At 35.4% G+C, this 129,797-nt stretch overlaps 5 protein-coding genes across 5 annotated transcripts; 2 read left to right on the top strand and 3 right to left on the bottom strand.

Annotated features, from left to right (window-relative positions):
• Positions 1-6,010: 6,010 nt before the first annotated feature.
• LOC140759511 (polygalacturonase-like) lies at positions 6,011-9,491 on the top strand. The gene is made up of 9 exons (XM_073096091.1): positions 6,011-6,329; positions 6,452-6,580; positions 6,685-6,855; positions 6,948-6,968; positions 7,057-7,264; positions 7,540-7,621; positions 7,740-7,848; positions 8,538-8,663; positions 9,082-9,491. The coding sequence occupies exons 1-9, from the start codon at positions 6,030-6,032 to the stop codon at positions 9,307-9,309; spliced, it is 1,374 nt and encodes a 457-aa protein (XP_072952192.1). The 5' UTR covers positions 6,011-6,029; the 3' UTR covers positions 9,310-9,491.
• Positions 9,492-14,355: 4,864 nt separating this feature from the next.
• On the bottom strand, positions 14,356-17,087 carry LOC140758961 (L-type lectin-domain containing receptor kinase IX.1-like). The gene has a single exon (XM_073095386.1). The coding sequence runs from the start codon at positions 16,961-16,963 to the stop codon at positions 14,873-14,875; it is 2,091 nt and encodes a 696-aa protein (XP_072951487.1). The 5' UTR covers positions 16,964-17,087; the 3' UTR covers positions 14,356-14,872.
• Positions 17,088-18,417: 1,330 nt separating this feature from the next.
• On the bottom strand, positions 18,418-22,063 carry LOC140759253 (small ribosomal subunit protein uS5x-like). The gene is made up of 2 exons (XM_073095762.1): positions 21,337-22,063; positions 18,418-18,802 (listed from the first exon to the last, which is right to left on the bottom strand). Exons 1-2 carry the CDS (start codon positions 21,991-21,993, stop codon positions 18,644-18,646), a joined length of 816 nt encoding a protein of 271 aa, XP_072951863.1. The 5' UTR covers positions 21,994-22,063; the 3' UTR covers positions 18,418-18,643.
• A 32,873-nt stretch (positions 22,064-54,936) lies between these two features.
• Positions 54,937-110,416, bottom strand: LOC140758720 (insulin-degrading enzyme-like 1, peroxisomal). Its single transcript, XM_073094983.1, has 26 exons — positions 110,230-110,416; positions 110,075-110,150; positions 109,742-109,809; positions 106,980-107,071; positions 106,822-106,895; positions 106,706-106,749; positions 97,255-97,306; positions 90,065-90,187; positions 89,866-89,978; positions 89,553-89,715; positions 84,265-84,357; positions 84,089-84,174; positions 82,136-82,222; positions 78,637-78,740; positions 74,928-75,030; positions 74,570-74,665; positions 74,300-74,489; positions 69,865-69,926; positions 66,850-66,954; positions 64,444-64,645; positions 64,152-64,360; positions 59,169-59,293; positions 59,042-59,093; positions 58,889-58,975; positions 55,478-55,600; positions 54,937-55,390 (listed from the first exon to the last, which is right to left on the bottom strand). The coding sequence occupies exons 1-26, from the start codon at positions 110,350-110,352 to the stop codon at positions 55,142-55,144; spliced, it is 2,901 nt and encodes a 966-aa protein (XP_072951084.1). The 5' UTR covers positions 110,353-110,416; the 3' UTR covers positions 54,937-55,141.
• Positions 110,417-123,019: 12,603 nt separating this feature from the next.
• On the top strand, positions 123,020-125,939 carry LOC140759413 (sugar transport protein 8-like). Its single transcript, XM_073095970.1, has 4 exons — positions 123,020-123,281; positions 123,695-124,014; positions 124,563-125,189; positions 125,287-125,939. The coding sequence occupies exons 1-4, from the start codon at positions 123,146-123,148 to the stop codon at positions 125,725-125,727; spliced, it is 1,524 nt and encodes a 507-aa protein (XP_072952071.1). The 5' UTR covers positions 123,020-123,145; the 3' UTR covers positions 125,728-125,939.
• The last annotated feature ends 3,858 nt before the right edge of the window (positions 125,940-129,797 follow it).

Genomic DNA, 129,797 nt, shown 5'->3' with positions numbered 1-129,797 from the left:
CCTCACCTATAAGTAGAGAGCTCATATCCTATCAATGATAATTGCATTTGCTAAGGAAGGGGAGATAGAGTAAGCTTTACAATTCATAGTATGTTGAGATCCAAGACGTGGAGACAAATACTTCTGCCTAAAGAATTAGCATGAATCAACATCATATCTACCATGTCGTGATGTGATTTGAGCTCAATCAGGTCACCTCATGAGGGCAATGGGTTCGTTAGGCCAAATTTGCTTATCTAGGATTATTTTACTATTTTTTGAGGACTTCTGGCCTCAAGCAAAGGCGATCAAATGCCTAGCCAACAACGTCCGAATGACTGAATATAAGAGAAGCCTTCATTGAGCATTCAAACCCTAGGCCAACACCTTTTGAATGCGTAACCAACAATGTTTAAAGATGTATGTCAATTTAGTTCGATTGGGGTTATTTCAATTATTTGTTTAGTTTACAATTTGATATGATTCAGACTTCACCGATGTCGTCTCGAGTATGGATACACTTTAGGGGTGTCTTTTATTCTCGTTTTAGTATTTATTTCAAGAAAAAAATAATTTTCTGTATGTCGCGTTCGAATGCGGGTGGGGTGCGTTTGAACGTGCTTGCGAAAGCTCGCATCAAGTTTGCAAATACAGAAAATACAAAATATGCGTTCGAACACGGTCAGTAAAAATCCACTATTTCTAGGATTAATAATTATCATTTTTGAATTGTTTGGTTATCCTCTAAAGGTGTGGATGGCAACCAAGGAGTCATTATTAAATAAATTGAGTTTTGCCCTAGTCTTCTTCTTCTTCTTCTCTCTCGTTTTCTCGTTCCCTGGCACTACCGCTTCTAACCTCCCTCGACTAGCCACTCACCTTAGTCCCTTTGGGCGGCCCACTCCTCCCCCTTCTTCTAATTTCTCTATTACCTTGCCCTAACCCCCTTCCATTACCTATAATCCCTCCACCACCACTTACTCACCGGTGCCACCCCATTACCGCCAATCCACCATCATCCATCATCATCTAGGATCTCGTGCCTCTATCCACGAATCCATAGACAGATCCCTGACGTTCGTCTACTTCTTGGATGATATCTCGAGACTCCACTATCCAATTTTTCTGAAATTAGATTTGTTGGAAAGTCCTTTCAAGGGATACAACATATCAAAATTTCACATTGATCCGATGGCTGCATCTTCCAGGATCCTTTTCCAAAATTCCGTGCCAGATTCTGTCCAGATCTGAAAACGGGATAGATCAAACCTTATCCCAAGGAGTCGTATCACAATTTAATTAATTTTGAGTCATTAGGGTAATAAATATGTAAGAGCAGACACTTTTTAATCATTAAAGAATATTAATTATTTTCTACATTCTCCTACCTTTCATCTCTCGTTCTCATTCCTCTCATTCTCTCAAACCAAGGTCGTCGCCCTCCTCCCTCCTTCGACTATCGCTCACCTTAGACCCATAGGGCTGACCACCTCCTCCCTCTCTTCCTTTCTAAATCATAGATCTGTCCATGCCATCATCACCATCAATGCCATCACAATCACCTACAACTTCACCAAATCACTGACCACTATTACCACGCAAACCTCCTAGGGTCGATATATCAATTAATACCAAAGCCGCCATGATACGATTCAGACTTCACCGACGTCGTCTCTAACATGGATTCACTTTAGGAGTGTTTTTATTTCATGTTTTAGTGTTTAATTTTTATTAAAATAAGTTTTCTATAAGTCGCGTTCGAACGCGGATGGAGTGAGTTTGAACGCGGTTTGTGAACGGGGTTGTGAACGTGGGTGAAGAGAGTGCACTGTGCGTTCGAACGCACTGTGAATGCCTGCATCACGTTCACAAATACCGAGAGGCGCGTTCGATCGTGCGTTCGATCGTGCGTTCGAACGCGATGCGTTTGAACGCGGTTGGGCGAGTTCGAACGCGGTCGGCAAAAATTGTGTTTTTAGGGTTAATTTGAGTTGTTGGTTAGCCTATAAAAGGATGTGTAGGGCAACCAGAATTGATTATTGAATATTGAGATTGAGTTTTGCCTTGCCTCCTTCGTCTTCTTCGTTCCCGTTCTCTCAATCCCCGGCGACGCCGCTTCTAACCTCCCTCGACCGGCCAATCACCCTAGTCCCTTAGGGGTGGCCCTCTCCTTCCCCTTCTTCCAATCTATCTAACACTTGCCCTAACCCTTCCATCAACCATAACCCTTCTACCATCACTTTTTACCGGTGCCACCCCATTAACGCCGGTCCACCTTCAACCACCATTACCTCGAATCACGTGCCTCCATCCACGGATCCAAAATAGACCATCCTGATGTTCGTCCACTAAATGGATGATATCTCGAGATTCCCAACTTCGATTCCCTAAAACTTAATTTGTTGGAAAGCTCTTTTCTGGGGCTACAACATATCCAAATTTCACATCAATCCGACAGCGGCATATTTCGGGATCTTATTTCAAAGTTCCGTGCCAAATCTAGTCCAGATCAGGAAATTGGAAGAGATCAAACCTTAGCCTAAGGGGAGATCGTATCAATTTGGTATCAGAGCTCCATAGCCCGAGGCGTGATCGTATCACGCCATCCTCGGCCACATGACAACAATTAGATATATGGTGACATGACAATATAGAGAGACTTCCATGGCTATGAATTAATCTAGAGCACAGGATAAGGCATTCACCACCATTGATCTCATTGATGCGGGGAGCAAAAACACAACCCGCTGCCCAACCATTAGGAAGAGATATAGTAGCATGCTCGTCATGATGCAAGTGACGACGCTTGACATCTGTGACGACATCCGTAACAACCTTGCGGATGTATCGCATAGGCTTCTTGAGACACCACAATGAAGCACCCTGCTAGTTACTAACTTCCATCAAAGGACCATGTTGTGGTCTTAGTTCCAATGGGGAATATTTGGGTGTAAAGGAGAGTAGAAGAGGGGGAAGAAGAGAGCTTTCCCTAAGGAGCTAGGGGGACAAGCCAGTCAAGGAGATTAGAGACGGCGTAGCTGTGGTAGGAGAGAACGAGAGAGAAGGACAGAAAAAGATTTGGGGAAGAAACTCAATTCATTCAATAATGATCATAAGGTTGTTTTCCACATATTTATAGGCTAACCTAACAAGCAAAATAATCAAAAGACAACCCTAGAAATAGTGCAGATTGGCCAATCACGTTCGAATGCAGTTGAAATTTTTGCGATTGTCTTTTCACGCTTTATTTTTTACATATTATTATTATTAGCACGCAATAGATTTTATCTCCTAGTGCGTTTATTATGTTTTTTAATTTATTTCATAGCATACCTAAGGATTCATGTTAGTTATTCTTTTCAATTTGTATGTGTATGTTAAGACTAGTATAATTATAGATCCATTCCCCAAGGGACATATGGCAAATTTTGTGGTCAACCTAATTCGAAACTGCTAGAGTTCGAAAGTGCTAGATCAAAGGAGGAGATGGCATTACCAATGTGGAATTCAATAAACTTATATCATAACTACTAGAATTATTCTAAAAAACTTAATCTTTTAAAGAACAACAATAATAATTTTAATATATTTTTTATATTCTAACATTACCTTTTACTTTAAAGCTTGAGACATATTAGTAGACCTACAAAGTGCTATGAGTTATATCGGTGAGAATTTCATAATATTGAAAAATATATATATGGTAATAAAAAATTACACAAATTAGAAAGCATTTGAACTCAATATCTCCAAGCTTTTAGAGAAATTAAATGTGGACAAATCAATAAACTTGTAATATGTTAGCGTGCTAATCCATATCTTTATGCTCAACATCGATATTTTACATGCGGAAAAGTGTTATTTGTATGGAAAAAGTGTGGAACAAGACCTTTTTATTTTCTTTCCAAGCAGTAGAATATTGTAGCAGAGGCTATTCACTTTTATATAGACTTATATCTCCATACCAATGATATAGTTTTTGGGCCCTATTTGTGATTATTCTTATATTTGTGTATTTTTGGACTGAAGAACTTGTTTGTGAGGGGCATGTGACGAGTTTTGGATATATATTTCACTTATATGATGTATGTATCACTAAAAATCTCTCTATATATTTACTTAATTCTATTCCTAGTGCAAGAAATTAAAGAAGATAAACATCAAACAAGAACCATTTAAATCCAAAGTCAAAAGAAAGAGCAACCTATTTTAATAGTTGCACTATATATTTGAAGCTCTAAATAAAATTAACTGAAGGGACTTTCAATTGCCACAAAAATTATTGTGTTTTTTTTTTAAATATCATTCTATTAGTTAATCTAACTAATCATTATTAAAAGATAATTTACATCAAAAAAAACTTTTTAAAAAAAATGGTTTAAAAGGTATTCAATATAATACACAATACAATAGTACATCGTAATATACTTTATTTTATGTGAGAAAAAATTGTTGAGAAATGCTTTACAATTTTAATTAATTATATGTATTTATTAACTTTAATAATATATGTTAGGAATATTCTGTTAAAATTAATCATAATAATATTTTCGAAATAACACAATAATTAGGGTGGCTAATGTGATATTTGAAAGATTTCAGTGGCAATTATGTAAAAATTTCGTAATAAAATTGGAAGCAAAAGAAGACTATTATCCTCTGACATGTTATAAATTCTTCACATTTTCACAGACCAAGTAGTGTTAGATTCATCTGTATTAAGCCTGCTATAAGATTACATTACTCTAAGCAAACAATTTATATCCCTTTAACCATGGATTTGCATTAAAATAATTTGATATCTACCTAGAAAGTCATCAGTCGCAATCAGACGAGAGAACTAGATGATCATCATAGAACGATGAGATATCTTGTCACATGAAGGGTTACAATTACGTGTATCATTTGAGGTTATATTTGATGATTATCTTGACGAAAGCTCTCACTTTAACGTACAAAAGGATGCATGAGATATAATGTGATGCATGCATAGAAATTTTAGCCCATACTTTGAAGCCTAACAATCTTTCTACTCCTAAGAAATAGCGTTTACCTCCAACTTAAGATATATATATGCATGTGTGATGGATAAGATGCAATGTAAAGTCTGTAAGGATTACATCACTATTAAAGTTTTACTAGGACACTCATTCAAGCCCATCCCTACTCTTGCCAAATCTTGACAAGGAAAAAGGAATGAGAGATTCATAATCATCTCCTACTATGACAAGTTCCGTAACTCAATATCGCCATGCGACATGGCAAGAAAAGCACGCAAATGTTGTTCATTTGCGAAGCGTACACCGTCTTCTCCTGCTAACTAAGTTCTTCAACCATCAAGCCTAATGTCTAACATTGCCTGATGTCATATACTGAAATTGTTCCTCATCAAAATAACAATAATACTTAGTAAATTATTTGGCGATGTACATACATATACTCTCACGATATTTAGTATGATTACTGAGCTATGTCAGCAAGAATCCTATATATTATGCAGAACAACTAATATACCAATAGTTTATGACCGCAATTTATCATAATAATTTTTACTAGTATAGTTTCAGAAATACAAACTGAGCATATGAGGTCTTAAATTCATTAACATTAATTTCCTGACATTACATATTCAAGTGCCACCTATCTGATTGATGCCCATGACATGATGGTGATATACTTCTTTTTACCTAGAGTTTAACAAGTCGATGCATTCCACCTAAGCAAGTATTCGATGAACCAAAGAAGGGCAAATGAAACTAAATTCTTCATCATTACTCTTGGTTTCTATTTTTGGCAAACTTAGAAGAAGAAATATGGTGAGAACTTGGTTCAAATTTGCTATAGAGATTGTTACTTTTTGGACTCTTTCATCTCACTCCATACCTAGGACTCAAATATATTGATTGATGCCCTCCAATCTCTATCTCAATGACATGACCAAGCAACTTCCATTTTCTATATATAGTCCTCATCATTTCATGGATCCCCCACAACATATCCAATACCAATATAGTTATATTCTCTTATTTCTTGTTTGTGAGAGACTACAAATGGCCCTACTTAAGCTTCTTTCATTCTCAATTCTCATGCTATTCTTAAATCACCATACCTGCTATGGTAACTTGGAAGATGACACCAACCTTGGCTGTTCCAATGACACCTCTTCATATAATATCAGCTCTTATCCTACAAATTTCAGTGAGCCTGACAGCGTCGACGATGGTGCAATGGCGTACGATGACTGGGGTCGGTTCGCTCTAGAAACTTTCGATCAAGTGGATATCTCGCAGGGTGTGTTCAATGTGGATAAATTTGGTGCTAAAGGTGATGGAAGTACAGATGATACAAAGGTAATGAACTAGCAGTTGGGTTATAGATCATCAATTAGTTCTGTTAGTAGTAGTTATTGGCTTCTCTATAGTATATCTAAGAGACCAGCCATGCAGAATGACACTAGTCTTTGTTTTCTTAGGCATTTGAGAAGGCCTGGGCAAAAGCTTGTTCCTCTTCTATTTCAGCTGTTCTTTTAGTCCCTAAGAAGAAGTACCTCCTTAAGCCAATTACCTTCTATGGGTCTTGTGCATCAAGTGTTACAATAATGGTAAGATTATTCGAATTGATCATGTCTTAATGCAAACAAGCAGTTGTTGCTATGGTTTGAACTGCTTTAATACCAAGTCCCACTTTGTAAACGTTATATATCAGATTGAGGGGACAATTGAAGCTTCTTCGAGATCGTCAGATTGGACATCGAAGAACCGAAGACACTGGATGCTATTCAATGGAATAAAAAATCTCACTGTGACTGGTGGTGGAACCATCAATGGTAACGGAAAGATATGGTGGCAAAAGTCTTGCAAAGTCAACAAGTCTCTTGTAGGCATTTCTATAAACATTTACTCATTCTTTACAATTTATTTTCCTCATTAGAAAGACACTAACTTCTTTCATTTGATAAACTTCTTCAGCCTTGCAAGAATGCCCCTACGGTATGATCATCGATCTATTTGTGCCATTTTCGTGAAATCCATAAATTGTTTGGAGGAATGTATGAAAAAATTTTCTCATTTTTGGCAGGCCATGACATTCTATTCTTGCAACAATCTGAGGGTGGAGAATCTGAAAGTGGAAAATAGCCAACAGATCCATGTAAACTTTGAGAAGTGCAGCAATGTGAGAGCTGCTAAGCTCACCATCACTGCTCCTTCATCCAGCCCTAACACTGATGGCATTCATGTGACCAGAACCAAGAATATTGAGATAACCAATTGTGTCATCAAGACCGGTAATTAAACTAAGACAGATAAAGCCACTTCTAGTATCTAATCTATCTATATATTTTGCTTAGAAATATATACAATTTCTTTGCCACTAGATAGTAAAATAAAATGAGTACTTTTCATGAGAATCGGTCTTTATTTTATTTTTAAGGTCTTTTTAACGTACGATAATACCGCTGAAAGCTTTTAAAATATCATAATTGCCTCTAAAATCTTTTGACACTTTCAGAATTGCCACTGAAAATCATTATATTTTTTTTTAATTTTTATTTAAATGAAGGTGATGATTGTATATCTATCGTGACCGGATCGAAAGGCGTAAAGGCTACCAAAATAGTCTGTGGACCTGGCCATGGAATCAGGTCTGAAACTATTTCAACTCCATCTCTCTTTTTTTTTTCTAATTTTAGCTATATTTTTTGTGGTTTCTTTTTTTCTGTTTCCTAAGTTGCAAATATTTGTTATGATTCCTTTCGTCAGTATTGGGAGTTTAGGAGCAGGCAAATCAAGAGCTCAAGTCTCAGGTGTTACCATAGACACAGCACAATTCAGTGGCACCCAAAATGGGGTCAGAATCAAGACATGGCAGGTTGGTCATTTTCCTACATTCCTGATATAGTATATATCAGAGGGGATATAATATATCAATGGAAAAATGTTACAAGGTCTTCTAAAAGGATCCCTACTCAGGATATTTTTAGTGATTTTTTGATGCTCTCGTCCATTTGCAAAATAAGGATGGACTTATTGATATAAACCTCTTAATATATAAACCTACTTCTATCTCCTCTCCTCTTTTATCTAATATTTCTATATTTTATAAATTACTATTTTACCTTTAAAAAGTTATCATTTTAATCAACCCCTCATTATAAAGGGTATTTTAGTCATTTATCAAACTATCATTTAAATTTTTATCATATCAAGTGTCATTATTGTATATTTATACTAGCATACAATTAAATACTAAAATAATTTATACCAGTATAGACCCTTTTATGCTAGAATAAGAAATTAAAATAACTTTCCACGGGTGAAGGAGGTTGAGTGTAGAAAGCAATTAAGAGAAATGAAAGGAAAATAAGAAAATTTCTCATTCTTTTTTGTTGAGAACGGTAAAGTTGTAATTAGTTCCCATGCATTTAAAATTTCAACCTCTTACATCATTAGAAGTGTACATTAATCTAGCTATATATTTCTGTGCATGGATATCTGCTATTATTTCCTTGTTCATCTTGGTACTATTACTTAACTTTAACCTATGTTTCTGGCAAACAGGGAGGAAGTGGTTATGCCAAGAATATCGTCTTCAAGAACTTGGTGATGAATGATGTGCAAAATCCCATAATCATTGAGCAAAACTATTGCGACCGCGGCACCGGCAATGAATGCATAGCAACAAGTGTATGAGTTTTATTGCATAATTTCCAATTAATTTTTCTCAATATCATAATTGTCATTATATTGACATCTCCTAATATTAGATGGCTTGTTAAAATTAGTGGATGTATCTAATGTTGTTAAAAGTATCAAGATATTTGGATCATGCTTTAGCGATATCATATGATACTAGATTTTTTTTTTTCTTTACCATTGTTAGCTACTTACATGATAAGGGTAAAGTGATCTTTTCGACATCTCAGTTAAGATTTATTAGTGATTAATTATATCTAACTAATGGAATGATAGTTGTAGAAGAATTCAATAATTTCAGTGACAATTATAATATTTGAAGAATGTAGTAGCAATTGCTGAAATTTGAAAAGTTTTTTATGACAATTAATAATTTCTCCTTCTTAATCTGACTTGATTATTAATGTAGAATTCAGCTGTGGAAGTAAGCAACATTCTCTACCAAAACATCAAAGGGACAAGTGCTTCTCAAGTTGCTGTTAAGTTTAGCTGCAGTGAAAGCATTCCTTGCCATGGCATAGTGCTGCAGAACATCAATCTAGTTGCAAAAGTTGGTGGTAGCCCAACAAAAAGTACATGCGAGAATGCTAAGTGGAGTAAGAAGGGAACTGTTGTTCCAGCTCCTTGCAAGTACTAAATAAAGATCATGAAGAAGATATCAGCTGCTTGCTTGCAGTTCATACTCTCAGTATATATATATATATATATAAGAAGTAAATAGAATTAATAGTTGATCATATATAGTTTGATGTGTATTGTGATGTAGAGAATGTGAGTATTGATATATTTGTACTTAATTTTATGTAAATGGAATAAACAATTGCTAATATATATATTGATGTGCATCGATGACTTTCCGTATAAGGTTAATTCTGTTGATACTCTCCGAACTATATCAAATTTTTATGGAGACCTCCTAAATTCTTTTTTAAATTACAATGTCACTCCTAAATTTTGGGGCGAAAAAAAATAGGTAACGACGATGATAGAAAACGCATAATGATCAACTATACCCCTAACAAATTAATGAGATTATCAATTTAGCTAGCAGAAACTTTACCCTCAATGAACTTATAGTTTTTTAAGGCCCCACTTTCCCCTTTTTGTGTACTTGCCTTTCCTCCTTCACACGAAGCCTACAAGAAACCTAACACAGCGAATCCTAGCAGACGATCTCACCAGGCAAACCCACTCTCCAATGTAGCGATCTTCCCACATTGTGATCATAAAGTATCCTCCAACTATCGACATGCAATATCATTATTGTAAGATCAGAGAAGATTTGGTTGTTAAGGTAAGAAAAAACAAAGTGATTTCATCATATTTTTTTATCTCTAAGATGTCTTTTGTGTCGTATATACATAGTAGTGGCTTCTAGCAACTTTTTATCTTGGAAACCTTAGAATGTATAGTTAAATTTTGTGTCTTGATATGGATACTATTTAAAAAATTTCTTTTCTGTATGTCATGGATTTACAGGGATTAGGATTTGTATAAAGAAGATTAATTTTTGCACGAATTTGGAATCATGTCCTTAAGGGAGTAAAAATTTAGTTTTCAAATTGATTATATATTGAAAGTTTATACCGTTCCTTTTTTTTTTATTGGCTATTGATTTAGGATATAATTTTATAATGGTTATTTGTTTATGGTATTGCCAACAGATGCGTGATCTTAGTCATACTTTGGTTTGATACGAACCGGGTCAGATTGGATTACATTAAAAGGAGATTCGGTTTAATAGATTTAAGTCTAGTTATCTTATCTGCTTATTTGCTTTAATTAGAATCTTATTATGTTAGAATTTATTAGTTAACTAATTCAGCTATACGTAGTTTCGGAAAAATATTTAAAATATATTCCACAGATAACCAAATATTACGAAACCACTTGGAGAATATCGAAGGCGTCTTGATCTACAACTTCCGTATTCAAGGTTTCTCTAAATTCGAACTTTATCAGTGGCAGGTCAAAGAATCTAAGAATCCCAGCATTGAAAACTTAATTGAGTTTAGTTATTTTCTATATTATCGCATTTACCATTTTATCATAGCTATAGGTCATCTTTATTTTTCTAGGAGTAGATCTAAGTTAGAAACCCTAATTCTACCTTCAATCCATAGCCACCATCACCTCTAGCATCCACCTTACCCTACGACCGTCCACCACCACCCTTGGCCGTCCACCCCCCTCCAATGACCGCCGCAACATCGGATATTTACTATTCTACCCTATTCTGACCTTGCTTCACTATTTTAGTTATATTTTTCCATCCAGACATCCGATTGACGTGAAAGTAAGGTCATTAGAACTCTATCTCGTGAGGCTATTATCACTTAAATTTTCATAATCATCCTACAAACGGATCATTCCAAATCTGGTATGTAACATAATTATATATTATGGTGAAAAAAATTATAGAGGAACCCTATAAGCATTATGTAGATGGTGAAATTAAGTATATTAATGTTGATCTTGATTTGATGTCATATATTGAAATTATGGACATTTTAGAAAAGCTAGAATTACCGATTACAAGTAAGATCTATTACATGTACCTTAGGATAGATTTCATTGGATCTGTCCAAATAAAAACGTATGGTGATGTGCTGCTGATGTTTAGCCAACACACTCCCTCAACTATTATTGAAGTTTATATTGAGGGGCATATAATTGAGGGACATATAGCTACAATTGAAGATGAGGGACCTTCAACTAAAGATGAGAGATCTACAGCTAAAGATGAACAAGTACAAAATAAGGATAATGAGATGAGTGCAAGAAAAGGCAAAAATTTGATTGAGGAAGAAGAATAGTCAAATAGTGAAATGAGTGGTCAACATTCATATAATAGTTACTCTGAAGACAGTTATAAATAGATTGATAGTTCATCTGATAAAGATGGAGAAGTTGTTAATAGACAAAAACAGATACCTTCAATAAAAAAAAAGGTGATTCATCTCATGATGCAGATTTTTTAGATAATGTTTAGTAGTCAGATACTAGTGATAATATGCATACTATTCCTCACTCTTAAACTAATGAAATAACACAACTATTTAAAAATTATCCTGACAAGATATTGAAAACTCCCAAATTAAAGTTGAGAATGACTTTTCCAACTGTGACAACCTTTAAAGAGTTATTAAAAGAGTATCACATTACAAATAGCTATAGATTCAAGAATTTAAAGAATGGAAGCTCAAGAGTGACTATTATTTGTAAAAAAGAATGGGTTTAGATTACATGCTCCTCCAATGCAAGATAGCTTATCTTTTCAAATCAAGAGCTTATCTGCACCTCATAGTTGTGTGTGAGTCTATCAGAATAAGATTGTGACATTTAAATTACTGTCTAATAAGTATTTGAAATGATTGAGTGATAATTCTAATTTGAGTGTTAAATTTATGCATAAGGCAATTAGAAGAGAATGAATGTTGAATGTTTCTAGTATGCAAGTGTATAAGGCTAATGTTACAAACCAGATCTGGACCGATTTGCATATAAGAAAATTATAAAAATTTAGATGGTGTTAGCCTCATGAGTTAGGGTTCTAATACCTCTAATTTCACCTACATCAAAATTCGAGATCCAATCCATTTGAACGCCTTTTCTAATTCATGCCAAAACTTGAATATTCTCCATCTTAGCGATAGTTATTAGATTTCAATCAAATTTCTCTCTACCATTGCAAAATGATTGCAAATTCTAAAACCATCAAATATTGCGTGACTTTCAGAGAACTTTAATTGGCCTTCACTATGCAAAGTTTGTGCACCACCTCAAAACCCGAAGGCAATCAACTACGGTGAAACTTCAAATGTTAAACAAACTATCTCTAGAGTGCAAAGTGTGTGAGCGCACTATGTCAATTCTAATTAATCAAATATGTAAATAATAGATCAAGTCTAAATAATGTTGGACCTTGACCCCTTTCAAAACTCTACTATCGTCGTAAACAACTATAAATGATATATCATCCTGTCAATACACCGTGCAAGTTTTTGAGTCTTCCTTCTTGATCTACTATTTGCAATTAATTTTCTTTTCTACAAAACTCTCTAAGTTGAAATCTCCTCCTTATGTAAACATAAGTTTTCTACATCTAAATTTTTTGCCTAATAGACTTTAGTCATGAACAACCATAGGGATTTCAATCTGTACCTTCTGTGGAAAGTCTTTAGTCGTGTTTTTCTCCAAATGCTCTTGATTCAAAATAGAAGACTCACAAAAACTTATTACTCTACTAAAGACCACATTCTTCAAATTTGGGCTTCAAGATTTATTTTTCTGCTTGCCTATCACAGTATCGCCCTACAAAAAATATAAATTTCTTTTCCGTGAACCATTTATCACAACCAAAATATCTAATGCAACTTTCAAAGAGTAAATCTTTCATTGCTATTGTAGCTTTTAGATTCTAATATACTCAATGGGATGAGATTTTTCTTCAAATCAAGAACATAGCGAACCCCTGTTAACTATTTTACTAATCTATCATTTAATTGTAAACGAACTATATCAATTCCTCCAATTTTACAAGCAATTTTATTACCCATAGAAATCATACGCTCGTTTAGTTTTTCAAAAGTTGCAAAACCAATCATGATAAAGAACACATATTATAAATGTAACCCGAATCCAAAATCCACTCATTTATATGGCATGATACAAACCAACTACTAAGTACAATATCTAAATCTAAATTATCAATCTCATCTTTAAATATGTTGAACAATCTTTTTTCCAATACCTTTTGGTTGTGATAATATTAACATTTGCTTTTGGCAAAAATATTTTTACTAGATGATGCAACTTGCTTGCTAAATTTTTTAATTTTTGACTTACCACTTACTATCAAAGCTAAAGGAGAGTTCATATGAACCTACTTATCCATCTTATAATATTTATAATTTATCAATGCATTTGTAATATCATCATAATAAAGTAGTAGTCAATAATCATATACATTAGGCAATGAATTCAATAACAGCAAGGTTTTATTTTCATCCAATATTTTCACATCCAAATTTTGTAAATCTGCATTTAATTGTTGAAGGCATCCAAGTGCTCAGTCATAGGCGTTTCAATCTTATACTGAAATTAAAATAACTTCTTTTTCAAATAGAGTCAGTTACTAATGCTCTTAGTCTTGAATTTATTCTCTAATTTCTTTCACAAGCTCTTTGCTATGGTCTTCTTCATCACAAAATACTTTTGGCCCTTCATAAGATAAGGGCAAATCATGTTACAAGCTTGCTGACTTTTCTCTCTCAATTTTTTTATGTGATCTCTTTGGGCTTTTCTTTCAATATAATATCCAATTCTTATTGAAATAAGACATAAATTACTTCATATTGTCTCATCCCAAAATTATTATTGTCATCAAACTTCTCAACTTCAAATTTATGTTTAAAATAATTTTCTTTAATTTGGATGATCCTGACATTTCTTTGTAAATCAATAAACTGAATCTAATGCTATTCCTAAATCCAAAAGTCTAAATTAAACCATTGGCTCTAATACCACTTGTTGGGAAATCCAAGAAGGTAGAGGGAAATGAAAAGCGATTCTAAAACCATAAATACAAGCAAATATGTAAATCACGTAGAAGAAAGAACTCATGTGATTTAGCAATATGCTTATATTTAAGACAGTGTAAAGCTTCAAGCTTATTAATAGTGATGCAAATACAAAAATTTCCACATTCTATTATCTCCTAATACAATAGAGAAGTACCTTATCACAAAACTCTCTTCTCTTATTAAAATAAAACCCTCTCTTTAAATATCCTAAAATCCAAGAAAACTATTTATATGTATGACTTGCTAAAGAAAAAAATCTGCAACACGTTTGACCCATTTGAATACATGCGCTCTCTTTAAAAGACGTTCGAACTGACTTCAAACACTAGCTCCTCAAGAACTCTTGAATTGTTGAAAATCTTCAAACCCGTTAGAGTGCCACCATAATTTTCGAATGGAGATGGTCTCATTTGAACTACGGAACCAAAAACAAATGCCGAACGCCTTTTCTGATTGGAACCAAATTTCAACAGTACATGTTCTTAGATATTTCTTAATGAGCAATGCATCTTCATAGAGAACAAATAACAAACACCTTGCAGGCATATAAAATACTAGTTTCCAAGCAAACCTCGATGAGCTACTATTTCCAGTGCAGGAGATCTATATATGTAATTATGATTGTAGTAATTTCTCAGAAGAGGATGAAGTAGAACTGCTGCTTGAGCTAGAACTTGCATGGCTACCAACATCTGGATCAGGCGTACTCCTAGTTCCTTCCGTCAAGGTGTATGACAAAATGCCCGAATCAATCGGCGGCTGGTAAAACGTCGGCACCGGCATCTTCGACGGAAGACCAGGCAACGGCGCTTCGAATTTGAGCACACTGATCGCCTGCCGTATCGTCGGCCGTAAATTATAATCCGGATGAGCACACCATAATCCCACAACCATCAACCTCTCCATTTCTTGCTCCTCGAATTCGCCGTTTAGCCTCGCATCGGAAGCTTCAATCACTTGCTTCCTTCCGTACATCTCCCACACCCATGGCACCAATCTAACCCTGCTCGGCTCCTCGTCGGGCTCCGACGGCCTTCTCCCGCACGCGATCTCTAATGCCACGACTCCGAAGCTGTAGACGTCGGATTCTTTGCCGGAGTTGCCGGTGGTGATACATTCCGGCGCCAAGTACCCCATCGTCCCAGCAAGAACCGTTGTTGGTCCGCCGCCGCCGCTGACACCATCATGATCGACGAACCTCGCGAGGCCGAAGTCGCCGAGCTTGGCGTTGAACGACGCGTCCAGCATCACGTTGCTCGGCTTGATGTCGCGGTGAACCACGCAGTGGTCCCACTCTTCGTGGAGATAGAGAACCGCCGAGGCCAAGCCGAGCGCGATCCGGTACCTCACCGGCCACGTCAGCGATCGCGCGTTGGTGTAGAGATGCGAATCTAAGCTTCCGTTGGGCATCAACTCGTAGACGAGCAAGAAGTCGCGGCGGTCGTGGCACCAGCCGAGGAGCTGCACGAGATTCCGATGCCTTAATTGGCTTATGATCTTGACCTCCGAGACGTACTCCTTCCTCCCCTGTTTCGAAGCTTTGGATATTCTTTTGATCGCCACGGATAGATTCGAAGTGCGCAAGAATCCGCGGTAGACCGCCCCGAATCCTCCCTCGCCGAGCTTGCCGGCCGCCGCGAAGTTGTTCGTCGCGAGGAGTAGCTCGCTGTAGAGGAATCTCTTGGGTCCACTTCGTTTCTCGAACTCGTCGGTGAGCTCATCGTACTCCATGCCATCACCTTCTTCTTCTCCTCTCCATCTTCTTGCCCTCTTTTTCCATAGGAGAAAAGAAATCAATCCAATTACAAAGATCAAGACGCCAATACCGACAACCAGTATCACCAGTAACTCAATCTTGATCCCTTTCTTGGGATCCAGATCTGAGTTGAATTCCCAGTATAATATCTTATGCAACTCGGCAGCCTGACCGGTGGCGGCGGAGAATCCGATCGCGACTTGCTCCGGCAATAGCTCTCGGAGATCGACGGTATAAGAGATAATTGGAAGACCCAAAAATATCGCATTGTCGTGGTCGTCGTAGGTTAAGAACACGCTCAGATTCTTTGTATTAGCATTATAATTCACCCACGCATTTCCCATCCGTCCGTCTCTCATACTACTCCCCCACGTCGTCGTCACCGTGGAATTTATCGTGTTCAAATTAATCCCGACATGATTTGAGCTCGGATCCCACTCGTTCTTGTAACTATCGAACTCCACAGCGATCATCTCGTTCGCCGCTGCGTCCTCTGCCGTGTCGCGATTAAAAAGGCCCAAGTAGCCGCCGGTGGAGTCCTCTGGGAGGCGAGAAGGGTAAGGAGAGAGAAAGAAGGCGAGGCCGTCCCCGTAGTAGTTGTCGTCGGTGGCGTTGATGACGAAGGAGAAGCGAGTGGCGAAGTTGGCCAAATGGCCGGATTTGGTATCATAGAGTTGGATCGGGGCTCCGTAGACAGCTCGCCCGGCGCTGCTCGTGATGGGTCCTATGAGCTCGTCTTTGGTGAGCTTGATGACCTTGTTGAAGAATGCGTCGCCTTGGAAGTCGATCATGTCAGGGGTGTCGTCGATGAGGGCGGAGAAGTTATAGGTGAAGGAGAGTGGATTGGCCGATGGGATGAGTAGGCTGACGGAGAAGAAAGTGAAGGTCAAGAAGGAATGGAAGAAGAAGTTATGAGGTGACATTGGCGGAGATGGAGCACAGATTGCCATGGTGATGGGTGGATATGGGAGAGGAGAGAGAGGTAGCGGTTGACCAATAATAACTATTTTGGTGTTATGAGTTGGAATTACCAAGGCGGAAATGGTCTTCCATTTCAGTAAAAATTTAATTGAGTGCAAGACTCCCGATGAGACCTTGCAATGGTCGGCCCGACAGTATAAATATATAAGTAGTCAATTTTGTTGATTTTAGAAGAAATTAATGCTTTATTTTGATCTTATATAAGACTTATAGATAAGATATTTAAGACTCTTAATTTTTTCTTTAACTTTTCTTTATATTTAGAGAAGATATTTAAAAATCTTAGTAGCTAAGTTTTTGGTAGTCTCAATATGAAAACTTATAAGAGATCTAAAATTAATAATATGATATAGTATTGAAAACTTCACAAAGAAATAATGTTTTTCTAACTCATTATTTTATTTTTCTTGTTTCTAGTCTACTTTTATTTCTTGAGACTACGCTAGCACCTTCATATTGAGATTTACTTTATCTTATGCAGAAATTAAATTGTCATACGAATTAGCAAACTAATAAAAGAAATGTTGAATCCATAGCAAGTCAGAGCCTTTGACTAAACTACCCCTCCCAAACTTTTTTTTTTTTTACATTTTTAACATATTTTAAAACTTAAATAACACAAACGGTAATAGCCGAAGAATTTTTCATATTGGTTAGCTATTTTAATGGTTTTCTAACTCACTTAATATTTAAATTTCAAAATTAATTAGACGTGTAAAATATTATAGAAGACTTGAAATAGCCAAGTACTAACTTTAAAGATATTTTTGAATCATATTTGTAAATGCTCCGCTAGGTTTTAAAGGGAATTGTGCTGTGCAGCTTGAGCAAACCAGATATAGAAAGGACCAAGTTATAGGTGTAAGCGAGTCGAGCTAGAGCGACCTCAGCCGAATCTCCCAAAGCTCGAGCTCTGCCTCTGCTTTAGCTCAAGACTAGACTCGTTTAATAGACGAGCGATGGTTAGAACTCCACGTTCAACTCTAACTCATTTAACACACATAATACTTAAGTCGACATGATCAAACAAGCTATATCTACAGGTAGGGAGAGAGAGTAGTCAGAAATCGTCCACAGGATATAAATATTAGGGCACTCGCATTTTCAGAAATAAACGAACTAGTAAACTCATTATTTTAGATGATCGTGCGTTCAAATAGTTGTTGAACAAGAAAGCCTACATAAATACCAAATCTGACCACAACCAAGCAATAAACGTGCAGCCACACCACTGAAACCTGCCTGAACAAATAAAGAAATTAGAGAAAGAAAAAGATGTCATATAGAAAGTCCCAATATGGACTAGGCTGCTGCTATCGTCGCAAAGATCCAAGACAATAGATGTGCACAGCTATGCCATCCTTCCACAAGGGCACTATGTCTCAAATACATGAACTCAAGGAGCACAATGACATAAGATCACTTTTGATGAACAGCAGACAGATATTTAGAAAGTATAATAATGACTTACAGGTCCAAGGATTCCTCCATTTAACTAAAAGCAGAAGACTGTTCAAGGTAACAAGCAAAACTTAAATCAATAAACATTCTGCAGCTAGTCTCATTCGATATAATACTCACCTAAAAGGCAAACTGCTTGACAGACAAAATTAACTGCAAAACAAGGAAATTTAGAAACTCTCGGCATCCTAAGCTTCAATCCTCTCAGAATCATCCGCAAGGATTGCCTTGGTTGGCTTGGCAAGGAAGTCTGTGTACTCCTGGAAAGGAGACTTGCTGAAGCGAGTTTCCCTCCAAAAGTCAGGAGTAAGGAAACCATAGGTCTTCATGAGACAGTCAAATGTAGCCTGCAAAATAGTTAAGTATTCAGATGTTAATGTATTTCAGTGATTTAGGAAGGACTAAGAATAGAAAAGTAGAAAAATGTTATATAGAGGTTTTGAGAAGCAGGGGATGACTACTGGCCCTGTACACAAATCGTTAAAATTAGAAGAACTTAAGCTGATATGGAAGGAAACATATGACACATACCTACAGAATGCTGCTATACTAGAGATAAACCAGAGGTAACATAACAGTCAATGACATCTAAAAATATTGAGAGAGAACTAAGATTGCTAAAATTGTCTGATGGAACATTATTAGTTCCATTTGACTATCATCAATATGCAGAGACATGTCAAAGAATTGCAAACATTTAGCTTAAATCACAGAGTTTGACAATTGCCTACTGACCTTATCAGGAAAAGGGAAAGCTCCTCAGATATTAGAGAACAAGAATAATATCTATTCCAGGAGTCGTACAAATTACTGGATAACAGGTAAGTCCTTGGTGCACTAAATAAGTGAAGATAGAAAATGCCATACTTGCTACTGCAAAATAATTATTCTCTGCACAGAAATTTATGGCAAAACTCTGCTCAATGTTCAGAGTTGCCTGTTTTCAATGTGTAATTCGACCTCCCTCCCTCCCACCCACCCACTATCTCTCTTGTCGTGCGCCATTTATGAACACAAATTACCTAGAGTTGATACTAACTCAACATCACAAACAATATGGTACATAAAATAGAATAAATCATCTCATTTGAACTGCGTTTAATATACTCCAAGAATTCCTTCATGTCTAAGAGTAGAGTACAACTCAGACACTAGGCGTGCTTCTACAGTTGCTTCAAGTGCCCACCTGCATCCATCCAGTAATTACTGTATCCCACATAAGATAATCAATTCCAACCTGCAAGTTATTGGTGGCACTCTTCTACCCTTAGTCACCTAGGGTGATTGCATTCCCATCTAATTGTCAAGTCTGGAAAATGATCCTCCTTGATTTAGCTCAATACTGCTAATGACATCTTTCTCCTCCACTCTTGCGAGCTCTAATTTGGTGATGGGCCTATTTGCTCCTCATTTTAATCTAATAAAAGGACTTGAATACATTTCATTCTTTAAGATATCAATGTCAAATATGAGCTCAAGTTTGTGCAACATTCAGTCCTCTTAAATTGTTAACCATATTACAAAATATAAGAAAAAAGAGAATTGAAGTCAAATTACAAATAATAGGTTAATAGAAGCCCAGTCGATGCAAAAGATTGACACCCAAAGAGTGAAAGTGAAGCAAGAGGGACATTGTATTGAATATAAGAGATTTGCATGTCATAATGTTACCAAATATTTCAATCCAACAATTGCTCGCAGAAAGTAGAGCACATGAAAGCTTCTGAATGTGCTCTAAGGAAAGGCTTCCTGAGAAGTGGACTTCTAGTTTCTGGTGTTCGGTTGGAGCATTTTACCAGTTGGAATTACTTCATGTGAGGGAAATAAAAACATACTAATAAGGGAGGAGCGGACTAAGGGTACAAATAAATAAATAACCAGAATAACTAGTCTCGAAGTGGTAGAATGATTTATGTGGAAAGAGTTGAGAAAACGGTCCTTGCTCTTTTTTCCCCTCACTGAAACACATACAGGACAAGGCCTAGTCTATTTCATTATCCCTGCTTTCTGAAAACAATAACTTTGTATTATTATGTTGAAATTATAATATCAAGCTACATATTATGAGGTTAAACATAGACAAAATATCCAATGGAACTGTAAGATTCACTGTTAAATATAAAAATCTACAACACAAAGATATATTAGTTGTATAGAAATGTCCAGTAGCATTACAACATCATAAAAACTCCTTACAACTACACTAGCTTAACTACTGTCATTTAACTCACCCATCAGATCTTCACTAATTCCAAATTGAGTTCACCAACTAGTACTCAAAATCCACAGAAATGAAGATTGACAGTCTAATCAGAGATGCCTCATTATTAAACTTACAAACATAGCGCATGGCATCATCCTAGATAGTCAAATATATAACTTTTGAATAGTAATAACAACTTGCTTTTCTATCCTTCAAAATAGTTGCAATATTAACCATGAATCTATTTGTCTTAAAGATAGCAAATTTTCTCTTACAACATGTCCGCTTATAGCCAGTCTGACTAATAATCCCTTAAAAGTTAATACAAAGAATAATATATAAAAAGAACATCTCAGATTATGCAGATGGCTAAAAGTCCTCAGACAAACAAATTCAGAAATAGCAAAAGTAAGGTACATGCTAGACACTTTAACCTCACTTCGATAGAGCAAATGAAAATTGATACACTAAATCACATAAGAGCGATACCATAATAAATTCAAAATCAGCTGTGCTAGATTGTGATCAAGAGATCAAAGTAATAATAAGTCAAATAAAACAGAAAGGCAATAGATCAAAGTAGACCAGAACTTCAAGTAATAAGCAGCAACAATCAATTGGGAAAAAAAACATATAAAATAAACAGACGTAAACATAAGTTTTTAGCATTCTCCAGACCTTAACGAAGTTTCCAAGAGTCTTCGTGGATCCGCGTGAGGAAGTAAAAACGTCCTCGATCCCCGCAAACTGAAGCACCTTCTTGGGCACACGTGCCGCCACGATCCCAGCACCCCGCGGCGCCGGCACCATTCTTACCGTAACGGATCCACACTTCCCTGTCACCTTACACGGCACGGTGTGTGGCTTCCCAATCTTGTTACCCCAGTAACCCCTCCTTACAGGCACAACCGAGAGTTTAGCGAGTATAATTGCGCCACGGATAGCCGTGGCAACCTCCTTGGAGCACTTCACCCCGAGGCCGACGTGGCCGTCGCCATCGCCGACGACGACGAAGGCCTTGAACCGGGTTCTCTGACCAGCACGTGTCTGCTTCTGGACCGGCATAATCTTCATGACCTCGTCCTTGAGATTCTTCACTAGGGTTTCGACGATCTGGTGCTCCTTTACGGGGAGGGAGTGGAGGTAGATCTGCTCCATGGAGCTGATCTTGCCATCCTTGACGAGGCGGCCGAGCTTAGTCACGGGAACCCACTTCTCCTCCTCCTGGCGAGCGCCTCGCCGACCTCCGCGCCTGTCACCGCGCCCACGGTCACCACGGCCGCGGCCGCCGAAGCCGCGCCCAAATCCACCGCGATCGCCGCCTCTCTCCGCCATATTTGATTGAGAGGTTAGGGTTAGGGTTAGGTTAAGGTCTTAGAGATGGAGGCGCGAGGGATGTAGCAGAGACGATAGCAGATGGAGTTCAGAGTATTTATATATGAGGCGAATAACTAGGGTTTTGGCGAATTCCGTCACCTCCCGGTAAGTTTACGTCAAGACCCCTAATTAGACCTCAAGGTGGCTCTGATCCAAATCCGACTGCCCTCGCAACGGGTTAGGTTAAACCATTTCCAATTCTTTTAGCAACCTTAGGGGATTTTTGTTCATTAGGAAATTTTAAAAATCATACCCTACATTTTTCATAAATTCTAATTACTACCTTAAGAATTTTATAACTCGACCTCTCCTTTTTTTTCTATAATTTTTATATAACACTCTAAATTAACTTAATCTAAGTAGAAAATTATCGACAAAAAAATATTCTATTAAAATACATGAAGTAATTTATAAAACAAATAAATTACCCTATTCTCATCTCTAATTTATTCAGTTTTATTACCTTTTCGTAAACCGTGGAAATCTCATTGCTTTCCAAATGCCAAGTAGAAGATTAAAAAAGCTTATGACTAGAGGTTGTAAAAGCCCTTGGAGCTTCCCAAACACCTTTGATAGCTGTTCGAGGTTGAAGGAGGTTGTCGTCGTAAGTTGCCCAAATGGCAAGAGCTCCCCCAAGCCTTTCTTTGATAACCTTTCTAAGCTGTATAACTCATGCACATTCTACACGGGTAAGTTTTTTCAATTTTGGTTGAATACTATTTTGAGATTTAAACACTATATTGATGAAGAATTAATAGAGAAAGGAAGAGAAAGCTAGGAGATAAAATATTTTTTATGTACTTAGATTGAATTTTTACGAGAGAATGGGAGAGAAATAAAAAGAAATAGAGAGTTAGAAAAAAAAAAAAGACCTCTCCAAAAGTAAAAGAGAAATTAAGAGAACGGAAGAGAAAAAATACATACTTTTTTTATATTTTAACATTTTAAATATATTCCTATTCTATTAACTATTTACTTAATACTTTTGACATTCTATTAACAAAATTTAAAAAAGTAATTATATTACATATTATAGCTTGTGCCAGATATTGTAAATCATCAATATTACAACTTGTGTATATTTTATGTATTTTAATGAGTAATCTTATGGATATTATAACTTATGCTAGTTTTTATATTAGATAAAAGGTATAATGTATAACATATTATTTTTATTTATTTTTACTTTCTCTTCTCTCAATTACATTCGAACAAAATGAGATAAAAATATTTTCTTTTTTCTCGTATTCTTTTCTCTTCTCTCATTTTCTATTCCCTTCATTTTTTTTTCCTATCTTCTCCATCCAAACAGAGTGTTAGGATTTAAAATTGATTGAAAATAACAGAAATCAAATTCTTAATACTCACTATAAATAGAAGTCAATATATATTATTCTCTGTTATATTATAGAATATATTATAGAAATTAATGTATAATAATTTTGTATGACATTTAGGCAAACTTATTAAAAGAAGAGATAATTCCGCTTAGACTTTCTAAACTATCACTGTTTTTCATATATACTCCTTGAATTTTTTTTATTACCCACATACACTTTTAAACTAAGAAAAATATTCATATATACCTCTCTTGAAATAAGAAAAAAATAATTATTCAGCCCTCTAACTAAAAAACCTTTTAGATCAAGAGATGTATATGGTTAAAAATTGTTTAGAAAGTGTATGCAGAAAATAATTATAGTTTAGGAGGTCTACCTAAAATCATTTATTAAAAGAATTAAGGATTTATATATAGAAGTCAATGTTTGACTATAATTTTGGTATGTTAATATTCCTATGGATTTGTTTGGCTACAATAAGCTCAAAGCATGAGTTCATTGATGGGACCCAATTGGAACGATATGAATTATATATTAATTGCTTTTGTGACAAAGGAAATTGCAAAGTAAGAAAATCTATGATATAGAAGAACAAAAATTGAAGGTTATTGTTGCCTAGGAAGAAAGATATCTTTAGTTTATAAAACCCTTCTTGCTAAATATTATTGAGTAGAACATTAGCATGGTATAAAAATAATATCAATTTCACTTGAATTCTTGCACAATGACGTGTGGGAGTTATTCTTTTTTTTCTTTTTTGCATGGTGTTATGATATCAATTTTTGTCGAATAAATCTCAAATACCAAATGTACACAGCTAAGCTTAAATAGAGTTAATTGAAAATAAAATTATGAGGATCTATAAAACTCTTTGGTTACAAATAATTATGATGTTAGTCTATGTGTCATTCTATTTAAAGTGATCTAAAAATGAAACACATGTACTAGTTTAAGAAATATTTTATTATTTGTTGTAGTTCAATTGAGAATATTTGGAATCAGATACTCAGTTTTGTGCTGTTATTTGTACTTGTGGTTTTTTTTCTAAAAAAAAGTTCAATTGAGAACATTGGAATCAAATGCTCAGCTTTGTGATATATTATTTTAGTTTAATTGGAAATTTTTAGAATTAGAAATTATGCTAAATTAGTTATTATATAATTAAAATTTATAACCTATAGCCAAAATTCATATACAAAATTTTTTAAGTACAAAATCAAAATCTATCTAAAATTAAGTGAAAAATTCAAGATCTAATTGTAACAATCAAAATCTAAGTGTAACATTGTAATAATAATTTGATAACAAACTTAATATACTCATGTAACTACAATCTATTCTAAAACCCCAAAGAGATGTAGAGAGATAAATATCTCAACATAATGAAAATGATGGCTCTAAGGAGAAAGCAACTATACTTGAAAGAGTCAAGAATTGTGAGCAAGAAGAGATAGGAAAATAGAAAAATGGTTTTGCGTTGAGTTTAAATCAAATAGTCATAGGAATCTTCTTCTTCTTTTTTAAAGACTCTTAAACTTTTAACAAAATCTTCTGTGTTTTGTTTGGTCCTCCTCATAAGTTAAGCTTGAGCCTAATAAAATTAGGTTTAAGTTAGTCTAATGATAAACTTGTAAATGTGCTCATATTTCAAATTTATTTTTGATATAGTACATGAGTAGCTTTATGGCAGAATATAAAACATATGTGAAAAGGAAAAATAAAGAAGAAAGATTTGAGGAGTAGAAAAGGAAAAAGATGTCATTACAAGAGATCTTGCTACCTTACAAAGGGATTTCAATGGTGGTATGCATATACTTCTATAAATTATCTTTTGCTCTCTTCTAAAAGGTTCCTACAACTCTTGTTTTTTACTATTGGTTGCTGATAAATTTTTTACTTATCTCTTTCTTTTGGTGTTCCACCAAATGGTGATATTGTAACTCAAAGAATAATTTTCTTTTAAAAAGTATGTATGCTTGTTTCTAGTGTAATTTAAAGAAGATTTGTATTTATCTACATATAGCGAAGAAGTTTGCTTGGGCAAACTCCCATAGTTTTTTTTAATTTGGATTTTCCACATAAAATCTCAGTATGTGATTATTTGCTTGGGTTGCTAATGTTCAACTGTGTTAATTGCTTTCGCATTAGCTTCCTAAAAAAGATTAGTATCTCTTATTTGATTGTGCATATAGAAGAAATGTTCATTTCTTTAACATGCTGAACCCGACAAGCATCTAAATAAACATATTTAAAGGTTAAGCAAACACTTCAACTTTCAGCATTATGTTTTTCTACCTCAAGCCAAATTGGAAAGCCTAAAATATAAATCCTTCCAACCCGCTATTAAAAATATATTCGATATTGGAATAAGATTAAATAAAATAGAAAAGATAAAAGAACCTATGTGAAGGAAGAAGGAAGAAAAAAACTCTTTCAAATAAAATGAGAGAGAGAAGGAAGAAAGAGTATTGATGTTACCATAAAGAAAATCTCACTATCACTGATGGTCACGAACTTAATCTTTTCAATCAATTTTCTAGTCAGGCAACACTCCACCTTCTTTACAAGATGAAGTAAGCCTTAAAGTAGGGATAACATAGAAGTAAGAAAAATAAAATAGACTTTAATAAATTAGAGAAGACAAGCTTTCTTTGTAAAATTATCACTTCTATCTTATTTTACTAACTTTCGATCCTTTACAAATAAAGTGTTTAAGTCTTTATATAAGTCAAAGGAAAGTTAGTTACTAAGATTCTTAAATACCCTCTGTAAGATATATAGAAGACTATAGATAAGAATAAAACTCTAAATATTTAGAAGGCTAGATATAAAATTAATAGTGTTTGTCCCTTATCTTTATTGATCCAATAGTAGATAAACTTAAGTCTTACCTAATTACTATAGTGTTTCTCAAGTCTAGCTGCTATTACATTGCCTAGGCCCTTAGATATCCTTGACGCTTCAGTTTTGACTAAAATTTTGATAGGCTGTTACATTCTCCCCTACCTAATATGTGATTTTCTTGATCGTGTGATCATAACTTTTTAGCTACGCTCTCGTTGCTTCTAGCCATCAGTGTCTTACCTTTTTTTGGCATCATGGCAACCTTTAGGAGGTTCATTTGCAAGTTATTTCTCTTAATAATGAATGACCATGGGCCATTTGTATAGATCAGCCCTCCGTTGATCTAGATTCGTCTAGTCTTGCCCTTTGCGGCAAGTTTAAACAGTTTTTGGCCTCACACTGTTGCCTCATGTGACTCCTTTAATAGTTGGGTGAGGTCTGCGTTAGCAGCACCTCAAAGATCTTCCACATCTCTTCGAATTCCTAAGTTGCTATTTGGTTGAGTGTCTTCGCTCTAGGTTGCACACCGAGCTCTACCTCGATGGCATGATTTGTCGTTTGTCTTGGCAACTTTTGCTTAGATGGCTTCATTGGTATTGCATCCTCGAACTCTCTGAGAATGTTGGTGGCTCTCGTAGGAACAACCACCTCCTCCATGCAAGTTGTCTCAGCCACAACTTATTCATTGAGTGCCTCCTTTGTAAGAGCACGCCCATGTGATAAAACCTTCTCAAGAAAAATAATTGTCAATTTAAGATTGTTGACCTTGTCAATTTTAGACTATAGCTTTACGAAGCTAGTTGCCTCAGCAACTTGCTCATCAGATGCCTCCTTCATGAGCATAACTGCATGTATCGCGCCCCACTCAAAGAGAGTAGCTCTTATCTTAAGTTCTCCTACTTTGATTTATAAAAAGCAAGACATCTTTCTTATAACTTGCTCATCGAGTGCCTCCTTTGTGAGAGCACCATTATATATCGTAACCTTAATTTTATCGATCTTCTTGTTGACAAAAGACTGCAGCTCATCCAAGTAGGATGCGTCAGCAACTCTTTTGTCTAATGCCTTATTCACAAGCATAACCTTATGCACAATAGCCCACTCAAGGAGAGCACATCTTACCTCGAGCTCATTGACCTCTTTGTTGACATTGGACCACCATTCTTTCAAGCGAGATGCCTCAACAACTTGCTTTTTGGGTGTATCCTTTATAAGAGCATAACTATGCGCGGTAGTCTTTAGATCATGGACTACCTTAATGATGCTTGACTGTCGATTTTGCAAGTGAGTTGCCTCAACTGCAACACTCTTTTTGTTTCACTGACCAAGCTTCACCTTGAGCATGCGAAATTAGGTGTTGAAGATGCACATAGCAGCTTTGAAGCTGCTCGCAACAATGAATCGCAGATGGTCCTTATACCATTTGTCATAATCTTAATCTTTTTTCTAGTTCGCCGAACTCTATTCTCTTTGTAAGATGAAGAAAGCCTTGTAATAAGAAAAGAGAAATAGACTTAAATAACTTAGAGAAGATAAACTTTTTTTGTGAAGTTCTCACTTTTATCTCATTTCACTAACTTTAAATCCTTTACAAGTGTTCAAACCCTTATATAGATCAAAAGAAACTTACTACTAAAATTTATAAACATCTTTTTCTAAGATATTTAGAAGGCATAGATAAGAACAAAACTCTAGATGTATTCTCTAAATATTTAGAAGGCTAGAGATAAAATCAAGAGTGGTTATTCTTTATCTTTATCAATAGTAGATAAGCTCAAGTCTTACTTAATAACTATAGTGTCTATTGAATCTAAATTTCTTATTGCATTACTTAGGTCTTTGGACACCCTTCGCTCTTTGGTTTCGACCAGTATTTCGATGGAGTATCACAATTGGCTTCAAATTGGATTAAACCAACTCTCACGTGTAGTCATCATCATCTAAATTTCCAATTGGCCAATTGGAACAATAGTTTGAAAATACTATTATGAGTTGATGCAAGTAAAAAATATAAAGAAAGAAAAAGTGATGATCAATAACAAAATAGTGTCCAAGAGTTTAAAGTTTATCCAAAATTATCTCCCTCAAGTGAATTACTTTTAATGGTGCTAAAATTAGTGGGTATATCAAGAAAAATGAAGAAGCCAATGGGATGAGTATTTTCAGGTTTGAATTTCGATGACATTGATTTAACTAGGATACCATTAAGTTCTCACTTCTCTTTCTATGCATGATTTTGTTGATACTAGTTTTGCTGATAATTTTGATGAATGAAGATTTGATATAAGTTTTTAACATTAAAAATAAATATTACTTACTATAGAAATAGAGACATAGTAATTATTAGGAAGCAACATAACTTCAAAGCTTAGTAAATGAGAGATGATTGTTCCATATAAATCCACTATAGTACTATATGACAATGTGAGAGCATTTTACTTGGTGAATATATATATATATTGGTGCACTATCATCACATCACCATAGTGTTAAATATGGAATTGTTTGGTTGGTAGTGATGATTAAAGATATTTGGTCAAAATGCTTATGAAACCAATGCAGAGGGAGAAATTAAAGCTGAGCCTCAAAAAGAATGCGCTAAATATAATTTCTTAGCAAAACGAGCATGTCTTTTAAATCAAGATGGAAATTGTTATGGATGATTCAAGCCATATAAGAGCATTCCCAAATTTATTTTGAGGGCTCTATTTTAAAATTAAAAAGCTTTTATTTAGGTTTTCTAACAGTTTTTCTTGTCAAGAAAAAGAGATATTTTTTTCTCTCTTTAAAGAGGGCTTTACAAGGGAGAAAGCGGAAGGCTTGAGTTTTGGGTTACTTGTGTCGAAAAGAGGCTAATGACATGCTCAACTTATTTAGCTTTTGAGCCATACTAGCATAACTTTCTTATGGTGGCAGATTTATTCTTTTTCTTGTATTCTCAACGAAGTAACTTAAGATACCCTTTTTTGTAACTTTCTTTGAGTTGATAGTAAATTTTTCTTATGGACATATCTTTGAAAGTAATTTAAATTTTTTATTTTCAAATATTTTGCATATCTTATAAATTTTGGGTGTTCTACCCTGATTTAGCTTCAAATCCTTGACATTTTAAGTACAATCTAGAGGATTCAACGAGACACATCATTCATGCAAGATCTCAAGGTTAACAATTATGACAAGAGCTTGAGGTTAAAATAGGTTGAAAACAACACAAATTATGTAGAATAAGAACACCTGCCGTAGTTTTTATTTGCTAATAATTCTCTCATGTCCTGAAAGCCAATTTCAACCAAATCTTGCCTTGTAGCTAATCCGATCCCATGAACGGCAGAAGGAAAAGGGATGAGAGAAAGTGAGGTAAATTTTGTCCTGGTATTTACTAATTAATTAAGAGGATAAAATTTGAAAAGGTTGCGGAGAACGAAAGGAAAGAAAAAAAAAAGAGAAAAGAAATCCACAAAGGAATGCATGGCCACCTCATGAAAGCAATGCTATGTGTTGACACGCACAAACCCGCCAAGAATCTCCCTTATCCTCTCTCTCTCTCTCTCTCTCTCTCTCTCTCTCTCTTAGCATACATCCAAAACAAAGCAACCAAAGAGAGAACCCAACCTCCCCTCTTCTTATTCCTCTTTTTGCCCAATTGATAGCAGAAGGTCATTTGAGTTTCCATTGCACCAAAAGCGAGATGTGTCAGCATGAGCATCCATGGCTACCTTCTGGTTGCAAAACTAAGCGACGAGTGCTCTTTCTACACCATGCTTTGCCTCCTATTGCTGATCAGGTGGACCGGCGGCGAGCTTTGCCGTCGCCGGAGCGTCGGCCGATGACATGCGTCTGCTCGCCGACACGCCATCCGCGGTCGTTCCGCTGCCGGCTGCATCACCGCGAGTACGAGTGGAGAGTTGTAGGAATCAAGTCATGCAGTTGATGACTACTACACCACTTCTGTCTTCTTTTCCTTAATACTTCTTCTATGTCTTTGAAGTGAAATGGTAACTTTCTCTAGGTGAATGGTGTGTAGTTTGCTGTAGTCTCCTATTGTTTCATACATGTAGCAGCAGATTAATTGCATGATATTGGTCTTCTCTGTTTCTCTCATCTAATAAAGTGAGAGTACCTGATAGAAAGTTTGAGTATACTGCAGGATATCTAAAGATGGATGTGATCCAAAATGTGAAGCTAAGGTAAGATTGCATTGACAGACGCTCCAGAATCCTAGATCACCTCCTGTTTATCCTCCTGGGATCAACCTCGCTCTTAGATTTATAGCCGTTCAAAGTTATTTTGATACCGAAGTGAGCTAATATCCTATTCTATTGTTCAGTTGAATACTAATATAACAACGAGTAATAATTGTATTTAATATGACATAAAATTAATATTAAATAATAAAAAATAATAAATTTATAATATGAATTGTTGATATTTAAAACAAATAACAATGTAATAGTAATTAGAATAATAATTATATTTAATATGATATAAAATTAATATTAAAATAATAAAAAATAGTAAATTTATAATATGAATTGTTGATATTTTAAAACAAATAACAATGTAATAATAATAGGTAGTATCTAATTTCTGAGTAAAATAATAATTTTAAGCTAAGTTATTGTATGGAATAAGATAAGAGATAATAATTAATTAGTATCCTAAGGATATATAAGCTAAGTTATTGTTTAGTTACTACATTAGAATAAAAAGATTTATTAAAAAAAAGAAGCTATTTCTATCCCAACTTAAGGGAAGCTTAGATTATTGGTCGTCCTTTTATTTTCGAAAAGAAAAGAAAAAAAAATTCACTAGCATCTTCGTAGGGCATTCGGCCATTTAGTGGGGATCCGAACCATTCTTTTTAGAGTTTTTGACCAATTTACCATTGCTCCAAATTTTATTTATCAATATAGACTATCTATTTTACTATATCCCTCTAAAATATGCTGAACGTTTAAGTATTTCACCTCACGGGTAAAAATGCTACTAAGATACTAAAATACTAACTTAAACGGATTCTTACAAATAAAATACTAACATGCTTAACATTTTAGCACTAGATGAAAATGCCGAATTGATCAACAAACGTGTAAAAACGTAAGACGCTCAACAACTACAGTAAAATAATTTTTTTTTAAAATAAATTTGAGGGACAATTTATTTAATAAAAAAATTTAGAACTGGACAAGTTTGGTCAAATTCTTTTTAGGTAGCTACACTTATTTCTTAATTTTACGTCAAAAAAACTTATATTGATTTAAGTTATTATAATATTTGATTGTAAATTAATATAATAATATAATAATTATATTTGACATCATATAAAAAGTAATAATTTAAAAATATTTTTAAATAACTAAAATACTATTATAATGGATAGATGTGGAGAAAAAAAATATATAAAACGGATAGAGGAGAAAAAATGAGAGAAGAAAGAGGGAGGGGGATTGAAATAATATTTGGTAATTATGTTTATACCCTCAAAATTATACTCGGTATTCACCAGTATCTCCTAATTTTTTTTATTACCCCCTAAATTTTTAAGAAATTTTAATATCATCCCTTTGACTAGCGCATTGTTAGATAAGGAATCATTTTACGTGGTAATTATGTTAGAGTACATCAGATGCAAAATAACTTAGATGCCTTAAACCATCCTTCCCACATTTCTTCCCCATTCTCTCCCTCCCCCATCTCCATCCTTCTCTCCCTTCTATTCTCTCCTTCCCTCCTGAAAGGGAAAGGGAGGTATATAGCATATCAAGCCCAATGATTACATTATAAAGAGTTTGTGTACAATTAGAGATTTTGTACAATCGATAAGTTGCTAAGTATGGAAAACTAAATTAGGTAAAACACCAAGTATGGGAATCTAGCTTTACAAGGAAATGTGGCAACCTAAAATAGACGGGTATTGTTTGAAGGATCCGAAGAATCAACAAGAGATAATTTGGTAGAGGGTTCAATATTATCTCTAACAGCTCCTTCCCTCCCGTTTGTTTTCTGATACATTTAGTTAGAGTATTTTCTTATTGCATTAGTTATTTATTTTTATTAAAATAATTTTTCTGTAGGTTGCGTTCGAACGTGGTTGGGAGCATGTTCTAATGCATTTGTGAACGCTTGCATCAGGTTTACAAATACAAAGAACACGAAATGCGCATTCAAACGCGGTCGGGCGCGTTTGAACGCGGTGTTCGAACATCTGTATCGCGTTCACATCGATAGAGAACGTCTTTTGTGCATTCGAATGCGCTCGGGCGCGTTTGAACGTGATCGACGAGAATCTTCTAGAATTAGGATTAATAATTGTTATTTTGGCTTGTTGGCTAGCCTTTATAAAAGTGTGAATGGCAGCTAAAATCATTATACTATTGGAATATTAGTTTTTTGCCTCTCTATCTTCTCTCTAGTCTCTTTACCCTAATCTCTCTCTTTTCTCTTCACCAACCTATCACCTCTACCATTAGCAAGGTCTCTCCTAACTTCTAATCTCCCACATCTATCGAGTCCTCCCTCTTTCTTAGGATCTCGACACTTCTTCCCCTTTGTCTTCATCACTTAAATAACATCTACCATCCATCGTCATCTCCATTACAATCCATAACCTTAACATCCACTCCACCCATCACCCCCACCATCATCCACACTATATCATAATTTTGTTCTAATTGCAATTCGATTCTGTGAAGGGTGTAAATACAAAAAATGTAGATCAGAGAGTTAAGATTAATTTCAATTAGTTTTATAATTTTCTAACTACGAAAGAATATTTGGTAAATATTTTTCTTCAGTTGCGCGGACTACTTCGTACAATAAATCCAGATCTTGAAGGAATCATTCTGTAGCCTATTATTGGTATTAGAGCCTATCAATTTGGTACCGTAGATCCTATCATTGGTATTAGAGCCAGACGAACCTCAGACCTCCATTAATAGGTGAAACAAGGTAGATGACATCGATAAAGAGACCAATGGAGAGCACATTGATAAGGAAAGACTCAATCTATGATAACCCTAACCATAAGGCCAAATTTTTTGGAGAGACCACGGTAGAACCGAGTCAACCAATGTCCAATAGGTTTGGAGGATGAACTTAGGGAAACATAGCATGTTCCAAACATTGCTACATAGGATTGACGCAATGCAAAATGATCATAATGCTTTAAAAAAATGTCATGAACCGATTAGCTTTTCATCTCCTTGATGAAGATCGGGGACCAACGGTGCGACCACACCAAACCGATACCCGACAGGTCCAGGTGCAACATGTTAATATCAATGATTCCCTTTTATCTATTCCTACATATCATCCCTCACCTTCGATACACAACCCAAGACCGGCGGTGGTGGAACCCGAGAGGCATGCGGCACCGGTGGGCTTCGTCGATGAAAAGGATTAGCACTTAGAGGATGATGTTGATCCTTTTGGAGATGGTGATGGACGTGCTCGAGGATTTAGAGAAGGAGATCAACAAGCACAAATGTTCAGACCTGAACCAAGGATCTTTCAGAAACCTGACAATGCTATCTGAGAGAGAACCGCATGCTTGGATTTCCCAAAATTTCAAGGCGGTGATCCGACAGATTAAGTATTTCAAGTAGAACAATACTTTGATTGTTAAGGGATAGCGGAGGGCGTAAAGGTCCAGATAGCAAACTTTCACCTCCAAGGAACGATATTGCATTGGTATAAATCGGCTATTCGTGGTGGACAATTTATCGGTTGGGCTGACTTTTGTAGGAGGATTACATGTAGATTTGGGATAGCGACATATGAAGATTTTGCTGCCACTTTAAGCAAGATGGTTCAGAAGACGACCGTTTTGGAGTATCAAGTTGAATTTGAAAAAATTAGTAGTCGTTGTGAGCCACATTGGCTCGAACCGGTATTGATGAGCACATTCATTTCAAGGCTGCGGGGTGAGATACAGGCGGATGTTTGTGCTCTTTGTCCTACCACTTTTGGGGAGGCCTTTGAGAAGGTCATGAAGATGGAGCAAAAGCATAAGGCTCTCAAGATGGTAGCGAAAATAAGTTGGGGCATCCGAAATGGGCGATTTGCACCTAAAACATCGACTAAAAATTTTGCAGGTTTAAAGACAATAGCTACTAGTACTAGATCACGACCACCTTTGAGACCTTCTTTCAATGTTAAAGGAGGCATAAGACCCCCATGTTCGAACTCTCACACCTATCTAGGTGGAAGAGCGAAAAGCGAAGGGCCTTTGCTTTCAATGTGATGAATGTTTCCCCCCGGTCATCGGTGTTCCAAAACTGATCGGGAGTATGATGCTCATCGATGGTCTCGAGAAGGATGATGAGGTTGTTGATAATAGAGAGTGTTCAAAGGAGGTCGTTGAGGAGGGCGCAGAGGAAGATATCTAAGCTGAAATATCGATGCATATATATTCGGGTACTTTTGTGCCAAGGACATTACGAGTAGACGGACTCGTTAGAAAGCATTATTTGCACATCCTCGTCGATTCCGAGAGTACACACAATATTTTAAGCAAGATGTTAGTGAGGAGATTGGACTTAGATGCTGAACCGACCATGGGGTTTGACATTACTATTGGAGACGGCACGAAGCTTAGGGCAGAAAGCTTGTGTCGCTTGGTCGGTATACGGGTTCAAGGACACAACATCATTTTTCTTAAACATAATAAAAATATTTTTCTTAAATTATCACCCAAATAACTATTATCAAATTTATGAAAGATTGCATAGACAATATTTAATTAATAAGCTTCGTCAAATAAGCAACTTGTTTAATATCATTTTCCTACATGTATCTGTATTAATTCTTTGATAGGAGCAATTAATACAGATACACTCGGTTACCAAGTAGCTCAGTTGACCCCACCAACACGCTCCCCTTGGCAAGAAGAGGCTAGCCGAAGAGAAGCCTAGCTGCCAGCGACAAGAGTCCACCTCGCCTCAGCTGCCGGCCAGGGCGACGGGCCGTCGGACGGCTCTAGCCACGAGAGCCTCAAAGGAAGCCACTAGGGGCATCCTCGTGAAAAGGGGGAGCTCACCGAGTCGACGTGGCAAGACATGAAGCTGCCGGTTGGTCGGATCATGGCGAGACCGAGAGAGAAAAACTTCGAAGAAGAAAAACTCATATGCTAACACATTTTAAAATTAAATTTAACTAATGAGAGAGGCAGCTCCAGCGCTTTGATCCATAGGGTCGGCGATTTTGATGGCACTCCAATGCGGTGAGAAGAAGAAAAAGGGAGTGAGCTATAGGCACAGAGAAGGAAAGGAAGGGAAAAAAAAGAAAAAGTAAAGAAGGAGAGCTAGAGAAGAAGAAAAGAGAAAGAGAGGGAAGAGAAGAAAAAGGTCACGTGCGCGCCCAATTTTTTTTTTTTATGGTTGTTATAGCAGCAGCCCCATCGGCTTCGTCAACTTTGCCTTGGCGCGCTGACAGATTTCACAAGCTCGAATATAGGACAACACTTCTTTTCTCACTCATGCCCATACACAATTTTGTATTAACCTCTTATAGGTTCTAAAGGTTCCTTTATGCCCCGCCATAGGAGTGTCGTGGAAGTGGCGAATCAAAGTCACTTACAGTTCGGGTTTGGCCAGTACCTGTACTTGCCCTTGGTCTAGTAGTAGACCATTCTTCACTTCTAACCTGGGATAGCTTGCTAGTTTTTCTCTACTTTCTTCACGAGTACTATCATCTTTGGATCTTCCACACACACAGCTTTAATCTCTGAAAGAAAAGGAAAAATCGAGATAGAAATCATGGCTAGGTCGATCAGTTCTCAATTCCCTTCTTGTATACCAATTTGTAGTCATAGCCTAACAACTTTGTCATCCGTTACTATTGTGTTGTAGTGTGAATCCACTGTCCAAGGAAGTAGGGAAGACTTTGCTGGTCAGTTGTGGGTGCTCCACTGCTGTAGCTATGCCTATCTTTTTGACCACATGTTCATCCATGAAGTTGTAGGTACTCCCAGTGTCGATGAGGATCCTCACTGTTTGATTCTTCATGGTGTCGTCAACCCAAAGTGTCCTTGGTGCATTGGCACCGATGATTTAAGTAGAATAGATTGATTCATATGTGATCGAACTTGTGTTTTTTTCTTTCTTCATTGAGTAAGGTTTTCCCTACATTAAAAAAATCATCTTGATTTTTGGTATGTTTCCTATTTGAATTTGGTTTTGACTTTTGGTTTTTGACTGGATTTCTACTTTGACTTTGACTTTCTATATTTATCTTCACCTAGTCAGAGTAGGTTCTTGTCTCCACCAAAATTTCAAGAATAGGCTGCACACAAGTTTGAATCTAATAAAGAATGGCTTCCAAGGACATTTCATATGTGCCTTGTGTGGAGATGGTTTCTAAACTAGTAAAACCCAGTCAACAAGAGTCAAGACAGAGAGAATGAGTGATCCATCTTGGGTGATTCGGGAACCTTCACCCCCTCCTCCCATTGCTATTCTGCCTGACCCTCTTGACTTACCTCGGGTGGATAGGGAAGTAAATACCCTATTGAAGACCAAACTTAGAGTTAATACTATACCCATCGAGAAGCCCCCTGTTGGGGGTAAAGAGGCATCTGAGGAGCCAAAAGCATCTAGTCAAGCTGAGGAGGGGTCTAATCCTCTAGGCAAAAATGTTCTTAATGGTGGAAAAATCATTCTGTCCTCTTGGGCTCAACTATTCAAAGCGGCTCATTCATCCATGGGGGAGCCGAGCTCCACTGCATCTTATGCCTCCTCGGTTAGGGATGCTATGGACCTGGAGAGGGTAAAGCAGAGTTGCGAAGAATGGCGGTTTAGCCTCATCGGTAAGTTTTTCGGACGACCGCCCCCTTGGCTTATCTCACTCAGGAAACTGCTAGGCGGTGGAAACCAGTCGGAACCCTTCAAGTGATAGACATGACCTATGTTTTTATTTACTTTTAAATTCTCTTTTAAAGTTGATATGATAAATGTGTTAACTGGCGGTCCTTGGACCTTTAGAGGTATGGTGCTTAACTTGATTCTTTGGCGGCCTAATTTTCAGTCTCTCATCGAGGAAATTCTCTCGGCCCCTATGTGGGTTCAATTGGTTGGTCTACTAGGGAAGTACTGGCTTGAGGACCTCCTCTTGGAGGTGGCCTCGGATTTAGGCTAGCCTTTAAAAATTGATGGGTATACCTTAGCTCAGTCTCGAGGCCGATTTGCTAGGGTTTGTGTAGAAATTGATCTAACAAAGCCCATGAAGCAAACAACTCTTGTCAGACCTCCAGGAGAGCAAGTGCAACAAGCAATAGCTTATGAAGACATCCCGATGGTTTGCTTTTGGTGTGGCAGAGTTGGTCACAGATTGACTGTTTGCCAGGATATGATTACCTCCATGAAAGTTCTGCCTGCTCAGGTAAAGGTTACTAGCCTCTCCTTAGAGGCAACGATAAGTAACCAGGGTACCCAATCTTTGGCCTCCACTATCATTGACATGATAATTGATTCTATAGTTTTTGGTCCTTGGATCCGAGTTCAAAAGAGGGGCCGACATGGTCGCCTCCTGGATGGCGTTGGCATTAGTGCAATTGGCAGTGACCCAGCAGTGCAGGCCCCTTCATTGGTGGCCAAGAGGGCGATCATGGGTGTAGGTGAGCATGGCTCAAGTAAGCTTACCACGAGCTCTAGTGAACTTATCAAAAACTTTGATAAAGGGGTGAGTACCCTTATAAAAGAAGAGATGTTTGCTTCTCTACCTAGGGTGAAGCAAACGTGGTTGATTGGATGAAAAGAAGGGAGAGGGAACATAGAGGAAAAGGAAAGACTAACGGTAAGCCTCGAGCCATGAACCAGCCTGACCTCTCAAGGTATGGGGTGGTGTTACGGACCAGATATGAACTGATTTAGACGTAAGAAAATTATAAAAATTTAAGTGGTGGTAGCCTAATGAGATAGAGTTTTAATTACTCTAGTTTCACATTAATCGGATGTCTCGATGAAAAAATAAAATAAAAATAGTGGAGCAAGATCAAAACAGGGCAAAATGATAAATATCAACGTTACAGCGATTGGCAAAGGGCAGACGGCTAAGGGTGGTGGTGGACAGCCGTGTAGTAGGGTGGCTGCTGGAGGTGATGGTGCCTATAGGTTGGAGGTTGAATTTGAGTTTCTAACTTAAATCTACTCCTAGAAAAATAAAGACGATATAACAACTATGATAAAAATAGTAAATGCGAGAATAAAAAAAATAAACCTCAATTAATTCACAATGTTTGGATGCTTAAATGAATAAAACCCAGACCCTCTATATAAGGTCGGGTATAATGAGTCCTACTCGGACTTAGTCTTAAAGGCTTATACGACTCGAACTAGGACTTGCTTTAGAGGTTTATTAGAGGTTTACCTGACTTAATTCAATTTGCCTTAAAGATTTACATGACTTAATTGAACTTGCCTTAGTATCTTACATGGCTTAACTAGGTTTGCCATAAGGGTTTACATTAAAGATTAATATGACCTAGAGATAAACATGACTTAACTAAATCAGTCTTCCTTATCCTTTAAACATGACTTAACTAAATCAGTCTTCCTTATCCTTCTTGAAATGTTTCTTCATTATACCACATATCGAGTCCTAACCTAGAGAAACCTTGAATACAAAAGTTGTAGATCAGGACGTCTTCGATATTCTCCAAGTGGTTTTATAATATTTGGTCAACTAACAAATATCTACAGAATATTTTCTAAAACTGAGTAGAAGTTAACGAACTTAGTTAATTAAATAAACTCTAACCTACTTAGATTCTAACCAAACTACATAAGCAAAATAAATAAGATAACTAGACTTGATCTATCAAATCCAATATCCTTATGATGCGATTTGATCTGACCCTATTCGCATCAATCCATCACGCTTCCACTCACCTTACCCCTCCCCTCCCCTCCCCACACCCCAAAGTAATGAGGTGCTTGACCCCGATTTTCATTTTCCTCCAAGACTATCAGTGCTTCTGCCTCCTACTCCTGACCTGATGGTGGCTCGGAATATGAGGACATGGTGGCCCTAGCCACCCATGCCCTAGAGAAAGTAAAAGCTTTTGCTCTTCAAGTGGAAGTGGATATGAACCACTTGACTTAGATTTGAAGGTCTACCCTATACCAAAATCATTTCGCTAAAGGAAGCTTCAAAACCCTTTTTCCTTGGTTAAGGCGGCCGACTTACTCAAACCTAGGTGAAACAAGCAGAAAAAGCCTTCCTAAGAAAAGGAGGACAAAGCTGATACTGATAATGACTCGACCTATGTCGAGCAAGACCATCCTTCTCCAATGGTTCACTGATGTAGATCCTTTCTTGGAATATTAGAGGCCTCTTGAAAAGGCAAGGCCAAGTTAACCTTTTCAAACTTCTTAATCTTCATGCTCCGTATGTTTTTGCTATTTTAGAAACTCATACTGATATAACTAGTTCTGATTCATTTCTTTGTAGAATTAGTCCGTAGTGGAGCGAAACCTTTGTACCTAGGACAAGTGCCGCTAGCGAAATAATGCTATGCTGGCGCTCCTCCTCAATGAGGGTTTCCAAGATCCATTCTGAATCTCAAATTTTGCATGTTGTGATTTCTAAGGCAGTTAAGTACCCTTGTCTTCTCTCTGTGGTTTATGCGAGTACCGTTGCTACTACTCAAAATTAGTTATGGCACAAACTGGGTTTTGTTTCTGATAACTTACCGTGGATTTTTGTTGACGACTTCAATTGTAATTTAAATCCTAAGGATAAAATAAGTGGTCGACCTTTTTGGATGATCCTTCTCAGTTTGAAGTTTTTGTGATCTCATCCATAAGATTGGACTTATTGACGTAGGTTTCTCTGGCTTGTCTTATACCTGGTGTAACAACAGGCATGGGTCAGCTAGAATACTTGTTCTCCTAGATCGTGTCTTCTTTAACTCTGACATTATGGACCTATTTTTGTGATTTTGTTACAAACTAGCCTAATCCGATCCGCAACGGTTTCGGACTCAATAAAACATATAACTTTCAAATGAATTTGCAAACAATCTAACCAACGAATCCTCCTGAATTTTGAATATATTGTTGATCTTGGAGATAGCTTTTCAACGAATCTAAGATCACAAAATTCTAACGATTAGATCTCAAGATATTGACCAAATAGTGACCAAAGGTCAATTAGATACTAGCTTGATAGCCCTCCAATGGCTAGATGGATGCTCAGTTTAGTTCTTGGTGTGAAGGGGGAGAAGTTGTTGTAGAAGAGAGAGATCAAAAGCTGGAAGAGGCCGATCAAAAACTTGGGCGGTGAAAAAAGGGAGGTGGGAGAGGGCGTCAATGGCTAGAGACAAGTAGAGGAGGAGATAAAGGCCAAAGCCAATTCAAATATTATTATCATCATACTCCAATTAAGGTTTTCTTCACATATATATAGAGGCTCACCCTAGGAACTCATCAACTAAATTAAACAACTCTAACAAATCCTAACAAATCAACAACTAAGTTAAAACCCTAACAAACCAACTAAACCAGTCTTCCTTATCTTCTCGGATTAACCCTTCGTTTTGTCATAGATAGATTATGAATCTAGAGAAATCATGAATACCAAAGTTGTAGATATAGAGGTTTGCGATCTTATCCAACTAGTTTGATATTATTTGAATATATGTAGAATATTCTGTGAATATTTTTTCGAAATTACACAGAGCTAGATTTAGCTAATTAAATAAAATCCTAACTTACTAAAACTCTAACTAAACCAAATAACCAAATAAGATAATTAGATTCAATCCATTGAGCTTAATCTCCCTTTGATGTGGTCCAATCTGACCTGATTCGCATCAGATTTACTATGGGACATTTATCTTGTATTGCATCTAATCATGCACCTGTACTTTTAACTCTTGGTACCTTTCGAACGGATTAAGAAACTTCCTTTCAAATTTGAATTATTTTGGTTTGAATATTCAGAAGTTTATGATTTAATTTTGAGTTATGGAAGTTTAATTGCAAATACAGAAACTCTTATTGGTCTTGGCACCTCCTTATCATGGCGTTGAATGAGATTAAGAAGGGTTTGGTAAAACTTATTCGAAATGTAAGTCCACTAATATCTGGCGGGACCCTTAGATTTCTACTATTACATTGGATAAATGGCCCACCTTCATTAACATGAAATATGAGGAGCTCCTTAACGTTTGTCTCTAATCTTATGCTCAATGGGCCATGGAAATTGATCTTATCTTAGATTGCTTTAATCCGGAGCTCTGTGGCAAAATTCTTAGTATTATTATTCCCCTTAGGGACATGGATGATATTTGGATTTGGAAGATGCACCCTTCAGGTGTCATTTCCTCTATAATCTGTATATTTTATCCAAAACCCCATTGGTAGGTAAATGGATTGGGAAGGATGGAAAATTATTTGGAACATTAAAGTCCCTTCCAAAATTAAAGTTTTTTTTGTGGAAAATCTGCTGGGGGAAATTATCCGCTAATGCTTATCTTGAAAGCACGGCTGATAGCCTTTGCCCTATGTTCTCCTTAGAGGCAAGCTAACTGCCGCCCATCTTTCCAGCGGTGAGATGCAGGGGATATAACTCGGTGCTAATGGTTGAAGCCATCGGAACGAGGGAGGCTCTACTATATCTGAAAGACAAAACCTTTTTCAGTATTTGCTTGAAATAAGACTCCTTGTTGCTAATCAACATTATCAGAGGAATCCCTCCAACTCCTTGATCGGTGGATTCCATTACAGATGACATTATTAACTTAACTAGCAATTACCATAATTATATAGTTAATCACATATATTGCAAGGCTAATTCTGCTGCTGATTAACTTGCTAATATGGATAGAACTTTAGGATATGGCTGTACATGGGATTGAGGCTTTCCTTTTGATCTTATGTCTATTTTGGTCTTCGACTCTAACGAAGCTTTTTATAATCGTGGTGGCTAATCTATAAAAAATTTCCTTTTAAAAATAAAAAAAAAAAAATCTAAGGACCACTTTTTCATCCAATGCACTTCCACTAACGCGATTATATATATCTTCATCGTTTGCCTTGAGACTAATTATTGGACGGTCTCTTGGATGGACTATGGGATCCCCTCTCAGTTATACAAGGGAACTGCTATGTTGTTGACTATTATTTGGTACGGAACATTTGGAGAGAGATGAGCAATAGAACATTTGGAGGATTTGTTTATACCTACATTTAAGTTTCTTTATTGGTCTACTTTGGCATAAAATTACTTTTACTCCTCTCCGCTTCATTTTGTATAATTTAAATGTCCTCTATTTATGACTAATATAAAACTGTTCATCCGAATTAACTCTACTAATACATAAGACTTTCAAAAATTATTGATCAATTAAATTCTCACCTTTTCTTTTTCTTTTTATGGACTAAAATATTTCTCTATCACCACAGATAAACTAAGAAATAAGTTGAATCACTTTCATTAAAGTGCAGAAGATAGATGACGAAATGGATCGTGTTGTTTAAACAAAAACCAATATAGGAATTCAATAACTTTAAATATTATGTTATTGATGTCATAAATGTTATATTTAAGTAATATAAAATAAAGTAGAGAACGTGGGAGGACACTTCATTATTTATATTTGTACCTTTTAAATTTTATATTTATGTATATATATTATAAAAGCTATAGTTTTTTTTTTGGGCATAGATAGCCTTCAAATTACTTTTTTATTATATATTTTGGATTCAAAATATAAAAAGACATGAATACGATTAACTAGGAGTGAAAATGAGTCGGATTAACTCCGATCCGACCCGCTATCCGACCCGACTCGGATCGGATAAAAAATTTCTATCCGATTCGGATACATATTCGGATACGGATAGAATTTTTGAAAAAATTTCAGATACGGATTCAGATACGAGTCGGATATATTTTTCGAATTCGGATACGGATATCGGATATCCGTTTACCCGCATATTTTTTTAAATGATTTACAATTTTTAGTTTGCTTATTTAAATAGTAAATATTATTATTATTATTAATACGTTATATATTATTTATAGAGATTAATTTCTCTAATTTTTATATATTTGACATACAAAAAAATTATTTGTTGTAAAACTCTTAATAATTTTGTGTTAATTATATTTAAATAAAATATTATAATTATTTTAAGTTCAATCAATATCCGTTTAAGATCCGATACTTTATCCGAAAAATATCCGTATCCGTTTAATTAGAATATGATTTTAAATTTTGCTATCCGTCCAATATCCGTATCCGAATCCGTATCCGAACTAAAAATACAGATCCGGATATGAGTTGAGCACTATCCGATTCGTATCCGATCCGTTTTCACCCCTACGGTTAACCCAATGAAATATATAAAAACAAGAATAAGAGTATTTTGGCTTTTTATAATTAAATTGAGAAAATTTTAGTTAGGTTTGAGGGGTATCTAGGAAATAGGTTTTACTATAGAATAAAACGCATATGAGTCTAGTATTTAGCTCAATCGGATAAACGCTTATAAGTTAGGCATTTTCACTGATGGCTGAAATATTGAACAGTTAAATGCTTATTCATAGGAATCGGATTCCTCTAATCCTACATATGTATATAACAAAAATAAAATATTATATAGTTGGTTAAGTACTTGGAAGTAAAATATTATAGAGTTCTACGCTTTACCTTTAAGATGTTCATCAATTAATAGTATTTAGTAGGCTTTCCTACCCAGCTCTGGTATTACCTTTAAGATGCGTTATCTTTGAGACCCTGAAAAGATTTTAAGTAGGCCTACAGTTCTACAAACCGTCTTTGGTAATAAGTTTAGGTGATCTATTTTGATAAATAAAATACGGAATATGACTTTTTTGGTCAAAAACTCGTATACAGGTATGTAAAAACTCAAAAATAAAATAATATAAGGGTTTGAGATATCAGGTGAACTTAATGGTCAAATAGTTTCTATATAGGGCTGTCAAAATAATCAAGCCAGCTCGAGCTTGGCTCGAGTTCGACTCGATAATGCTCGATCAAGCTCGGCTTAAAAATAGGCTGAGCCGAGCTTGATCATTAAAGATAAGCTCGAAATTAAATTCGAGCCAAGCTTGATCCTGATCTGGCTTGATTGCGTCGGTTCGATAAGGCTCGAATATATATATATATATATATATATAAGTAATATCAAACTAATATGAACCATTAGATTAAAACCCTTTCATCCATTCAGAATTTCAGTCATTATTTTTTGACACAATTATCTTTATTGTTTGTAATTTATATTTTGGTTGCTTGTAGTTTTTTGACACAATTATCTTTGTTAATTGTAATTTATATTTTGGTTGCTTGTAATTTTCTAACCCATCTTTATTACTTGTAATTTATATTTTAGTATTCTATTTTTATAGTTGAATTAGGTTTTATTTTAAGCTTGATTCAAGCCTAAATTAATTCAAACTTGCTCAAGCTTGAAAATGATTTGAAATTACTAATTGAGCAGCTCATTTAAGCTTGTTTAAGCTCGAAATTGGCTTGCATTTGAAATTGGCTCGGATTAAAATTATTCCAATTCAAGCTTGATCACAAAGATAGGCTCGAAATTAATTTTAATCCAAGCTTGATTACAGCCAGGCTCGATCAAGCTCGGCTCGTTTACACCCGTATCTGTATATAATTGATAACTAGACTTGTGAAGGGCTCTCTCTCTCTCTCTCTCTCTCTGCCTACAGAAAGTGGATTAGGCCAGAAGCAAGAAAGTCCAAATATTTTAGGGCAATTAAAAAATATCAGTTTCTAATTCACTTTCTGCCACCAAAAAATAAAAAGTGCAGTAGTTCCTAAAACTACCTAGTTCAATTTTCTCACTACCTAGTAACTAAATATACCCTTTGAGTTATTATCATTAAACATGTGTGGTTAAACTAACTTATTGATTAGGCGGACTAACAATAAAATACTTTTGATGTAATAAAAGTACAATATAGGAGTCAAATAATAAATACATAAAAATATAATTTTTCCCTTAAAGAAAGATGAAATACTGACCAAGAAAGTGAGCAAGACCCTCGAGGCCCTCCGGGTTGCAGAAGCTTCCGACGTAGACATTCATGGAAGCAGCAGCCTGAGCATATTAATTACAAACATAATTAATCCTCTTCACAGAACAAATTAAGAGTAGATTAGGAAGACGAATTAATTAATTAATTAGACCTAGTCGGTTTGGGGATCACTAGTGAGGAGGACCTCGAGAGAGTTGGGGAGGACGATCATCCTGTACTCCCTCTTGTCCGTGCGTGATCGAACGAACACCACATCTGATACTTTTGTTGGAGGAAATTAAAAGTGGAGATTAATGAAATCAAATGGCTAGGCACTTGCAACGATCAGGCAAAGGTAAATCTATCTCTTGAACAAATTTGCCGTCCACTTGTTGCGATTGGAAATTACGAAGGCAATTTATTCTCGGGATATAAGACCATTACGAATCAAGGTGCAACTCGCAAAATTGAACCTTGATCTGAACTAGAGTTAATTATAACAAAGCAAGCACTTAGGTCTATAGAATTGTCTAAAACAATAGCACAATCTTCTATTTATAGAAAATGAAAGGACACCAACTAAAAGATGCTAGTAGTTAGATAACTAAAAATTAGTTATATAACTAAAAAGTAGTTAGATAACTAAAAAATAGTTATGGTAGTTAAATAACTAGAAAGTAGTTAGATAACTAAACAACTAGTTATGGTAGTTAAATAATTAATAAATAGTTATAATTATGAAAAGGTGTCTAATCTAAATATTTATTCATAAAATAATTTATTTTAAAATAATACCATAGAAAAATTAATATTTCTAACAATCCCCTACTTATTTTAAAATAAATAACAATAAATTTGATTTCAAATATGCTTACTGTTACACAAAGATATTGATACATAAGTAAAAATACCGTATGATTTGAATTTTCACATAGTGTAAAATCCTCAAAGTTGTATTAGGATATTAATAGACATAAAGTCCTTGAATTAACAAATTTTACGATACAACCGAAGAATTCACATATATCTTTATTAGAATCTCAATGTTCTTCCCAGCCACGCATTAATGGCTATGTGTTGATCCCGACTTCACGAGTTTGCTAGGAGTTGACCAAACTCCGACATAAGCGGCCTGACTTCGCACTCACATAGGTAGAGTTCTTCTAGGTGCTCCTGTAGATTAAATACACCTATTATACGAACCCATTAAGAGTTTAACTCAACCTCACATGTTTATTATAGGAACATAACACTTACAAAATAATTTCTGAGTAGGTCCAGATAGCGTGCTATATCATCACCTTCCAGATTTGTTTTTCTTTTTGAACCTAGAGCATGGAAATCCATGGTTTAGGTAGGGTTGCCATCTTTTGGTGATATTATTCAACTGATCTAAGACACATCTCATAAGATATTTTTCTAATTAGATCCTTATTAAGGCCTTTAATCAAAGTATCCGCTAAATTTGTGCACGATCGAATGTAATCCACTGTGATTATTTCATCTTCTAATAGCTGTCTCACAGAATTATGTCTAAGACGTATATATCTTGACTTTCCATTACATAATTTGTTATATACCTGTGACAAAGTGGCTTGACTATCACAATGAATTGAAATAGAAGACATAGGATTTGGTCATATTGGTAAATCAATTAAAAAATCTTTTAACCACTCAGCCTCTTTGCCTGCTGCTCCTAAAGCTACTAACTCAGACTCCATAGTAAAATGAGTTATGCAAGTCTGTTTCTTAGATCCCCAAGAAATAACAGTACCACCAAGAATGAAAATCCACCCACTCATAGATTTAGAACCATCATCTACATAGTTCCAGTTTGCATCACTATATCTTTCAATAACAGATAGATTTTCTCTAGTGTAGTGCAAATGATTTAGTTCCTTCCAAATATCCTAATATAATGGATATTACTTTCCAATGTTTAAAATTAGGATAACTAGTGTATCGACTCAATTTGCCTACGGTAAAAGCAATGTTTGGACATATGCAATGCATTGCATACATCAGACTTCCAATAACCCTTGAGTATTCAAGTTGTGATACACATCGGTTTTTATCAATATCAAGCTTTAAGTTTGGATTAGAAGAAACTCTTGAAATTTTATCAAATAAATGAGAAAATTTCTTTAAAATTTTCTCAATATAATGACTTTGTGACAATGTAAAAAATTTTCCAACTCTGTGTATTTTTATACCAAGAATAGTATTTGCAATACCCAAATCTTTCATATCAAAATGAGATGATAAGAAATTTTTAGTCATATTAATGTATAAGTCACTCTTGCTAAAAATAAGCATATCATCCACGTATAATCATATGATCACAATGTTATTATCAATCATCTTATAATAGATGCATTTGTCTGCCTCATTTGACCGGAATCCATTAGAAAGCAAAACATTGTCAAATGTCTCATGCCATTGCTTAGGGACTTGTTTTAGACCATATAATGATCTAACCAATTTGCATACTTTATTTTCTTGGCCTTGTAAAATAAAACCTTCTAGTTGATCCATATAAACTTCTTCATCCAAATAACCATTCAAAAATGCTGTTTTCACATCCATTTGATGGATTTTGAAGTTATATGTTGATTCAAATTGAAGATATCCTGGCCACGGGGGCATACGTATCAAAATAATCAATGCATTTAGATTGTCTAAAACCGTTGGCTACCAATTTAGCCTTATACTTATCAATAGATCCATCAGATTTAAGCTTTCACTTAAATATCCATTTACATCCAATATGTTTAGATCCTAAAGGTAAGTCTACCAAAGTCCAAGTATTATTAGACAAAATGGACTCCATTTCATCATTGATAGCTTCCTTCTAGAACTTGGCATCTCTTGATTTCATTGCTTCATCAAAACTAGAAGGATCACTCTCCATATTAAGATAAAAATAAAATTTATTCAAAATAGAATTTGAAGTCCAAAATCAAGACCAAAATTCGATTCTTTTCTAATTCTTTTAGATTTTCTAATTTCCACATCTTCAAAAAAAATTTCAGAAGAATCATAATCTAGAGATTTTCCTTGATTATTAAAATCAAATTCTAGAGATTTAGATTCTTTAAAGGTTTTATCCTCAAAGAATTCGGCATCCCTAGATTCAATCACAACGTTTGTACTTATTTCTAGAAAACGATATGTTTTGCTATTAGAAGCATAACCAATAAAAGCACATTTAGTGGTTCTTAGCCCCAACTTTAATCTTTTTAGATCGAGTAATCTAACATAAGCTAGACACCCTCACAATTTTAAATATTCTAAGTTATGTTTTCGATTAAACTATAACTCATAAGGAGATATATTTCTTTTAGAAGATATTCTATTAAGAATATGTGTAGCCGTTAGGATTGCTTCACCCGAAAGATTGTCTGGAAGACAAGAATGGTCAAGCATTGCATTAACCATATCCATTAGAGTTCTATTTTTTTTTTCAGCCACATCGTTTTGTTGTGGTGTATATGGAGCAGATATTTGATGCACTATGCCATTATTTTCACAAAATGTATTAAAATTATTGTTAAAGTATTCACCTCCTCTATCACTTCTAAGTATTTTTATTTTACCACCAAGGAGATTTTCAATTTTAGATTTGTATAATTTAAACTTACTAAGTGTTTCATCTTTTGTCCTTAATAAATATACATATGCAAACTTAGAAAGGTCATCAATAAAGGTAATAAAATATCTTTCACCATCTCTCGTGAGTTTATGATTCAAGTCACAAACATCAGAGTATATCAATTCAAGTAGAGTTGTAGAAACTCTATTTACACTATGAAATAGTTTTCTAGTTAACTTAGTTTTAACACAAGTTTCACATTTACTTCTATCATTTTGTAAATTTCAAGGAAGTAAATCCAATTTAATCATTCTTTTAACTGAATCAAAATTCATATAACCTAATCTAGCATGCCACAAAGACAAAGAATCAACAAAATAAACAAAAGCATCATTCTTTACTAAATTTAGTTTAAACATACAATCTTTGGCATATCCCTTGCCGACAAATTTTTTTTTCTTAGTTAGTACAAATTTGTCCGATTCAAACACAAGCTTATAACCATGCTTAGAAAGCAAACCACTCGAAACAAGATTCTTTCGAATCTCGGGAGCATGGTATACATCAAGTAGAGTAAGAGTTTTTCCCGATATGAACTTCAGTTCAACTAAAACCCTTTTCAATTACTTTAGTAGAGGAAGAGTTACCCATATAAAGCGAGACATCGTCATTTACAAGTTCATATTTCTTGAAAAGATTTTTCTTTCCACAAATATGATAAGTCGCGCTTGTGTCAACCCATTAATCAGTTTTAGATACTACCAAATTTGCCTCGGATATAACAGCAATAAGATTTTCTTCAACTTTGTTGGATTGCTATTGCTTTTTCTTAAGAATGCGACACTCATTTTTGTAGTGTCGCTTCTTCTTACAGTAATGACATATTATATTCTTTTTGTTGTCATTTTTCTTCTCACTAGAAGGATTATCTAATCGGGATTTCTTCCCTTTCTTATTGTCTATTTCAACAACATGGGCAACTTTTATCATTTCTGTGGTTTCCTCGATATTATCTCGAAGTCTTCTCTTCTTCAATTCTGAGTTGTCGTTGAAGAGCCTCAAGAGTGAAATTATCACCCTTTCTCTTAAGAGACTTGCAGTAGTCTTTCAAACTTAGAGGTATTTTGGCGATGATAACACCAACTTGAAATTTCTCCTCTACAGAAATACCTTCAGAAAGCATTTGTTGTACAATAAGCTATAAATCATTGACTTGAGAAAAAATAGGCTTATTGTCAACCATTTTAAAATCAAAGTAATTGGAGATAAGATAGCTTTTGTTACCAAAGTCTTCTATTTTGTACTTATTCTCCAAAGCTATCTAAATCTCCTTTGCGGTCTTCATATGAGAGTACATATCAAATAGATAGTTGATGAGGGCCTAAGAATAGTACAACGGCACAAAACATTGTCCTCGACCCATTTTTGCTTTGCGGCTTTTTCTTCTACAGTAGACTTCTCGGTCAAGACTAAACACTTTTTTTTCATTACATAACGAGTCTTCATCACCGTAAGGATAAACTCAATTTTCTCCTTTCATCGCTTATAGTTATTTCCATCAAAATGATCAAGTTTGTCATACGGCAACATAGATGAAAGTGCAGCATTTAAAGCAGCCATTTGAAATCACTTAGCCAGATAAATTTTGTTGAAGAATTGTTAGAGGAAATTAAAAGTGGAGATTAATGAAATCAAATGACTAGGCACTTGCAACTGTCAGGCAAAGGTAAATTTATCTTTTGAACAAATTTGTCGTCCATTTGTTGCGATTGAAAATTACGAAGGCAATTTATTCTCGGGATATAAGATCGTCACGAATCAAGGTGCAATTCGCAAAATTGAACCTTGATCTGAACTAGAGTTAATTATAACAAAGCAAGCACTTAGGTCTATGGAATTGTCCAAAATAATAACATCATCTTCTATTTATAGAAAATGAAAGGACACCAACTAAAATGTGCTAGTAGTTAGATAACTAAAAAATAGTTATAATAGTTAAATAACTAGAAAGTAGTTAGATAACTAAAAAAATAGTTATGGTAGTTAAATAACAAATAGTTATAATTATGAAAAGGTGTCTAATCTAAATATTTATTCATAAAATTATTTATTTTAAAATAACACCGTAGAAATATTAATATTTCTAACAACTTTCATAGTTTCACCTCTCTTCTTCGTGATCTTCTTCACCAATGCTTATATATATTTATATAGAGAGAGAGAGAGAGATTACACGCGGGGAGAAGCAGGAGTGATTGGTGGTGCGACGAGGAAGACGGGTCAGTCAACGTTGACTAACTTATTGCTCCAAGAGGGGGTATTGTAGGTATTTACTAATTATATCTTATGTTTCTTAGTTACGTATAAAATTGCACCTTACATTCTACAAAATATATGCAGAACAAACTATGAGCCCGATTGCATAATATAAAATAAATATTTCGTTAAGATCAACAGGTTGCCAATTAAAACGGAGTTTCTAACCCAACTAGACCCATCTATATATTATTTTTATAAAAATAGATTGTCACTTAAATTTATTATCAAATGAGATCTTATTCACCATAATCCTAATAAAAATGTTGAATTGATCGATTCAATATTTTGGGATCAAATAAAAACACTAAACTAGTTGAAATTTTTATCTAAGAAAAATACTAATTAATATTAGCATTTTTATTAAGACTATATTAAATTAGATACTATTTAATAATAAATTTATAGAGTAATCTATTTTGTCTAGTTGGTCGAAACCTCACTAAAACCAAGTCGCATTGAAATTGGATAAGTTGACCGTTTCAAATACCTACCAACCACTCTTCACCTGACCAGAATCTCTTTCTTCCATGAATTTGGTTTGGTTCCTTTTTAATTATCGATCTAAATTTTACCAAATTTTCTTTCTTTATTTATATTTATTTATTTCTCATCTTAAGCCTGATTAAACTCAGGTCAGAATTATTCATTTTTTTTTCTCTTTTAATTATTTTCAATGTCTCCTTTCTGCTGTACTCTCTCTCTCTCTCTCTTACTTATACGGTGAGAAACTTAAAATTATAAATAATTTAAATTTAATATTAAAAATAATATATTCTTATCAAAATAACATTAAATAAAAAGATTACTTCTACTTCCTACTAATATCCACCAGATCACCACAACGTTTTCATATTTATGCAAAAGGCCTCCTCATTTCCTTTGTATTTGCAGTACTACCACTGAGCTAGTACTACCACTGAGCTAGTATAATACTATGTGAAAAATCGGTGGGTATCTAATGTATGAGTAAAAATATAATATGTAAAAAAATAATAATTATAATTAACCAATATACTTAACTATAATCCTTACTTAAATAGAATCCTTGGTATGTACATTTCTTTGACTAAAATACCCTTAATTCACTTCACTTTTCCCTATTGCAACAATACCACTTGAAGGATAGTATGAGAATTTACTTCTTTTGAATTAATCGATTATGGTGGTTTGCACTAAAATACCCTTTGTAATATCAAAATAAACTTCTTTTACGAGAAAATTTAACACTTTGTAGTTAGACCAGATAAGGCCATATTGCAAAAAAATATCAATAACCCTAATCTTGAAACTTAACTTCATGCCATAACGGATAGTATGAGAATTTACTTCTTTTGAATTAATCGATTATGGTGGTTTGCAAATATACTTGAGAAACGAGATGGGGAGTTATAAATACGTCGAAAGAGTAGGGTTTTGTAATAACACTAAATTGTAGGGGCTGATATGTCAAAATAAACCATTCTTTTACGAGAAAATTACAAATAACACTTTGTAGTTAGACTATATTACAGATAAGGCCATCTCTTTTCACTATAGTCCCCTGATTGTTAAAAAATATCGAGTCACTCTCGAACATTTGATAGATAAGTATAACCTAATCCTATCATCAGATTAACTTAACTATATAACGAAACAAGCCTCCAAAATAGTCGGAGATCAATCAAAACATTTCTACAAAAAGATAATCAAATCAAGCATCTAAGATACCAACATTATTTTCGCACCCAAAATCTGACAAAGACCAACCAATCCATGACTATAATCTCAATTGTCATTTTAAAGGAGTGAGATAGATGCAACCTAGAAAATATAATAATATCATTTGAAGTTCATTCAAAGTTGGTTCGAAGTGGTTTTAAGAGAAAAAGCTCACTAATTTGTTTTAAGTTGTTCGAACAAACTTCAATCCTGCAAAGTTTGTTCAAAAAAGACTTACTTAGAAATAAAACTAAGTAGTTTGTTCGAAATTGTTTGAGCTTTAACTTCGATTTTTTTTTTCGAGGGCTACCAGAAAGATTCTCATTTTTAGTCTAGATTAAGGTTTAAAAAGCCTACAGTTTTGAAACTATAAAAGAGAAAGTTTTAAAGAAAAGAGGCACAACTCCTAAAGGCGGAAGATTCTCCTTGGTGATCATTCAAAAGAGGAGTTGAAGAGATTAATATTTCATTTTGTTGGAATTTCACAATATTGAAGATTCTATTATACATTATCTCAAGAGTTACGAAGACAAAGCCAATAACCTTAAATGTTACCAAGATTGGGTACTAAGCATAGGAAGCAGTGCATTTAAGAGGAGTCGAGCAAAACGCTATCAAGAGGATTGTGGGTATAATAATCGGGTTGTAAATATTTTGTATTAAAAATTTCATATTTGACATCGATATTTTATTCATTTTGAGCTCAAATTTATTCATTATGAAAAGAAGTGAGTAAATATTAGTTTTAAAATAGATATCATGGCAATAAAAAATAAAGAGAAGTAAGTTTAACACTATATTGAATATTTAAGAAACGTTAATATGATATACAACTATCAACTTTTCATGGGCTTTGGGCCTCAAAAGAGGTACATATTTTGTAGTTAAAGATATCTATACAAATCAACTCACACACCCATGCGCTACCCAATCTGATTTAGTTTATTTTATGCGCATGGGTCAAATCCAAAATTATTTTTGAACTTGTATAGATTCGGATTAAATTGACTAGTCTTAGTCTATGTTACTTTTTCACTCAACTTTGTTTATTCCATTCTGGTTTGGTTCGAATCTTTTGTCTGTATTTGAAGACTCCGGTTAGGCTTGGTTTTAGAAGCTGAAATAGAAGGAAATAAAGCTAAAAGAAGCCTCGAATGGAGGCAAATATTATAATTATATTTTAAAAATAAATAATTATCTATTGAATCAGTAATATTTTTTAATTCTTTTCATATTCTTATTATACCCTTAAAAAAATTAACCATTAAATTCTTATCAAGCCGATTGATAAACATTAACCACATAAAGTACTTTATTATCCACATAAAACCTGTGAACTACGGAAAACACCCACATAAGGAATTTTCTTTGGTTACAAGGTCCAAACGGCAAAGGAAAAGTCTATACTAAGTGCAATTAAACCTAATACTAATCCATTCAATGACTTTAAATAAATCGGTGACCTTATTATAAACACTTTTAGTTTCTCATGTAAGACTAAACAGTTTTGGATCTTTTCAGCCAACATGTCCAAAATAGACTCAAAAGTACTAAATTCAGGAGGGCCATTTGAGTAGATAAATTAGTGAGGAGACATAATTGAGTCAAATATGCATGTCAGTGGCACTTCAAATTTGTAAAAACTCCATAGTATTTACATACAAATCAATTTTCACATATATGCATGTAAAAAAAAAAAAGCCACAAGTAACCCCTCAACATTGTGCTATTCCGCCTTGAAAAAACCAACCTCGAGTAATTTAAATGTAAACTCCAGACGAGCTTTATGGGGCCAGACTAGAGAAAAGCTTAAGAGGCTTGATGCTTTTGATAGACTTATTCAGAGGTATACAAGAACCAAAGGCTCAAAAAAGAAAAAGAAAAAAAGAGAGGTTTTAAGAAGGATATTCTTTTGCTAATTGCTGCGTCAATGGGAGTGATGAAATCATTTAGCCAGAAAATAGGAAATATAATACAAATATTGGCTCTGTGATTTATAATTATTTGACCAAATTTGTCCTCGTCTGTATATTAGGTCTCACCAAACAGCAGGAAAGAGCATTTAATAAATCTCATCAAACTATAAATCACACGTACAGGCCAAAGTCCTCAAATGCTGAAAGTTCATCAATAGTGTGATCAAGTAATTAGATACAAACTTCCATTTAGATTCTGGTTCCCACGGAATGAAGCATGCTGGCAACTAAGATTGGAAATTTGGAACATACTTTCCCACATCAATTGGTAGATAAATATTAAATATAAGGACATACAAATAATATCAACAATCTGAAATAAATGCAGACGTTCACAGTTTCATCTGGCCAAGACCCCCCTTAAATGAACCATATAGAGGCCTTGATCTTCTGAAACTACATATGTCGGTGATTTGATATGTCTGAGGAGCCACATCCTGGACAGCACTTTTGTACTCGGAAGAGTGGAGACCACCAAATACTAGCACACTCAGGGTCTTCCTCTGTGATGCACCAACTTTGACATAGTTATCAAAGAATTCGATCAATTCTTCCTTCTTGAGCTCCCTCAATGCAGCAACCTGTAATCGGCGTAAATAATTGCATTGATTCATGACAGACGCAGAATAAAACTTTTTTGTATCAATTAATATGACAAGATAGTTTACCTCCAACTCTTTCCTGTCAAACTTGAGAGTTCCATCAGAAATTTCTCCCCAAAAGAATGCAGATTCCTCCCTCAAGTTCTTGTGTTTTTCGAGTTTCATATCAATGAGTGCATTGACATTACCCTGAAAATTGAAAATTCCAACTAAAAATGAGTGCCCAAAGCATGTCGAATAAAAGATTGCAAAATTATTTTTTCTTTCGCCGAAAATCTTGCACATATATGATGATGTAACACTTCAGAAAACAAATGGAGTTACTAAAATTGCACATGTACATGGGAAAGCAAAATCCCATAAAAAAATACAGCTACAAGCAGCTGCGCATAGATGAACACAAATCTTTCTACCTACATATGCAAATTATACAGAAAAAATTGAATTATATGATGAAAGCTCATCAACAATTTGAAGTAGGAACTAGGATCATTAACTAATATAAGTTTGCTTCAATAAGAAGAAAAAGAAGCTACAGCCTACAAGCTTGTTTTATCTTAAAATTATAGACAATCATGGAAGACAACTGAATCCATTCCTATGGTGTAGAGATCCAACATATCTTATTTCGATGAACCAACATTTGACAGACACTTGGAAGAAAAACAAATCAAGATAGCTGGAATCATAGAGCCATTAAAATTGAAAATACAACCACCAGTAGGATCCCAACTATTTGAGCTCACGAGAAAACTCCATATCGCACAAGTTAGCTCTAACCAACATGTTGGGTTTGACATGTAAAATTTGCCCCAAATCTCTAGTAGTATGAAATTGTACATTACCATATTGGGTACATATAGACATATAATGCATCCTGTACATGGTATCTTAATGTTGGCTAACTAGAGTCACAGAAAAAAGTTGGTGAAAATAAATCAACTTCAATTTACTACATGAAAAATACTTAATATTTAATGCAAAATATGAAATATTTTAGTTCTGGCTATGGTTCCAAAGATCGGTATTGGGATCGAGATCAGCCATCCGAAAAAATGATACATATTGGCCGTATCGGCCACCTGTATCAGATCGAACTATTTTAATTAAATAAAATTCTAAATATTATTTTAAAATGTTGAGAAATTTTTAAATTTTAGAAAAAATTATAAGAAAATAAGAAATAATAATTACTCACATATACAACATAAAAAGTAAAAAAATCTCTCTTCCTCCCTCTCTTCTTTCCTATCCATCTAATTGTTAATCTGAGCTATCCCTCACTCTCGCTTTCTTTTTATTTTTCCCTCTCTCTCTCCCTCGCTCACACACACTCTCTCTTCCTGACTCTTTCTTCCTCTTTCCCTCAGCTACTATCAACAGCAGGATTGCTGTAGCCGCCAACAGCAGTTGCTGCAGCAGGACGCCTGGTTTTAGCCTAGATTGGGATTGGCCGAAACTAGGAGCTATAGTTCTGCCTATCAAAAGAGAGTGCTTTAATTAGTGGGACCACAGTCTAAAACGCCAAGGACAATAAACCTAGTACCCTTTCACATAAAATCTTTTGAGCGGTTGCAATTCAGAGTTAAAACTAATGTTTCAAAAAATGCCAATGGTATGCAGAATTGCAGACATCCACCACACCAAAATGCATAAATGGTATGTGGATGCATATGTGGATTGCTATGCGGTTTAGCATTTTAATATACACACACACACACAAATTCACACTAATCGAATCAATGATCACAATCACATTATTCACATTTCAGATTAATTCACACTAATCGACTTAGAGTTCACTATTGCAATAACATTATTTATCTAATTATTTATGTGACATTGTGATGTGCTGAGGTTAGAGATGGTGCAGACCAGCAGGGAGAGAAAACAAGGGGTGATAGAGGTTGGGAAAGCTTAAGGGAGAAAGGTGGTAGTGGTCAGTGGCAGTTGGGGAGGGCTGTGTGTAGAGAAGAGAGAGAAAGGTGTGTTTGGGGGTGGGGGGTGATGCCAGTGTGTGAGTTGGGGAGAGAGAGAATAACTAACTCCACCAGTCACAACCGCTATCATGCGAGAGAGGGAGTTGAAGAGGAAGAAGGACGCCATTTGGGGATTTCAGGATTTCGGGTGTCCATAAATGTACAAATCTTCTAACAAATATCTGGGGGAATGAAACCACTTCTGTAACCACTAAATCATGCATCATATCCCTCGTAGTAATGCAAACTGATTATCTCAACCTCAAGTATGGGAAGATATTATATATGGTGAACCAATAGCCATTTCAGTTTCTAAGAGTTGTCCTAAGTCCAAAGCCAAACCTAACAAAACTCTTGGATGCTTATCTGACTGATCTGCAAATATCCATAATATTCCATCTGTCTATTTTTTAAGCTAATTTGAGTACTTCAATTTTTCTTCTGTTTTTTCTTGCTGCATTTCTATGGTTTTTCTTCAAAGACCGATCAGTCTTCTGTTCGGGTAGTATATCCTATGCATTATTATTTGTTGAATTGCATCCTTTGTCCTGCTTCATAACATTGACTTTTTCCTTTTTTCCCCTTTTGTGCTCATCTTCTCCCAAAATAATCTCAGATAAATGATTTGCCTTACGTGATTCCTAGCAGTGTATCAGGCTTAAGCACTAAAGAGAACAATTTAGTTCCTGTTGAAGCTCCTAGGGCACAAGAAGAATTTGCCATCTTAGTATGTATCAGGATCAAGATATCTTAGTATGTATCCTTGCGCTGAATTGCATTATTAGCTCCTGTTGAAGCTCCTAGGGCACAAGTAGAATTTGCCAAAAGTCATCGGAAGCAATTTTGCATATGGACTAATGATTTGACTAAACAATCTATTAATTGAGCAAAGGTTGCCTTCTTGGTCATTGTTGGGAAGAATGTATTAGCAGGGTAACACTTCCAATGCTGATTGAAATTACACCAATATTTCGTGTGCCAAACTTGAGATTTCCTTCTTCAAAATTCTTGTTCTACTTGCAACCAAATCATATCTATCTGCTCATGCCCTGCATGTCATTCTAGCAAAAGAACATTCCATGGAAATTAATAGTGGTAAAGTAGAAAACTAATTCTTCCTGTGAGATGTTAGGAGTAGAAGAAATTTTAGAAAGAATCATTTGAAATAGCTCAAACAACAAGACAAGGATGGCATAATGCAGTAGTTAGTATTGACTTGATTCAAGTGCATTGTGCCACAAGGTGGAGAAAAAAACTCAGAAAAAAAAGCTAAGAGATATATCATGAAGGCTTCAGTTTGAGATTATATAACTATGATAGAGCTGGTTTGTACCAAAGGATATGATAAACCCAGCCAGATTGAGATATGCACTATTTACATATATCATTGCAGTATGTGCTTAAAGAACAAGAGAGCATCACCTATTATCTTCTCATAAACAATGTGCATAACTGCAATTCCATGGACAGATCTCATATAGAGGTGAGAACCACAAACCTTATATTCTTCATCCGACATTTCATAAAGTTTACTTCCAAACATTTCAAGAAAAGCATCAACTCGAGCATCAAGATGTGCTGGATCCTGTATAGTTCATAGCATCAGAATAGAACGGTTACTCATACTACATAAAATTATACCTTTAGTTACCTTTGCGGTTGACTGGATAATGAACTGTAGCCCTCGTACTCCAGAATCATTTCTAGACAAACATCATTATAATGTCAGGCTATCATGTTATTCAAGAAATTAGTAGTAAGAAAAATCTACCACATGCCTCTGTGTAAGTGCTGTTATGTAACCAAGTTGCTCAACTGATCGAAGCTGGTGAAAGGCTGGTTGCTTTGCAATAAGAGCAAACAACTGAAGTTTGACATTCAACTTTATATCATCTTGATGAACCTACACATTCAATATACTATTTGACTGTTAAAAAATTAATTCACACAGAATTAAGATCATAAAGTTTGAGAGATGTAAATTTAAATCATGGACAAGGAATTTCCAATTCTTAGCAACACCAGTTATCCTGAGTTCCAAAAATATAATATATGCACATGGACCATGGATGCTTACTGTAACACCCAAGTCAGAGCATCATCATAAAATGATAATAAAACTGATAAGGATAAACTAAATGACTATTGTAATATTGAAAAAAAAAGAGAGAAGGGGGGTTGTCGCATGTGAGGCACGTGTGCCTCACCCTTCTCCTCCTCCTTTCCTTCTCTGACTTGGGTTAGAGGTGATTGCAGGATTTCTTGCGATGCTCTAGCGATAAAGCCTAGTAAACCCCTCTTTGATAGGCATTGCAATTTTTTTTTTCTTCCTCTTCCTTTCCCTTAGCTTTCCTTTTCTTCCTCCATCACCAAATTTGTCGTTGTTGGGGTTGGGTCTCATCACCAAACGAGCCGCTTCTGAGTCCTCCCCTACCCCACAATATTTAATTTGAGTTTAAGAAGGTAGATTGAAAATACCTAAATTTTGGGCATTTACGGTTTCGATGAAACTCGTCGACTGGCGGCTTTCGGTCATCGCGGCCCTTTCACTAGAAATTTTGCATCGTCGGCCTCATGAAGTGGGTCTTTCTTTTAGAGCTCTCGTGACTCGGATCTCCATCGGCCATGGAGTTGACATCAACTGTCGACTATCGACCCGCCCTCCTCTCTTCTTGAGCACGTGGCTGTAGTGGTGAGGAGCCGTCAGGTGTTGTCAAAGGACTACCGATAACGGTGATCGTCGGTGATCTTTCTCTTCCTCTCCCTCTTTATCCTTTTCTCTCGTCGATTCCCATCAAGGAAGAACATGAGCAACCGAGTCTAGTCTTCTTCTCTTAAGGGGATTTAGGCCAGGTTTAGGTTTCTAATCCAAAGGACCCGACTTGACTCAATTAGTTTTATGAGATTAGACCTTTAACCTAATCTATTTAAGTTGGATTTCTAGGTAAGTTGTGGGCTAGTCTTAGCCCAGCCTAATCTTTTGGACTTGAATTAGCCCATTTTAGTCATTTTAATTAATTTAAAATTTAAAATTTTTGGTCATTGTTAAATTAAAATAAGAGTTTATTTATGAATGAAGGTGAATATTTGCAATCATCTCTAGATTGTTGACCGTAGGTGAGGGGATTTACTTATGTATTTATCCTCTCATGTTTCATATTATAATTTTATTATATTGTATTCATATTTCGTGTATCCTTATTATTTTCATGATGTATTATACTTTGTGCCATACATTAATTCATAAAATATTATTTTGTGTGCAATTAGGTAATATATTGGTCATGAGTAGCTTGCTTGGCACAGGTTATAAGTAGGTGGGAGTTTAAGAATAAACTCAAGCTAAATATTCTTTCTACATTTCTCTATAGTGACTCAAGCTTACCTAAAAATCTAAGAGACAAATATATTTTTGATCAGCCTATGATTCGTTTAGGTGACTCTGGCGGAGTTACAAAAAAAATCCCAAGCTAGACTAGGAGTCTCACTAAGGTGATCCTAATCTCTTTACGGTCGGTGAAAAAGACAGATTGCCTTTATCCTATTTTGACGCCTCCTAGTAACCCTAATTGCATCAACTATGAGGCAAGACTAGATAGCCATTTCGTGGTGATTTCTAGTTCATGTATATTCATAGTCATAGTTCCAAACTGAGACGATTGACAATATTAAGATGAGAAACTTGCAAAATAAAATTGGGCATGTTATTAGCTTATTAATTGTTCTATCATTACTTGTGCTTATTATCCATATTATGAACATGCTGACTATTGTTATTAATTATGAAGCTTTGGTTAAGATTTCAAATTGGATGAAGTGTGATTCTTTTAAAGCTTCCGAGTGGATTCACTCACTGAGCTAAAATTGTTAGCTCATTAAACTCTTTTATCATTTCAGATGCTAATCCAACATGGCGAATGAACGTGGGGATCGGACTCTATCTCTACTTAGGATTTTGACCTATACACCTTCAATTGTAGGAGTGGTTTTTAATTTTAAATTAAAAAGCTAAATATTACTTTAGTGACTAATATCTATTGGTAATAGTAATACTAATGAATATATAAAAGCTTTTGTTATGAAAACATAACAAAGGATAAAAAAAAAAGAGTTATAGAAAAAAGCAATTAAAAAACTATGAGCTGCCATTGTGTTGAGAAAAAAAAAATAGAAGTGATCTAATAACTATTGGTAATAGTAATACCAAATGATTCTATATAAGTAATGAAAAAAAGAAAGTAAAAGAGATCTGTTACAAAAGAAACAATTGAAGTATATAAGCTGTCATGGTTCAAACCCTGGCAGCAATTGCTTGAAGTCTTAAACTACCACATAGTGAAAAAAGCAACTATGCCACAATGCCACAAAAAGAAAATCCAACCCCCAGGATTTTGCTGCCATCTGTCTCTCTTCCCACTTAACCCTTCCCTATTTCTGTCAAGGTAAACTATTCTTTTCTTTTTTTTTTTTTTTTTTTGCTATTCACATCTCTGTAGACTGAACATTGGGGGGTAAGCATATGAATCATATCATATTTGGAAGTAGATCCCAAACCATCTTCTGCCTTTGAATTCGGTACCTCTAAAGTATGACACTTTGTATTCCTTAGATTTCCTTGTGCTTAATACGCCCAGGAATCAAGAGGGCCCTATTTTGTTCTCTTCTTATCAGGACAAAAGTGAATCAAATCATTTTCCCTCCTGAATGGTAAATCAAAAAACAGAATTTCTTTTACCTCTTTGTTTTTGTCCTATACAATTTACATTTCTCCACCAGTTTCCTGTTGTTCAGAATATGAGCTTTCTGTGAAGGAATAGGAAAGATAATGGCTTGCTGTTTTAAAGTAGTTGATAAGTGAGAAGCAGTGGGAGAGGTAGAGGGAAGTAGAAGTTCTGACATTGTGCTCTTCCTACTTGTATGGGACTTGAAGAAGCTAGAGTTATCCGAATAATTTATTATTTGCTTACTTTTAGTTATATATATATATAAATGAAGAATCTTGATGCGCATGTGACTGTTTCATGTGCACTTCATCTTCTAACCTACTTACATCCTACCAAAGAATGATGAAGATTTAGCTATTTCAGCCTTAAAAGCTAAATGGAACCAAAGCTTGCGGCCATCTTTTGATTTATTAGCAAAGTTAGTAAAGATTCTTGGTTTATTACACAAGAAAACAAAGACTAGGTGCACAACTATAGACTGTTATAAATCATTAAAGTTATCCAATCCACTTCAGCATACACTGCATAACTCCCACCCAACTTGTTCTAATTGGCTCTCAATTTGTGATACACTAGATAATTCCCCCATTGAATAGTTCACATATGTCCCAACTGAGGGCTACTGCTGACTATGATGATTAAACCAATTATCTGCTCAAATACCAGCATAGACTTTGTTGATATGCATATATATATGGGACATCACATCTGTATTTTGTACATATACCATTTATTAAGGAGAAAGAGGAGAGAATTCCTTCTTTAAATGATATCAAAGAAGGTCATGAGTTTGAATCCCACCAGACCTACCATGCAAATTAAAAAAAAATCTCCAATCATTTAAGTCAAGTCTACTTATAGGCCTATAAAAAATGTCCGAAGCCTAGAAGTGTGGGAGTGCAACAATATAATTGACAAAAAGCATTGTTTTTAACAGCTTACGTATTTAGAGTAATTAGTGAGTTACCAAATACAATCTAATTCAATTATACTCATTAATGCATTGATATGATTAGTGTCTTAGATTATTTAAATTAGAAAGAATACTTAAATGAGCATACATTATAACAAGGAACTTCCAATTGGTTTCTTACTCTCCATGTCGAGTCTGCTCCAAGAGGCAACCAGTTTATTTTATCATGACAATTTATTGACGAGATCAAGACTGTTTTAGTGGATGATAATCAGATCGAGAATCTTATACCTTTGCATGACTCTCCTTGAGTTACATGCATATATGCATTTGACAGGCCTCTAACATACTATTGAGTCTACACTGACAAGAAAAGATTCTAGCATACGGTTATACAGCCTGAATCTTTAATGCTGTTAACTATGCTGCTTGAACAAGCTTCAGTATATTAATAATATTGAATTCAGAATCTATTTTTTATCAAAATTAAGACTATAATGGCAGGATATGTATGACTACTCTAACCTTAGATGAACATAAACACATGCTACTTCAGTGAACAAAAATATCTAAGTGTCTCAAAGTCTCAGTTGTAGTGAATGCATTTGAAAACGGTGGATTCCAATTTCTGTTCCGCTGGAAGCCTGGAATCAGTAGGTTCCTGAAGGCAAGCAGTGAATACTGCACAACTGAAGACGACCTCAGCATATTTTGGTAGAACCCAGAGATTGCGTTGAAATATGTAATGTGGAACAATTAGTAGTAATCCTTATGTTAGAATCCTATTTTCGAGATTTTCTGCTTCTGAGTTTGCTCTTCTGCATTTCTCCTTGACGGCATGTCGGCATCACAAGCTCAATGATAGACATGCTATCATTCTTCTATGCTTACTAAATCTAGGCTTGCAGTTCCAAAGCGGTAATGCTTTATGACTTGTCCTTCATTAACATATATATCAAGCGTCTCATGCATGAGCATTGATGTACTTTCTCAAGGCATCTAAATCTTATGCCGTCAAATATTTCAGACAAAATTAGATTAGATAGTGTCATAGTAGTAAAGCATTAGAAATAACAGATAATAAACTTCATGACCAATGCAAAGCAATAGCAAGAGAAGTGCACCTGAATATAATGGACGAGTGCCGAATTCTCATCTGTCAGATTCAAGACCTCAGTTGGGTAATAGTACTTCAAACCTCTTTCAAGCTTTACAATTCGTTTTGCCAAATGTTGAGATGGAAATAAAGGCTTGCAAATAGAATTGGGACCATTAAACAAACTATCTTCAATATGCTGGACAAATGATTTAGCTTCACTTGGTGCAATGTTTCCTACAACATGATTACATTAGTAAAAACCAATATATTCCCCTTAAATGATATAGATAAAAGATAACTTATCAAACAGTACCAACCTGCAACATAAAATTCTAAAAAGGTCTTCGCAAGCAAGCGAGGAGAGAACATTGCAAGATGCTCCGCCTCAAGATGAGGAAGGACTTCAAGTTCCTCTTTCCATGGCCATGTTTGCTCCTCCAATATTAATGAGCAATAGTCTAAAGCTTGTTTATATGGTTGCTGAAACTTATAATTTTGATACTGCTTTGTGACAGCTTCCTGATGACATTGAAATTTAAATTTGGAAAACTTTCAGAGCTATGAATGCTTGAAAAACAAAGAGGTCATGTTCTGACAGTATAATCACAAGAGAAATAAGTATGAACCAAATAACAGTACAATTTCAGCCGTTCTTACTGTCTCTGTATCAACCAAACTGTGTAACATATTCACCTTTAATCAGCAGCTCACTCTGATTTGCATGGAAAATCAAAACACAAAGAAAGAGAGAAAATTAAGGCCTCCCTTTTTCTTTAATCAGCGGTGTTAATTAGTATTCCATCTTCATAATAGCCTCTATTGAAAATAGGAGAGTTCTCTAGGTTTTTTAAGATAGTGTACAGCTCCTATCCTGAAAAGACTCCCTAACTAGTACAGGTATAGTAGAAGAATTGGGAGAAAACACAGAGGGTTCCCCAAATGTTCTGGATGGCTGAGGATTATGACACAGATTAAAGAAAGAAAGATTAAGTTAACGACTTGCAACCACAGTGCAAGATATTCAGTTGGCCAAAAGCTTAAGCTACAACATAACAGAACTGAAAATGGACACCATGTTCTCCCCTCGTGTACAACCCCTGTAGACCACACGTCCATAAAAATTGATAAAGTGGATATGAACCTATTCAGCAAACTAGAATAGAATAAAAGAGGAAACATTAAATAAAACAATAGGGCTGTCTAGCTGCATCTGCATGCGGCCTCCTCCTAAATTTCTAATGCAGTGGTCTGCAGATGGCAAGATGCTTTGACTCAAACACATGCAGTCATGCAATATATGAATTATTGCTCTAAATGTTGGTATTTTAGTAGTATCAGATAGATAGAAGCAATAGCTGGAAATGAGTGAAATACTGAAAAAGTCCATTATAAGGAAAGCTCCTATTTTGGCAGGTAAGAATTAATAACTAGTAGCACATCCAAGTGATCATCCAAGAAAGCTCCCCTGTTCAGTAGGCGTTGAGCTTTAATCATGCAGAACTAATGGCAAGTTTAGGTCTTCCAAAGATCTTTTGCCCCAAATTCAAAAAACAAAAAAATTAGAAAAAATCAACAAAGTGAAACACAATAGTTATAAGATCAAACTAATTATACTCCAACTGGGTTGATCCACCCAAAATTTTCAATTATTCTTCGCAAACCCAGGCAAATAAAATTTGGGTTTTCCCCAAAACACATTTTGTAGCCCAAATTCTAGAATCCAAAAGTAATTTGGAAATGGTAAAAGTGGAAATATATTAGTGTCAAAAAATTAAGATTTAAGTAGGTCTACTATATAAATTTTAATCTCAATCCAAACTTTTTTAACTTATTGGCTGAAATTTTAGCTACAAATAAATTAAAAACTGGATTGACCCAATGTCTTGGCCAATTTCAAGTAAACTCTGTTAGAAATCGGGAAAATAATCTAAATGTTCAAATAGATCTACTACTACCTTCTAGGTGTTCATCTTTTTCAATTAATAAAATTTTACCTTTCAATTTCTTTTGAACATTTATGCGACTTTAGTTTCAAGACACTTTTATACTTTGATGATGATTCCTATACCTATATACTATACAAACTGGCATGTGTTACATCAATATCTATGGCTAAAAGATATCTTTTAAACCCTAAAAGAGCCTAAATCTTGCTGCCACACCAGACCATGCAGAGCAAGACCAGCATACTCTGTGCCTCTAGCTGTCTAGCACAACAATCCTTCTAACAGTTATAATCTTTAACTGAAAATCTAATCACTTAACAGAGGAAGTAACATTTTCTCCAAACTATTTTTAGTTTTACTATTCTACATACTGGAACTCACTACAACCTGCTATTGGAAATCAAGTTCAATAACATCTTAATTAAAGAAAAAAAAATGGAAGATTAAGGCAAAAATGGTATGTCAACCTACATGCATCCTTAGTAAAAGTTTTCTTTCTTAGTCATAAGTAAATCATGAAATGTTTCATCCCTGAAATTCTACTTCCAGCATAACTGGATAGAATTCGTCCACTTCTTATAGTCTTAGGGAGAGAAAAAAGAAACACTTTCAAAATGAATGATAATATTTGATTAGCACAGAAACATTATGCATGATTACATAACAATTTAACCATGACTAATTTGAAGACATTTACCTAGCTAATTTTGCAAAAGGAATATCTAGAACAAGACTGTTACTTTACCCATAACCAATTGTTTAATTGGCATGATTTACCTTGATAACAGAAAACCGGTCTTGCTTAACTTCAAAGTCCTTGATTTTACCAATAATAGTTTCCAAAAGGATTCTCATTTTGTGATTATAACCAACCATGATCACCTATAGGAGTATTAGAATAAGTTAATGAGAGGGAAGTATCAATATCAAAAATTTAAGATATTGTGCATGTTATGGAAAATAAACATACTAGCCTAAAAATAAATGATTTATAAGTACATATACCGAAATTGGTACATCGTCAAGAAAGTAATGTATGTTGATGAGGGATGAACTTACCATACAACATAAATAAAAGAAATAACCAAGGGTTTAGTCCCAACTATATGGGGCAACTATATAGATCCTTTGTCCTTCATTCCATTTATACTTACTGGAAGATCCTACATCATATCGTGTTATGCCTTCTACTAATTCCTGCCACACTAATTTTGGTCTTCCCCTCCCTCTTATGGTGCCTTCTACCTGAATCTCAAATAAACTATTCCTTCATGCTAGTGAAAAATAATGTTACCATTGGGCATGTGCAAACTATTTCAATCTATCCTCTTAACTTATTTTCTAGTTGTGTTACCATTAATGTCTGTATGATATTATCGTTTCTTATTCAGATCTTTCTAGTAACGCCAGTCGTCTAACTTAATATCAATATCTCAGCAATATTTAATCCTTCAAAAGCTGTTCAATAATGATTTTTCTTTCCATTCAAGGGGTACATCACAATCTCAGAACACATGAGTGCATCACGATCTCAGAACAACTAGAGATAATTTTCCATTTTAGCCATTGAAAGGTTCCACTTATAAGTGCTGGTGTTGATTTCTAGATTTATCAGACAAAGACTAAATGTAGTAGTCCATATTAAGTTTAAGGTTTGAATATAACCACTTCATAAAATCAGTGTATTGAAAGGCATGCAAATAATATATATATATATATATATGTATATATATAACTATTTTTAATTTTTATATGTTAAAAATACTAGACCATCTTAGCACTCGCCTCACCTAGGCAATGGGTGACTGCTCGCCACCCCAACATCTTTCAATACACTGCATATAAATTCAACTTTCACTAACTAGCGATGTTCCAAATCATGGATCCCCCCAAACAGAAAAGTGTGTCCAAATATAGTCCTAACTCTTAATGACTAAGAAAATATAAATATTTTGTTTAATAAAGATCAAGACCATGTGGAATGTAAATGTAATGGCATAGTGATGAGATGCAAGAAGGTAAGGTGTTCTGCCTGCTAATTAGCCTTTTAGTTTTATGGCAAGATCCTCCATTGTCTGAATTTGTTTTGTACGGGAACTTGGCACCAACTTCATACGGTCAATGTCAGGTTAGGAAACCAACCAAAGAATCTATCATTGAGCATTCTCATTTTGAGTTTTGTTCTAACCAACCCAATATTGTCAGGAAAAGGTCTGTATAATTGTCAGGATGTGTGAAATATCCACAACAGTTTGATCTAAAGATTATAACACTTGGTGGCTTAGTAAGATATATGGTAACATATATCAGAAACTGCAGAGAAACATGAACTGCTGTTGAATAGGAAAAGATATGCTAGAAGAGAAAAGGACAAGTAACTTTCTAATAGCTCCAAACTAAAAGTAGATGTATTGAGCAATAACTCAATCTCTTGAATTACAATCTTTATCACCTTAATTAATGTGCTCCGAAATGACAAAGCCAACAGATGCTAGTTGTAAGAACTAAAGATAGCATAAATGACATATCGGGACATATGATCCACATAAACCATTCCATAGTTTGTAGTTAACAAAACCAACTTATTTACCAGGTGGCTCCGGTTTAGTCTGTCACGCGTGCACACACTGATCGGGTGGACATGCTGAGTCGATGAATGGACTGTGGTCAAATGGTGAGGGAAAAATCTTAGGAAGGGCTCGGTTCAGGGGAATTAATAAAAAGGCATTGGACTCGATAGATGAACCTGAGTAGGGCCCTTGGGTGCAAGTCCGGATCAAGGAGTGAGCCGAATAGGGTGCTGATTGACAATGGAAGCACGCATAACTTCCTGAGAAAGTCGATAAAGCTTGCAACACAATTTTTGGTATTGGTGGCTGATGGAAATAAACTGGAGTGCAGGAAGATTTCCTGCGACACAGAGGTCCAATTGGGATTACAAGACTCTGAATTGTCTTAAGAGCACAGTGGCTACAAAGTTTGGGAACAGTCGCCTTTGACCATAACAATGGAGTTCAAGAGCCAAGACTGATTGCAATTGGATGTAGGGACAGGCATTCAGATAGGACAAGTGAACTTGATGCACCGGAAGATGAGTCACAATGTGGGGGGCCATTATTGATGATCATGATGGAGATGACTCCAATCGAGCCATCAATAGCTGCACTGAATCTATAGGATTCAGGCCAAACAGTTCGCACATCGTGGAGTGCAGCCAAGAGGTGGGAAGGATTGGTATGGAAAAATGCTACGTTAGAAGATTTTGAGAAGTTGAACCTGCTGTTTTTACATCTGGACATTGAATATAAGGTTCATTTTTAAGGGTAAGAAAGCGATAGAAATTTATTAAATTTGGCTCGGATGTTCAAATGCCCGGTGGGTTTCACTGTTTGTTCGAATGACTTTAGATTTTTTACCAAGTACAATGTTCACTGATGCGTCGAAGTGCCTTCCAACTGTTTGAACGTTTGACGACCAGATCGTTGAGTACTTTTAATTATTTTTAAGAGTTGGATTGGGTTAGGATTTCTTCTCTTTCCTTAGTGATTAATCTGATTGGGAGACTACTTATACGACATTTTACTTAAGTTCAGCAAGCAATAAAGTATTTTCTTCTCTTTCTCTTTTCTCTCAGCCTAGCTGGGGGCTAAGGTTTGTGATTTCTTCTTTTTTGTCATTAAACTGCTCTGGTATTGATTAATGGGATCCATCGGGACAGAACCTATCATAGATCAAAAGAGGATATGAATCATAACAAACGAATAGAAATGTACTGTAAAGAAAAATGCTAACCTGAAATCCAGTGTCAGTCTGTTGTATTACATAGTAAAGACCAGCAACTTGAGCATCATATGCTGAAATAAGAAGTAGAGTTAACAAATCTTTGCAAGATGATATATTGCTTACAGAAAATATGCCAACATAATTCAGATAAAATGGAAGAAAAATCAAGTTTGATAAATTTAAGATGCTACGGATTCGGATCCGCAACTCAAACAAGACCATGTTGGTCAGGGCATCCCCGTGCCGATTGGCACTTGCTATACTGATAATGGCACGACCGATTGGCACTTGCTATACCGATAATGGCACGACACTTGGCACGAGGTGTGCCAATCCACACCCCCATGTCAATTAGTATGATTGCGTGACAATAAAAACAAGGTGCCTGAGGCCCAAAATAGATCTTATTAGTCCGAAATAAGTTTTGTTGATCCAAAATTGATCAATTAGAATGGCAAACCTAATATATTCTATATGATCTCTTTTTATCATGTAACAAACATGATATATCATGTGGAGGCCCCAATCCTCTAAAGCTTGTTGTTTGCATCTTCTTCCAAATGACATCATTTAATGGATATGAACTTAGTTGATCAATTTTTGCGCTCATTCATATCAAAACCAAAAATTGTCTTTCATATGCACATTTGGAGAAATCAATGTCTACTACAATACATAATTATGTTTACAATACATAACTGAGAATTAGGAGAGAAAGGGGGGAGATTTTGAACCCTGGATGGTAGTTTTCTTTTCAGTACGAGGAGAATCCTATAATAGAGTAGATGTAGACTGATGATAGTTAGTAGGATCTATTGCTTGATGAAGAGGGAGATCCTTCTCGATCTTACAGATTTATTGTTTAAGAGGCTCGAGTGATGCATATAGGACTCAAACTGTCAGGGAAGTATAGCATGGACATAGGGATACTCGGGTGGAATACCAAGATAACTCAAGAGTTTGATCGTCTCATGTTAGGTCGAGTTCATCAAAGTCAGACAAAGAGTTAAACCTCTACAGCCAAGCTAGTGGTGATCAATTGGGTATTAATTGAGGACGATGGTCTACTAGTCAACCTAGATTTGCACGTACTAGTCGAGTTGGATCATCTTCAGGACTAGTTAATCCCTTAGAAGGCTTAGATATAACCGACAATGATAAAAGTAGAGATGATATGAGTGATGACACCTTAGACTAGTGCAGTAATGAGGGGGATAAGACATATGTCCTTAGAGAGGGATTGTGTTTGTAGCGGAGAAAGTTTTACATGTGCCATCTAAGATCAAAACCACGAGAGCAAACTTAGACAAGCATGATACAAAATTTATTAGAGACAAAAGAAAGGAAATCGGTCATCTCAGGCTCAACATAATTACAGTTAAATGAAGAAAGAATTTGAATCTATAGGTAGCCGGACATTATGGGACGTATACTCATAAGATGATATAAGTTCATCATCATCATCATTATCATCATATCAATCATACCTACTAGAGTCACAACACCCCCACATCCATAAATCCGATATGTCTATAGCGTGCTCGTCTAGTGCAAGTTGTTCTTGTACATCTTCAATATCCATATAATATCATATGAGAACGACAAAATTCATATTTATAAGAAGACTATGTGAGGTTACAATGAACAACATTATTAGTAGATGAGTTTTGAAAATTATCAACAATATTTGATGCAACACTCATGTTATTTTTGTGTCGGTGAATGAAGTCTCTGCTCACCATTATTCTACGTTCAATTAGGTAAAATTTTAATTATTAACTATTATCAATTAATGAATGCATTTAATTATATTACATGTTGAATAATGTTTCTATTTGACCATTGTTATATCTTTAATATATATTGTAGTACATATATTTAAACAAAACCTAAGAACTGACGTACCAAAAACCTAAAAACATCTCTAAATACACTTATTTTTCTATTAAAAGTGTGTCAAAAGTATACCAATGCTTGTGAGTGGCACGTCAAGGTGTGCCACTAGTACATATAGGCATGTCGAGGGTGTGCCAGTTGGCATGCCACATGCCTTTCGCACATCCATTGTTGATTGCAAAGACAGAACTTTAACTTCAGTGCAAATCTACTTAGAACACTAGATCCTAGTGAGGTCACTACTATTTATTGGAATTCTCTGATAGAATCCTACAAATTCCTGACAAAAGGGATGATAGAACATTAATACAAGCTTCTTCGGATGGATGGCATTGTAGAAGGTTAAGTATTATCTAGTAAGGATGGCAATCGAGTCGAGTTAGTAGGGCTCGGGTTAGAATAGATTTGGATTGGGTTAAAATAGTACAAATATGAATGCGACCCATTTATTAAACGAGTCAAATTTCTAAATACAAAACAACCCGCTTATCAAACAGATAACATGACACAACCCATTTAACCAGTTTAATAAATAGGTTGTTTTTTTTATACAACATGATCAACCCGTTTACACAACACTATTAACCCATTTACACAACATGAACCTGTTTACATGACTACACAGACCCGATTCACCCATTTACAAGATTAATACAACATTTTTTGACCAAACTTAATACATCATTTTCTAACCCAACTAACAAAAAGAATATAACACACAAATCTTATAAAATTAGGCAATATCCAATAACAATGATTAGTAACACTGGCTCCTGATGGTGGTATTGTCGGAGTTGGCAAAGCGACAATGGAAATGTAAAGTTCAAAAAGTTTCCTACATCATTCCTATGAAGCTCCTGTCTTTCTTGATATAATTTGGTCCTATAGTTTCGAAAACTCCTCTCCTGAGATGGTCAAGTTCTGGTTGACATTAAGTTACAAAAGTTTAGTCAATTATTTGTGGAGCGTTCTCGAATTTCTTTCTCTCTAAACAATCCCATATTGTTAGGAGAAGTCCTGGGTGATGACAGTAAGAACCTAAAACATGAGGCAATCAAGTGAATAAAAGAAGGCCACAAAATCATTTCTTCCTTGCTAAATGCATGACTCCAAGGCTCAAAGGATGAAATCAATGTGATTTGGATTATATATATTTGTGCCGAGTGGAATCTAGCAAGGAAGAACATGAGAAATTAAGAGATGCCAAAGAGCTCATGCATCTGACTTGCTGTCTATGAACACCAGCCATTCAGAATAAGATATAATATGAGGGCCATACTGGCCGGCACATTCTGTGCCAGCAAGGGGCCAGTTTGTGGCCTCGAGGGGTTGCTGGCAGCCAGGCACCACCCAAATCAATATTTTAGGCAATTTTTGCAGCCCTAATCCTATTATGCAGGATGAAGATGATTCTTAGCAAATTATTAGGTTTATCTTACGATCCGCTTGAAAATAAGATAAGAGAAGTAGTGAAGGGAGGCTGAGCCCATCTTCAGTTTGACATAAGGTAGACAGGAGGCAGGGAAGGAGGAGTTGCAACAATGAGGAGAGACCGAGGCAGAGGTGGAGCTATACTTGCGGCAAGGCTGTTACATGCCACAAGATGTGCCGCAGCACGTGCCATGCCCTGCCAACACATGGCCAGCACAAGCCATGCCTGTGGATTGTCACACAGCAATCCTTGGATAAAGTACTAAGACAAATCTTTATCTTTGATCTAGTCTTAAGTCTTGACTATGTTGGTTTAATTCATGGATGGTTATGTTGCAAGGTCATATTACTTAAAGGTAACTGTTGTATTTAGAAAGATAAGCACATATTTCCACAAACTTGAGTTCACGGAACACGGGAGAAGGAGGCACAAAAGAGAACTTTTAAATAATTAAATTTTCTACCAAGTCTAGCACCTAAAAAGAACATAAAAGGGTTTGAGAAAGTTGTATCAGTTATGTAAACATATGGCATCAATCAGACAATCAGATGCATTAGAAAATCCAAGATATTAACTTATTTCATTCAATATGAAGGTTTTGAAAGAGGAAGAGGGCAATGAAAACTAGCTGAGGAATTAGTAGTGCTTGACGTGCCACCAAATATACTGGGTTGCGCACTCATACGGATGATGACTCGGGACAAAAAAGTCCTTGTGCCATGATACAAGCATGTGTGTCTGTGTGTCTGTATATGAGAGATGAGAGAGTTAAGATGGTGGCAATTACGTTAGATCCATAAATACGACCATGAACAATGTTGTTGCCTCTGTCAATAGCATACAAATAGATAATCCTCAACTCATGGCTCTCCCACTGGAACAACTAATTAATAGTGGAACAAAGGGTGAATACTTGAATGATGCTTTGGCATGCTTCAAGAACTAATTCTAAAACTCATGGCAATTCTGGCTCCCAAATCCCAGTTGAACATGTAATTAATAATGGATTACTTAATACTTGGATGGAAAATCACACGTGACAATGCTGACAAAACATATTATAGATAAGCCACTAATAACAGAACCCAAAGCATAACCACACGTAAGATGGCTTACCATATTCATTCAAATAATCCATTAATAATTTTGTGAATATATTGGTAAGAACTGCTGCTTCAGGTGAATGATTTGCCTGTGGACAGTTGAAATCTATCCTAGTATAGGCTTTGGGAGTGGAGAACATAGAATCCGACTTATACCACAATCTGGAAAAAGACGATCCCCTTAGCATGAATGGAAATTTGACCTGTTAAAAAAGTAAGCCATAATGTTTAATGCATCTGTAATAGGCATGTGTCAAGAACAATCATTTGTTATGAAGTTTACCTTCTCTTGCACCTCCTTTAGTCCAAAATCGCTTGGAATGAAAATATTCGGCTTAGGAAGATTTAGAACTTCACTGGGAGCTTTTTCTACCCATTGCTGCATAAGAACTCAACTAATTTATATTCCAATTAGGAACTTTTACAACCCCATATTTGTAAACTTATAGAACTTGATTACTAAAAAACAGACATAGTCTGGCACTTTAACTATCTAAGTTACACAGCATTTAAATATATGTAATACTGAGAAGAGGAACAGCATGATTAACTGAACAATACCAGAAAAAGGAAAATGCACAACAAGAGAAATGTGACAATGAGAGTCTCCCTAAGTTGGGAGAACAAAATCGAGAACAGACCTGGATAGTGGAAGCAGTGACCTTTTCAACAGAATAATTTGTAGAGTACCATGGCTCAATTGTATCAGTAGATCCTTCAAACTTTTTAGATTCCCAAAATATTCTGCAAAGAGAACAACTTTTGTTGATAAACATATGATTATTCCAAAACTGAAAACAGAGCAATGAAAAGGACAATAAGTAAAAAAGGGTACTTCAAAAATATATCATAGAAATAATTTGTTATTTCCACCAAAAATCCATGTACAAAAAGGTAGTATCCTACAATATTTCACGTACAAAAGAAGCCAAGAATCAAACATTATTAGATTGTAAGAATCACCATCCTCTAGAATCTGGAATGAGACAGGCTAGGCCTAGTACAGAGAGAATTGTGCCTGAAAGCCATGTCAGATAAATGCAACTTACCTACATGTCCCCATATACCTTTATATGTTCAATGGCCTTTTTGATCTAAAACAATGAATTAAATCTGACATTTGCATTTTGGTGTGAAAATACAATCTCATTTTATTATTGCTTGTTTTCATGCATGTTTGTCATGGAAATGATTTGTTATTTCCACACAATAATCCATGTACAAAAAGGTAGCATCCTACAATATTTTACATACAAAAGAAGCCAAGAGTTAAACACTATTAGATTGTAAGAACTGCCATCCTCTAGACTCTGGAATGAGATAGGCTAGGCCTAGTACAGAGAGAGCCATGCCTGAAAGCCAAAAGACCTTACATGCCGTCAGATAAATGCAACTTACCTACATGTCCCCTTATACCTTTATATGTTCAATGCCCTTTGAGATCTGAAAAAATGAACTAAATCTGACATCTGCATTTTGGTGTCAAAATACAATATCATTTTATTATTGCTTGCATTTTCATGCACATTTGTCATACTATCAGTGTGCTACCAATTAGGCAATTTTTTTGTTTCTCCAAACTTTTGCATAGAACAAACAAGAACTTTTCTGCATAGAAGCCCCTAAAAGAAAAAAATCTACAAATATACTTTTCACTTTTCACTTGTAAGACATTTTATATAGTTTGCCTTCTTTCAGACTTTTCTATTTTGGGCCAGCCGAGCCCCTCTGAATTAGTTAAAACACATAATTCTCATGTTTGACACAAAATTTCACCTAAATAATACTAAATTTGTATGAGAAGACAAATATAACCAATTTCACTTTATTGAAACATATGAACTATTGAAGACTACTATTTTAAATTCTGCAAAGTCACCAATGACAATGGAATATCAATTTTCCCTCCATCACTCGAAGTTTAGTAATGGACTCCTTAAAGATTGACATGCTAGTAGACTGCCAACACGTGGCACAAGGGTCGGCAATGGCACTCTCCTGTGTCAAGGTGCACCGCAGTATGCTGATAACTACCGCTATCTATATCGCCCATATGAGTAGGGCATTGAGCTGCACGTCCTGAGTGTCGCCTGATACATATTTAACTTACTCAAAAGAGATCCCTTTTGGAGGTATCTTTACTAGTAGTTCTATTTCCCGAACCAAGAAGGATAAAGAGAGATTTAGTAGAGGAGAAGGTTGATTCATGGATGGGAACTTCAAATCTCAATATAAAACTTCTACTCATTAAGTTCAAACTCATTTCTTCAGCCCATCAAATATCTCAAGCCAAGGCATGAGGGGGAGTATTCAATGTCATATATAATCTTAAACTTTTAGAATAGTTGTGGGTTAGCATTATTTAATTGGTTTTAGTCAAAGCAAGATCACATAGATATAGTTGATTTCAATCATTTTCATTAATGTCAACCTCAAATTTTGACTATACACGTGAAATTTGTCTATTAACATTTTTAAAACTAAATATCGAAGTTCAAAAAATAAGAAAGATGCAACTTTGTGATGGAAGACAAGTTTAAACGGGTGAAAATGAAACTCTGCTTGCCACTTGTCACGATTTTTGTCTCTTTAATTGGCAGCCACTTTACTAAAAAAAGAAGTGGAAGTGAGAGGGTGAAAGAAGGTGAAAGAGAGGAGAAAGAGAGAAAATTGAGGAAGAATTCAAGATTTCTTCTTCAAGTCCCATCAAAAGATATATTTTTCCTTTTTTTTTTCTCTTAAATTTTTATTTTACACTTTAAAAACTAATTAGGATATACAAATAATATATCTAGCTCAATTTTACTAGATCTATCATTTGTTAACATTTTTCTACATAGATTTAGCATGTTGTTAGATTTATGAAAAATACTCTACAAAATATAGGAATTAAAAGGAAAAATTAGATGAAGGAGATTTGACCCTCTGCACACTAATTTTTCTCAGTACGAGAAGGATTCTATAATGGAGTGGATGCATATTGCTAAGAAACGGAAGAACTTATTGCTTTATTAAGAGGGAGATTTTCCTTGATCTTATAGATTTATTGCTGAAGAGGCTACAGTGACAAACATAGAAGGATTAGATGCAAAGAACATGAGTGATCAGACTGTTAGGGAAGTACAGCAAGGATAAACGGATACTCAAGGGAATACCAAGAGGATGGTGATGGTGATAATGTTTGAGACTTAGTTTGAGATCGATTGCAATGATTATGTGGATGAGACATGTATCCCTATTACACAACCTTCTCAAAGAAACATTGTTTGCACAAAGAAGGAAAATTTTATACATGCTACTTGAAATCAAAACCATGAAGTGTGACTTAGACAAACACAAAGCACAGTTTATCACAGATTGAGAAAAAGAAAGCAACCATCTCAAACTCAACATGATTAAAGATGGAAGAGGAAAAGACTTAAGTCTATAAGTAGTTAGATATCAAAAGACGTGCTCATAGGATGATATGAGTCTATCATCATCATTATCATCATGTGATCAATGAGAACTCCTTGAAGTTCTTCGGTGCAGCATCTTACTTTGCTTCAAACTACAAAAGTTTCAAGATCTCTGTACTTGATCATTCTTACTATTGGAAAACCTCAATGACTAATGGACAGGGCCTTTGCCAAAGAAATGGGACTCCTTCTATGCAAGTCAGTCCCAGCAGAGAGTGGAAGATCTGCCCTAAGGGTCTATTAAGCGCTATGAATTACAGGAAATTAAGTGGTTGACTTGGACAGGAGACTATTTACATGTTCACTGTGCCGAGAACCTCACATGGGAATCGCTTTACCTACTTTAAGCAAACACAAGCGGTCATCCTTCATCGAATTATTTTGGAACGTGCTTCTGCACAAGACATGGCAGTCCTGCCATGACTGCATGGGCCCACTTCTACTCGTGGTACCACCTCCTCACATATCCAAGCTCAAAATGCACCCCCTCTATGCAATCAACTCAGCGGATGAACCTATGGCCACCAGAGCCAAAGCACATTTGTTATGCATATGGCTATAGTGTGCATGTGACAGCCATTCTAATACATGTTCAATATAAGAATTGCAAACTCTATATTTGTACGAAGAATTCATGAGACATTACAACAAGCAATACTATCAATAAATGAGATTTGAAGATTCTTGACAATATTTAATGTAATATTCTATAATAGTGTACCCAAATCCAGAATAGGAAAAAAGATATTGAATCAAACAAGGGCTTAGTGATGATATATTGACTATATTCTTTGAGAATATCTTTCTTTTGGATGCAAATTTTATAGTAAAGGTTCAAATGCTAGTATATTAGATCAAACAATGAAGATAAATTAACCTGTTATGGTATTACCTGACATTGCTTGGAGTCAGCTCATCCAATATCTTCTGAATTGTGCTTGGAGCGAATTTTGATGGCATGGATGATCCAACTAACCAATCTTCTGGCGGGTATATCTGACATGATAATTCAGAATCATCAGCTGACACTAGACAGATTACTACAGCATGCATTGTGACTGTTTGTTAGCTTTCAATAGACACGAGCAACTAAAATGATACAAGTTTCCATTACTGAAAAGCGCTCATTACTTCAAATCAGTGAAAATTCTCTAAGGTTGCCCACCAACCAGTAATACAGAAGTAAAATAAATGATGTCAAGATAACCATCAAAAGTGGAAAAGACCAACATGATGATAAAAAATTTACACTTTAATGATTTGAAATGTACCAAAATAAAAAAGAATTACACTAAAGCTGAAAGCCAAAAGTTAACAAATGCATGTAACCCAAGCTTTTATGTTCTAGTGGTACACATCTTGCCAGCAATTAGGTAGCATTATACATGGAAAATTTTCAACAGAGTGACTTATCAATCAAAACACTAAACAGGGTCTTAAAGAATAAGATACCACATCAGATGAGCAAGGTTTTAACTTGTAAAAGACTGTCAGCAGTAGACAGATGAACAAGGGATCATGTAGTGCCTAAATGCTAAGTTGTCTAGATGGGTGCTCAGAATTCAAGACAGTTATAACATAAACAAATAAAAGAAATAATAATTAGACATGAAGTTAAAATTAATACTTACAATCTAAACAATGTACTAATGCATTCTTGTTAAGAACTACGGTAAGCTATTAGAATCCACTAATTTATCAGCATGTACAATAATTTTAATTTTCAAAGTCAATTTACATACTAAAATATGATATAATATGAGATGTTAAGATGGTCAACTAAATGAGAACCAAGCCGACCGTAATTGTATTCTATCTAAGACGGGAGCCTAAGCATTAAGGCAGAAATTTTTCAAAACAATGTTGATGAGAACATTAAAATCTGCATCATGAGAAATTAAATAATAGCATGACATTGAGGTTCAGGGTTCACAACTTACAGCCTTGAGATTTTAAGTTCATTCAGATTCCACTATTCATGTTACATCCAAGGATTCGAGTTTCAGCCGATCTCGAGTGGGATCAGCTGAAACTGATCGGGATCGGCTATAGCCGATCCCGATCCAGGCCGAAACCACGGCCTGCTGCACAGTCAACAGCAGCTAGAGAGAGAGGGGGAGAGAGAGAGAGAGAGAGAGAGAGAGAGAGAGAGAGAGAGAGAGGAAGGGAGAGTGAGGGAGAGAAAGGGAGAGAGAGGAAAAAAGAAAGAGAGAGTGAAAGAAAGAGGGAAAGATTAAAAAAAAGAGGGTATGAGAGAGAGGGAAAAAGGAAGAGAGAGTGAGAGAGAGAGGGAAAGATTAAAAAAAAAGAGGGTATGAGAGAGAGAGAGGGAAAAGGAAGAGAGAGTGAGGGAGAGAGGGAAAGATTAAAAAAAAAGGGTATGAGAGAGAGGAAAAAAGGAAGAGAGAGAGAGAGGGAAAGATTAAAAAAAAAGAGGGTATGAGAGAGAGAGAGGGAAAAAGGAAGAGAGAGTGAGGGAGAGAGGGAAAAATTAAAAAAAAAGGGTATGAGAGAGAGAGGAAAAAAGGAAGAGAGAGTGAGAGAGAGGGAAAGATTAAAAAAAAAGAGTATGAGAGAGAGGAAAAAAGGAAGAGAGTGAGGGAGAGGGAAAGATTAAAAAAAAGGGTGAGAAAGAGAGAGAAAGAAAAAGATAGAAAAAATGAGTGTGGGAGATAATGGATACTTTAGACTAACAGTTAGAGGGATAGAAAAGAAGAGAGGGAGAAAAAGAGATTTTTACTTTTTAAGCTTTATATGTGAGTAATTATTATTTCTTATTTTCTTATAATTTTTTCTAAATTTTTAGAAATTTCTCAACATTTGTAATAATATTTAGAATTTTATTTAATTAAAATAGTCCGATCCGATACAAGCGGCCGATACGGCCGATACAGCCGATACGTATCATTTTTTCGGACGACCGATCCCGATCCCGATACCGATTTTTGGAACCTTGGTTATATCCAAGATCCACACAGGCGGTGAATTGTAATTCAATTGCAATTGTAACCTCTAATTTCATCTACTAACTCTTATAGATATCAGTTTGGCATGAAGAATTCAGAGTTAGTATCTAGAATCTACAACATTTGTTTGTTTGCTTGGTGGACCCACATTTGTTGGTTAAATAGATCAAGGATTTAAAAGCCGCTGCATGGGGATTTGTTGATCAGATGGGAGTGATGGGAGTGATGGATGATGTAGCAGGATAAGTCCAAGGAATAGTATTCACTGGTTTATATCTGTCATGCAGACTTGGTGTTAACTGGCATGTCAGATGGCGCACCTAGATATGAGGAAAAGAAAGGTAACCCACCAAACTTGCTGGGTAAAAGGAAAGTTCGGCTAGTGTGTCAGAGAGAGTGCTAAAGAAAGATCATCTGGCTTGTGACTTGTGAGGGACAAGAAGGGGAAAATAATACGTGGAATTCTCTACAAAATAAATTTTCTTCAATTTTTCATAATCAAATTACATGTACTTCACTAATTTCTCAGCATTATAACATCATATCACAATCCAAACTAATTTGAATCTTCCCAATCAAAAAAAAAAAGAAAAAACTAAAAAGCAAAAATTTACGACGCACAAGATAAGAATTTCCCATATTCTCTTCTTTAATTTATGTAAATATATCCCAAAATCTAGTTGATATCCCAGAAAAATGACCCTTGTAAAATGATTGAGTATTTCCATAAGTTTCATCTGAAGCTTCTTAACAGGCAAAACTTCCCTAGGTAATTGCTTCTTGACAGGCAATAGCTCTAATACTAGCTTCTGTCTGAAATTGATGCATATCCTCCAAATTAAATTGTTTGAAATGTAAAACCTTGAAGAAATTAGGTAGATCTAAATTAAAGAGGATGATGGCTCAATGCTTATTTGTCAAGACTAATTGCCTTAATCGAGATGATATCCTTTGAAAAACATCAACCTCATCAACAATTAAATCCATACCATTCTGGCACTTAAGGTTGCCAGAAATTATTTATCACTAAGAATGTAAATTTTTAACAGATTTTTCAACTAGAACCTAAATTAGGAGAAAACAAAGGCTAAAGTTTATGACATATTTTCTCCCTTGGAGAAAGAAGCATGTTATATTATTGACATAATTAGATGGAAATCTATACACATACATGCTTAACAACCTCTCTACACACAGGTCACAACCACAATGTAAAGAAAAACTTTGCAGTTGGAACTATCCTGCCATCAACTACATAAATCTTATAGACTAACACTAGAAATGATACAAAATACAAAGATTTAACAACAACACAAACTTGAAGCATAGACAGTGACAACTGCAATAATAATAAAAAGTAGCAATAGTGATATCAATAATAAAAGTCATAGTCTCTCTTTAACTGAGGAATAGTATTTAGCATACCTGCATATTTGAAGCAATGCTCATAACATAACGAATAGGAGCACTTTTATCTCTATAATGGAACCCCGTCTCACATATTGCCACAAGCTTAAAATAAATGCTATGTCAGGGTTCATGTACCATAATGAGATAAAGATATAAAATGTCCACGTAGAATGCTAAACCAAACTTTTAAATAATGACAGAAAGAAAGTACTCCCAATACTTTTTTAAATATACTCATACAGCATAATTTTAGTAAAAGAAATTTGTTAGAATGAAAATTGCTTTCAGTGACCTCATACATCAATTTTAAAAGATCTACCATTTATTGTGGCTTCTCTACTCTAAAACAAACTCATCTATCTTATGTATGTAGAATATCAAATGTAAGACATCTAATCGGTGGATAAATTCAGCCAAAGGGCTAGTGGTTGGTTGTACAAAAGGAATTGCCAGAACTATCAAGTATGGACTATGTTTGGCAGGAAGAAAACTCGAGCACCTTATATAAAGTGAGTAGAAGTAATTTATGTGCCAACAAGAGAACCAATGCAGACACTCTTTCAGCACAAACATGCTGGGCAGCAAGGATTCATAAGCACTAGCATTGGGTGCAACCAATAGGGTTATCAACCCAACTCGTGAGCTTGCAAGGCGCTCGACCCAAAATTTGAGGTCATTTATAAAACGCAAGCTGGAGCTCAATATTTGAGCTCATTTATTGATCGTGAATTCAAGATGGGCTAGCTCACTTGAGCTTGGCTCACATTAGCTCGACATAATATATATAGTTCGCAAGATTGTTCTTTGGCACAATTGGTTAATATGTGTCTTCTTTAGTACAATGATCAGTGTTCAAGTCCAACATTTGATATTATTAGTGGGTGTATTTGGCAAAAAAACGCTTAGAACAGCCCAAATACCTACCCTCCACTCCAAAATTGGTAAAAAGGAACCAATTACCATGGTATATTGTAAGAGTTTTTTATGGAAGCTGGCCATAAGCAAGTCAAATAGAGCTTGGGTGAAGCTTGAATTCCATAAATTTCAAGCCAAGTCAGGCCAAGCTCAGGTCGCTCGAGCTTGGCTTGTCTACAACCCTAGATGGACTCAAAAACTGCCAGTGGCTTGTCAAAACTACATGTGTCAGCAGGCTAATTTCTAATGTTTATCAGTTTGTGATCAATGATAAAAAGTAACGGCAAAGAGAGAGGGAGTAGGCCAAGGAAAGTGGAGGAAGTGAGGGAGTGACAGTTATGTGAGGGGAAGAGATGGGAGGGAGAGAGAGACAGAAGAATACAGGACTATAACTAGATGATAGGATCAAATTGTGTTTGGTAGGCCAAAATACAATCCAACCCATACTAAAAGCCACTAAATTAATTTGACCGCATGTTTCTTCTTCCTCATCTTCCCCTCTACTCGTGATCTAGTCCTACCCAAAGCCTACAACACTAAAAAGTTTTCTCCACCTCCATTTCTTCGTCTCTCATTGACCCGCAGCCCTCCATTGCATCTTCCCTCCCACCATCAGCAAGACCACCCATACCACATGGCACATCTAGGCCTACCCAAAGCCTACAACACTAAAAAGTTTTCTCCACCTCCATTTCTTTGTTTCTCATTGACCCGCAGCCCTCCATTGCATCTTCCCTCCCACCATCAGCAAGACCACCCATACCACATGGCACATCTCCTGTAGCCTAGCCACTGGCATGAGTAGTTCCATTGCACGTTATTCTTTGCAATTATCAACAAAAGCTCATCAGAAATCGGTTTAAAATGAACTCAGAAGATATTCGCAAACTACTATTAGAACAAATGAAAAGAGAAAGACAATTTAGAACTATACTTAGAAATTTTGAATATTCATATGGAATCTAACTTATAATCACTACACTAGAAATTTTACAAGAATATGTGTGACCTGGGCAGATTAATTTCGTAATGCAAAGACAAAGTTCCAATTACCTCATCAAAAATCCATTTTGAAACTCCAGATTTTTGTAAGAGGAAAATATACTTGAATAATAAACCAACAATATCTTCCATATGCTCTGTCATCCAAGATTTACATTAGAATAGCTAACATCACTAAAATAGAATACAATATAAATGATGCTTCTAGGGATAAGAAGAGAACTAACCATGGCCTGCATCAGTAAGCTCTATAACTACTGAGAAAAAGGAAAACTCAAGACTCCATTCCCCTTCCCCAGCCTGTAAACTCATAGCCCATCCTGCAAAGATCAAAATCCATCATCATAATGTGACAAAAGAAGAACAAAACTAATAAAAATGAGGTCTCCACATGAAAAAATATGACCAAATTGATATGACTTGCTACCAGAAATTTATCTTTGCATGACATACTTGTAGCATATTAATTTATTAATTGAAACACATTATTCATGTGACATTAGAGAATATATCAAAGATTCAAAATGATGTATCTAAAATACCCCCATTAACCGACAGCATTCGAATAAGAACATCATATGAAAGAACAATCAGGTCCGATACTACAGAGAAATCTTAATTCATATGATAATCAGATAATTTTATATGAATGAGACATGAACCTGATTTGCCACACCATGGCAAAGGTATTTAGCAAAATATCTCTATATCTACAAACTTAGGAATATGCTATAAAACTAATCAATTATTACTTTCAAATCACCTCATGGCAAACAAAAACCATGCTATTGAAATGGTTAGAAAAATAAAAAAGAGCGCTCCCATGAATGCCTCTACTTTGGTCTATCTGCATTCTAGGAAATTCCTGTCCTTATCGATTGAGCGAAGGTAGAGTGCTAAAAAAAGCAGTATATTACCAGACAAGAGGGGAAAAGGAAAGTAACAAATGACAACTTTTTGGCCTGATTTTATCACTAGTGACAAGTCAGCTTGCTTTAGCAAATGTAGAAAGTACTAAAAATATCAATGGCATGTAAGATCATTTTAGCAAATGTAGAAAATACTAAAGATATTTTTGGCATGTAAGATAATTTGAAAAATATAGGGAAATTTAACAACAACATCATATGTTTTGCATTATCATCATTCACAACCCCCGTAACGGTTTTATAATTCAAGCCCCTTCATTTTGTTCTTATTACTGCAAAAACATTATATTGTTAGTTTCAACCAACTATGGCTGTGCCAATCGGCATAGGGCGTACCAGTCAGCACTTACCATGTTGGCAGCATACCGGCATGTGGCACGAGGGGTGTTACACGGCACCCCTCCTAGCGGCAATTTGCTCCCCGTCAAGCTTTCGTCGCCGCTAACCTTGCCGCTGTCATCACCCGTCATCCCAAAGAGCTCAGCAACTTAACTCTTTATTCACCCGCCTTAACCCGTCGGAGGTCTTCTTCCTCCTCAAGCTGGGACTGGGGCTAGGGCATCCTCGCATAGGATGCGACAATGCCTTCATCTCCGACAGTGAACAATAGTGGGCGAGCGGCGAACGACGAGGTCAAAGAGTAAAGCGTCGATCTCTTCTCTTTTTCTCTCTCTTACAGCACGTGTTGTGCTGTACCATGCCAGCGGGTCATCAACAAGGGCCGTGCCATGGCACCGCCATCCATGGTTTCAACAATGGCAGTGCCGAAGGCACATGCCCTGCCATGCCACTAGCACACATTTAACATATTTTTAATAAAAAAATTAGAATATTTAAAAATATTTTTGGGTCTTTGGCACATCAAGCTTTGATTTTTTATTTGAATACATATATGAAAACCTACCTTATAGTCTTTTATCTATAGATTATTTTTTTAAATGACCTATTTTATTAAAAATACAACAATAGTCATATAGAAATTTTATTCAACATATAATATGATTGAATACATTCATTAAAACTTATATTAATGATTTAACACTCCATAATATAATTGAACACATAAAGTTGATGATGACTTCATTTGCAAATACAAGAATAATACTAAGGTTATTCGATGATGATTGGTAAAAATAAAAAAGTTAAAAAAACTGGGCTCCACATCGGCACAGGTCGGCATGCTATCATAAACTAGGGCTGTGTTCACTTGTAGAATAAGGGTGGAGCAAACATAAGTATTCTAATTTCTAATACCAGAAAAAAAAGAGCTAATACTAGTATAAAATATCCTAATGTTTAGTTCAATACTAGTATAAAATGTAATAATTATATTTAATGTGATATAAAGTTGATATTAAAATAATAAAATAGTATTGAAAATTGATGTTTAAACCCAATGATGAAAATACCCTAGAATATATGTTAAATAGTAAATAGTATGGCCTTTCTACTGCGGACTTCCCCATAAAGAATGAAAAGAGAAGTGAAAGATTTGGGTTTGGTAGCATCAATGAACACCCGAGTGCCAGGTTAGTGCGGGTGTTCATTGATGCTACCGAACCCAAATCTATCACTCCTTCCCTTTTCATTCTTTTTCCTCTTCTCCTCCGTCTACAACTGAGATCTAAGGCCAACACCAACATCCAAGCTTTGGTTTTGCTCGCAACAATCGTCATTCCCACCCAATCGACATTCCCCTTTTCACCCTCTCCGATGGACATCCTAATAGCCTAGATCCAATCTAGCCTCCGAATTCTTAAAAGAGGAGGGCGGCAGCACCGAAGGCAGACTTGGCAACGGCGTTGAAGCAGTCGAGGGCGAAAATGTTGCCCCACCATAGGGAGACACGGTCGAGGTGGGACGGGAAGGCATGGCAGAGGAGGATGAGATCATCGCAGCGAGGGAGTCGACGGCAATGAGGCGATAGGATAGGGAAAGGGAGGTCAATGCGGCGGAGACATTAGGGTCAGAGAAGGAGAGATCAGACCAGAGGCTAGAGATGAGCACGTCGTTGAGGTCGGGCGTAAGGTCGAGCGAGCGAAGGAGGCCGAATGCGAGCTTCTTGCAAAAGGCAAAGGAGGGGGAGTCGATGATCTCATCGCAAGTGGTCTTGGTGATAATAGAGACATCGTGGCCAACGGCAGATTGCTAGAAGGCTACAAGGAGCATGCCATATTGCTTGAGGGCATCAATTACCCTACAATGTGCAGGTACACAGGGCTGCCATTAAAGATGAGAGAGAGAAGAGATAGTAATTATAGCTGATATGACTAATAATTACGTATTATCATCTCAAAGGTAAATTAGTATTCTTGGGTTATTAATAAATAGTTTTAAAAAGTTGTATGGAATAAAATGAGTGTTGAATTAGTAAACTAGAATAAAATAAGATATTGTTTAGTTACTACACCAAAATAAGGAAGCTTATTCTAGAATAAATCTATTCCTATTCCACAAGTGAATGAGGGAGCTAAGTCTTTGAAATAGACAGACCATACAACATTCAACTTTCGAGTTGCAAGTTAAGTCAACCATTCGCTTCGCAAGTGTTACACTTGTTTAGATTGCGACAAACAAAGACAAGCAAAATATACAATTTAGGGGAAAGGTTGTGATTCTTTATTAATAGGAAAGGAAGTTACAAGATATGGCAACAATAAGAAATCTAAAAGGGCAGGAGAACCATCGAGGGCAAAATAAACACCATTGAACTAGTAACACTTCGATTGTAGAGCTGGCTCACTTAATGCTTCTCAACCGTTCTCCTATACTACTAAGCATGAGCATCCCTAGTTCTGCCACCCAAGAGGATCAAAGGTCTTTTGGAGTGTTATATTTTAAAAGTAAGTCCCATTTTAGTTTTGGCCCGTGGTTTTTGAGGGCATATGCCGAGAGACACATGGGCAAACCTAAAACTCGTGTTGCGATGACACTAATATTGAGATCCCAAGGTACTTTGCAACAAAAGACACTCAAAAATATACAAAAGGCACAGAGTTAGCATCCCATTTACAGACTCAAAAACAGTATAATAGGATTGACATTGCGAACAAGATGATCCTAACAACACGCCCGTGCAGCACCAGCTCGACTCGGCACGGTTTGGCACCGAGATGTGTCACTGGCACACCCTACGCCAAGTGTCGTCGGCCATAATTGGAATTTAATAGACAATTACGATATAGATTAATTAAACTAAGGGTTAAATATATTTTACCCTAATGTACTCTAGACTAAAGTCACTTTACCCTTTGAATTTTATTTTGTTGTATCATTATGCCTTTATGTGTTTTTGACTAAATTGCAACTAGTAGATTTTTATAATCCAAAATTAATGATGTACATGCCTTAAAATTTTAAAAATTGTTATCAGTTTGAAGTTTTGAACATATATCACTTTACCGCTAAGACTTATATTTCGTATCACCAAACCACACTGAGCTTTCTTTTCCAATAGAAAGTTATTTAACAAAAGCAAGGCCATTTAAGTCATTTTATGATTTTAATCATCTTTGCTAATGACATATACATTTAGTCAAAAGTGCAAGGAGACATAGTGATACAAAACAAAGCTTCGGGAGGTAAAGTGATTTTGGTCCAAAATATGGGGGTAAAATATACTCAATCCTTAAATTAACAATATATAGATGCAAAATGACTTTAATACCTTGAATGAGTTTTCAAAGGTTAAGAAAAAGTGAAAAAGGGAACCAAATTTAAGGTCAAATTTGGGGTATTTTAGATATTTCAAATTTTTATTCTCAAAAGTGATGGATATTCCCTATTTTGTTAGTTCTTTTAGATGAAAATTAACTCGAGGTATTTTTGAGGCATTAAAAGCAAAATATAGGGGCCAAATGATAAATATCCATATGGTAGATTGTGAGTGATTAATAAATGCAAAACTAGGGTCCTTTTGATAAACTTCCAGAGAACACATAACTAGAGTACATATTTTTGACCATAGTCTGTCTGAACAAAGCAAATGTCTATCTAAGGGCAAAAAATAAAAACCATTCAAGGCAATCTATGGTTACATCAATTTGATCATGTTTTGTATCTTTTTTCCATGTTTCTCTTTTGTTTGTGATTCTGTTTTGCTTCTGATTTTATGTTTTCCTGTAAGCTATGTTATTTCAGTTCTTTATTGATGTCATTGACATTACTTTTTTATGTTTCAAAAATAAGGATACATGAGGTGATCCATATCTCTAATTGTTAGAAAAAAAAAATGTTGTACTAGTAAATGGTACTAGTGTTTTTTCTTTTTACTCTACTATTTTCTTTCGAATGTCTTACCTGATTATCAATAAATTGTAAGAAACTAGTAAACAACTAACCAAAAACAACAAAAAAGGCCAACCCTAGCAACCTAAAACATCTTCAGCCTTGATTCTGCATCTTCCCACAGTAATGCCAACAAAAACAACAATTAGGAGAAGAGAAAAGCATAAGATGCACCAAAAAAAAAAAAAAATGTGTCCAGCATGATGATCTAAACCTAGAAAATAATTAAATAAGCACATGTGCAGAAATATGAGGATAAAAATAAGCATAAGATTTAAAACATCAGAAATTGAAGTTACCTAACTTTTTCAATATGTAAAAGAGAGATCCTTCTCCTTCATGTCCAATAAGATGACCAAGGTACCTGCAAGGGCCTTCCTTATAATTGCGAATGCTAGGAGTTATTGGCCATATAATTCTCAAAGTGTGACCTTGCTTTATAGGGACTGCTTTAACAAGGATCTGCAACAATCTAACAGTTAATAAACTATGATTGTATTTATTCTCATCATAATTATAGCAGAATTACAATTAGATGGATAGTAATATGAACAGATTTATGCATAATATTGCAACTTTAAAGATTATCTGTACTAGCATTAGCTGATATACCTGGAGATGTTCACTTGAACAAGGTTGACCATGGAAGTGAAAGTGACTCCTTTCTATATTTGGAATATCTTGGAACTTCTCTTCAACTAGTTTTTGGATATTATCAAGGCTCTCTATGAATTCCATCGACAAGGAAAGAACAGATAAGTATATAAAAGAGGTTATAAACATTTGATAACAATAAAATGTAGGCCCTGACCTTTTCCATATACCACTAGGTGCATAAGGTTTGCAGAATAGTTATCTTCATAAAATTTAAGTAATGCAAGCCTTGTGTCCACTCCATTTTCTTTTGGTTTAACCTCCAATGTATGCCAATTTCCTAAAACAGCATAAAATAAGTATAAAAATTATATATATCTAAAGTAATTCCTTTGTTCAGTGCCACTCAAGTGATCAATGGGAATTAAAAGAGTAAAAATAACTCAAAAAAATGCTATATTCAAAACAAAATAAGGCAAGTATATAGCTGCCAGCCTGTCAATAGGCTTATGGTGATCAACGGATTGTGGACATGTTAGCTTAAAGAAAGCTATTAAATTCTAGGAAACTTGAGTTATTATGTTGTAACTTAATTTATATGTTTAGCCTGCCAATAGGCTTACATTTTGGGAAAGTATATCAACTAGCAACTTGATAGAGAATGTATGATGTTAAACCAGAAGATGAAATATAACAATAGCAACATGAAACACGAAGTTTCAGCTAACAGAGAAAATCATAAGACAAGGAAATAAATTCAAGAAGAGCACAATTTGAAATTACAAAAAGAATAACATCATCCACGGAACATAAGAGATGCAAACCCTACATTATGTATGCAACTATGCAGATTAATCTACATTTTAGAGAGCATCACTTGATGTGACTGTTAATTCTTGACCCATGCACCATAGTTTGCTTATTTTTGTATTGAAACAAAGTATTATATAAAGGGGGTAAAATTAAAATTGCGTACATCTTACGCTTCCAAATTTCTAGATCAGTTGAAGCCTCATACAAAGAGAAATCATGTTCTGCTCATAGTATGCAGTGAAAGTCAACTCCCACAAACAAACAATTAGACAGATAGATAAGACTAAGCACTTGGCTGATTAAAGAATAGTCTTCATTTAATAAATCTTTGACAAATTTTAAAGAAAATAAATCTCAGCTAGATACACTTCTCCAGAAAATATTAAACAGGGTTGACAAGTGGATTTGCACTTTCAGAGTCTAATGAAGACCATCTATACAAAGTGATAATGACAAAGCAACAAATATAACAATCAAAGCTTTGCTGCCAAACTCAAAAAATTGGTCTGAGTGGCCCTGATAGCATGTCATTCATTAAAATTTAATATTGTGAAAGTTCATAGAATCCAAACAGTCTTACAAAATGAATCAACTGACCAGTGGTTGTTGTGTCAGCACAGCATGTACCATGGAGGGTACCATCGACAGCCCCTCCCCCTTACATACACACCACAAAATTGTGATTTGCAACACTAGGCTATCTCATGTCATGGAGGAGAAAGATGAATGATCCCTAGAGGATTGATAAGATCTCACAATCTGTGTGAGACAAAAGTTGTGATCTGCTACCTTCAAAGCAGAATTAGAGTCCAGTAGTTATTCTCTTTCATCTAAAACAGAACATAAAAGTCTTCCTTGACTTGAATAAAATCTGAAGTCGTGTCGTATAAGTGAACGTTAGTTTCTTATCATTAAATGAGCATCTTATATTTCATAGAAATTTAGAGTGATATAATCCTTATGTAAAGGCCAGCCTATCCAACTTTCCGGCATTAAGATACGTTTAAGCATAGTTTCTAGTTTCAGCCGATCCCGAGTGGGATCGGCCAAAACAGATCAGGATCAGCTATAGCCGATCCCGATCCGGGTTGAAACCAACCAGTTGGCTGGCTGCTAGCTGCAGTCGTCAGCTGCTGAGAGGGAGAGGGAGAGGGCAAGAGAGAGAGTGAGGGAGAGAGAAAGGGAGAGGGAGAGAGAGGGTAAAAGGAAGAGAGAGTGAGGGAGAGAGGGACAGCTGCTGCTGACAGCAGCTAGAGAGAGAGGGAGAGAGGGAGAGAGGGAAAGAGAGAGTGAGGGAGAGAGAAAGGGAGAGAGGGAAAGAGAGAGTGAGGGAGAGAGAAAGGGAGGGGGAGAGAGAGAGAGAGAGAGAGAGGGAAAGATAAAAAAAAAGAGGGGGAAAGATAGAAAGAAAGAGAAAGTGTAGCAAAGAATGGATACTTCAGACTAATAGTTAGAGGGATAGAAAAAAAGAGAGGGAAGAAGAGAGATTTTTACTTTTTTACTTTTTAGACTTTATATGTGAGTAATTATTATTTCTTATTTTTTTATAATTTTTTCTAAATTTTTAGAAATTTCTCAACATTTCTAAATAATATTTAGAATTTTATTTTATTAAAATAATCTGATCCTATACAGGCAACCGATACAACTGATACGTATCGTTTTTCTGGACAGCCGATCCCGATCCCGATATCGATTTTTGGAACCTTGCGTTTAAGACATGGATGATTATCACAAGAGATTCCCAACATATCATAAGATTCGCGTTCTTGAAAATCAGCACTTCTCCAAATCCAGAAAACAGACGGGATTCTAGGATTATCCCTTGGAGCAAATACTTTTATGCATACCTCTTCTGGTTTATCTATACCATACTGTATTCTCGTAAGATGATACAAACTAGCTAAAAATCCGCCTGGTGCTACATCATAGACACACTGAGAGCATAAATAATTGTAACCATATACATATAAAATGATAACAATGGAGTCCCAATCCTCGGTTTTTATTTGTAGAATATCTATTTCTCGGTAATCAAAGCCCAAAGATCTATGAACTAATAAGTTAAGAGCTTTGTAGCAAAAAGATCATAATTTATTTCACAAAACGTTTTAAGCGTATCATGAGGTATGCTTTCCCTTTTCCTTGTAGGGTTTCTATTTAATAAAAGGGTATAGATGCAGAGGCGGAGATGAAGGAGAGTATATAAGTGACAATACAATGCTTGTGGCACAACAAATTGCATGTAAGACCAGTAGATTCAAAGGAGCCATGAGCCATCTAGAAGAAAGGACCCCATACTTCAAGAAAGCAGACATGTCAAATAACAATGAAATGCCCAGAAAGAGAAGAAACAAAAAAGCAAAGGAATTAGGGCACTGAAACTAGAGAAAAGGAAGAATAGATATAACCAACAAGAATTCTTGGTTTGTATGTGAAATGCCAAAAAGTCAAAGACTTGTTGTCAAAGAAAACACAATCCAAGCAATGGATAATATTATCAGACCACAAGAAAATCAGCTCTCTTTCCAGACTACCTACCATAAGTTTTAGCATATTATGCCTTCTGCAATGCATGTTACATCAATTAGAATTCTGGGATGACCAGCATAATATGTGCTATACAGAAGCATGTCTCCGAGTACATTTTAAACCACAAGATGATCAACACTATTAAGTGTTAAAAGAACTAAAGAAATTAATGTGGTGTCTTTGCAGTACCAATCGCAAATGCCTTGAGACATATATATTTCCAACTGATACTAGTTCAGCCATCTTTCAAGTCCAGATCAAGCATTGGTCTCCATTCTTTTATATTCCATCTACATAATTATCAGGCCAGTATGGACGTCCTAACCCTACAAACATTGCACAATATATTGCATAGCTAGCTTGTCAACAAGACTTTCTACAGGGAGTGCATTAATAGTGCAAATTGTTGGCCCACCTTAGTCAAAGTGTCAAACTTTGTTACAGATGGTTGTTTGACCCACATGAACCGTGGCATAGCGAGGTAATTCTATATTTGTGTAGAGAAAAAATAATAAGATTGAAACAAACTAACAACTCAATTACAAATTCGATTTTGATTGGTTGATGGAATGATATAAAACAATAGCATACAACTATTTTGTAGATAGAACAGTTAAAGTCCCTCATTTGTATCAAAATTGTTGAGAGGTGTCAAGCAATAACCATCACCTTATGTATTTCAATGAACAGTACAGCTCCTTGCAACGCAATGGAATAATTTGGATCAGCAAGTGATATAACAAAGTAACAAACAATAAACTCTTCAAATCTCTATAAATCTAGCCCCAAACATAAGTCATATGTCAAGTAGTTCTTTTCGCATTGGAGACCATTTTAATGTCCTTAAAGGAGAAAAAGAAATAAATCCAGCCTGGCATCCGTCTTAAAAGTGAAAGATTTTACCTATCACCCTTGACTTAGGCAATGAAAAGGTCAGCAGATTGAAAAGAGGGTAAAGAGAATACCAACAGAAAATTGAAATCATAAATAGGACCAAAGAACTGAAAAAGAAGGATTAAGGAAGGCTTACTTATCCATATGCTCTAAGATTTCCTACTTTCCTTACATGATAAGTCGCCTTTGAACCTTTATTTCTACACAATACTCAACTGCAGGAATTTATAGATAGACCATATTTGGGTTTCTTAGAATTCGTTTAAGGTTAGGATCGCATCTCAAGTAAATTATGATACCAACACCCTAAGACATTTAAGATGTCTATAATGGATCCAATAAGTGGTCAGTTCCAATAAGGAGGAGCAAAAGGTGGCCGCATATCCTAAAAGGCTTAGGAAGCCTCTACATCAAGTCTAACAAGAACTAACAAGTTAAGAAGCCAACTAATATGAACCTAAAGTACACCTAGACAAAGTGAAAACAAACTAATGATTAATAATAATTAAAGCAACAAGCTTAGATGCCACCTGGCAAATCATAGTTGCATTTCGTAATCATCCTTATACTATATTTGTGTTACAATTCAAGCAAACAGCACTAAACAGGTTCCCACAATATTAGCAATAAATGAACTAAGTTGCACCAGTATATATATATATATATATATATATATATAAAACTAAAATTGTAAAACTCACAAATATTGGCAACCAAAATATTCAATATATACCAATTCAAACCACGACAAAGTCCATAACTTAGGTTGGTTATATAATAAAGTGATCTGAGTAATCATTGCTCGGTATCTTGACATCCACTCAAGTTACCAACGTAGACCCAGATATGCAATGAGCTAAAATAAGTCTTAGCTCAAACTCAAGCAATCCATTTGTGCTTTCATATCAACTTTGGTGTTTCTAAGCTGCAAACTGCTGAAAATCATGGACTATACTATCATGAGATATGAGAACTTGGATCATCACTAACATGAAAACCAAGCAATTTATCTTATATTTTTTCTTCTAACATGTTGTTATTCAGTAGAAACCAAAATGAATATGATCAGAACTAACTTAAACACCAAGAAATATATTGACCACCTCATGATTAAACCTTTTATCACTAGAACAAATGCATTTTTCTTATCCTCCTTTAAAGATCAAACAAGGGATAAAGTTTAGTACAGTCCAAGGTAAGAAAACCACTACCTTTGAGATTTTTTAAGTTAATAAAGACCAAAGAGGGAGGATAGTCACAATTAAAGAACCCTTACTAATAGAGTTCAAGTGTATATATTCTTCGCAAAGCTAAAGATAAGTAGCCATAAAGTTGCATAAAAATGTGTTCTCCCACTAGCCTAGAAATAGTGGCACATTTCCAATATAATAAACAAAGAAAATCATTAAATCATTAAACGAGTTGAGGAGTTGCCATGTCACTTAGCACACCCTGTTGCCAATGAGGTATTGGCACGTGGCATGGGGGCATGCCAAAGATACCCTTGTACTGTAAGATATCAAGCTAAAATGACAAAAATTATATAAAATTTTGCATAAAGAAATACCATAAAAATAAAGCTTAATTTCAGATATAGACTGATCTCAACTTGAACTTTGCAGTTGTTGGATGACATTTCAGACATGGATAAAAAATAATGGTTTCACCTAAACCAAGGTTCCAAAACTCGGGATCGGCCATTCAGAAAAACGATACATATCGGCCATATCGATTTTATTGGTTGTATCGGCCGCTTATATTGTATCGGATTATTTTTTTAATCATATAAATTCTAGATATTATTTAAAAATATGAGAAAAAAATTTTAAAATTTAGAAAAATGATAAAAAATAATACTAATTATTCACATATAAAATCAAAAAACTAAAAGTTACATTAACTTATTCAAAACTTTGATGAATACCAAGTTGTCTCTCCCTTCTCTGTCCCCTTTTCTCTTTTTACCTCCCTTTCTCTATTACTGCCACAAGGCAAATTCTATTTTTTTATTTCTTCTCTCTCCCTCTTCTTTCTCTCTTTCTCTCTCAATCTCCACCTTCCTCCCTCTCTTGTCGCAAGGTAATTTTATTTCTCTATTTTTTTTATTTCTTCATTCCCTCTCAATCTCTTCGTTCCTCTCTCTCACACACTCTCTTCCTTCCTCTCTCACTCTCCACTCTCTCTCTCGTCTCTCTCTCTCTCGTCTCTCTATCTCACTCTTTGTTACTACATCAGATTTTCTACTGCAATAACAGAGATTAAAGGAGAGAGAGACAGAGAAAAAGATTGGAGAAAAGAAAGAGAGGAAGAACAAGAGAGAGGGAGAGAGTAGAGAGAAATGAGAGAGATATGGCACCGGTGAGAGAAGAAATGAAAAAAATAGAGAGAAGAGAGATGGCGTGAGAGAAGAGAGAAGGAGAGCCCATATCGACAGATTGACTGATATGGCCGATCTTGCCCCGATACGAATCAGATATCGGCCAATCCAACCGATACTTGGACTAGTTTCAGCCATGGATCGGCATGGTGGATCCCAATCCGTTTCAGTTGATCCCAACCATGGCCCAAACCTTATGCCTAAATTTGAAACAATCAAAAACGTTTAGGGAAACATCAATTTGAAATCTAATTGGTGCATGATTCACCTTATGGGCATTGATCTACTTTGGGTTACTATAATTTGTTTATCTAGTTTGAACTATATGTATACAATTTACAACTTATATATATGTCAATTAATACTCCAATTTCTACATAAAATTGCATTTTTTTTTTACCAATATCTAATGCTAAATGTCTTTCATTTAACCAGTGAAAGCTAATTTAGCCACTAAAAAGTTGGAAAAACCTGTTTTAGGGCGTATCAAGAATGTGTAAATGTGCCACGGACACCCCAAATGGCCTGGGATTTGCCCACACTCAGCGTGACGCGTGCTATGACACGCCATGCCAAGCCAATGTTGGATATGCTAGCCTGCCCTGTGCCCATAGCACTGTAATCCTTGAGATTGATATCTATTTCAAGAAAAATGATTTAAGTCCATCCAAAAATAGGCAAGATATTCTAGCAAGCAACAACATCATGTAAAACTAAAAGAACACAGCTACAATAATAAAAAAAAAATAAGACCGCAGATTATAAGTTACTCAAGATATCAAATTGCTTACCTGTACTGAATTTATGATACGGATGATCTTGTGATGATAGATGCTTTTGAAGCTGAAAATATTGAAACAAGCAAGCTGAAGTGAAACTAGCATAATGGTGAACATTAAAAATTGAAAAGCCATTAAACCTAAATATAAGGGATAAAATTTCTTATAATTAATGGAAATCCAGCATGACATTAACAAGCCAACAAGCCAACTACAAAAGGAAAGAGCATAAGATCCTCGATTTCAATTTTAATATTCATTATGAATGGGATTACTATCACTTATCAGAGTCAAATTTCAGCAGGCAAAATACTTGGGACAGTTTTATTTGTCCCATGTTTTACCTTTATCTCTTTCAATACAATTATAACAGAGAATCAAGAGAATCTATGTACTCCTTTCAAGCAAAAGATATACAGGAATTATACTTGTGAGCGTTCTTGCAAGTTGCAAACATGTCAGATGGTTTGGGTTCATATCTCATAATTAGTGTTAATATCTCATAGGATTCTTACTTGCATAGATATGAAGCAAACCATGATTAGACTACGTTGAATGGAACATTTTTTGGCCTAAGATTCTTAAGGATTTAATATAGTACAATAATTGTTGTGTCATGGAATTACTTTTATAAAGTCAAACTGAAAACACATTTGACCACCTTCTTCCTCTCTTGATTATTCAAGTAAACTTCCTTCTTACTTCCATTGCTTTTTACTTTTCTATTAAACCAAGTACCAAGGTTCCAAAACTCGATATTAAAATCAAGATCAGTTATCCAAAAAATAATACGTATTGGCTATATTGGTCATATCAATTGTATCGGCCGTCCATATCGGATCGGACTATATTTAATTATACAAAATTCTAAATATTATTTAAGAACACAGAAAAATTTAGAAAAAAGATAAGAAAATAAGGGAATAATAATTACTCAAATATAGAACTTAAAACTAAAAAAATACATCACCTTAATCAAAAATTTGATGAATATTTAAATCGAGTTGGCTCTCCCTTATCTTTCCTTTTCTCTCTTTTCCTACCAAGGCAAATTTTATTTTTCTAATTTTATTTTTTTATTTCTTCTCTCTCCCTCCTCTTTCTCTCTCTCTTAAGGTCAGTCGCAAGGCAAATCTTTTCTCTGATTATTTTTTCACTTCTTCTCTCTCTCTCTCTCTCTCTCTCTCTTTGTTACTCCCTCTCAATATCTTCCTCCATCTCTCTCTCATCTCTCTATCTCACTCTCTATTACTACAGAAGATTTTTTGCTGCAGTAGCAGAGATTAAAAAAGAAAGAGACTAACAGAGAAATAGAGGGAGGAAGAGATTAGAGGAAAGATTCGAAAGAAAGAGAGGAAGAAAAAGAGAGGAGACATTAGTGATTGAGAGTAGAGAGAGAAATGAAATGGGGCAGCAGAGAGAAGAAATGAAAATAAATAGAGAGAGAAAAGGAAGGAGGAGAGAGAAGAGAGAAGAAAAGACTGTATCAGGTTGGCTATGGCCGATCTTACTCGGGATCAACAAAACTTGGAACTATGCCGGGTACCAAAGTATTATGAACTTTCCTTCTTGGTTCTCCTAGTCTGAAGCTTAATCCAACCACATCTAAAGCTTGAAAAACATTAACCATTTATAATAAGGAAATTTACAAAAAGCCCCTTAATGCGGTTCTTAATTTAGGTGCAAAACTACTTCAATTTGTATCAATTTCTATTTATGTTTTAGAAAAATAAAATAGTTTCCGTCAGATGCGTTCGAACACAAATGGATGGCGTTCGAACGATCGCACATACAAATAACGTCTTTTGTCTATTCAAATGCAATCAAAATGTGTTCAAACACACGACGAAAAAGTTGAGTTGCAATAGGACTTGTTTAGGATTAAGTTGAGTTGTAATAAGATTTGTTTATTTAAATGTTTAGCTAGTCTCTATATATATGGAAAAGCAGCTTCTATTAATTATTGAATATTAGAATTAGTTTTCATCTAAGCTTAAGTCATCTTCTCCCTCCTCCTTCCTCCCCCTTAGTATCCAACTCAATTTCTCGTTTACGGCTGAAGTTAATCTTCCATCACTTCTCCCTCCTCTCCCTAACAACCAGCCATACCTGAAAGCTCCTTTCTCCCCCTTCATCTAGTTCCATGCACTAATTCATCTATCATACCATAATCATTTTGTATAACCCTAACCACATATTCCACGTCCATCCCGCTACCTCTTGATCTTCGGTCATTGATTCACACATAACTTTCGATCTACTGATCCGATCGACGAAATTACGGTTGCGTTGAATTTCTAACTTCCAAAGGAACAACATATCTAAATCTTAGATAGATCCAACAGTTGCATCGATCACAGTTATCTTCACAAGTTCCATACTAAATTCAATCCAGATTATCAAATCGAATAGGAAATCATATCCACAAAAAGCGACCGTAACATCCCCAACATTATGAACTTTTATGGTTTGAAACTAACCCTACCATTTACAAGAAAATATACAATTAACACCCTACTGTAATAATCATGGAACCCAAATGTTACTTACCATTAAGAAAATCAAGTGATGTGAAAGTATACCCTTGCTAAGAGAAAAGTTTAAAGCTTTGAATATCATTGACAAAGGATCAATTTGAAATTCAAAATATAAACGTTAGAAAGGAAGATTCGAAAAAAAAATTACATGATTGCGAGGGTAAGACTATTATATTTGAGCTCATTGTGAGTGAGAATTGACGATAATAACTTAAACATTAAATACCACCTTGAACAAGATTAATTAAATTTGGTCATTTTAAAAATATCACCTTGAATAAGACTAATTAAACTTAGACATTTTAAAAAATAAAAATATCACCTTGAATAAGATTGAATATATGTTATGGTGAGATGAGTTAAAATTAACCCAAGGTTTAAATGAACTTTTTTACAAAACATAGGGGTTATTTTGGAAAATGATAAGGTATGGTTCGAATCAAAATGAACCCACGAGGTAGGCACTTTTTTCCAAATATCATAAACTAACAAACTAGATAGAGAATTAGATATCCTGCTAGAAGTAGAAACCTAGAAATAGATAATGAAAGCTCTGCAATGTTAGTTTCCAAAGCAAGAATTATAGTATCAAGCAGTAACCCAATGCCATTCGATACTTACCATACCTAGAAAAATCAGCTCAAATTCTCAGAACAGCAATTGACACTAGTCCTAATAACTATGTAAACTCCCATCATCCTGGTACTACATATGTTGCCCAGCATCTTCCTCATGCCTGCCCTCTGTCGTCCCATACCTACACTATGTTGATTAGCATAGATAACTTGGCCCAAGGATCTACAATTTGCACCAACCCTCTTAGTAGTTAATCAGTATGGTATGTGCCATCAATATGATAATCCTTGTCTCTAACAACCTATAAGAAAACTGTTATAATAACTCCTGAGCTAAAAGAAAAGAGGGTAGTTTTCAACAATACAAAATCTCTTGCTATATTGCATATCTTAAGAATAAAGACAATGAGATCGATACTAATTTGGGTCGCCATAACCTATAGAAGATGCCCTTTATATAAAGATCTTTCCTTATCTTCAAAGTTGAATTCACTAGGCTATGTATAGATTATTCTATTAAATTTTAAACAAAAATATATATGTTTGTACCTTACATAGATCAGGAAGTGAAAAAGATTAGTTATACAATACTAGTTTAGGTCACCGTAGGCTAGAGAAGATGCCCTTTATATAGAGATCTTTCCCTATCTTCAAAGTTTTTAGGCTCTGTATAGATTATTCCATTAGATTTTAAACAAAAATAAATACGTTTGTAGTATACATAGATCAGGAAGTGAAAAAGACTTCAAGTACACCAAATTGATACTAAACATTATTCAGTAAGAGGTCAAAATAAATTTCCATCTTAAAAATATGCTTGGAATTTTATTAAAACACCCTACATTTTATATTTATTATAATTCACAACCTACCACAGATATTTATCATTTGACCTCTACATTTAATATCTCAAAAATACTTCAGATAAACTTTAACTTAATAACAACTAACAAGATAGAGAATATCCATTACTTTTGAAAATATAAAATTAAAGTACCCATAGTTTCTAGTTTCGGCCTAAGAAGCTCAGACACAGATACGGGACACGGATACGACATGATACGGACACGGGGATACGACAAATCTTAAAAAAACAGGACACGATACGTTTAGGACACCGCAAAATAAATAAATAAAAGAATTATATATATTATCGATATGTTTAAAGAAATATTTTTCTAAACTTATAGTATAAATACACAAGCATGCATAAATTATTCATGAGAGAAAAACAAAACGTATACAATACTACAAAGCCAAAAATGATAATGCTAATATGTGATAATAAAATTCTATATTATAAGAATAAATATCTAACTACCTGAGAATAAATAACTAACTACCATTACTTAACTACAGTGGATGGCATAGGCGAATCTGTGATTTTACAATAATTTGCATTAATATTAATTTTCTTGTATGTACTAACTTGTGATTGTTGCATTATATTTCTATAGCATATGCAGAAATTTTCTAAAATCAATAATTTAGGTTATCAACTTTTATATTATATGATAAATCTTATGTTCAAAAAATTTCTCAAGAGTATCTAAAAGTGTCTAAGGAGTGTCCAAATTTATTCTACATATGCAATTTTTCGGATTATTGTCTTCGGAAAATCGTCTTCAATTTCTGTTGCATTTAATCTTTAGTGGTCCATGAATTTTCTTCCCCATTTAAAGCTATTTCAATTTTATAAATGAGGGTTTCTTCTGGTTTTGGATTTATCTCAATAATTTTTAAAATTTCCTTAAGAATTTCTTTTCTAATAGTGTCTTTCCATTCGTTTGGTTGACCACATTTTAAAATGTGGATATGTCGTAAAAGTATCTGAAACGTGTCCAATGAGTGTCCGACGAGTGTCGCTGTCCGACAAGTGTCGGACACGGACACGGCATGCTATTTAAAGTGTCCGTGTTTCATAGGTTTCGGCCAATCCCAATCCGTGCCGAAACCAGCTAGTTGGCTAGTTTCAGCCTTACAGGTGGCTGCTAGCTATAGCCGCCTGTAGCAGCAGCTATCTGCTGCAACAGACCGCTGCCTACTATAGGCGGCAGCAGCTAGAAAGAGAGGGAGAGAGAGGGAAAGAGAGAGAGTGACGGAGAGAGAAAGGGAGAGAGAGAGTGAGGGAGAGAGGGACAACTGCTGCTGACAACAGCAGCTAGAGAAAGAGGGAGAGAGAGAGTGGGAGAGAGAAAGGACGAGAGAGAGAGAGGGAAAAGGAAGAGAGAGTGAGGGAGAGAGGGAAAGATAAAAAAAAAGAGGGTGAGAGAGAGTGAAGAAGAAAGGGAAAGATAGAAAGAAAGAGAAAGTGTAGGAAAGAATGGATACTTCAGACTAATATTTAGATTTTTAGTTTTTTACTTTTTAGGCTTTATATGTGAGTATTATTATTTCTTATTTTCTTCTAATTTTTTTTAAAGTTTTAGAAATTTCTCAACATTTTTAAATAATATTTAGAATTTTATTTAATTAAAATAATCCGATCCGATACAAGCGGCCGATACGTATTGTTTTACCGCACGACCGATCCCAATCCCAATACCGATTTTTAGAACCTTGAAAGTACCCCTAATTTCACTTTAAAATCTGGTTTCCCTTTTATTTTTTACTTTAAAGTTGAAACTTAAGGGTATTAAAGTCATTTTGCTTCTATATTTAATTAAACTCGTATATATAGTAACTATTCACTAAGATACTAAAGTCAAGTTGTCTTTAAGATAGTCAAAGCAAATGTAAGGGTCAAATGATAAATATCCATATGGTTGGATGTGAATGATAATAAAAGCAAAATATAGATATAGGGTTTCTTTGGCAAATTTATCAATATGTTTTAATCTTCGCAATAATATATAATTGACAAATTAACAATATAAGAAACGAATACTTACATAATAGAAATAGGAGCAGAAGGCTCACTTCATGATGTTTTCGTAAACAATTCAAGTTTTGTTTATAATCAATAAACATCAGTGAATGTGTGACAGACAACATTATACATCCTTGTTGCTATATAAGGAGTTTACTTATTTTTGTACTATCATGTTGCATAAGTTTTCTTCTTGTTCGCAAAGCCATAACCCAGTAGGTCGCATGAACATTAGAATACCAAATGCTCTCTAATTGGTTCATTCTTAAGATATTCACTGGAGAAACATTATACATCCGTGTTGCTAATCACTTTCAATCTGCTTAAGACCAATAAGGAAATAAACTGAGTTACTCTAACGCCTTTCAGAAACTTTCTTTATGCAGTCATTCAACTCAATCAATCATACACTTGTAAGAGGATTTTCACCAAAAAGGATAAGAGGTAAAAATCTGAGAATCTGCGAATCAACAATTTTTAATAAATAAAGTGTATATTATCTGTAAGCAATTAGACCGAAAAGAAAAACTCATGATATTATACTTCAAGTTGACATAACCTCAAAGAGAAAGATAATCATCCATGTAAAATCATTATTTCTCTACCAATAAGTCTTATACTAATGTAATCAGAGATTATCATAACCAAAATAGCATTTCTAACACTACTAGGAATAAATGAGATTCTCGGCGATCATGAAGAATATTTAGCTTACACATTATAAAATGATAGCTTCCTATGTATAAACAAGAAAAGAACAATCCATACTTCTAATCAAATCCATAAATCTCTAAAATTTATAGTATTCTGATTTGAGCAAACCGAAAAATATTGGAAACAAGGTTTTTCTTGCATATATACCGTTCAAAAATATCTATTTACATATATAGCTCTCTGTATAATATTTGCATGTGTAAATATTAAAATTCGATATTTGCATACATACCCCTACAAAGACATTCTTGCATAGACACCCATCAAAAACCCTTAATTTTGATCCATTTAAGAGCAGAAAGGCAAAAATATACTTACTATTTTTGCAAAAATATACTCATTACTTTTTCATAGATGACATCTCAGGTTAAGGTATCTATGTTTTCTACTATTACATTGTTTAGTTTTTAATTAACTGTTATGATCATTTTTGGTGAAGATGATTTTCTACCCGATTTAATAATCTGAACAAATTCAGTACGGAACTTGCAAAGGTAACTGAGTTCGATCCAACCGTTAGATCGATCTGAAATTCAGATATGTTGTTCCTCTAGGAGTTAAGAATCCAACGCCACCAAAATCTCACCGATCAGATGAGTATATCGAAAGTTACATATGAAACAATAACTGAAGGTCAAGAGGTAACGGGGTAGACGTGAAATGTGGTTAGAGTTATGGGATATGATTATGAGTATGGTGGATTGATTAGTGCTTGAAACTAGATAAAGTGGGAGAATAGAGCTTCTAGGTATAGCTGGTCGCTAGAGGGAGAAGGGAGAAGCGACGAAGGATTAACCTCGACTATAAATAAGAACTCAGGTTAGATTCCAAGGGGGAGAAAGGAGAATGGAGAAGGTGGTTCAAGCCTATATGAAAACCAAATACAATAATCAATAATCCAAAGAGACTGCTTTTCCACATATTTGAAGGCTAATCAAACATCCAAAAACTCTAAACAAATTATATTACAACTCAACTTACCCATCGTGCGTTCGAACGCACACCAATTGCATTCAAACAACCAAAATGTGTTCTCTATATGTGTGAACGCAAGATCAGGCGTTCAAACGCAACGTTCAAATGCCATCCCTTTGCGTTCAAACGCACCTGCCAGAAACCACTTTATTTTCCTAAAACATAAATAGAAATTTATACAAATTGAAGTGGTTTAATTATGTTTACTATGCACCTAAATTAAAAACCGCAACATTAACAATGTCAAAAATTAAATATAAAGGGTTGGATAACCAGCTTAAATAAGTAAAAAGGCAGGTTCACAAGGAAACCAGAGTTTTAAGCGGAAAACACATTTAAATACAAAATCTATGAAGGGCAATAGGGTATAGATGCAAGGAGATATGCATACAATTAACCTATAAAACAACAAGGCCCTTTGTGGTAAAGACAAAGAAGATGAAAGATGGTGTGATATTATTTGATGCTGATAGCAACTAGCCACTTGAACACTATTACTTTACGATATGTTTTAGTTTTGAAAAGAGAGAGATCAAGAGGGAGAGAGAATACATGACGCTTGCTCCTCAATTTTCTTCTCCTTATGGTTGATTAGAAAATTTCAACAAGATTAGATAATGTAGATATAAAGACAAGTCGGTGTATCACATTCAGCTCATCTCAAAAAATTATTATGTCCTCATATGAAAGAAATTTAACTAGACTTTAGAATAGGAATAACAAGTCATATGTGTAAGTTGTAGCGGACCAGATCAAGCTAACCCATGAATTTGACCATGGCTTGTGGCAATTAATTCTTCTAAAATGAAAACAAAGACTAAACTAGAACTCATATTCGGTGAAAATTAAAATTCTAATTATTGTTATGAACCAGCCTAGTGGTACTTGAGTTCTAATACCAAATTGTTACGAACTGACTGAGTCAAACTGCAACAAGGGTCTACTCTGATACCAAATTATTATGGACTAATTGAGTCGAACCGCAACAAAGGTCTGCTCTAACACTAAATTGTTACAAACCGATTATAGTCGATCCGCAACAAGAGTCTAGGCTTTAATTAGGGTATATGATGGTTAACGGAGTGGATGGAAGATGGTGGGTTTCAATTGTATGAGATATGGTAGTGGTGGTGATAGTGGAGAGAAAAGATAGAAATATAGTAGAGAGAGATTAATTTACTTTTATTCCTACGTTATCTTACTCCTAATTTTAAGATAAATTCAAAGCTAAAATAAATTTTCGATGCTTGGGTGATTAAACAAAGGAGTCTAATCTCTCTATATATAAAGATCGAATACAATAAGTCCTACCAAGATTAGCCTTAGAAGTTGACATGACTCAAATTAGAAGTTATCTTAAAGACTTACATGACTTAATTTGGAGTTGCCTTAAAGGTTTACTTGACTTAACTAGATTTATTTTAAAGGCTTTCATGACTTATTTGGATTTGTATTAATGACTCACATAACTTAATTAGACTTGCTTTAAAGGCTTACATCATAAATAATCAAAGACAAATAAACTCGATCCATCGAGTCCAATGTCCCTATGAGTTGATCCAATCAAACTCAAATCATATCAAGCAATTGCTCAAACACTTCCCCACCCATTGACCCTCCCTTAGCTCTCCTGTATTAGAAACAATATTCTCTGATCCAAAGTAACTAAGAACTTGCAGTATACTCATCAAATAAATGATGTTACTCTAAAATCTCAAGTATCATTATGCTTTTTATCTACAACCAATGTTTGTGAAAATAGAAATTTCTACATAAAGTGTAGCAGAATGTACCTGATTCATTCTCCAGGCATCAGATAATAGATTTTTTTGATTCTCTGGTGAAAAAAGGAAATGAATATTCACGCTCAAAAGAAACAGATAACTAAGAGCATAAAAGTACTATATACCGGAGTCAACAGCTTTTATTTCTCTAAGAGTAGCATCAGCAGACATCAATGGCCTGATAAAGAACTGTGCATATCTGAAGAACAAAGAGAATAAAATCAGAATTTACTAAATAGAAAGAAAAAGATAAACAAGTTAGAAGCATGTAAAACCAGCACACCTATCCAAGGCCTCTTCCAAGCAGTCAGCGTTGATATCAAAGAAGAAGTTTGTTTCCTCGGAGCTTGTAAAGGCATTTGTGGAACCACCATGCTAATTATCCACAAATATCATATTATGAGTTTGCAAACAAACAACATCTCAATATAGTTGATCTTTTACTATTCTATGTAATGCTATAAAGCCTATAATACATGATTTAATAATAGAAATGCAAATTTTAGCATCAGTGTGAAATTCTCATGGATAATTTAGTAATAAGTTCTTTAACAGTTAAGTATCCAGAAGTATGGTTATGAAAGATATGAAGAAAAAGTTACTCAGCAGAATAAGAGATAAACACTGTCGCACTGATCCATTTGAATTTGCTATTAAGGATGCAGTGCTGCTTTTACTCACAGAAACAAATACCAGAAAAAATCCTGAATGTACATTCACTAATCCATCCACCATATTAGAAACAAGAGATTATGTGAGAATTGTTTGGTACTGATGTGTGAGTTGTGAGTGCACTTACTGGTATAGGTACCACTAGTGTATGTTGTGTTAAGTAAGAGAGGGCAGGTACGGTTCGCTATCTACACATTTAATCATACCATGCACCAAGATCATATAGATATGCTATTCATTTAATCAATTATTTGCATTTTCTTTATGTTTTCATAAAGTGTAATAGAACAACAAAAAATATGAGAGCATTTATTCAGGAAGAGTGAAGCGCATATTAAGCCCTTTAGATGAATTTCACACCTCGAGCACTAGGAGAAGCTGATACAGGCCCAAATTGTTATATTGTTACTAATAATGATATTGTTAATTAATATATTTGGTTGTAGATCTGCAAACGAATTGAGCAGGCCTTCTCTCACAATTTCATCCCAGTTATTTGCAACTAGCATGAGACTGTCCCTTGGCCCGTAGGTACTGACACAAGGTTAAAATTCTAGCTCTTCCAAAGTGGTATCTCACTAATGGCTCGGGCCCCCCGGAAGGGCATTCCAATGGATCTAATCAGATTGGTATGTGTTAAATCTAGGACAAGAAAAAGGTTGCTTAAGAATAAGAAAAAGGAATCTTATGGAAATATCATGGAATAAGGTTTGATCCTATTCATGGGGAATCCGTAAATATCCCATTCCAAAAATCGAAAGTTCGAAACAATTGGGACTTTTTTGAAGATTGGATGCAGTTACTAATTCATGATCTGGCATGTACAGAATGAAAACTTCATTAGTAAAGTTTACAAATGTAAACCCAAGGCTAAGAAAAAAAAAAAGACTCAGTTCTGCAACTACAATAGACCACCTCTACAGCTCTATCGCTTTAAATATCGTCTTTTGTTATTATGGGTGTTAGGATAAATCAAGACGATTTTAACCTATTTTCTATTCCCTTAAAAAATACCCACATATTTTCTTCTTTTACTTTCTAGATTGTGCCAAATATATAGTAAATTTTCTTAAACCTAAGTTTTTATAAAGTTTAATAGTCATATCACATCTAGGAATAAGATCAAAAACCCATCTATTTTGCATAATAAATACAAAAATGTATTTTGGTCATTTAGACGCACTCTATTAACCTTGATAGAAAAATTGACGGCTTCACTTTAGTCATAAATACAATAACTGGTTTGGGACTTTTTGAACAGGAGGAATAAAGTGATTTTGGATATAAATATAAGAGGGTAAAATGTATTTAACCCTAAACTTAAAGTATTGTTCCAAATATCCATATATAATCTTTTTAGCATAGTTAACTTAACCTAAGAGTTTGGTTAAGTTTAGCTAACAGATCTAATAACAGAATATTTTTTACACATATTCGTTAAATCATAAGACTCGATTTGCAAATAGTAAAAATATAAAACATAAACCATAATTTTATTATAAGACAGAGTGTCATGAAAATTTTCCTATCTTTTATTACCAAATAATAATTTAGATTTGTGTATAGAACATTATTAGTTGTTTACCATGTATCATATTGCTGGAGATTTTGTGCAATACCTTAATAGATTGCTATCAAGTAGGAGTGTATCTTCAATATATTGTGAATTGGTAGCTATTTAATTTTTGTGTTATATCTGGACATCTAATGTAGTTTGATTATCTAATCATGGTTGTGACATTCATATACATTACTTTTATCATGCATCTCATCACACATATCAGTTCAAGCCACTAAGCAAATTGAAAGTTGAGTCTGATAATTCCAAAGAGTCCCCTAGCGTAAGAGCGTGGAGACATGTAGTGATAATGCTATCCATATTGTCATTATTATACACCTCAGGTTTTAGTCAACAGTTTCCAGACGATTAAGCAAGTTATCCACTGAGAATAAGCAAGCATTGAATACTGTTGTGACAGCCTATCATTTATCGGTGTTCCAAAAATATACTTTACAGAAGGCTTCCACCAAAGCATATCTAGGGAATGCAAGATGTGTGCAACCTTATGTTCAATTATACTGATATCTTGATCAGATTGGTCACTTAGATAGTTAGATGCATAAACCAAGAAAAGTAGTACAATAAACAAGATCCTCTTTAGCAAGTAGTGCAAAACTAAAACAATCCCATTAGAAATGCAAATGATCCGTTAAAAAAAACTCACATAATCGCAAAAAACATGCTGGAATTGCAAACATTCAAATACCAAAACAACTTCATTAAAGCAACAGGAATGGCAGAGAAGATAGATCATGGCCACTGACGAAAACAACATGTATCTCAAAACTCAAATTCAGAAAATTAGAAAATACCTCTGCAATATACTTTGAGTAACTATCTTCCACCGGATATTTCTCACTAGCATAAAACAGCATATGCTCTGCAAGGAAAGGCAACTTGCATGAGTAAAGGAACTCCAAATTTATTATCAAAAAAGATGGCTGCTTTGCCGCCATAAGTCAATATAAAGTTCTCACTTATTCTTCCCACTATGAGCTACTTTGTTCAATAATACCAATAGACACACAGAAGAATTGACCGTGTGTGAATTCGTTTGCATATATCAAGCTTGTCTAAGTTACACAATTTAAGATTTTTTACCACCCACCCGTACTTCATGCCATAATTACAGAAGAATAACTCACCAAGAAAGTGGGCGAGTCCCTCTAAGCCCTCCGGATCGCAGTAATAGCCAACAGAAACATTCATAGAAGCCGCAGCCTGGAATAAACGATAGCGAATCCACCAAGCTGAATTGAGATATAATCGCGAGAGAGAAAAGGGAGAGAAAAGGGAAGACCTTATCGGTTTCGGGATCGCTGATGAGGAGGACCTCCAGGGAATTGGGGAGGACGATCCTTCGATACTCACGCTTATCCGTGCGGGGTTTGATGATCTCCACCTGCGATATCCCCACCGCCATTTTTTCGCCTCTCTCTCCCGCACAGAAATGTCGACGACTTTGGCTTGTTGAGTCGTTTCAATACCTATTATGATAAATGATTTAATACTAACCTTATAAAATTATATAATATTATTTGCAGAAAAAATCTTTTAATTTTCTAATTTACAGAAATAGGCCTTTACAGAAATAGGCCCCTTATTATCAAATTACAATTTTGAGCTTTTTTACTGATTAAGCCCTAACAAACAGACTATCGTCCTGAAAAAAATCACGCATAACTTATGTAATTTATACGTATCGCATATATAAAATGTACGTTCTAATTTTTAACAATATGAATATCAAGATTTTAAAAAAGGGCATACATTACTTATATAATTTATATACATCTCTTATACAAAAAATACACTCTAATTTAAAAAAAAAAACGTTGTGCATCACTTATACAAAACGTACGCTGCAATTTTTAACAATATTCGTATTAAGATTTTAAAAAAATACCACGCATTATGTATATAATTTGTACACATCACTTAAACAAAAAGTATGCTCTAATTTTGAACAATGTCTACGTTGAGATTAAATGATTCGGTTGGATTAGAGAAAAAATAAATTAGTCTAAATAAGTAAAAAAAGGCCTAAATTTATAATTTGATAATAGATTGGCCTATTTCTATCAATTAAAAAATTGAAGAGCCTTTTATAGGAGTAAAAATCCCTAGCGGATTGGATCCATACATGGATTATTCAATTTATTTGAAATTCAAAATAATAAGATAAAACTAAGTAACTAACTTAACTCGACTTAAACCATATGGTCGGATCATAACAATCTACCAAGCTTTCAACATCTTGTCCTCAAAGTGACTAGTCTTTCATGTCTTTATACTCATACAACTTGTCGTGCCAATTAGTGAATTCAGGTTCATCTTCCTTGAGTCCACCTAGGAACATGACATGGACTGGCTGGCGCTTGCATTTATGACCAGCGGTAAATTAGTCATCATAGTAAAAACACAAGCCTTTTCTTCGACGCTCTTTCAAGTCGTTGGGTACAAAGAGGCGTGAGATCATCTATCGATTATGATGAGCCGTCGATGCAAGCTGAGTCTGGGTAAATGCCGTCTCTAGTAGGCCGTGGGCTTGCATATTTGGTTCAACTGATCCAACTTGGACTACATAATAGCTAAGGAGAAGACCTCGTCAGAAGTAGTGGGCCTCAAAGCCTTGACATCAACATGCATGTTAAGTCTGAGCCCACTAATGAAGATACTCTTCAGGGTCGAGTTAGACCAGTTAGTGACTCAATTGCATATCTGCTCGAACTCTTTCAGGTAAGCTCGAACTGTTATTGACTAAGTCAGCTTAGTCAACATGGCATGAAAGTTTTCATATTGGGTCGGACTGAATTGAGCACAAATCGCATCCGCAAAATCCTGTCAAAACACTAATGATCGAGTCCACTCAACTGACTAGTACCACCTGATCACCATGCCCTCCAAGTGAAATAAGGCTAGTTGGAACTTCTGATAGTCGGGCGTGCCATGGTACGTGAGAAATTGCTCCACTAATTAGGTCGAGCGTGCCATGGTCGAGTCCACACACGAGTCTCCTCTAAAGAATTTTGGGAAATCAAGCTTCATAGTCTGAGCTTAGATCCCAAATTATGGTATGTCATCGCAAGCGAAGTGACCTTGGGGTCAAGGCTGGTCTCGTGAGTCATAAGCCCACAGGTTTAGCTCATGTCGCACCTAGGCTGCATGCGAATTTGGCTCAGTCTGACACGGGCCCATCAAGTCATTCCACAATTTATCCTTGGGCTCAGGCTCGTACTCATGCTCAGGGTCATGTTCATGGGTTCCAAACTGGTTTGCACAAGATGGTTGAACCGGTTCGCAAAAATTTGGCCTACCTCATAAATCATTCACTTCATCACCTTCATGCAAATAACCTAACTCTAACCCTAAGGTTGACATTCAGCCTAGGGGTGCTGCCATAGATTGCATGGGGGGCGACCACAGCTGGGTTTGGTCGTGGGTCATCAGCAGTCAGCCCCTAGTTGGTTCTCACGGTGATGGAACGGTGGCGAGCGGCGGTGGAAACCAATTATCGAGCTCGGGCTTGAGTGGCTATAACGATGGCCATGGCACATCACCGGTAGGTCCACCAACCCCCAGCAACTATGAAAGGAGCCCATGGCCCCACTGCTTCGGAGCAACGGCAGTAGGAAGCCACGACGGAGTCGCCCATACATAAGGGTAGCTTCCTACAGTTGTAGCTGTCGAATTCGGCCACTCGACCGCTACACTGGTGGTCATGGGAGCGCTAGACCCGCGGTCATCGGCACGATTTTACTACAACGATAAGCACTGTCGTCGGTGCTCTTTTGGCGGTTATTGGCATGAACGGAGGCCATGTCTCGAATATAGGTGGTTTGAGGAATGTGTTAGACGTGGAGTTCCGTGCTGGAGGAGCCTGGATTGCCGTTAGTGGAAGCTAGGATTTTTAGCCCTAGCTCCCACTATGGGTGGGGAAGATGACATTAGGACTGTCACGGCCAACTGCTCCAACGTCTCGTCGACGATGTTCTAGATCTACAGTGGACGGAGGCCTCCACCATGGCCAGAGGAGTCGTGGTTGCCGCGGTTTGGGTCTCCCTTTCACCTCTCTCACGAGTGGAGTTTTCTAGATACAGTTGGCTAGATTCCATTGTGGTTGGCAGTACAGGTCGGTGAAAGGCGGCTAGTAGGACCTCTGTCAAGGCCTAGATCGAGTCTTTGAGGGCAGTTTGGATCTTCTTCGCGTTCTCTTTTGACTCGGCTGAAAATTCTTAAAAAAGTGCTTTTGCCCATACTTATGGCTTGTCGTCAACAATTGTTATGGGAGAGGGGGCACTAGAGAAACTCCTATAAGAATGGAGATGAGTTCTTGATCCTCCATAGTTGCTCCTTCCTCTTTCGTCTTGGATCACATGATAACCATTGTCCGAGGAACGTCGACTTTGATACCAATGTTACAAACCCAATCTGGAGTGATCCATCCAAAGAATGATCCTAATTTTGAAGGGTAGTAATCTTAAAAGTTCTAGGTCTAATGGCTTTCGAATGAAGTCAATTAGAGATCCGAATGGAAAGTTATGGTTCAAATAGTAGAGCAAGATCAAAGTAGGGTAGAATAGTAAGCCGTTGCGACAGTCGTCGGAGAGTGGTGGATGGCTGTAAGACAGGGTGGCTACTACTGGAGGAAGGCGGCTAAGATTTGGAAGATCGGGATGCTTCTACGGCTCTGATCTACTCCTAGAAAGATAAAGACGATCTAACGGCTATAGTAAAATATAATGACGAAAATAATAACTTAGCTAAACTCATATTTCATCAATGATCTTATCAAATACATGTCCACTCCTATTTATAAGAGTAAAAATCCCTAATAGATCGAATCTACATGTGGATTATCCGATTTATTTAAAATTTAAAATAATAAAATAAAGCTAAGTAACTAACTTGACTTGACTCGACTTGACTCGACTTAACCCATGTGGTCGGATTGTAACATTATATAAAAAAGAGTAATAGTTCAAGGGGTTTAAGTAGAATTATCCCAAAGTATGCACTTTAATTTTACAAAAGTGCGTGATTTTATAAAATAGTACTTTGCGTCACTTATGTAAATTATGCATAAAAATTATATAAAAGGTGTCGTTTTATATTAGCCAAAATATGCATTGTAGTCTACTAAAAGATCATGTGCATTACCTATATAAATTATGTGCAAAAATTATATAAAAGATGCGCTTCTATATTAATCAAGGTTGCTAATCTCTATATAAATTATGTGCACAAAATAAAAAATATTCACTTTCATATTAACAAAGGTACACTTCGATAGTAGTAAAAAGTCATGTGAATCAAATATGTAAATTATGTGCATAGACTAAACAAAATATACGTTTTTATATTTGCTAAGTTACACATTGTAAGAAATAAAAAAAAAATTGTTTGCATAGGTGAGAAAGTTATTATGAGGTAAGACTACTCACCATCTGATCATAAAACATAAAATACATATTTACTATGTTCGTCAACAAAATATCAACTCTGCTGGCAATAAGGTCTCAAATAAGAGGTTTGGTATCTGAAATTATTTAAATAGTTCAAATTTATCTAATTAGGACTCATTTGTATAAAATATAATGATTTATTATGTTCTTAATTATTCTTTTTACTGTTATTAAGTAACTAATATTATACAATATATTTAATTATGATAAAATATTAATGTGCTATTATTATTATAAATGATATTTACTCAATAGTATCTCTAGGTTTGCTAATATCTTTTTATATATGTAATGGTTAAATATATAAATATAATTAAAATAAATAGTACTTACCATATCTATTTGTAATTTAATTATTTTGTGATTACTATTTTTGCTTAATTAATTAAACTTACGCATAAAATAGTTTTTACTTAATCATGTAATATAATCAATAAGTAAGCCTACTATTTGTCCATGCATAACAGTACATAATAAGTTATTGGAATTATATATATATATATATATGATTATAATTAATAAAGATGCGTTAATCTAATAAAAATATATGAAGGTTATAAATATATTTATGTGCAACTATTTATAAATTATACTAATTATATTATCTAATACCCATGTTACTAAGTATATCTTCATGAAATAATTAACTGCCTAAAAATCTAATTTGGATTAGCTAAATAAAATAAATAATTTATAATAAGAGAAATATAGGTGTGTCAATGCTATAGTGCTATGCAAACGGCTAGAAGAAGAAGAAAAAGAAGAAGAAGAGAAATGTGGAGTTGGGCTGACGGGAGGGGCTCAGTTGCTGCTGTATAGCAGGCGGTCGACCTCTTACTGGCGGCTTAGTTTCTGCAAACCCAACCATACGGGAAAGAGGAGGAAGATAGACAAGAAGAAAAAAGGGAAAGAAGCCTCACTAGCAATGGCAGCTTAGCAATGACGATGACAACTATTTGAGGAGGCCAATATTAGCAATCCAAGAAAACTAGAGAGAGAGAGGTTGAAGGAGAGGAGAACGAGAGAGACCGAGAGGGAGAGAGAGATCGAGAGGGAGAGAGAGAGTAAAGGTAGAGAGGGAGGTTAGTGGTTGCAATGGTGGTTGCAGGACCCACTACTGAGTGGCCCAATTGGTCGGCTACAGCAACAGTAGTGGGGGTTTGCGTGGCACCCTTGCCTATATGCCATGCTCGTAAATTTTTTTATTTTGTTATGTATTATTATTATTATTATATTTAGGCTTAGGTTTTTTTGGGTTTAGGATTGAGATTAGAATTTTGTATCCATTTCCTGAAAAAAAAAAAACATATGACAACAAGTAATAAAATAACAAACCTTCATTCTAGTAAGGGCGTTCTCGTTCTCCTCTCCTTCAACCTCTCCCTCTCACTCTACTCTCTCTCCACTCTCTTTCGCACAGCTTCCTCTCCTCATTGCCGACGTCGGCCTGCCGCCACCTCCCCGAAGCCGCTGCCGCCGGTGAGATCCCTCATTCCCCCTCTCTTTCCTTTTATTCCTCTCTCTCTCTCTCTCTCTCTCTCTCTCTCTCTCCCTCTCTCTTTCTTGCCCCGAGATCGGGCTCGTCGGAGCCGAGCCGCTGGCCAGCAGCGATCGGTGCCCTCCCCGCAGGCCCGGGTCCGCATCTCCCTCCTCTTCCTTCCCTTCTTCTCTTCTCTTCTTCTTCCTTCTTTCTTCTCCCTTTCTTCCTTTCTTCTTCTTCTTCCTCAGCTGCTTCTCTTCTTGTTTTTCTGCAACAGTGCTGGGCTCGGCCCAGCACTGTAGCAGGCCAGTGCTGGGCCAACCCAGCACTAGTACTAGTAATCCCTTATTCTTTTTAATTTTATTATTTATTTATTTAGATATTTCTATCTTACTTAATACAAATAGATTTAGACATTATTTATTTTAACAATAATATATATTCATCATTATGATTATTGTTAATTATAATTAATTAATGATTAATTAGGTTATAATATTACACATAAATATAGGTAATACTTATATTTATTTATTTACCTATATGTATATTAGATTAATAGATAGATTTGTGAATTATAATTATTAGATTTATATTCTAATATTCTTATGATATACATTTTAAGTAATTCTATTAATTTATTATATATTGTTATTTTTGTAACAAATAAAATACTAGGCTTATGTATTTATTTATTATTTTATAAAGTAATCTCTAATTAATCAACATATAATTATAGTTAGGTTTTCATCTATATTTATATTTTATTTTTTATTTGTAATTAAAAATCTAGTTAGTTATAAAGATAAGTTGAAATTCTAAAACTTTCTAAATCATCATATATTATATAAACGGATTTTAATTAGATGAACGGCTAACTTCATGCTACTTAAATATTTTCAGACCCCGAACCGGTAATACTTATATGTGCAGAAAGAAGGAGAAGGAGCTGAGGGAGGAGAAAAAGAAAGAAAGAAAGAAAGAAGAAGAGAAGAGGAAGAGAAGAAAGAGAAAAGGTGAGGGAGAATGTTGCGGACCCGGGCCGGCAAGGAGGGCATTGGCCGCTGCTAGCCAGTCAGCGACCGGCCTCTCACCGGCGGCTTGGCTCCGACGAGCCTGAGCTCGGGCAAGAGAGAGAGAGAGAGCGCTTCTCACCGGAGGCGACAACGGCTTTGGGAAGGTGGCGGTGGGCCGACGTTGGCAACGAGGAGAGGAAGGAGTGCAAAAGAGAGTAGAGAGAGAGTAGAGTGAGAGAGTGACTGAGAGAGAGAGAGAGATTTAAAGAGAGGGAGGGAAGATGGTGGGAGGGGGGTCTTGGCGGTGGTTGCAGCGGCGCTGGGGCCTGCCGCGGCTAGCTGGCCGCAGCCGGTTGGCTGCGGCGACGGGAGGGGGTGCGTGGCACGCACCCCTCCCACCACTGCATGGCACGAGGCCGGCTACACTGTGGCCGACCACGTCGTGCCATGTATCTAGTTTTTTTTTTGTTTTTTTTATTTTAAGGTTAGGTTGTTACATTTTCCTTCCCCCCTTATAAAAATTTCGACTCCGAAATTTAAATCATACTGGTATTGTAAGAAAATCCACATATCTAGTTCCAGTACCTTCTAATAAAATCGATAACTGTACAATCTTACTTTTTCAAATTTATAACTTATACCACCATAAGTAACTCTCTTACAAAAATTAAATTTTCTAGATCTAGGTCAGTCAGGTAATCATACCATGTTTATACACATCAATAATACCACTGGTCTGCAAGAAAGAGTACATTTATTTTATTAATTAAATCATATTCTATTCCAAATACCTCAAGCTATCCTAATTTATCACTTTTCTTGCTAACTACAACAATACACATCGTAATGCCATAATCACCTATGATAATACGATACAACCTATTTAAGTGAATTATCTCCAATCTACTGAATATATACTCTGATCCCAAACATACACAATGAATTATCCCTCAATACTATCATTAATACCAAGTAGAATGATAAATACAAATTATTTCAAGAACATCCGAAATCTTAACTCATGCTTCTCTTTCTTGACAAATAATCTCACTAATCTAAACATACTCAGCATCATCCGATATCCTCATAAAATTTAGGCGATAGCACAAACTCTCTTATTTAAAGTGCACTGCTCATATGCTTAAACCATTATACAAATTACTAGATAAATTAATATAAAAGATCATACCTATCCATATAAGACTACAATATTAATGTGTATTCATAATACATTCTTCAGAATAACATACAGTGCATTAAATCCAACTTATCAATGTAAATCCTAATGCAACCTCAACAGAAATTTATATCCTCTTCTGATTCTCCACATTATCTTCTTTCTTAATCTGCAGTATCTAAAAGGTTAAGTCCAAACTACCTCAAAAAACATACATGATAAACTTTATAATGATCTTTTTATCAATCATTTTTATATCCAAACTATTCATTCCTCGATTCACATAATTCTTGTTTGATCATTATCTATTTAATTACTATCACTACTAGTATATCCATCAAAATATTACTTAATGATATCGATATTCAGATCCAAAGACTGTATATTGAGTTCTATTAAGTAATCCAATAATCTCTTCCATATCTTGATAGATATAATATTTAGTTCATAATATTAATCAATTGCCACACAAATATTTACTAATCCATTATACTTAATTTTTAAGAATACATAAACATATTTTAGACAAATCCACAAAATCATTGTACCTGAACTAAAGCCACTAAGATTAATCTCTCGAATTGGTAATACTATCATGATCTGCTAATAAAATAACTAGCACTAACTAATTTATATAGATCAGAAGACATTCAAAAATATAAATTATAACATTCTCGCAACCTTAACTTTGCAATTTACTTAACTTTGAGATCGACTACTAGCGTAACCCCAAACCAAATCGACAACTACTATATTTAATGGTTTGCCAGATCATCTTTAAACCTAAGCTCTAATACCACCTCAACTGTAACGCCCCCGCCTGACACGGGCACATGCACGCCCACGCGCCCACACAATATGCTCGGTGCACGCGACAGGACGGGCGGGGCCCGTCATGCATAGATACACTACTGTGCACATACAATCATGACATCATCAAATAATACATACTAATACATTCATACTCACATAATCCAATACCAAATATATCATATTATCAACCAAGCAAATCTGTTAAAATATGAATATCCAAGTCCACACACTAGACCATTACTTAATCTGACAGGACCCACACAAGCCACAACAAACCATCAAGATATAATTAAATAACTGTTACACGAGTGCACTATAATCTGACATGGACTATACAAATTATCATCTGATACAATAAATTACAAATATCAAATAATGGTATAACTCAATATCTGGTTAAACTATCTTCTATTTCATCTCCCATCTATAGCTCATCTCATCCTCGTTCTATAATATCTTCTCAAGATATCTCAAGTCGCTATCACGTACCACATATCTAAGGGGGTTAGAAAAGAAATAAAGAGAGTTATGAGCAAAAGACTTAGTGAATAGACCTTATCCCGAATCAGTGATGCCAAACAGAGAGTAAATCATGTACTGGATAATATGAATCAGAAAGAGCAACATATCATGAATAAGTATATAAATGTGTCCTCAATAATATGTCATAACTGATAAAAGTATATAATCCTCGACAATGAATAAATAAATCTCTATGTCATATGATCATCATAACTCTCTCTCAAATATGACACATAATGTATGCCGACTATAACCATGCTATGATATCAAATGCAACCATATATGATGTATATTAAATATTCGATAATCAGGCAATCAGATGATAATGAAATCATATGTATTTCTTAACATCTCAGTCATCAATGCCAGCTCTATATGTCATCATCATACTAGATCACTGTGCATAGTCAACACCGGTACCCGGTCTCAACATTATGCCCGAAGGCTTAAAGCATACTCTGCCAACCGTAAGAGTATCTCAAATATAAACATACCCCGCCACCCGCTAGGGTATCAACATCCATCTAGACCGGGCACCCTTCTAACTGATAGAAATTTCATGAGGATAACTCGCTACATATGCCTTGGCGAACGGCATGTGTCCGAATGTCTGCTGCGCACACAGACTAACGACCTCGGACGTAAGGCCAACATGATCGCGACTATGTCGAATGATCAATCATCCACCGAGCGCGTCTTAACCCTCGCGCTCACTTAGGTATCCTTACACTTTCTATCAACTATCCTAACAATCACATTTCATACTTTCCTTCTAAATGACAGATCATATGCATATATTCAGTACTGCAACAAATCATGCAACTCAGGAATTTAGGTGGTAAAGAAGCCAAGAGAAAAATGATGTAATGCAGACTCCAATCATGTATCTATCACATGCATACTCATGATAGAGATTATCCCGACATAAAACCATAACAGTATAATCATCTCCAATCATCTCTATATATCACTAATGTACTCATATCCCAAATCAGCTTAATCAAATGCATGATAAAATATGCTTGACTGAAATCATCTCTATATAAAGTCATATAATTATGCTGGAGGTCAAGATATGCATGTACATAATATATAATATATTCTAATTTGAGAAAGACGTCTAGGGGATAAGACTACTCACCATCTGATCAGAAGATACAAACTACGCATCTCTCACGTCCGTCAATTAATCGAGTGGCACTCATCACTAGCAAGGTCCACGGGGTCTCAAATAAGGGGATTCGATATTTAAATATGATTTAGTTATATCTAATTAGAATTAATTCAATTAAAATATAAATGTTTATTAGGTTTAGAATCACTTTTCTTTATTTTTGATTACATAACTAGGGCTATAATACATATATGATTCAAATACTATAATTATATTATTATTATAAAATGTTAGTTATAACGTAAGGAGAAGAGGCAAGTTTCCTTTTATACGAGAGTATTTCTAAATATATAATTATAAAATAAAATAAAATAAAAGGCTAAATAACTAAGTGTTGACAAGGTCTAATTATAATTAATTTTATAATTCATACACTATCTTGATTAATTAGGGATAATGTAGTTTTTACTCAATAAAATAATAAATAAATAAATAACTAAATAAGCTTAGTATTTTATTTGTTGCAGAATAATCATAAAATTAATAGAAATACTTAAAATATATATGACGAGGGTATTAGAATATAAATCTAATAATTATAATTTACAAATCTATCTATTAATCTAATAGATATATAAGTAAATAAATAAATAAATATAAGTATTACCTATATTTATGTGTAATAGTTTATAACCTAATTAATCATCAATTATAAAATTATCATTAATAAAATTATATCGAAGGATATATAATATTATTACAATAGTTAAATGTCTAAATAATCTACTTGCACTAATTAAGAAGAAAAATACCTAAATAACATAAATAAATAAATAAATTAATTAATTAAATAAGTTCTATCATGAGTGCTGGGTTCGACCCAGCACTGTGCAGAAAGTAGGAGAAGGAGCAGAGGGAGGAGGAGAAAAAGAAAGACAGAAAGAAAGAAAGAAAGAAAGAAAGAAGAAGAGAGGAGGAAAAAAAGAAAGAGAAAAGGTGAGGGAGGAGGTTGCGGACCCGGGCCGGCGGGGAGGGCACCGGCCGCTGATGGCCAGCCAGCGGCCGGCCTCTCGCCGGCGACTCGGCTCCGACGAGCCTGAGCTCAGGCAAGAGAGAGAAAGAGAGAGAGCTTCTCACCGGAGGCGGCGGCGGCTTCGAGAAGGTGGCGGCGGGCCGTTGGCAACGAGGAGAGGAAGGAGTGTAAGAGAGAGTAGAGAGAGAGTAACTTACTGACTCAAGCCCCCGCTCTTGTGAATCTTCACTCCACTTAAAACAATTTACTGACTCGAATATCTCTTTCATCCCAAATCTTTAAATATTTTAGAATTTCCGGTCTTTCATCCCAAATCTTTAAATATTTTAGAATTTCCGGGATAATTGCAGTCGGCTGCCAACATTAAATAAAAAAACTCAAATAATTTTGATAAATATCAAATAATTTTCTTTTTAAAGGTGGATAAAATTATAATTTAGCCCTAGTTTGATAGAATTTCAACTTAGCCTTATATATTTTAAACTTAACCACTTAATATCTGAACTAAATTACAATCATGAATGAAACATTAAATAAAATTTGAAAATACTTAATTACCTCCGCAAAAAAAAAAAAAAAAAATTATTTGATATGATGAGTATAGGTAACTTGGTTATCTAAAAATATGCTACTAACATCAATATTAGTGACAACGGTAATAAAAATTGTTTGGTTATCTAAACCATTAGCTTTGAATAGAAAATTTAATAATTGTAACTTGGTCCATTACAAGAGTGTTAAGTATTTAAGTTTAAAGTACAAAATAAAAAAAATCAAGCCAATCCACAGGTATAAGTTATAATTTGCCGATCTTATGACAACTTATTGTTATTTTTGAGACATTATATAATCTAATCTCAAATTAAACAAAATTACTAAAAATAAATTCACAAATTTTTTTTTTGAAAAAGTTTGAATTTTGGAACTGGGCAATGATATTTTAGAGCTCGAATAAAATGAAAATAAAAAATATTTTAGTATCTTTGATAGAATGATTCTGTTTAGAGATATCTTTTCTTTAATATTTGTTAATTAAAAGTAAATGAGGCATGGTATTTATAAAAAGAGAGGGTGTTATTTAAAAGTTTCTCAACTTAAAGTTAATCTGTATTCTTTCTCTCCTATTCCTCCGCCCGGGATAGGATATTATATTCACCGTACATCAAATTATAAACAGAGATGTCAATTCACCGTAGATTTATGATCGAATTATATTGATCATAAATCGAATAATAAAAAGATATTATCTTCACTAGATCGAATAATAAAGAGATATTCAGGATATTATAAAAAATATGTCAGTTATAAAATCCGATGGAATTATATTGAGATGAGATGGCAATTATTATCTAAAATTAATTCTAAATCTATATCCAGTATATATTACTTCATCCCAACCGTCAATCTCCTCTCACATTTTTTCTTTCTCTATAAATACAATCCCTCTCTATACCTCTCATATTTTTCAGAGAGTTTTATAAAGAAAGAATCTAGAGAAAGAGGAGAAGTAAAGATGCCTCTATAAATACAATCCCTCCCCTATACCTCTCTAACCTATACCTCTAGAGAGTTTTATAGAGAAAGAATCTAGAGAAGATGCCGAGCTTTGTGGTGCCGAATGCCAATGAGAGTCCGCAAGAGTTTGAGGGGAAGATAACATTTTACGTGATAATATGTGCAGTAATTGCAGCGATGGGAGGACTAATGTTTGGATATGATATTGGGATTTCCGGTATGAATCCGATCTACTATTGTTGTTTTTAATTAGGTTTTGTTTTGGATCTTCAGGTTCAGTAGAAATCCATTGATGATAAACTAAAAGGTTCTTCTATTTTTATTTTTCATTCTTGATCATAGATTTACCAAAGAGATAGTTTTTTTTATAGTAGTATTTATCCCTTTTTAATTTTAGATCTACCAAATAGATACGATAGATAGATTATAGATCTTGATACACACGGATTTTTTTTTTCTTTTTTTCTTTATTTTTTTATGAGAAAAAACAATGATCTGCTGTTTTTTCCTTTCTATGTTTTTTATTCCTCCTCAATTTTTTAGCGTTACTTTCTAGTATAACCATATTCAAAAGATCTCTTTGAGTGCCTCTATAGTTACCATAACTTTGATCTTTCTTGTGATACCTAGGGGGAGTAACATCTATGGACGATTTCTTGGAGAAGTTCTTCCCTGCCGTGTACATAAGGAAGCATCAGGTGAAGGAGAACAATTACTGTAAGTATGACAACCAGGGCCTTCAGCTCTTCACCTCGTCCCTCTACCTCGCCGCCCTCGTCTCGAGCTTCTTCGCCTCCAAGACGTGCAGCAGGTTCGGCAGGAAGCGGACCATGCAGGCGGCGTCCATCTTCTTCTTGGCCGGCGTCGTGCTAAACGCTGCTGCGCAGGATCTTGCTATGCTGATCATCGGAAGGATCCTGCTTGGAGTTGGCGTGGGATTCGGAAATCAGGTTTATTATCCTATTTTCTATTGTTACCTCTTTCTATGGATTAGATCTCAAAATTATTATTATTATTATTATTATTATTATTATTATTATTATTATTATTATTATTATTATTATTATTATTATTATTATTATTATTATTATTATTGTTGTTATTATTATCATTATTATTATTATATTATATATATATAAGAGCCATACCTGATGACCTAAGTCTGCCATGCTAATATAAGTCAAAGAATAAAACAGTAGTCTTATCTTATTAGACTTTACAAGTAAAGCATCAAGATTTCTCATGATTGGATTGGGATTGAGTAGTGTGCCGCTCTGGGCAACGCTGTGGTATATACATGCCACCATATCCATCAAGTTAATCCCAGGATCAATGAGCTCAATTGTATCAAACATTATATGGATGGATTTATCCATGTGTGACTTCATCATCACTGGTTTCTCTATCCAGTATTTACGATGTTCCTTTTGTTGTTGTTTTTTGTCTCAATAGCTGAAAGTTAATGTAACGTGGATCTGTGGTGTCCTTGGTCTTGCAGGCAATTCCCTTGTTCTTATCAGAGATTGCACCAGTCAAATACAGAGGAGGCCTCAACATCCTCTTCCAACTACTAGTAACTATTGGAATCCTCATAGCCAACATAGTCAACTACTACACGACCAACTTCCACCCCTCTGGGTGGCGTCTCTCCCTCGGCTTCGCTGGCGTGCCGGCGATAATCCTCTTCGTGGGCTCCTTAATCATCACCGAGACCCCGACGAGCCTCGTCGAGCGGCAGCGGCCGGACGAGGGCCTGAAGATGCTCAAGAAGATCCGCGGGAGCGAGAACGTCGACAGCGAGTTCGACGAGATAGTTCAAGCGTGCGAGGCTGCGCGCCGGATCACGAGCCCGTTCCGGAACCTAATGAAGAGATCCAGCCGTCCGCAGCTCGTGATCGCCATCTTGATGCAAGTGTTCCAGCAGTTCACTGGGATCAACGCAATCATGTTCTACGCACCGGTGCTCTTCCAGACCATGGGATTCAAGAACGACGGATCTTTGCTTTCTGCGGTTATAACTGGGTCGGTCAACGTGCTCTCCACCGTCGTCTCCGTCTTCCTGGTCGATAGGGTCGGAAGGAAGGCTTTGTTGCTTCAAGCTTGTGTCCAGATGTTGGCCTCTCAGGTTTCATTTCCTTCATCTTAACATGCTCGTTTATTTTCTAGTCCTTTTTCTTGTTCTTTTCCTTTGTTTTATTGAACGCTTTTGATCGATTTTGCAGATTGCAATTGGGATTATTTTGCAACTGAGTTTGAAGACCAGCAACAACCTAAGCCCTCACTTGGCAATAGTTGTGGTGATATTGGTATGCTTATTCGTAGCAAGCTTTGCATGGTCTTGGGGTCCTCTAGGTTGGTTGATTCCAAGTGAGACATTTCCCCTTGAGACGAGAACTGCAGGTTTCTTCTTTGCAGTTAGCTCCAACATGCTCTTCACCTTCCTCATAGCTCAAGCCTTCCTCTCCATGATGTGTCACATGAGAGCCGGCATCTTCTTCTTCTTCGCCGCGTGGATCGTGATCATGGGGTTATTCACCATCTTCTTGATACCTGAGACGAAGAACGTGCCGATCGATGAGATGACAGAGAGGGTGTGGAAGAAGCACTGGTACTGGAAGAACTATATGGATGCTGAAATTGAACATAGGGACAATGGTGTTTAAAGGTCATTGCAGTAGCTTATTTTTATTTTTCTTCCTAACTTTTCTTTTTTAGTTCTGCTTAGATTTAATTTCTCTAGAGTGGTGTCAGATTTTTTTTCTTTTTCCTCTGCACTTCAGATAACTCATTTGGTTTGATTGCAGCTCTTATCAAGTTTATATCCTGTTATTCAACCAATCGGTTGGACTAGATTTGAATGAAATTGCCATTTGTTTACTAAGTTATCACTTAAAAATAATGTGATTTAAAGACGATGGCTTAAGTTTTTCATCCTTTTAGGGTAAATAACATCCTTTATAATGAAGTCATAATTGACAACAAATATTTTGCCCTTAGATTTTGATCCCGTAAATAAAATAGTTGTTTTTATTAGGAGATAAAACTAAAGAAATAACTCTTTTGTAAATAAAATAGTTGTTTTTGCGCAATAATATAAAAATTAAGAGATAAAACTCAAGAAATAAAATCAATTTGACAAATATTGACTCCAAAAATAATTAATTAACCGAAGTTGAGAAAATCCAAATGCTAGTCCGCACTCAGGCATGGCCGCCAGTCGTCTAAAACTTGTGACCATACTACTTGCAATAGTAACATTTCTGTACTGAAGATCCATTGGAATATTCACTGACGATATCTTTCTTTTTAGTGCAGATTTCTTTTTAGTGCAGATTTTATAGTAATGGCTCAGATACTAGTATGAAAAGAAATTACCCAGCTCATCCAATATCTTGTGGATTGTATTACCCAGCTCATCCAAGATAGAATTGAATATCTGACATGATATGGCAGATTACTACAGCATGCATTCCGACTATTTTAATACCTAGCATTCAATAATAGATAGGAACAACTTACAAGCCTTTATGTGATTCACGATCTCGGCTAGATTAGACTGTCTTGAGCTTAATCTAATAGGATTAAAATTTTAATTATCTTTTATTTATACATTTATTTGATGTATTTCTAATATAGTTAAGTAAGAGTTTTAAGCTAATAAGGTAAATTCTAATGAAAGTCAGGTCTACGGTTAGCCTCTATAAATATATAAATTGCAACCCTAATTGATTATTATGAATGAACCTGAGTTTAGCCAAATTAATATTTTCGTCTTTATCTATTACAATAGTCGTTAGATCGCCTTTATCTTTCTAAGAGTAGATTATAGTTGTAGAATCATTTTGATCTTTCAAACCTTAGTCATCTTCCTCCACCACCAGCCACCCTACTATATAGCCGTCCACCACCACCCTTGGCTATCCGTCACCTTTCGACGATCACTGCAATGTCAGATATTTATCGTTCTATCCTATTCTAACCTTGCTTCACTATTTTATTTATGTCTTTTCATTTATTTAGACATTCGATTTAGGTGAAACTAGAACCATTATAACCCCAACTCACGATGCTACTACCACCTAAATTTTCATAACTTTCATATATCCGAATCAGTCCAAATCTAGTTCATAACATTGGTACCAGAGTTAACATGCGATCTAAGATGAATAAGGAGGGATCAACCATGGAGGACCAGGAGCTCTTCTCCGTTCCTATGGAAATTTCTCCACCACCCGCAACTATCGACGACGAGCCGCCAGCATGGGCAAAGGTATTTTTTAAAGAATTTTTGACCGAATTAAATGAGAGCTCTGAAAGGATCGCGAAGGAGATCCAAATCGTCATTACGGACTTGATCCAGGCCTTGACGGTAGTTCTCCTAGCCCACCACGTTGAACCCGTGCACAGTGAAAATTAGGGCTAAAAACCTTATTTTTCCACCAGTAGTGATCCAACCCTCACCGACGCCGAACTCCATGTTTGACACCTTTCTCGGACCACCCGGACTCGAGCCTAGAGCGCCAGCGATGATAGTTTATACTGTAGCAAACCGTAGCTGGTGGCCACAGGTCTTGCTCTTCCATGACACCGGCGCCACAGCTGGCATTTTTGAGCCGACTACCAGCCACTGGTGGCTATCGCAGCCGCCAGCAACCGTCAGGTTACTGAACTCAATGACCACCACTACGAGAAGGTACCCCTACATCGAGGTGGCTCTATCGCGGCCTCCTACTACCGCCACTCCCTTGTAATGGGGCCACAGGTACCTTCTACAACCGCCGAGGGGCGGTGGACCCACTAGTGATATGCCATGGCCGTCATTGCATTAGCTTGAGCTCGAGTTCAGTCTTCCACTATCACTCATCGTCGCTCCACCGCCACGAGGAACAACTAGGGGCCGATTGCCGTTGACCCACGATCAAACCTAGCCACGGCCACCCCTATGCAATCTATGATGGTGCCCTAGGACGAATTCCAAATTCAGCCCTAGGGTTTAGGGTTAGGTTATTTGCATAAATGTGATGAACCATTTCTAAGGCAGGTCAAATTTTTGCTAACCTGTCCGACCACCTCGTACGAACTAGTTTGGAACTTATGAACATGACCCCGAGCACAAATACAAGCCTGAGGATGAATGGTGAAACGACCCGGTAGGCCCACGCCATTAGACTGAGCCGAAATCGCATGCGGCTTGGGCACAACATGAGTCGGACCTGTGGGCCTATGACTCACGTGACCAGCCTCGACCATGACGTCACTTAGTCCATGATGACATGCCACAGTTTAGGATCAAAGCTCGAATTGTCAAGGTTGATTTTTCAAAATTCTCTAGAGGAGACCCACTAGACTGGATTTATCTAGTGGAGCAGTTTTCACATACCATGACACACCCGACCACCTAAAGGTCTAGCTAGTCTGTTGAGCGGACTCGACCATTCGAGTCTTGGTAGGACTTTGCAAATCCATTTTGTGCTTGATTTGGTACGACCCAGTACGAGGACTTTCAGGCTATGTTGACTAAGCTGACTCAGTTAACAATAGTTCAAACTTACCAAGAGGAGTTTGAGCGAATTTACAACTAGGTCACTAACTGATCTAACTCGACATTGAAAAGTACCTTTATCAATGGGCTCAGGCCTAACATTTAGGTTGAGGCCAAGGCTTTGAGGCCCACCGCTTTTGACGAGGCTTTCTCCTTAGCTATTCTAATAAAATCTAAGTTGGATTAGTTGAACCAAATCCTCAAGGAGGAGAGAAGAAAGATGGCCTAAGCCAACAGCCTACTAGAGATTGCATCTACCTTGATTCAGCTTGCGCAGACAACCGACAGATGATCTCAGGTCGCTTTGTACCCAATGACTTGGAAAAGTGTAGAAGAAAAGACTTATGTTTTTACTATGACATCGATTTACCCCTAGTCATAAATGTAAGTGCCAACTAGCTCACGTTATATTCCTAGGTGGACTCGAAGAGGATGAACCTGAGTCCACTGATTAGCACGACAAGCTGTATGAGTATTAGAACGTGAGAGATTAGTCACCTTAAGAACAAGGTTGCGAAAGCATGGTAGAATGATACGATCTCGGCTAGACCACACCATCTCGAGCTTAATATGATAAGATTAAATTCCTAAGTATTTTTTATTTATGCATTTCTAATTTAATTAAGAGTTTTAGTTGAGTTAGGAAAGCTAACAAGGCAAATACTAATGAAAGTCGATCTAGGGTTAGCATCTATAAATATGTGGAGTGCGGCCCTAATTGATTATCATTAAATGAATATGAGTTTAGCCAAATTAATATTTTTCGTCTTTATCTTTTACCATAGTCGTTAAATTACTTTTATCTTTTAAGAAGTAGATCATAGCCGTAGAATTATTCTGATCTTTCAAACCCTAGCCATCTTTCTCCATCAGCAGCCACCCTACTATACGACCATTCACCACCCTTCGATGACCGTTGCAACGTCGGATATATACCGTTTTGTCCTATTTTGACGTTGCTCCACTATTTTATTTATATCTTTTCATTCAGAACTCCGATTTAGATGAAACTATAACTATTAGAACCCTATCTCATGAGGCCTGGTTTAGATCTTCAGGCAGACTTGGTGTTAACTGGTGTATTAGATAGCCCACCAAGATAAGAGGGAAAGAAAGGTAGCCCACCAGGCTTGCTGGATAAAAAGAGAAGTTCAATAGTGTATGAAAGTGTGATATTTCGATCATCTATGT

This window comes from Typha angustifolia, chromosome 4 (assembly GCF_048772165.1).
Source record: "Typha angustifolia cultivar Huaian chromosome 4, ASM4877216v1, whole genome shotgun sequence".
Taxonomy (NCBI): domain Eukaryota; kingdom Viridiplantae; phylum Streptophyta; class Magnoliopsida; order Poales; family Typhaceae; genus Typha; species Typha angustifolia.
The sequence above is the reverse complement of the archived record's forward strand: the minus strand, read 5'-3'. Positions and strand labels throughout refer to the sequence as shown.

Coding starts and splice junctions, on each gene's coding strand:
- LOC140759511 (XM_073096091.1), top strand. CDS start 6,030: ATGGCCCTACTTAAGCTTCTTTCATTCTCAATTCTCATGCTATTCTTA. Junction 7,265..7,539: donor CAATTGTGTCATCAAGACCG/GTAATTAAACTA, acceptor ATTTAAATGAAG/GTGATGATTGTATATCTATC. Junction 7,849..8,537: donor TCAGAATCAAGACATGGCAG/GTTGGTCATTTT, acceptor TCTGGCAAACAG/GGAGGAAGTGGTTATGCCAA.
- LOC140758961 (XM_073095386.1), bottom strand. CDS start 16,963: ATGGCAATCTGTGCTCCATCTCCGCCAATGTCACCTCATAACTTCTTC.
- LOC140758720 (XM_073094983.1), bottom strand. CDS start 110,352: ATGGCGGTGGGGATATCGCAGGTGGAGATCATCAAACCCCGCACGGAT. Junction 106,896..106,979: donor TTGGAAGAGGCCTTGGATAG/GTGTGCTGGTTT, acceptor TTTGTTCTTCAG/ATATGCACAGTTCTTTATCA. Junction 74,666..74,927: donor TCACTGCTTCCACTATCCAG/GTCTGTTCTCGA, acceptor GTTCTTATGCAG/CAATGGGTAGAAAAAGCTCC.
- LOC140759413 (XM_073095970.1), top strand. CDS start 123,146: ATGCCGAGCTTTGTGGTGCCGAATGCCAATGAGAGTCCGCAAGAGTTT. Junction 124,015..124,562: donor GCGTGGGATTCGGAAATCAG/GTTTATTATCCT, acceptor TTGGTCTTGCAG/GCAATTCCCTTGTTCTTATC. Junction 125,190..125,286: donor TCCAGATGTTGGCCTCTCAG/GTTTCATTTCCT, acceptor TCGATTTTGCAG/ATTGCAATTGGGATTATTTT.
- LOC140759253 (XM_073095762.1), bottom strand. CDS start 21,993: ATGGCGGAGAGAGGCGGCGATCGCGGTGGATTTGGGCGCGGCTTCGGC. Junction 18,803..21,336: donor CTCTTGGAAACTTCGTTAAG/GTCTGGAGAATG, acceptor ACTATTTTGCAG/GCTACATTTGACTGTCTCAT.